The sequence below is a fragment of the Vitis riparia genome, chromosome 12 (assembly GCF_004353265.1).
Source record: "Vitis riparia cultivar Riparia Gloire de Montpellier isolate 1030 chromosome 12, EGFV_Vit.rip_1.0, whole genome shotgun sequence".
NCBI lineage: Eukaryota > Viridiplantae > Streptophyta > Magnoliopsida > Vitales > Vitaceae > Vitis > Vitis riparia.
The window spans coordinates 23,268,070-23,412,248 of NC_048442.1; the positions used below are offsets into that span (position 1 = coordinate 23,268,070).

The 144,179-nt window shown below is 36.0% G+C and overlaps 8 protein-coding genes across 13 annotated transcripts in view; 3 read left to right on the top strand and 5 right to left on the bottom strand.

The window, feature by feature from the left end:
• Positions 1-9,369: 9,369 nt before the first annotated feature.
• LOC117926310 (probable disease resistance protein At4g19060) lies at positions 9,370-11,452 on the bottom strand. Its single transcript, XM_034845397.1, has 2 exons — positions 10,067-11,452; positions 9,370-9,645 (listed from the first exon to the last, which is right to left on the bottom strand). Exons 1-2 carry the CDS (start codon positions 11,374-11,376, stop codon positions 9,594-9,596), a joined length of 1,362 nt encoding a protein of 453 aa, XP_034701288.1. The 5' UTR covers positions 11,377-11,452; the 3' UTR covers positions 9,370-9,593.
• A 2,276-nt stretch (positions 11,453-13,728) lies between these two features.
• LOC117926479 (endoplasmic reticulum-Golgi intermediate compartment protein 3) lies at positions 13,729-38,224 on the bottom strand. The gene is made up of 12 exons (XM_034845574.1): positions 38,120-38,224; positions 37,489-37,614; positions 35,075-35,157; positions 34,055-34,130; positions 33,851-33,918; positions 27,420-27,504; positions 21,721-21,842; positions 21,551-21,634; positions 16,227-16,373; positions 14,876-14,984; positions 14,655-14,774; positions 13,729-14,199 (listed from the first exon to the last, which is right to left on the bottom strand). The coding sequence occupies exons 2-12, from the start codon at positions 37,574-37,576 to the stop codon at positions 14,126-14,128; spliced, it is 1,056 nt and encodes a 351-aa protein (XP_034701465.1). The 5' UTR covers positions 37,577-37,614; positions 38,120-38,224; the 3' UTR covers positions 13,729-14,125.
• Positions 38,225-43,354: 5,130 nt separating this feature from the next.
• On the top strand, positions 43,355-69,704 carry LOC117926507 (citrate synthase, glyoxysomal). 2 transcript variants are annotated; one of them, XR_004653141.1, is made up of 14 exons: positions 43,355-43,736; positions 44,070-44,250; positions 45,588-45,673; positions 52,999-53,103; positions 60,813-60,875; positions 61,083-61,192; positions 61,552-61,671; positions 61,747-61,822; positions 63,564-63,637; positions 63,753-63,873; positions 65,139-65,236; positions 65,314-65,437; positions 69,032-69,372; positions 69,457-69,704. XR_004653141.1 is itself a non-coding variant. In XM_034845610.1 (13 exons), the coding sequence occupies exons 1-13, from the start codon at positions 43,488-43,490 to the stop codon at positions 69,161-69,163; spliced, it is 1,539 nt and encodes a 512-aa protein (XP_034701501.1). In that variant the 5' UTR covers positions 43,355-43,487; the 3' UTR covers positions 69,164-69,406. The 2 variants fall into 2 exon arrangements, 1 of the variants encoding a protein (XP_034701501.1); XM_034845610.1 differs by lacking the exon at positions 69,457-69,704 and having other exon boundaries at positions 69,032-69,406.
• An 8,263-nt stretch (positions 69,705-77,967) lies between these two features.
• LOC117926395 (receptor like protein 29) lies at positions 77,968-79,746 on the bottom strand. The gene has a single exon (XM_034845484.1). The coding sequence runs from the start codon at positions 79,666-79,668 to the stop codon at positions 78,244-78,246; it is 1,425 nt and encodes a 474-aa protein (XP_034701375.1). The 5' UTR covers positions 79,669-79,746; the 3' UTR covers positions 77,968-78,243.
• Positions 79,747-104,872: 25,126 nt separating this feature from the next.
• Positions 104,873-109,075, bottom strand: LOC117926995 (protein MAIN-LIKE 2-like). Of its 5 annotated transcripts, none has more exons than XM_034846347.1 (7): positions 108,911-109,075; positions 107,625-107,747; positions 106,873-107,517; positions 106,438-106,605; positions 105,936-106,325; positions 105,195-105,851; positions 104,873-105,090 (listed from the first exon to the last, which is right to left on the bottom strand). In XM_034846347.1, exons 2-6 carry the CDS (start codon positions 107,715-107,717, stop codon positions 105,249-105,251), a joined length of 1,899 nt encoding a protein of 632 aa, XP_034702238.1. In that variant the 5' UTR covers positions 107,718-107,747; positions 108,911-109,075; the 3' UTR covers positions 104,873-105,090; positions 105,195-105,248. The 5 variants fall into 5 exon arrangements, with proteins under 5 accessions (XP_034702238.1, XP_034702241.1, XP_034702240.1 ...); XM_034846350.1 differs by lacking the exon at positions 108,911-109,075 and having other exon boundaries at positions 105,195-105,481; positions 105,587-105,851; positions 107,625-108,896; XM_034846349.1 differs by lacking the exon at positions 108,911-109,075 and having other exon boundaries at positions 105,195-105,481; positions 105,551-105,851; positions 107,625-108,896.
• A 352-nt stretch (positions 109,076-109,427) lies between these two features.
• Positions 109,428-113,943, bottom strand: LOC117926290 (probable LRR receptor-like serine/threonine-protein kinase At3g47570). The gene is made up of 4 exons (XM_034845375.1): positions 113,550-113,943; positions 112,510-112,995; positions 110,119-112,413; positions 109,428-109,958 (listed from the first exon to the last, which is right to left on the bottom strand). The coding sequence occupies exons 1-4, from the start codon at positions 113,908-113,910 to the stop codon at positions 109,618-109,620; spliced, it is 3,483 nt and encodes a 1,160-aa protein (XP_034701266.1). The 5' UTR covers positions 113,911-113,943; the 3' UTR covers positions 109,428-109,617.
• A 9,815-nt stretch (positions 113,944-123,758) lies between these two features.
• LOC117926126 lies at positions 123,759-124,376 on the top strand. Its single transcript, XM_034845202.1, has one exon. The coding sequence runs from the start codon at positions 123,759-123,761 to the stop codon at positions 124,374-124,376; it is 618 nt and encodes a 205-aa protein (XP_034701093.1).
• Positions 124,377-137,354: 12,978 nt separating this feature from the next.
• Positions 137,355-144,179, top strand: part of LOC117926764 (DEAD-box ATP-dependent RNA helicase 53, mitochondrial-like) — a 7,887-nt gene continuing 1,062 nt past the window's right edge. Inside the window, exons 1-7 of the mRNA XM_034846050.1 lie at positions 137,355-137,874; positions 140,103-140,230; positions 140,391-140,802; positions 140,949-141,047; positions 141,228-141,452; positions 143,052-143,213; positions 143,853-144,179. The exon at positions 143,853-144,179 is cut by the window's right edge and continues 232 nt beyond it. Coding sequence (XP_034701941.1) covers positions 137,449-137,874; positions 140,103-140,230; positions 140,391-140,802; positions 140,949-141,047; positions 141,228-141,452; positions 143,052-143,213; positions 143,853-144,179 — 1,779 coding nt within the window. The 5' untranslated portion in view covers positions 137,355-137,448. The remainder of the gene's footprint in view (positions 137,875-140,102; positions 140,231-140,390; positions 140,803-140,948; positions 141,048-141,227; positions 141,453-143,051; positions 143,214-143,852) is intronic.

The following is a 144,179-nucleotide window of genomic DNA, read 5'->3' on the forward strand; positions in this document are numbered from 1 at the left end:
TAGGGAATAGAGAATGCAAACACAAGATTTTATAGTGGTTCAGCACAACCCGACCTACATCCACTCTCATCTAGCTTCAATCCCAAGCTTGAGGTTCCACTAATTCAAGGCTTCCAAACCAAGCCTTCAAGCAATACAATTGGATTATGGTTCCAATCCACCCTCTTGGACATTTGAATCCAAACACCCTTTACACTTCTTAAGAGATACCCCACTCTTGAACAACTTTTCAAGTGATACCCCACACTTGAGAATCTCTAAGTGATACCTCACACTTAGATTCTTCCTCTCAAAGATATACAAATAATTTCACAAAATCATAGTACAAAACTTTAGGTTCAAATGATATAAGAAAATTATGATTGAATGGTGCACTAAAGATATGTAAGTTTTAAAACAATGGTGTACTAAAAAACACTCTTCCAAAAGAAAGGTTTGGAAAAGTTAAGCTCATAAACAATGAAGATTTTGAGCCTTTTTATAGAGGAAAAAAGTCAAACTAACCATTGGGGGTTTGACCGATTGAGCTGGGGTTCGACCAATCGAGATAGGGGTCGATCGGTTGACTAGCCGTTAGCATTTAATGCTTAGCAGGTGACCGTTGGACCTCGATTGGTTAGTGATCACACCTTCACTGGTTGAACAACCGTTCTGAAATAGAGAAAATGTTTTAGTTGAAAACATGAAATCATCCAATTTTAAAAAATTTAAAACAAAATAACTCTTTGATGATTTTGGTGCATAAGTAAAGAATGTAATACATGAAAATCCTAGTGCACCAACAACCTTACAAAGAGATCTTATGAAGGTTGAGTCTTGAAAAACACTTATCTTTGAGGTCTTCTTCTTCTTCATGATTTCTCTTTGGCTTGATTTGTCTTTGTGATTGTCACTTTGGAAATCGTTTTGCCTAATCACACTTAAAATATAATCATTAGTTCTAAACCTTGTTTTGTTATCATCAAAACTGACATTAACCAAACCTTGGTTTCACAATCTCCCCATTTTTTATGATGACAAAACCAAAGTTGCTAAAAAGATCCCCCTCAATATATGCTCCTTTGAATTTAGAAAATATTCAAGTTTAGAAACTTTAAGGAGTATATTAAGGGTGCTCAAAATGATATAATCAAACATAAATAGCATAAAGAGCAATTTAGCAATTGGCAAGATATTATTATTAAACATGATGCATACAAATATGACAAATTAGACACATTGCATCAATATGGATAGGATTGCTAAAATCAAATATTAATGTTTTTTTCCCAAGTTAGCAACCTACCATTACTTATCCCTCTTTTTGTCATCAACAAAAAGTTTCAATAAAGTATAAGGGGAATCACAAGATATCAAAAGTTAAAAAATAAACAATAGCATGATATAATTTCTCATGAAAATGAATCTCCCCCTTTTTCATTTGAGAATATTTTCCAAATAAAAGATTGTTCAACCTTAGAGCATTCCCAATTTAAAGCATGATTTGGAAAAGATATATGAGAGAATATATGCATTTAAATATATATATATATATATATATATATATAACATGCATTGAATAACACTATTAGAGCATACAAGCATATGATCATTCAATTTTACCTAGGTATATATTAAAAAAAAAAAAATCTTCTTTTTAATCCAAACCTTGGTTTAACAAATATAGCAATTTTATCAATGTAATACCAAAAGTTATATTATTAACAAAAATATACCAAGTGTTAGTAAAATGATAAAATGATATTGCAAATTAAACTTTAGAAGGGATATCATTATCAATATTATCAATGCATTCTTTCCAAGGTAAGCATATCCTCCTTCTTGTATGGATTCCTACAAAACAAATTAAGTAACCTTTGGTACCCATATCTTTTTGGGTCCTAGAGGGTTAATCTTTCTTCCCTTTGGAATTCAAAATAATTTATAGTTTTGAAGAACATGAGAGGATTTTCTTAAGGGACAAATATCACTAATATGACCTCCTCTTCCACAAAGATTGCAAATAGTTGAAGGTGAAAAACTAGAGGCTTCCTTTACAAAATGATTCTTGAAATATTTTTTATTTTTGGAAGGCTGGTAGCCTAGCCCCGTTTTATAAAAAAAAAACACTTTTGACTTAGCAAAATCATATCAAAAGTTTTTTTACCATTAGAGAATTTTTGTAGAAAGGGTATTAACCATTCATTTTTCTTTTTCAACTCTCCATTTTCCTTTTCAAAAGAGATTTTTGTCTTCTCAATATTTTCAAATTTTTCTTTAAGCTCATTTTGAAGACAACAAATCTTTTTCTTGAGAGAGATATTTTTGAACCCAAGTTTTTCAAGATCAAAATATAATTCTTGAAGTACATCTTGAAACTCATTATAGTTAGAATTGGAATTTACCTCATCTTCATGTTCCTCCAAAACCATGAAGCACATGTTGGCATCCTCATTTGTGCATTCTTCTTCCATGGTGTCTTCATCGCTTTCACTTTCACTCTCTTTCTCTTCATCATCATTCGTTGAAGCCATAAAAGCTATACTTTTCTTATTTTCTTCAACGCTTTGATGATTGTTCAAATTTATCTCATAAGTCATGAGTGACCCAATGAGTTCTTCAACTGAGAGTTTGGTGAGATCCTTTGTTTCTTGAATAAACGTCACTTTTGTTTCCCATTTCTTTGGTAGAGACCTTAAGATCTTCATGACTTTCTCTACTTTGGTGTAGGTCTTTCCCAAGGCTTCAAGTTCATTCACAATCACCATGAACCTAGAAAACATCTCTACAATAGATTCAAAATCCTTCATAGAAAATAATTCATAATCATGCACAAGAATGTTGATTCTAGACTCTTTAACTTAGTTGGTTCCCTCATGAGTGATTTCTAATAGTCTCTAAAATTCTTTAGCCAACTTACATTCCAAACACGATTAAATTCATTTCTATCAATAGCACAATGTAAGATATAAATGGTTTTAGCATTTAATTGAACTTTCTTTTTATCAAGCTCATCCCATTCTTGCTTAGGTTTTGGAACCATCACTCCATTTTCTAATTTTGAAGGAATGTAGGGACCATCTTCAATGACATCCTATAGATCAAGATTAATAGATTTTAAAAACCAAGACATTTTTCTTTTCCAATAGGAATAATCGGTTCCCGTAAAGAATGGAGGTCATGTGGTTGAAAAACTTTCAATATGAGATGAGCTTGATAGATTAGTCATTACCTCTTAGACGGTTAAGTCTTCAACAAGAGGCCTAGCATTGATACCAATTGTTAAAAAAATTAGGTCAATTCAATCTAAGGTAATCACCCTAGAGGGGGGGTGAAAAGGATGATGGTCTCTTTTTGCAAATTCAAACTATGTGAATGTAAGAAACAATTACATGCAAGTATATAATAAAACAATATAAAGACAATTGCATATAAATTAAAAGAATAGGGAAGAGAGAATTCAAACACAAGATTTTATAATGGTTAAGCGCAACCCGACCTACATTCACTCTCCTCTAGCTTTAATCCCAAGCTTGAGGTTTCACTAATTTAAGGCTTCCAAACCAAGCCTTCAAGCAATACAATTGGATTATAGTTTCAATCCACTCTCTTAGACTTTTGGCTCCAAGCACCTTTTACAGTTCTCAAGAGATACCCTACTCTTGAACAACCTCTCAAGTGATACCCCACACTTGAGAATCTCTAAGTGATACCTCACACTTAGATTCTTCCTCTCAAAGATATACAAATAATTTCACAAAATTCTAGTACAAAACTTTAGGCTCAAATGATATAAGAAAACTAGGATCGAATGGTGCACTAAAGATTTGCAAGTTTTAAAACAATGGTACACTCAAAAACATTCTTCCAAAGCTCAAATATATTCAAGAAAGGTTTAGGAAGGTTAAGCTCATAAATAATGAAGATTTGGAGCCTTTTTATAGAGGAAAAAAACCAAACTAATCGTTGAGGGTTTGACCGGTCGAGCTAGGGGTCGACCAATTGACTAGCCATTATGCTTTGAAGGTGACCGTTGGACCTCGACCGATTACTGTTCACACATTGACCGGTTGAACAACCATTCTGGAAGAAATACAAGGTTTTTTTCACCCCTCAACCGATCGATCTGGGGGTTGACCAATTCCTCATCTGGTTCAACCAGTTGAGTCGTTTTTGGCTCAACAACCAATTTTTTCAACTTAAAACCTTTTAAACAAGTTTGGAAAACATTTGACATAAGGTTTTAGTTGAAAACATGAAACCGTCCAATTTTAAAAAATTTAAAACAAAATAACTCTTGAATGATTTTGGTGCATAAATAAATAATGTAATGCATGAAAATCCTAGTACACCAACAACCTTACAAAGAGATCTTATGAAGCTTGGGTCTTGAAAAACACTTCTCTTTGAGGTCTTCTTCTTCTTCATGATTTCTTTTTGGCTTGATTTGTCTTTGTGATTGCCACTTTGGAAATCGTCTTGCGTAATCACACTTGAAATATAATCATTAGTTCTAAACTTTGTTTTGTTATCATCAAAACCGAGATTAACGAAACCTTGGTTTCACAAAAACATTTTTTTATTTGATTATGTAAATCAAATAATAAGATTTTATTTTATTTTTTTAGTTTTGTAAGTATTTTGGCTCCTTGGATTTAATGATGTAAGTCCCATAATCATGACTTGTGGCGTTTTAAATTTTTAGACTTCTTGTTACTAATTTTAAAGTTTGTGTTCCATATGTTCTTTTAATCTCCACATTTAGGTTAGACAAATTTGTTGAGTTCTCTCCATCTAAGGTAAGATTCTCACTTTTATTTCATAATTTTTTAATAGTGATTGTTTTCGGTAATTGATGATTCTTGAGCTCTTTGTTAATTTGTATTCATCAAGTACCATTGGTACACACCACAATCTCTTATGTTTAAGTAATGGAGGTTGTCCATCATAGCATGTCTATAGATTGAATTGTGACCTTAAGTGTTTGACAAATTCACTCTAGCCCTTGACTATTAGTACATGACGCATGTCGACTTCATTATGGTATTTTTGTTTATATATGTATGTGTGTGTGTGTGTGTGAGTATTATATTCCAATTCTTGGTATGAATATTTTCTGTAAATTTGCTTAGATAAATCCATATTTTTAGAATTATTGTTCCTAAAAGATACTTTAATATATTTTATGAAAGACTTATTTCCCATATTTTCAAATTCCTAATTGAAGTATTCATAGGAAGTCTAAGTTATTTCTATTTGCTTCTGAAATTCATTCTGAGTCCAAACTTCATTGATTACCACATGACTTCGATGAAATGACAATTTTTTTTTAAAAGAACAAAACCATGGCGAGCACTACTATGTGACACCCACATTACCATGGTGATTATTTTCGAAGAAGTTACTTCCTATTGATAAATGATATGTATATGTCATCCCATAAGACAATCTTCATTCAATTTTTTTTTTTCTTTTTTAATATTTTATTAAATTCTTTTTCCAATTTGAGATCTCAATTCTCACAAATAAAAAACAAAAAAATAGACTTGTTGACTTTTTCAAAATTGCTCAGACTCTATGATAAATATTGATCATGCCATGTTGTTGATTGAGGGAAAAAAAAAAAAAAAAAAACAAATGTCGTTTTTACTCTATTCTTTCAATAGTTGATTGTTGTTAATTTATATTATATTCTTTTTTAACCATAAAACATTTTTGGAAGAAGAAAGATGCATTTGAATATGAATTCCCTAACTTTGTAATCCTCACCAACCAAGACTTTGCAATAAGCCAAATCCAACTATACACAATCTGGAAGTAATTGCAAGTAATAAGAAATTATACAAGGTGGGGGTAATAGGTCCTCTGAAAAGAAAACAAGGTCTCGCACCCTCATTCACGGATAATAGTGGGGAGAGAAGTATCCCGGAATGCACGAAGGTCGACAGGACGCTTGAACTCAATGCAATGGTCACAAAAAAGGACATAAAATCGATCACAAGCCTCCTCACAATGGAAACACTCCACCTGGAGGGCATCTAGGTCGAAAAGACCCTGAATAGAAATGCCCTAATTAGGCTTGGGTGACTTAAGAGGGTCGCCTCACACTACCAACATCAACTCGCCATCAAAAAGTATACGAAATATGAAAAGGCATAAGAAATGAAGTAAACTACAAAGGAAAACTAAACCGCTAGGAATGCTATAAGCAAAGTACTAAACAATACTATACTAACAAAAACGTGGAAAAACTAACAAATTGACCTCAAATGACAAATGATGGAAACCTAGAGCACTCGAACCAACTAAGAAGGATAAAATGGTGCAAATAGTGCATTGGATGGCTTTAAATAGCCTGTAAGAACGCTTGATGTAGATTAGTGCTTGAGCATCGCAAGCGTTGGAAGCGACGTTGGAAATGACTTATAGCGCTAGAGCGGTCTAAACGCTCAAAGCGAGATATAGCTTATGGCACTTGAGTGCTAGAAATGAGTACTCAAGTGTTGGTGATAGCGCTTGAGCGCCTGATGCAGAAACTCAACACCAAGAAGAGAATAAAAACACTTACCAACTTACTAATTTACAAAAAAAAAAAAAAAAAAAAAAAAAAAAAAAACTGAAAGAATGTCAAGAAAACAACTTGGGGTAGAATTATAAAGCTATTAAACTCTCAACATTAGATTGATCAATAATATACCAAGTGAATTTCCTAGATAGTATACATCAATCCATCAAGAGTGAAGTTTCAATTCTAAAAATCAAAGTTAACCATAATTTCAATTTTGAAACCTAATGCATAACTGTTAGTGTATAAGAAGACCAACATAAGTAATGATGTTCAAGGGAATATTGTCTAGTTTTATATTTCAAAATTGATCACTTAGAAGAAATCCAGTTATGCTTTTAGTCAAATTAAATGACACATCCAGTCAACTTGTTCTAAGATCACATTTAACAAGACCTTGTTGATCTACATATAGCACAACTTGACTCCCCCTTAATTTGATATTATATTTTTCTTTTCCTTTTCTTTTTTATTTCTTTTTCTTTTTCGAAAGTGAAGCATTGTACACCATGATCTCTTACTTCCATGTTGTAGTTAGTAGGTCACAAAATCAAGCTTTATATCTCGATTTAATATCATAAGATATTATAGTACAATTGACTTTCTATTATGGAATGTTAAGTCAACTTCAAAATTAAATTGTAAGGGAACCGATACCTTCTTATGGGTCCCAATGGTCCCGACTCAAGCTCATATTCCTTATAGCACATCATTTGAGGGATATTTAGATTTTTTGTTCATATGTGTACATAAGGGTGCTTTGGTAAATACGTAAGGTTGCATAAGAGTTTATTCATGGTCTTTCTAGATTTGGATAATTAATTAATTAGAGCTTAACAAGGCTAATTAATTACAGTGAACTAGATTAAGTGACCCAAACCCAAGATGAATTCAAGCCACTTAAGCCCATAAGTAAGCCTATATAAACCCCATTTAGGGTTTAAGACTAGCATCTTTGTCATTCAGACTTCTAAAGAGAGAGCCCTACCCTCCATTCCCATAAAAAGGATTTCACTATCCTTACATGCCAAAGTCGACGAAAGATAGACATCAAATGGAAGATCACAAGGTATTTGAGATCTACATCAACCTCTTCGCCAACTAGATTCAATCTAGGAACATCTAGATTACATATATTTTTGTCATATTCCTATATCTATAGTTCTTATATGTTTATGCTTTTGTTGTATTTAGAGATCCTTAAGATAGTTTTGCATACACCCTAATGATCCAGGGCATGAAATGATCTTTCCTAGTCATTCCTACAGTGTCCTTTTGGTTGATTCTAAGGACTTGTAATCATGGAATCTATAGGGTTATAGTAATTCCTTTAGTGGATTTGACCTATGTACTTTGTGGACTAAAGTATGTGAATTGATCATAAAATAGGAGAATTTGAGACTCAATGATGGTAAAGCTAATCTTGAGAGGTCGATAGTTTCTACTTCGTTAGATCACAAATATCAATTTATAGGGAATCTACATACAATGGATAGTAAATCATAGACCCAAAAAATTAATTAAATTAGATGTAATTTCATAGGATACTAGAGTGTAGTTTACTATTTTTTGTAGAATGTTGGTTAATTTCATAATTAGATTCTAAGAAAACCACTATTTTCCTATGGATCTTAATGGTCCCTACTTGAACTCATATTTTTTTGTTAGTACAAAGTTTTGAAGGTTTATGAAAAATTAATCATTTATGTGCATAATCGCAATTTGGTATAAGTACAAGGTTGCACAAGACTAAATTAAGTGACTCAAACTCCAATAGAATCAAAATTACTTAAGCCCATAGGAGTCTATATAAACCCCTTTGGTTTTAGGGTTAGACTCTAATTTTTAAAAGTGAGTAGTTTCCTAAAAACCTAGCCTTCCTTTCTCTCATCTGAAGGTGTGTAGTCATTCTACAAAAGCATCATAGCTATAAGGAGTAACTTGGTGGAAGATCTAAAGGTTATTGAGATCCCAACATTAACTGGATTAGAATTTAGGAACATATAAATCCAAAGATAAGATTTTTAGCACCTAGATCTAAATAATTTTGGTTCTTTTTGTGTTTGGATCTAGTAGCCCTAGGATTTAGACCATATGCATCATATGGTCCAATTGCTTCCCTTCTTAATATTAGTAAAAATCTAGTTCTTTCCTTTAACCATCTACTTATCTTTGTACCTTTTCTATTGATATTTTTTTTAACCATTTCACATTCTCTTTGTCCTTCTATTTCAACATTGATTTCTCACATAATCTATTATTTACTATTCTCAAAAGATTCTACTAGTTGGTATTATTTACTATTCTCAAAAGATTCTACTAGTTGGTTGAACATCCGGTTATTTGTTTTATATCTCTATTTTTAAATTGGTTCCTAAATTTATCATGATATGTACTATGCTATTTTCTATGAATTCTTCTGGACTATGTAAAATATGTTTTCCTTCATAATAGATACTTTATTTTACTTTCTTTTACAATGGATTTTATTATGCTTTTGTCTAATATTTCCAAATTTGGGTAGGTTAATTTTTTAAATTTTTGGAGCTTTAAACATATAGATTTTTTAGTATAAGATGGTTTCGTTTCCTACTTCTATTAATTTACTATATTTTTTCCATTAAAGTTTTTTTGTAATTATCGAGGTATTTTATTACAAGGAAAAAAATAGGTTTTGACTCACTAATTTAAAAATATATAAAAATAATAATCTCAACTTTTATAAATCAGTTTTATCTCCATACATTTAAAAATATTTTAAACTACAAGCAATTTTTTGATAAGTCAAATAATTATTTCCTAAAATATCTTTTTACTTGATAATATTAAATAAAATTATCCAAAATTAATTTATGGGTTGATATTCTTTTCCACTCCATGCCTTATGGAAGCTTCTGCGTCACTACTTGCACAGGCTGATGAGACAATTTTAAGAGAGTTTATGGTGGAATTCTATGTTCTCCAGATGACCTTGACTAGGAAGGAAACAAAACCCAAAAAAAAAAAAAAAAAAAGGAGGTAAACGGATTTGGGGAAGAAAGCCAAACGCTCATGCGGGGACCTCCACAGAAGACCCTGGCTGGGCTGCTGCACCCTGCTCCCTGCAATAGAAAAGGAAAAATGAGCTGAAATTGCAAGGCTGAAGGCACACATTTGTTCTAACAAAGTAGGTATCGTCCTCAATTTCCTATTGGTTTTTCATGACATGTACAAGAATGAAGGGAGGAGGGTGTCTTGGGCTCAGGTAGCATTATGGTGACTTTTAAGGTGGTACTCTGCTATCCTGTCGCATTTTCTAGGATCTAATGCTTCACCCTTCATTTCTATTGCTTTAAAATAAATGTGAAACCAGGGAAGCTCTCATGTGAATTTTTCAAGTTCCAGGATTAATTCTGAAAATGAAATTACCTCCTAATTTCAAGGATTCACAGAAACAAACCACTACAAATATCAATAACAATAAATGAAGGATTAGAGTTCATTAAACCACTATATACATAAAGAGAGTTGAAAGGAAATTACTTTTGCTGGCGGATTAGGTCGGGAATGATTGTTGCCAATGTCACTGCGGCTAATGGGAGGCCATCACACTGCTCCTTAATATCATTGCTCAATTGAGTATCCTTCCCCAATTCTAGCAAGATCGGATCATCCTCTCGAATCTCTCGCTTAACTTGATTAATGAATATGGACCAACAAGTATCCTTCAAGTCTTGCGGGTGGATATGGTGCAAAGCAGAAATTCCCACCATTGTTTTTGCCGGCTCCTCCAGTCTAGCGGTGATGATGACGGCACTCTTACTCCCATCATTGCCAAAATCACCATCCTTGTAGTGCCAGTCCAATGCCTTGCCTAACTCGAAATACCAATCCATGTCTGCATTCCACACGCCATCCAGAACAAGCAAGTAGCTCTTCCCCAGCAGACGGTTGCGAATAATGCGCAACAGCTGCTGTTTTTTATACTGGGCTTCTTCGCCACACTGCTTCAAAATGACACTCAAAATCTTCTCAAAGTATGTGTCGTCATTTGATTTCAATTTATGGGGCAAGTTGACCCAAATTCGGTGTTCAAACTCTTCAATCACTTTCTTGCTGTCGTAAACCAATTGTGCGAGAGTAGTTTTACCGGTACCACACATCCCAACAATCCCAATTTCAATGTGGCCTCCTCTATTTTGGACATTAAGGCAGTCTTCAATCTCTTGCCGCTTATCTTCGAAGTCCAGAATATTATCCCGTTCAATTTCTGGCGAAGTCTTTGGGCCAGAACATTCGTCTTTCTTTTCATTAGATGAGGGGTCGTTGGTTCCTTTACCGGGGGGATCTGACCCTGCACCATTTGCTCCCTTTTGATTCGGTGAGTTGTTCTTGGTTCCTTTTGGGACGGTCATAATTTTACTGATCCAGCATGTGAAGCAGGTACCCAATCGGCCATCTTCTTCCTTGCTATCGGGTGAGCCGTCGGTGGGTCCTTGACCTTGACCCAGCTGATCCTGGAGGGCGGCCTTAATTAGCCCGAGATGTCTCTTCTGGGTTTTGCGGCGAGAACGGATCTGAAGCGGAGAGCAGATAATTCGGACAGGGCGGTTGTGGGTGTGGGATACGGTGATGTCAGTGAGCGTGGAGATGAGGTCGTAGAGTTTATCCTTCATTACGCTTTCATCCTTCAATTTGAGCGGTGTGGATGAGCTGTTCTCCGATTTCGGCAAACCCAAAACGCCTTGAATACTTTCTAATTCATGTTTCAGAGAGGGATCGACGCATTTCTCCTTTGCTTCTTCTAATCCCTTGCTACACTTGTCCATCAAAAACTCCAACAATTCTTCCATTTTCTCTCTCACGCAATCCCAATTCCAAAGAATAACAACTTCTGCTTTATTTTTTCAGAAGGAGACACAGTTCAACGGGACATCTGAAAATGGAGAAATGCGGAGATGTCCACCTCTAACTCTTTAAGGGCATAAGTTCCTGCAAAAATTGTTTTTTTTTTTTTTTTTTTTTTTTTTTTGTTATTTTAGAAAGGGGATTATGTAAATATGCATAGAAAGAATTCAAAATCCAAATCATTCACCATCATAATGAGTACATCGAGTAGTGAATTTTAGAGAAAATAATTCTTATTTTATGAAGTAGAATAACAACTCTATGTTTTTAAAATTACTCTCCAATCAGTCCAATGTCTGGCACCCAAATACTCGATCTTCACCCAAAAATTCTTCTTTAAATAATATTTTAAAATAATTTGAGACTTAAAAATTAAGTCAATTAATACCAAATTTTCTTAAACCCAACAGGTATTAATTCTAGTATTAATTTGGACCATCTTTTATTCAAAAAATCTAGTATTAATCGGAGTAAATTTTGATTTTTCAAATTATTTTTAAAAAATAGTAAACCCATCAAAGAATCCAACATATTAAATCTTACTTGGGGTCAATTTATCCAATAAAAAAAAATAGAAATTTATAGTTGGGGGCATAAGAAAAACAGGCTTACTCAATTCTAAATCATGTTTAAAATTGTCTATATCCAATGGATTAAATCTCGCTTGATTTACAATCTATTAGCTAGTGAAAAATTTTGTTAAGACTTAACAAACTCATTAATGAAGTTATGGTGAGTATTCAATGGTTACATGGATGAATATGGAGTAAACATGCATGAATAAGGGTTAGGTGTTCCATCTCAAGAGCTTAGGAGCTTCACCCACAATTCATAGTCATTCTATCTTCGGATAGTATAACAATGGAGTCTTACATTGATATGTCGATTTCTATCCATTTATTACTTCCTTAGATTAGCAGTAGCTTAATCTAGTTGGTCACACATTATGAAGGGGTTGTCATTTTTAGCATCCATTTCCATTCATGATGTTGCAATATCTAGTACACTCTACGCTTACTCGGTGGTTGAGTGTTCAGCTCCCTTAGGTTCTCCCCTTGTTTGGCAATAGGTTTAGCCTGATTAGCCTGAATAATGTAACGTTTAGACTTAATGCCATAGAACTGTGAATTTGTGAGTGATCACTTTTCTGGTGTCAGTGTCAATGAAGTTGTGAAATCCAAAAGACTAGGTGCAGTCATCAATAAAGTGGCAGTGTTTACTTGCCTCAGGGCCAATGTAGCTTTGGCAAGCTCCTGTGCATGCAAATTGAGAAACTTCATGCCTCTACACTAGCTTATTTTCCCTAAGGACTTAAAACCTGCAATTGAAAAATATCTCAACTTGCAGAACAGCAGTTAGCTACAATGCCGAATCCCTCTAAGTACCTCACAAGTAGTTTGGATAATACGTTGAACAGTCAAGGGATTGCTTAAGAAAGAAACATTTGGGAAACAGTTGGGGAACTGTAAAAATGTAGATGGAGGAAAGAATCCCTTTTTCTATTTTTACAGTGGACTATTTATAAGCAAAGAAGAATCAAATTCCCAACCATTAATGTGGATGTGGGTGGGTGAATCCTTCTTCCACTTTCCTGATAGAATACAAAAATTAATTTAATCAAAATTCTATTTCCTAAAGTACTAACATTTCTAAAAACCACTCCCAACACCTTTCTTATGCTAACCTAGCGCCGAGGAAAGAGCCTTGACTTGTGTGTGCATATTTGACATGTGAAGTGGATTCAGCCACACTCCTGGTTTGGGGGACACATGCCAACTAAAATTGGGCCATTGATTACCGCCCTACTCGGGCATGCTAGCAGTGCATCTACTTAGCTCACTCTTATATGTTCTTATTGTCCAACCCCCGGAAACTTTGGAGAATTACCTTTCCAAAGGAGAGGCCCCTTATTAGAGCCATTTGAAATGGGGATTTTCCCAAACAAGGCCCCAACCCTGGCCTTAAGAAAAGTGAAGACCAAACTAACGTAGTCATTTATAAGGAAGAGAGCATCCATCTCTAAAGTCATTCCTAATATCATTCCAATCCCTTCTACAAGAATCATCCCGCCATTACCAAGCCTCGTGTACTCTTATCTACAGTCTACACACATGAACACATCCCTCCTGAATATCCACAAATCATTCCAAATATATCATACTCGTTGGTATCTGTTGGCTGACGGGCACTGGACACATGAGACCCACACCCAAATGAACTAAGGTAGGTTCAAAGGTGGATAAAGTTTTATTTTATTCATATTAGAGAAATAACACCATTATTCATCAACACAATACTGAAGCATCGCCAGTAATAATAATAACAAAATTTTCAACCCTGAAATCTATTTTAATGTGTAAAAGAAAACATACAACCATGGTCTTTGGTAGACCATGTATCTAGGGGCTTCCCATGTGAATCCCACAATGTACAAGTACCTAAGACAACAGTCAACTCCCCAAGGAAAGAGCCATGATGCTGTTGAAACCAGCTTAAAATGATCCTACCAACCAACCAATGAGCTATACTCCCTAGCAATGAGGACAGGAGAAACAAGCACAGAAATTACACAAGTAATCCAATATATTAACTCAATAAATACAATCTGCTCAATAGAAACTGGAAGGTTGCAAAAATCTATAGCATGACTAGAGAATTCCTTGGAAAGCACAAGCCAGTTATAATGCCCAACCCTTATCTATAAACACTTTTTGCATTTGGTTTTGTCAGCATCTCAAGAAACCTGTACATCCAACGATCCAGCATTCCTGTTGATGAGACAGTACAAGTTACATACACCAAAACATAGAAATAAAAAAATAAATAAATAGCATCCAAATGAGAGTAGGCATTTTATGGAATAAATATATGGAAAGAACAATGCCTCTGTTCCCACCAGAGCAGGAGTTCTATTCAAACATCTACAACATCAACTCACTGTTCCAAAAGGCTGGATTTTTTTATAACATCTAAATCACTCCATATTTCAGTCCAAATTTTCACCCAAGCTAATAGAAACCAAGGCAGTATTTCTTTTTCTTCTTTTTTCCCTTTTTGGCAGGTTTCCAAGATATATAAATCATGTCATCTTAAATTCCTAGATTTTCCATAATCTTTAGTTGTAAATTTTTACCAAGTTTACAGGAACAACTGTTGTTTTATCATGTGTGAATGGCATATGGGGAATTTTAGGATCACAGTGAGGAAAGGGTAAGACACAAACCTGTTAAAGCAAAAGTACCACCTAATACCGCACAAAGCCGAGTAATGAAGTGAAGAAAACTGCGACGTTCTTCTTTGATTGTCACAGTAACCGGTGATAGATCGTACAGGAAGTAAACAGCTGTATCAAAAGTCACAGCCTAGGGATCAGAAAAAAGTACCGAGGAGAAAGGGATGGGCAAAGTAGAAACAAATTCCAAACAACTCAAGGTAAAAGCCAACCTGGCCAAGTTCTATCAAACTCATTCATGGGGGAAAAATATTCCATGACAGAGAATTGATTAGTTGGTAAAACTTCTTTGGAAATATATCTGTATTCAGTTGGAACAATCTGCAGCAACCAAATAGAAGGATAAAACCAGCCCCAAAAATAACCTCTCAAATGCAGCCTAATAAAGAAAAATTAGAATGTATGTTCAATGCAAATTAAATGAGTAAATATGTTTTATATGAAGTCTAAAGCTATTCCATTTTGTTTTTTCAGCATTCAAAGAGTACTTTTCTTTCTCAACTTGGGCAAGAAATAGATTCATTTGTTAACCTAGCCTTCTCGGGAAATAATGTTGGTCTCCGTATTTATTACATAAACCAACTCTCTGTGAAACTGCAATACAAAACACAATGGGTTGATCAAATTTTCATAGAGCATCCAAAGCCTCAACAAGATATCCAAAGGAAAGCCATACTATCAACTTTGTGAGTTTATGACATACATCATAGATTGACTCCATTTTCACAGAAGAAACAAACTTGCACCAAGCCATCTGATGGCTAAATATCAATTAACAGCCACGTTGTCAATATCCAGGAATACAAGTTACATGCCTTATCCCTGGTGTTGACACTTGATAATCTGAGGAATGACAATAATGCTCTACTCCCTTTTTTGGGTAATTACCATCTATCCTTGAGTGGATATACTCAAGTTCCTATTGTCCATATGCTTTTGCAAATTGAGTAGTAAAACACTACAAGGTCCAGTACAGGGTATTGGATTCTCTCTACTCCACTCCCTCTTTTGAGTAATTAGCAACCGTACTTGAGGCAAACATATAATCCAGTACCTAGTTGCCCACACAGTTGAGCAAATCGAAGGTAAAACAGTTCAAGTTCTAGTGATAGGTATTGGATTCTCTTTCCACTAAAGTATGCATTCCTTCAAAATAATAAGGCTAGAAAGTTTTTGAAAGAAGATAAACAATACAAAAAACCACATACCAGAACCAAATGATGGTTGTTAACATTGCTGATAGAAAAATTTAGGTTTTAGCATTCCATAATCAATGACATTAGTGTGTATGCCTCATCTGACTTCAGTAATTAAAGAACGTCCATGATTATCCCACGAACAATGATTTTAACAGAGAAATCACCAGTCAGCTCAGGCAAATCTAGTAAAGTTTCCAGAGGCACACATTACATCAATTATGACCTATAAGAATGACCATACAATAGCCATCTTCCTTTCAACAAGTGTGAGCAGAAAATCTGCTCATTCTACCTTTGGAGAAGAGCAAGACAGAAAAGGGTAGGCGAGAGCTCTCTATTTTTATTCAAAGAAAGCAAGTCAAACCTTTATGTAATATTTGAATGTTCCACTTGCCCCACGCAGAATCCGCACCGTCCCATCAAGTGGATTATGGAGTCCTGGATATTTTGGCCCAAATGACAAATCATGAATGATGTGACTTACATTCACATGAATAGCTCCATCAAAAATCTGTCCAGAAAGGGGTTAAAATAGGTCATATGAAGTGAAAAAAGAGCAATTAAATTAATATCGATGCAGCCATTTTACAGAAGTTTTAAACGAGCCATTCAAGAATAAACCAGTTAAAGAACAATTATCCAACAGACGTGTCTTATCACAAAATTTAAAAAGTTTATAACATTCAAAGAAAACTGCAATAAGACAGACTCAAACATTTCAACACTTGAATGGACCAAAATTTAGCTTCATCTGATAAAAATGGGAGGCTTTGTTTCAGATCCTTCAACCAGAATCATAAATTTGTAAAAATGGACCAAAATTTAGCTTCATCCGATAAAAATAGGAGGCTTTGTTTCAGATCCTTCAACCATAATCATAAATTTATAAAAACTACACTTGGCATGTAGAATGAAGGAATGGCATAAGAAATAGGAATTTGTAATCTTAGGTTCTACTTTAAAAATTCCAGCACCAAGTTCCTAGGTGACACATCAGTACTTGGTCCAGTAACCTTAACAACAAAAACACTCGGCTATGTTGCTTAATGAGTGTCAATAACACAACACCAATTTTTTTTACTAATTCAAAGGCACCCCAATACCCTTTATGCCTGCCTTAAGTAGAAAGTGTTGGAATGAGAATACAAGAAATTCCAGGTTCAATACCCAATAAGGGAAGAAAAGAAATATTGCCTACCCAAAAAGAGAATCAAATCAGTAACCTTCATAAAACAACAAAAACAAATGCCTGTCTACAAGATTAGTTACTGGACGTTCTCCCACATCTCCTGACAAACTTTCCATGCGAACTGGAGAGCATCTAACTCATTGTATTCAGGAGAACCCACAACACCACAAATACCACAAACAGCGACAGATTTGAGCCCACTGGTGTATAAATCAGAGCAGATGATTGATACTTCTTGCTCCTTTTACCTATGCAGCCAACACCAATTTGCAGTTCTTCCTTTGTGCAGTAACATGAAATCATTAAACCTGTCCTCCAGACTGCCACCTATGAAAAAAATAACCACTTCTCCAATGATCAGCATTGTCTTTTCCGCTGGAAAACATACACAGAAGGTGCATCACAGAGGGGGTGGACGCTGGTATATGTTGCTTCGATTGAGACATACATGATTGAGCTATTTCTGAAGACAAAAGGAATATTCAAAGTCGAAAGGGTTGCAACAAAATGCAATTTTATTTTTCATTGCCTCTCTATGGGAAAATTTTATTTGTTGTTTGAGGGAAACAGGGAAAAAAAAAACAAAAACAAAAACAAAAAACAGAGTTTTTTTTAACTCTCTGTTGCTTTAAGATATAAGACAAAGGGAAAAAAAACACCTTTTCCATCAAGGCATAACTGTCTTAGAAAAAGTGATTAAAAAACAAACAAACTTAATACCTAACACTACTAAGTATGATTTAGAGTTAAGATAAATTAAGGTCTATTAAGATTTAAGAAAATAAAATAAAATGATTGCCACCTACGTAAAACTTAACCTGTTGGTCTTCTGTTGGTCTCACTCATCAGAATACGAGACCATTTCAGGTACCTTCACCAACCTTCAGGGATACTTTGAAACTCTATTTCAGTTGTCTTTCTTCAGGACAAGAAAACCAGAATGACATGGATAATTGTCTGTCAGACAATGCAGGGGTCGATTCGATCACCCCTTTTTTTGAGTCATCTTTCATGGGAGTAGCAGTCCAGTTTATCACCCCATCAAATTGCCCTTCTGCAAATTCATTCATCATAAGGATTTATGTTTGCTTGGTTCAGTCACCTGAAGATTTGCAATATGACCCTTTTGAGGTATTCCCCTTCAGAATGAAGTTTTGTGCTACAGAGGAATGTCATATTCCATTTACCTCTCCCCACTTGACAGATTCATGGAGAATGATTCAACTGAGAATCTGCCATCTTTGCTTATCTTCCACTCTGTTGCATCCATATATATGTAGTCCAAAAAGAAGTGGACTATCTCTCACTCCCAATCATAAAACACCTTAACTCTAGGATTTCAGAACCCACTGTCACTGACAAACACCAATAATCTGCCAACATGGCCTCTTTGTTTCTGTATTCTAAATGAATCTCAAAAATCTCATTACAAGCAAGATCTCTATGCACCAAATCATTCTAGAACCTCACTCCCTGCCACCACATACTCTATCTGTGTAATATTTCGAAAAATCTTCCCAGGCTCTCCTAATACCCATCTGTTAGACCCTTTCAGAGTGACTTGTGGTGTGGGCTCAATGGTGACAATGGAGTGCTGGAAAGGCAATTTGTCTTGCAAAAATTGGCAGTCCAGGCTGTCCAGATCTGCCAATAGGACAGTTGTAGTGGTAACATAACTGCTACAACTCCTGAAAAATGCCAGAGGAATGACAGAATTTTATTGGAGAATTTAAATCCTAGGTAGTTGTGATACACCTGCCATGTAGGTAACTGTCGGGATTGTCAGTGGTGGATCCATTCATGGAATCAAGTAAACTGCAGAGATTTAGAGCCTCATGTCTGAGCAAAGCCCAATGCCGAATTTCCTTGTATATTTCAATGGGTTTGAAAGAAGAAAGGTTCGGCGGAGTTAGCCAATAAAATTCATTGGGCCTCTTTTTTTTTATTATTATTATTATTCAGAGAGAGAGGTTTTATTATTCGGAGAGAGAGGCCAGCTAAATAAAGTGTTTACAGCTTAGCACCTCACGCATCACAGAAAACTTGAAGTTAAAATTAGGTTTGTGACACCCTCCACAACACTGTACTAGACCGACTCCTCACTTACCCTAAACACCAATATCTCTTCTCCCTACATTCTCCCTGAATTTATTCATCATCACTCTTCTCTATAGGTTACCCCCTACAAAAATCTACATCCATTACCTAACACCTTATTAATGACATTGAAATTCCTAATGCCCAATCTTCCTTCCTAATAGGACAGTAACAAAATATTAATAGTCCTTTAAGGGAATTTCTTCAAACTCCTGGCACCAAGCCATGAGCATGAAAACAAACCTAACCCGAAGAGCCTAAAAATAAGCCTCAATGTCTTAGATATCATTGCATCTACATATATATATATATATATATATATATATATATATACACACACACATATATATAGGTAATATTCACAAGAAGGTATGGCAAATTCAAAAAAAGATTGTAAATAAGAGGATGAAATAACAAAGACTAATATCCCCAAATCCATCCATCCAATCTCATGGGGATAGAGAGTTAGCTAAACCAATCTCATCAGAATTAGTTCAAGATCCTCAAAAAAAAAATGCTTCCAAATACAGCCCAAAAAAATGAAAAAAAAAAAAAAAAGGCAAAGAAATAAAAGAGAAAAGAAAAAGAAAGTGGATACACACTGACATTGTCTTCAGCCTTTTTTTTTTTTTTTTTCCTAATAACCCAGGAACCTTCCATGGTCAAGCCCTTAGGACCCTCCATGGAGACCCAAACCTCGGGGTGCTGATAGTCCTGTAACAACCAGCACTAAGCAAATTCAGGGTATCATCAATAGAAAAATTCAAACCTAGGACCATATGCTACTTACTAGAACCACACTTCCTAGTGTTCACCCTAACCAACTAAGCTACCTTGACGGGTGTCTTCAGCCTTATAAATGCATAAAAGATGATAATCAAACACAAGCATTAATGCATAAAAGATGATCAATGAAATCCGCAGCCAAAAGAGATAATAAAAAATTTGGATTTTGACAGATCATTTTCATTAGTAGTTCATTAAGTAGAATGCAACCACAATGGCTTGGTCAGAGAAAACCTAACCCTATTTAGAAACCTAGAATTAAGGCTCTAGGATCCAGACAAGTTCAGGAGCCTTTTTATTCAGAGGAAAGTGCCTTTTGGTAGATGTTTTAGATTTTCTGGGTAGAAGAATTTCTATTTCATTTAAGTTTCTAGTTTGAGATATTAGAAATCTCCTATTCATTTGCAACCAGCCCATTAATGTTCAGAAACTACCTATGCTAGAGAACTTTTTGATTAGTATTTGGTTTCTAAACCCTTGGTTGTATAATGATATTGATTAAGGTTAATGAAAATTTAAAATTTTGCTTTGTTTAAAGATATGATTGCCTAGTTTCCTCTGATCTCTTCTACTTCTTTTTCTTCTCTTTTTCCTTCCAACTTTTTTCTTCTAAATCTCTGAGTGGCAGTATTTTCTGTTTTAATACCATACAAGTCACCGTCCTTTCCTTACTTCTCTAAGGTACCCTACCTTCAAATCTCTAAAAGGATATCTCCTAAGCATCTCAAAACAACCAATTAGATGCTTTGCAGAAACTCAGTCAACCTTTATTCGGAATTCCAGCAGCTATTTACCTTAAAAACCTAGCCCTAAGCACCAAGCCTTGAGCCTCCGCAATTTGACTTCAATCTCCATAAGCCATAAAACCAATAGCCTGCCCTAGACATTGGACCATCAATAGGAAGATTGTAGACAACATTATTGATGGTTTAAATTAAAGTATTGGTAGCATATGGATCTAAAAAGAGGAATTTAGTAACGAAAATTAGAAAATGAGAAATCAAGAACATAGAGTGATAGATATTAAAGATAAAAATGGAAAAATCAATATAACTACAAGATCTGCAATATCTTCGTACTCGCATGTGGCAGGGTGGGTTGTAATTGCCAAAACAACATATGATAAGTCACCTTTTGTAGTAGTTTTAATTAAGTGTGTTTTTTCTGTATTCTCTGTTCTCAATAAATAAATAAATAAAACAAAAACAAAAACAAAGACAAAAACAAAAAAACCAAACACTACTATGGTTGGCAGGTCAAAAAGATGTCCAAAATGGCCTGTAATGAAAATATTAGAAAAAGAAAAAGGTTTCCGAAACATTCTTTTTTTATGGGTTGGGGGGAGAACAAATCTGGCAAAGCAGTGTTAAGTAAGAATATGAGATAACAAAAATGTGCTGATAAGCTAACATAAACATTGACAAAAATTAGCCCCATAAACAATTAAAATCTCTAAAACTATGACATGCCAATTACACCATTGACATTCCTTTAAGAAAAATATATTAGAATAACCAGGTTGTGTAAGAAAATACTTGAGAGCAGATGCATCAACTAAGCATATTTGTAGATATCATATTCAATTGAGCAAAAGAAAAAGTAAAATAAAAACTGACCATTTGAGCAACAAAAATATTTAATCCGTGAACCGAAATATGGAAGTTCCCAGCTACCCTTTGGACATCCAAAACCCCATAAACCTGCAAGAAGCTTTCACCTAACCATTTAGATCATAAAGATGAATACATATCTTTAGAACTCTAAAGCAGGAAGAGCAAAACCATACCCGGCATCCTTCCCCATCTGCTAATGCTTGTTTCACCTTCTTGACCATATTTTCAGCATCTTGATCAAAACTATGTGCATGCAGCTTCTGATCTGAATCCCCATGATGATCTTTATTGTGATCTGGTTAAAGCTTTCCAACAAAGATTAATCCCTTTTAAGTAATAAAAATGTCAGAACAAATTATCAAAGGACCTTCAACATATGAAAAGCGCAAGAAACATAACAAACCTAACTTTTCCTTGATTAGACTACTGGATCAGTGGAGAAGAACTTATTTATCCTTAGGGTGGTGGATTACCTTGATGCAGTATTTTTTGCCTCATATTCCTACTAACTTTTATTGGTGTTCAAGATCCTAGTCAATTCATGCCAACAGAGAGAGATCAAAGAGATTTCTTGTGGTCTGGTTAGGGGAGAATAGGTGGAACCATCTGATAGGTTGGAATCAGGTTTCCAAACTACAAGGTGAACGAAGACTAGGTGCTCGTGTCTTTGCCTTGAGAATGTCTTTTTACATACATTGGCATGGAAGTTTCAAAGAAAAATCGACTATTTATGGCATATGGAGATTCACAAGAAGAGCAAATCTATGGCATAAGGTCATCAGGCGTATTTATGGGTCCTATTATAATAGTTGGAACATAGAATGCCAAAAGCTGGTTCAAATGGTTGCACCATTGTCACCAGAAGCCTATCAAACAGATCTTTTTTTTCTTCCCCTGAATTTTCTTGTTTTCCTCACTTTTCTGCTGGTGACAAGACTAATATCATTTTCTAGAAAGATACTAGGTGAAGAGATTAGCCCTGCAAGTTCAACCCCCTTACTCTCTATCTGCCCTCTGAGTTGAGAGATTCTGTGGCATTTATCACATTTCAGATCACTCCCCTCCATCCAAAATCCTGGAATTTTAATTTTTGATGTAACCTATTAGACCATGAAATTTATGATTTGTTACTATTTTTGTTCTAGCTTATGAATGAACATTTCACTTTCTCCTTCCAGGTTATTTTCCACCTGCTCCTTTTATTTCTTGCCATGTCTAGTTGAGTTACTCTAGTTCCCTTTCTCGTAGTCAGTGTCATTTGAAAAGCCAAAGCTTCACCTAAAGTCAAGGTCTTGATATCTAGTGGCAAACAAAAAGGTTACACCAATGACATTTGCAAGTGAGGACTTATAGAGCTTTGAACCTAACTAGTGTACCATGTGTGCAGCAGTGGTGACATTGTCAATCATCCTTTCCTTCATTGCCAAGTAGTGCTGGGATTATGAGACAAACCTCTATAAGCTAGGCTGTTTGGGTTCCTTCTAAATCTGTAGTTAGTATGCCTATGATTGCATCCCAAAGTTTTGGAGGGTATATCAAGAACAAGGTTTTTTGAAAAGAAGCCATGCTGATTTTTCTTTTGATGATTTGACTAGGGAGAATGTCAGAATCTTTAAAGTAAATGGAATCCAGTTGGGTCATATGGGACTCTGCTTACTTTCTCAATCCCCTTCGGTGTCAGTCACTTCAAGAGTTTTCAAATGCCTTGGTATAATCATGTTGGATTGCAGATCCATCTCCAATAGGAGTATTGAGCAACAAACAAAAGAAGGTCACCATAATGCCATGTTCTGAGTCTTGGGTCTGAGGACTTATAGAGCTTGAACCCTAAGTTGAGTATTAAATTTCCAGGTATTGATGACAGTATTTTTCTTTTTCTTTTTCTTTTTTATAAATAAAGACTAAAATTAAAATAAAGAGTCACCAAAAAAGCAACTCAAGGTATACAAGAAAACACACCTTCCTTCACCACCAAGGCTCGACCAAAAGAAAACAAAATAAGAACCTCAACAAGTGCCCAGCCCATAGTTTTAAAAGGCGCGCTTCAAGCATGCCTAAGCTCAAGGCGCCACCACTCCCTAGTTATAGCGCCTTGGTTGCCAAGATACGCACCTCATTGAAAAGGTGTGCCTTGTCAGCTTTACTCTTCCTTTTTAAACACTTTTATTTTTGAAATTTTTAATTATATGCTGAAATTTATATAATTTCATTACTTTTTCATTAAATGCTTCTTTTAAATGTTTTGAATCTTAAATTCTTTATTGATCGGATTAGATTTTGAATCATATTTACAAAATTGATGTGTATCCTAGGTCACATTTCACTTCATTCAGGCACACACATTGTGTTGCGCTTAAGCTATAGGAGACTTTTGCGTCTTAAGTGCTCCTTGCGCATTTTAAAACTATGGCCCAACCATTCAAAAAAACTTACTAAAGTCAGTGAACAATTATCTATAAACAACTTCATCTCAAACCAGGGCAAGCAAACAAAATCCCTTTTCAGCTTTTGGATAGAAAAAACCTTGTTATTGAATGCAATGTTGTTTCTTACCTTCCAAACCGTCCAAAACAAGCACAAAGGGCTTGCTTGCCAAACCTTCTTGCATTTTTTTGCCCACAAAAAAACCATGTCATCCCAACAAAGTATCTCTAACCAACAAACCCAAGACACGCCAAAAGTACAAAAAGCAACTCTCATAAAACCTTTGTCATTTCACAGTGGAGAAGCAAATGATCTATGGATTCTTCATGTCCAAGGCACAAGAAACACCGATTTGCTAAATACCAACCTCATCTCTAAACTTGATCCAAAGCTAGAACTTGATCCCATACTGTCTCCCATGCAAAAAGAAACTAACTTTGGGCTGGACCCAAGAAATCCAAATGCCACTCATTGGAAAAGACCCACCCAAGCTTGGTTCCAAAACATTGTATAGGAAATTAACTGTAAAATTATCACTCTTTGTCATTGACCAAAACAATGTATCTTCCACATCTCTACAAACTCTCTACCCCTGCAAACAAGTCAGAAATCTCCTCGCACAATCCACCTTCCAATGATAAAAAGATCTAGAGAAACAAGGATTCCAACCTTCCAACCCCCTCCCCCCCCTTTCAGCAGAAAAATTCCAAACATTCTCCACCCATGCATTGTTAAAAAGAGGTAAAGCAAATAAGGAAACAACACACACAATAGATTATCCCCACACTACCTATTCTTCCAAAAAACACCCTCCACCCATTACCCACCAAAAAGGAATACCTAGATCTCACATTGATCATATTTTCCTTCATTGCCCAGTAGTGCAGGAATTATAACACAAACATTTCAAACTTGCTCAATTGCTTGGGTTCCTCAATCTACGGTTAATATGTTGGTGACTACAATACTCAAACTTTCCAACTTCACCCAACATGCCTGCATTGACACAACATAGGTGTGGGTATGATATCTTTGTTGAATACTCCTAGTTCAAGATTAAACATGAATATTTAGTAGATGGTGCACCATGAATAGGTTGTGTTATACTCGCACAACATAGGGTGAGTCAACATCTGATATGTGGGGTTTTTCGCAAAACGCTATTCACAGTGCTTATCATTCTTTTCAAGAAAAATTGGAGTTTTTTACAATAAAAATTTCAAGTGGAAAATTAGCACTACATATTCCTAATTTTTTGTGAGGCTTGGTCATCCTAGTTCAACACCACTCTTCCCCATCCACTCATTTTAAGTTCTATTTACTTTTCAAATAAAAACTTTTATTGTAAACATATTTTGGACTTATGTTAGAAGGATCAAGCACAGAAGTTGTTTTAGGGTGAGTCATCAATGCTGCAGGAGTTCATCTCTCAAGGCTTGAACATTTTCTCACTTTCTAGACCCATTATTGGAAATGGTTTCCAGATTCATCCTTGAAAGGATTTCAGCGAGGGGAATTGGCCTTTTCTGAATTATTTCCGCATTGGAATTCCCTTTTCTTTGCAAATTTGCTCAAGAGAGGCTTTCGAATAGTAAATTTCCCCCATCTTTACAAAGCTAAGTTTCGAAGGCATCTTTGAGGCACACTTCAAGGCGTGACGCATCCAAAAACTGCACTGAGGTGTTGGGAGAAAAGCAAGACTCCCAAAAGGCGTAAACCTTAGGAGTTGATGCACGCTTGAGGCACGCTTTCAGTGCACCTTTTATACTCCAATGTTTGAGGGGTAAGCCTACAAAATATTGAGTTTTTTTATTTATTTAATATTTTAATTAGATTAATAATTAGTTTTTATGAGACTCTAATGTTAGCAAAATTAATATATTTAAAAAAAATATCCAAGATCAAAAGAATAATTAGCTTAATCTATTATTAATTGAGCGTTTATTTTTACCATATTTTCGTATTCAACAGGCAAGAACTTGTTTATGAAAAGGCAACTATATGATACATGTATTTTGAAAAATATTTAATTTTTATTTATGTAATATTTTAACAATTAATATTTAAAAAAAAAATTGAGAAAGACATTCAAGAATCAAGATTAAGAAAGTTATTGATATAACATACTATTAATTTAGCTTTTACTTTTGCTAACTTATCCTTTTCAATAGATAAGAACTTATTTATGAAAGAAAAAAACTAATATATATATATAAGATATGTATTTCAAAAATATTTTTTCCATCTAATATTTTAATTGGCCAACAATTAATATTAATAAGACTATTTAATATTAAAAAATTGATATATTTAAGAAACATATTAAGATGAGGAGAATAATTAATTAAAGGGATATTTTATTAAAAGGATCAAAGTATGACCCTATTCAACAAAAATGACCCCCATTTTTTTTAAAAAACAAGAATTATTTAAAATTTAAAACTTCCATATAAAAGTAAAGCATCTAGTATGAAAAAAATATAGATTTATCATATAAATTTAAAAATCACTTTCCGAAATTTCAAATTTTGAGATAGTAAAAATTTTTTGATACCACAATTTTTATAAACTGTTTTTAAAACCATTACTTTTTCAATGCAAGAAGGGTCTAAGAGTTCTTGCATCTTATATAAAAATTACTACTATTTTTTTATTTTAATAACAAAAGATAGGAAGTATATCTAAATGTACACCTAACGAATCATTAAATGTTTCAATCATTGAATCTAATGTGGGCTTCATTTAAAAGGTTTTCAATGTGAAATGTTAAAATTCACATTTATATTTTTAAAATTTTTAAATATGAAATTATATATAAACTAATATATTTAATAAATATTTCATTTTTAAATTTTACAACTATAAATCACATATATATAATATAATATTATATCATATAACATAATATAATCGAAGTGGGGAGGAGTTAAAGTTCGGGGCGAGGAATAGGGTCCCCATCCCCACCCCCCATTAGGGGGCAAACCCCCTAATCTCTCCTAGAAGTTCCTCCATGGTTTTTTTAAAAAAGTTTGTTCCACCTTCTCATAAATGAAGAAATGTTTCATGTGTAGAAATTTTACCCATAGGAGGCCATATTATGCCTATGATGGGTATAGAAGTCTCAAATTGATCTAAACAATACCAAGAAAATAAGAATTGAAGATAGCTCATGACACCAAAAATTTTGAAGCGAAGACTAAAAGGTTTTAAGCTTTTAACTTGCAATACTAAACAAAAATTCATAGCAAAAACTTAAGCATGCATTTCAAATTTCAAGATCTCAAGTTTAGCCATCACAAGGGTCATCCATCTTTTAAATTCAATTGAGATTGCAAAGAAACAAGTTGAGATAGTAAATGCTGGATTAATTAAAAAGAAAACATGAAATAAAAACAGTAGCTAACTTCTTAAAATTAGAACATAGGCGTAGAATTCACCAAGATGTTACCATGTTTGTGATCAGCATGTTCCTTTTCCACAAGATCAGACAAGTACTCAGTACCAATGATAAAGCCATCTCTATTCAGGCGAAGCTGCAGAAACTCTCAATTGGTTAGCAGCATAGAAGATCATCTACCATGAAGAGAGAGAGAGAGAGAGAGAACATATACAAGAAGGTGCTCTGGAAATTATAGCACTTAAACATGTACAGGAAACTTTATAAAGGTCTATTTTGTGACTAGTGATCATTTAGCATTGCATTTTTCCTTCACTCTTATTCTAGAATTTCCAGCTCAGTGACTTTCACCCCAAACCCTCTTCTTGTCAGCAGGCTAAAGCATCCATGCTGCAAACTAGTTTTGGTGGCAAGAGGAGAAAGAAGCAAGCTGATATTGCCAAGGGATTGCTAAACGCCAATTTTGGCCATTTGAGCCACAAGGAACTCTAGAACTTTCTTTGGTATGTATAAGATGGGAAGAAGGCTCTAATAAAAGTGACCTTAGCTTCTCCCTGAACTTGAGCTTTGAAAAAAACACCTTGAAGTGCATCACAAGGCATTCGAAGCATGCTTAAGGAAGCAAAAGATTCAGGGCTAGGGCTAGGTGGAAGACTCATCCAATGGTTAAAGTTGAAATTTGATAGTTTTTACCATATAAGAGGTTCTTGTCCTTCAAGAAATTCCACTAAAGCCAAGCATGGGCATGTTTACGATTTTGATTGAGGAGGAATCCTTTTTCCCGTTTTTAGTAGAAAAGAAAAACAAATTATTTCATTCAAATTCTAAAAAGAAAAAAAGATAAGAGCAAGGATGAGATTTAACAACTCAATCCCAACCATGTAGATATTGTCCGTTCTAGACTCAAAGGGGCTCTCACGAAAATTAATACCCAAAAAAATTAATACCCTAATTGTAATACTCATATTTCCCTACTAGTTTAAAAGCATTTCCCCTGGGTTTTATGTTTTGTTTCCCTAATTCTGCGCGCGTGTATAAATGTGTGTGCATGTATATAGTTCTCTCATGTATATGTGCATATGTGCCCGTGTGTGTGTGTGTGCACGCACCATGATTCATGTAAAAGGCCCTTAAAAAGTGCCTCAATAGATACAAAAAGCGACCATAGAATTAGTTTGTGAAAATGATTGATGTTCAATTTTTTAAGATTTGGAGATCCTTCTTAAAGCTGAGCTTCCAATCTTCTATACATACAATAGTTCTCTATGCATTTGCATGTGATTCTCTCTCAATTACTTCTTCCAATCTTTCTTTTCCATTCAATCTCTCTCCAGCAATCAAACTAAAGCGTTAGCACGCAACGGCTTTCTCCGTACAATGTATTTCACTCCTAAAGATAGGAAGAGAGGTTCATCATAACATATCCACGTTGATCCCTTTAAAAAATTTGCTTTGTGCTCTTTCTCGCCTAGCATTCACTTTTAATATATGTATGAGAAAGATGCGCTCAAGCATGCAAAGAAAGCAACAAGCTAGAAAAGTTATATGTTAGGGACTCAAAAACTCACCTATGATTTCTCTTCGTCGAAGGTCAATTTGATCATCTAGTATGGATCATCAATTTCTAATACTGCTTGCCAAGATAGGTGTAAAAGATAGGGATCTAACATCTTAATGTGCATTTGAGAGATTTTGCTCAAGATAAGGAGTGTCCACATGAGTTTATTGAGGTGTCTACACACGAATAAAAACCTCTTTTACATTTTGTTGAGAGTTTGAATTGTTCCGCCTAAGTAGAACAAAAAAGAGGAATTGAAAATAAAAATAGGAAAGTTTTGGATAGAGAAATGGGATGGAGATTCAACGTTTTGTTGCTTTGATAGATGGAGGGTTTCTGAATAATTCAATTTATGAGCTAAATAGCAAGCCCCAAGCAATTGTAAAAATGATAATCAGTCACCTTCATCGCTGACATGAGCCTGAAGTCTTTTATTCCATCGAAATGACCTTTTTGTCTCCTTGTTTTCATTTTCCATTTTTTAAATTTATGATGAATTTCATCGTATCAATATTAGTAGGGTTGCATATCTACATTTCTGGGTCAAGGTTATCTTGACCTAAGGAAGAATGGTACAAACACCAATCCGTTAATCCATGACACTGATGGATTGGGCCTGGCCCAAATTTCTAATTTACCGGATTTGAATAGCAAACCAAGGGAGGTGGGTTGAGCCACAACTGGTTCTAAGGGACCTGAGGATTGTTTTAGTCTCTCACCCTCATAAGGAGATCATGTCGAGGGCTGTGAGAAGGACTAATTGTGCAGAAAGGAAACCCTAGAAGTTTTAAATATGGATCTAGTGTCAGCTCTAGCTATTTTCGATGGCCCAAGGTTAGGTTGTGATGACGATTACCAATATCTTCTAGTTTACTCTTCTATGCGGCCGAATGAGAGAGCGCCTTCTACTGACACCACTCTTTTATTTGAAGCGAAAGGTTTCTCCAAGAAGTTTTCGTCTCTAATTTGTCTGTTGGGGGGAGGTCTTCTTCTTCAACCTCTTTCATGTCCAAAGATGAGGGTTTTTCTTTTCGAGGAGGACCAAAAGCTTGGTTCCTTGGAGAGAAAAGGACGTGGGTCTTTTAGCAAAGGGCAAGGGTGACATTTACAAGCCTCTATGTTTGATTTCTAGCAAGGGCTTGGTTGTGGAATCCCCAAAAATCAACCTAAGGATGCTAAGACTACTAACCTAGAAGTGTATAGTAAAGAGGGGGCTATTGTGGGATTGTCAATGGATAGGCATGAGAAGGAAATTGCCCTCCTTCATGCCCCACTCCGTTAAGGAGCTTCAAAATCCGGAATGCTCGGTCAACTACTGCAATTCAAACAAAAAAGAAGGGAGTCGAAGTAGTGGGTGGGAGATGGTTTGTAAGTGACCTTATAGGTTGTGTTTTTGGGATTGTTGTTGGTTAGCTTAGAGGCTAGATGTTCATCTCTACTCAGAATTATGAGGCTTATAGAAGAGAAGAGGGGATGGAGCTTTGTCACCTGGTCTTAAGGTAAGGGTTTGGGGGTCGTGGGCTTTTTTGTAATTCCTAAGGGGCAAAAGGTGGTGGTTTCAAGAAGGGCAAGGAAGAGGGGTCATGGCAATAGTGGGGTGATTCAAGTTAGTTTCACCCAAGGGTTTGTTAAGTCAGGGTTTTTTATGTTTTGCTAGGCATTAGGGTGAAGTTTTTAGTTTTAGGTGTTTGTTTGTTGTTACTCTTTCGTTTTGCTTGTATTCCGCTACTACTTGTATACTTCGTGTACTTTGTGCACCTTATCCAAACGTTTTTAATATATTTGTTTTATTTACCTATTAAAAAAAAAAAGTAGGGTTGTGTATCCAAGATTGTTGACTCAATCGACAAAGTGGACCCCGGTTATATAGTTTTCTTAAGGATTGGTTGGCCTACTTATCATGTTTTCCATGCAATGAGCTTGATCTTTCCAATTTTGGTCTAATCAATCTTCCTAGTTGCTATTAAATCCACTACATAGAATAAATAAATTTTTTTCCAAGAAATTAATAAAGAACTGGGATCCTCCCTACTTGCAAAAACGAATGGATCAAAAGGGGGTTAGATTCTATTTCTAGGACAAGTTGGAGGTAAAGGCCATAAGAGAAGATTGGCCCTTGCTATAAGGAAGAGAGGAAAAAGGTGTTGTATTGTGAGCCAAAAACCCTGATCTACGACCAGCCTTCTTAATATTGCAAACCAATTTGATCTATGATCAGCCTCTTGTTCTGACCACTTCTAATCAAAGATCAACCCTCTTGTTTTGACCACTTCTAATCAAAGATTGGAGGACAAGATGGGAATAAACCAAGCATATATCCAAAATTGAGCAAAAGTCATTGCGAACTGGCAAGGGCTAAGTTCCATGAACGGACTAGATTCATGAAGAAGGCCATTCCATATAAAGGGCTAGTGATTGCTAGGTGTCCTTAAATAATAGGAACCTAACAAAAGCATCCAATCAACTGGGAATCCCCCTTTAAGATTCTACATCTGCTACTACTAGAGTGGATAATGCCTTTACTACTTGTGCCAGCAAAATTGGTGGGGCTTCCACACTCATATTTACTATAAAGTTCTTAGACAGTCACATTTTCCCATATTTCCTTGAGTGTGGGAATATCATTGGAGCAATTCTCATTCCATTAGCATGAACAACAACTCTCTTGACATAGGTGGCTCTCCAACATCAAAAATACAAAAATGTGAACACGAGATACAATCTTTCTTTTTTTAGCTTGGTAAATGAAGGCCACTCAATTGTCTCAAACCTTGCTCTTTCACTCGAGATTCAAAGAAAGAGTTAGGATCTAATAAGTCGGTTCAAGGGAGCCTCAACAAGGAAGAAGCCACTATCTAATAGCAATGTCTTCCTTGATCTTTCATTGCATAGTTTGCAGAGTTTGTATTGGGAGGAAGTGTGCTTAGCCCCATTCATCATTGGTGAAAGAGCGCTCTTTTTAGCTTTCACTAAGGATGAAGCAACTTTCAAATCCAATCGATTTCTTTAGGTAGGAAATCAATATCTAAGAAGAGTTGGTTTTTGGGACACTGGGATAGCTTGCAAAAAGAAGATGAACCATAAAGATCAAGATTGCACAAATGTGTGTTGGAAATCCACACCACTTTTCCCACCACTTGTTTTTGTTTGTTAGTGAGGGCTTTTGTTAAAAGCTGGTATAGTCCCCCCACGCCCCACCCCCCAAAAAATAAGGGAGGAAAAAAATTATTGATCTAAAATCAATTGTGTCTTCTACACTCTTTTTTTGAGCTAACACTATGAAAGTGGCATTCAGGCTTCTCTTGAATGAGCCTAGCTCCTAAAACTCCAGAAAAGAGCCCATCACTTCACTTTTCACAAAGTCCTAATTGAATTGCCAAAAGTCCATAGAGAAGCCATCTAGTCCTGATACTTTGTCCCCACACAAATTAGAGAGGGCTGAAAAGACCTCAAAAAATGGAGTCTCCAAATGCCCTAAATTGTCCCTACCCAAATTTTCGAAAAAAAATATATATATATCCCATTAATGTTTGGCCTCCAATCCTTTAACTCAGAAAGAAGGCTTTGAAAACCATCAACCACCTCCTCCTTTATGACTGTATCCTCAGACAACATAACATCATTGACCCTAACTTTATCCAAATAATTCCTTCTTCTATGAGCATTAGCCATTTTCTTAAGGAACTTTGTATTCTTCATCTCCCTCTTTAAGCCATAATTCTCGACTTTAGTCTCCATGAAACTTATTCCATTGTTACCCACTTGCAATGCTCCTCCTTAGCTTTCCTTCTAGCCTCATTCTCTTCGAAAAAAACAATGGATTCCCTTTCCTTTGCATCCTAAAAACCAATACGATTTCAAAGAGGCAACTTTATTTGTAGCAATATTCCCAAATACCTCCCTATTCCAAGCTTTAAGGCTTTTAGCTTGGTTGAAAAAAAGGGGCTAAATGAACCCCAACAAAGTAGCTCACTCATCAATTTCTAATTAGGTTCTTGAACACTTCCTCTTCCAACCACATATTTTCGAACTTGAAGAGAGATTTGCCCATCCTCATCCCTACTTTGTCTACTAAAATGGGAGTGTGATCAAAATAATATAAACTTTCTTATTAGCCATTGACATGTAAAGACCTTGAACTTTGGAAGAACTATAACTTCTATATAATTTTGTCCCAAGGCAAGGGTATTCAATTCTTGCTTTCAAAAATCGAACAAAAGTACCTTATTTTGAAGAACACCTTGCCCATTCTTTTACATTTTTTCTCCTCTTAATAAATTTCTTATTAAAAATAAATTTTAAAAATGAAATAATAAAAAATAACTTCTTAAAAAAAGTCTAAAATACATTTTTCCCAAAGAATTGCTAAGAACAAACAAATTGTGCATGTATATGAAGTTAAGATAACAATATTTTTTTTGATAGATGAAGTTAAGACAACAATATAGCAGCCACAAATATCTCTTTCATGTGAAAAGAGTGCATCATATATCTTAAGAGAGTAAGAAAAACATTAATTATGTATGGAAGCTCAAGAAGATAAAAGTTGGAAATTGGTGAGTGGTCTCCAAGAAGTTAGGGCATCCTCCAATTAACCCCTTTTAACCCCACATAAATCTACTACATTATCTCTCAAACCCCTGAATTAAGAAAGTTCTTTATTTTTATTTTTTATTTTTTTTTATAGGAAACAATAAAGATATATATTGAATTAGAAAAAAGGAAAAACAAAATAAGGATGAGGAATCCTCCCACAAATGAAAACTAAACAAAAGAAAACCAAGAGCAAAAAGTTATGTAGTTCATTTTTGTATTAAGAAAGTATTATTAGTTCATTTTTGTATTCATAATGTAAATTGCATTGAATTATTTAGCAAGTACAAAGTGAAACAAAATTCTCAAGAGAAGTAAGCAATTGCCTTACTTTCCATATGTTTGTATCAAGATCCACTTCATGCTTGCCCGACATATCAATGGCATCTACGCTTAAGACTACAAAAGAATAAGCAAATAAAAATGTTATTAGCATTCTTATTTAATATCAAGACAAAGAAGATAAAGAGATAAATAAAAAATCACTACAAAAAAACATGGTAGTCACTTAGAGAAGTAGAAGAAACATTCTAACCATCACAAGGTAAAGAAGGAAAGGTCATATTTATGTGGATTGGAAGAGTTTCTCCACGTTTCAAGTCTACAGACATCTGCCAAGGACATTAAGTTCAGTCAGAGGATCCATATTCTCACAAAATTTATACAGCTCCAAAGAGGGTATCACTCAGGATTTAAAGAAAAAAAGAACTCAAAAAAAATAACTGGTCTGGAAAATGTATTTATAATTCAGTTAACAAAAGAAATACAATAAATAAAGGACTTAAACATGCTTCCATCTGTTTGCAATTGCCAAGGCTAGGGGAGAGGATAAGCGGCTCTCTAAAGGCATCCAGGATTAATTCTAGTTGTTGGCCCCTTAATTCTAGAAGAAAAATAAATAACATTAGTTATTTGTTAACCTTCTAGAATATGTAAATTATATTCTGATCAAAAAAAAAAATACAAAGAATATGTAAATTATGTCTCCCCCCTGTCAGCTTAATTGAAGGGGCTGCCGTGACCAAGTGGGTTCTGTATTCTGATTAAGAGGAATAGGAGGATTATCACTTCATTGGATCTTTTTAGGCCTTTCCAGAAAGCAGTCCCATTTGAAGTGCACTTTCTTCACGGGCAAATCAAAGGTTCTGTCCCTCAAAGTAAGTTGCTTTCAAAACCCTCCATGCAGCATTGTGGACCATTCAAAAGGAAAATAAATGCCACAGTTTTTGTGGGAAAGAAATCTAATGTCATACACTTGGAGAGAGAAATTTCTCTACTTTGCTTAGTTTTTTCTCAGATAACTGGGGGATCGTTTTTGCAGGAGAGAGAACTAATTCCATACAGTTGGAAAGAGATTTTTTTTACTTAGCTGAGTTTTTTCTCTGCTAATTAGGGCATATGAAGGGAAAGTTCATACAATAATTGAGACCATATTCAGTCTTTTTGAATCTATGACAGAAAACCCTTCTTTTTCCCTCATGTACTCTAACATACTGAAGCTTTTATCAGAGCAAAAGATAATATAGATTCACAAAAAACAAAATTAAAGACTAACCTGATGAACTGTATAAGTAGTAAGATAATATCTCAGCTCGTGCAAGAACAATGTAGCCATTATGACTAAACCAATGATGGAGACTACAAAAAGAGAAAAGGGGAGACCATAAGAAACACTCAAGCTACTATAATTGGCCCATTAAGTGAGAAAAAAAAATAAACAAAGTATAGAGATCAAATTCAATTAAGCACCCTTCCTTTTACAAAGTCCAATCAAGAAACACAAACGATTCATGTTGGAGTGACTACAACCCCTTCTTCAAGAATAACTAGAGGTGTGATTTTATCAGAAAAATGAAATCATGGAAAATGGAAAGTGCACCATTATTGGAGGAGGCACAAGGCATTGAGGTTAAAATGTCAGTACATTATACTATCAAATATACATCATGTCATTCTGGCTAAAATGTTGGTATGACATACTATGAAATATGTACATGGTTTTTTTTCTTTTCTTATGATAGGTAAATAAGAAGTACCATATTCTACAAAAATTAATAAATAAAATAAAGACATCTAAATGGACCTAGCAAAACAGACTGCGACCCTGGTAGACTGGAGGTTACAAGGAGCAAACAAAACAAGATAAAAACGAAAACAAAAAATCACTGGGACTGTAAAGGCCATAATCCATCCCTAACCTGACCTAATAAGATCTCAGAAATACTATCTTCCAAACCCCAAACCCCCACCCAAAAAAATAAAACAAAATAGAAAGGAAAGGAAAAAAAGAACTTGTGCTGAGCTGATCTCCCACTAAGATGCAAGTACATATGAATCTATTACATATTTACAAGATATAAAAGGAATAAATCATCGTTTCTCGTTATGATAAAAAGGTTCACAAAATAAGTATAATAAAGGAAGCTGATTCTTCCATTTTCAGAATTATAAATTTTGCTATCCTCATTATAACCTTCAAATGTTCACTAGCAGACACTGCTAGCATGATAGAGAATCAAATTTTACAAACCATCGTCCCAATTAACTTGTCCCCAAAACTAGCTATTTGGCGAAACCAGTTTGTTAACACAAACCAGAAGCGAAATTTTAAAAGAGAGTTTTAAGGATCAAATAAATTGTAGCCATTGGGCCCCTAACAGGACGGCATATGATGTAAAAACAATAAAAGAAAATAAAGAAAGTAAAGAAAGTGTTATCCATTGCTAAAAATTGAAAAATACCCTGAAGCACCCCAACAAGGACATCATAGATCCATCAAAATCATGTGTAGACCCGAAATGTCTCTCCCCACATTTCTCGCAGAAGCAGGTTTCTCCAAAAACCAGGTTCTAAAAAACACTATCAAGACTAATTGACAACTCCAGATACACATCTTCCACTTATTTTCTCACATTGAATAAATTCATACATATCTAAGCAATAAGAAAATTTAGAGAACACCTTTTATATAAATTCTCACTCATCCTGAGAAAGAATGAGAAAACAAGGGCCCTCATACAGAATACCAGTGTTGGCACAAAAAATGAAAAAGGCATTCTAATTTCAACTGATGTCGACAGAAGGGAACATCAACAGAGCAATCATGTAGTTCTGTCTAGCTAGTTAAAAATATTATCAGCTTACCTTTTACCATTATCATTCTAATCAGAGGTGGCAGTGAATTTGGATCAGGCTGCATGCCTATTATAACAGTTATTCTATCAATCCAAAATGAAACCTAAACAACCCCATTTACTCTCACTGTTTCTTTTCCTTCCAAAATCTCAATGAGAAAATATTAAATGTTTTATCCCCATTAAATTTCTTTGGATAAACATATATAACTTATACTAATTGATACTAAGCCATGATAACTAATTTAAAACATAGGATTGGCCAATAACAGATGAAATAAAATTTAATAGCCGCATACCTTATTATCCAAAAGACTGGTAAATATGACTCAGAAAATCAGGAGTGACAATCCAAACATAAACTGCTAGTAAATCAGTTGAAAAGAGAGACCAAGACTCCATCCATTATCTAAATTAGTCAAAACCCCAACCTAAACCTTTAGAAACATTAGGTCATTTGACAGGTTGATTCAAGAACTGCCAGCAATAAATCTAACCTAAATCCTTTTGAAGTTCTCAGAACCTATATTTGATAAATCATCCACACCCAATAACCATATTTGGTGGCTATACAGAGATGTTTCATCATAGAAGCTAGATGAGCATTTAAAAACAGGAAAAATCAGGGTAGAAATATAAGGTATAAACATTAAATTTTGAGGGTTTGAATGGACCCCGTTTAAAAGATTTTTTTTTTTCTTGCCTCAGAAAAAAAAAAAAAAAAAAAAAAAAAACCCCACCCTTGACTTGAAAATTACGGTTTCAATGAAGCTAGCTTCAACCTTGCATAGTTTCTAGTTGTAATACAGTAAAGGGAAGAATAAAAGCATGTTACCAACTGCTCCAGATTGGGTCTTCTGCAACAAGTGTTCTTCTGCACGAGGAAAGGCATGGAGGCTCTTTATAAATTGTTTCACACCCATCTCTCTATCTTCAATTCAAGAAAGCAGAGTAAAATAACCTGTCACCCAGAATCATATCAAATTATTAACCCCGAACCCAACCTTAGCCAAACACCTAACCATCTTTCACTTACAATAGAGATCAGCAAAACTGCACAATCTATCAATAATAACATTCACTAAACTGGGCGAATTCAAAAATAGAATAAAACAAAATAGCAAAGCTTGAGAAGACACCATCATTGGTGTTTCCAATTTCTTGTTTTCCCGCTAAGAAACGAAAACAACCATTATAATTTGTATGCTTCCAATCTAATTCAAAACCGACCAAGAGATTCACGATAAAGAGCATATCGGTAGAGATTGAAAAAACGAGCAAATTTCAATTCCTTCCAGAAAAAAAAAATGGCGAAAATTCCATTCTGAAATCAGCGCAAATAGCTGAAACTTTTTCAGTGGAAAGACAAAATACTTCTGAAAACGCTCGCTTTCGGGTTTACCCAGATCGAAATCTCTGAGAAGATTCAATGAAGAACCAAAAAAGAATAAGGAGAAAGAGAATACCTAAGGCTTTAGGGTTTGGAGGTTGTGAGATTAATCGTCAACTTCTTCCTCTCCTTCTTCGGCCTTAGGGCAATGTTTACCTTTTGTAGTTCCCAACTGACAATTGGTGTTGGGACGACGTCGTATCACGATTTCAATCCTCATTCAATACAGTATGGTCTTTGACTCGCGCGACCCAGGTTGAGGTCCACGCAATTTGGGTGGGCTTTATCGTAGAGTAACATCATTGGGCCATTTTGTTGTGTTACTTTATTATAGCATATAAAAACCAGGCGATTATTATTATGCTATTCATTAATAATTGACAAAATCCCTTTTTTACCCCCAAAATCCCTTCACGTATCTTAACTATTTTCACTTATATATCCCCTTTTTAACTTTTTCTCCGACCAATCAAATTTATATTTCCATTATTTAATCATACTGATCAAAATTAATTTTCTTAAATGAGTTCTCTACCCCTTTTAATCAAAGCTATATTTCTTGTTATTATTATTATTAAATAAACTATTATTTTCTATTTTTTAAAACAAAAAATAAAAAATAATTTTTATTACTAAATATGTTTTATTATATTTTTTTTTTAGAATAAAAAATTATTTTTGAAAACACTTATCAAACAAACCCTTATATTCTCTCTATTCATTATTTTTTTCTATTTTATTTCCCTTTCCTATTGGATGCAAGTAATTGTAGACAACTTCCAAGTAAAAGGAAACTTATACATTTGTTTTTTTTTTTCATCTCTCTCAAAAATATTAGAAAAAGTTATAAGAAGATTCTCAAGATTTTGAAAGAAAACGTGGTCTAGAAAGATTTTGAGCAATAGATCTTCAAAAAATATTAGAAAAATATTTTATAAGAAGATTCTAAAGATTTTGAAAGAAAACGTGATCTTCAAAATTTTGAAGGAAATTTCTTACTTTTGAATGTTTTTCATTAACCTTATCCTTGAAATAAATAACAATGGAAAGGTTTTGAAGATTTGTCACGTGAAGATTTTGAAAGAGACATGCTAAATTCAACTTGGAGAATATCCTCAAAACTTTGAAAGAATATTTAATTTATTTTTAGAAAGATTTCAAAAAATAGATCCTCAAATTTTGGAAGGAAAAAAAAAAACGATAAGTTATAGTTTGAAATATTTGCTATTAACCTCAACCTTAGGATAGAAATGACAGATTTTTTGAAAAAAAAAAAATTTAAGGGCATGTTTAGTAATTATTTTCAAAAACAATTTTTAAAAACTGTTCTTTAACGTTTTGTAAAATAAAAGTATGTTTAAAAACTTAAAACGTTTTTAATATTTTAAATATAATTTTTATATTTAGTATTTTATTTTTAATCATTTTACATTTTTGTATAATTATTTTTTAAATATTTCTTATAAAATAGGTAAAAACAACATAAAATAATTAAAATATGTTATCTAAAATCATCATATTTTATATTCTTAAAAATAGAAAATAGAAAACGATTTTTGATTATCAAACATATTTTTCTTCAAAAATAATGATAAAACAAATCGTAATTATGAACATCTTGCAAGAGATCACCCTACCTTCAACTTTTGGAGAAAACTGAACTTAAATATTGATCAATTTCATCCCTACTGTTTAATACGAGCCTCATAGATAGTGGATGAATCAAGAAACTGGAGGTTTTGAAGGGAAAAGATAAATTTTTCGTAAGGTCTCTTTCCTACTTTTAATGAGAAAAAATATATTTTAACATGATCATTTGAAAATTAATATAAAATAGGAACTCATCCCTTAATAATCCAAAATATATGTCATTTTTTCAAAATATTTAGTGTTTTATGAAATGTGGGTTGGTGTATTTTTAGGTTCACTAATAGCCTCCCACTTAACAAATATTTCATATATATCTTATTAAGTAGGCATTTATCACATGGCAAAAAATAAAACACAAAATCCCTAACCCTAAAATCTCCTTCTACTCGTTCTCTCTTGTTTCTGGAGCTTTGCTCTCTTTACCTAATCATTTTCACTTCTTGCTTTCCCTGTTAGACTCCTTGCTCTCACCAAGCTCAATCCACACTAATCTGCAACCTGTCGCTAAAACCCCTAGTTTCTTTCTTTAGTTTTAGTTCTTTTCTCCCTTCTCCTCTTTATGTACTTACGTTTTGCCCTTTCCTTTAATTTTCCTCTGGTGTTATATATGGTAGGTTTTTCAAATTGGTCCTAAAATGTGGTGTTTTGATTTTGATTTTGATTTTTTTTTTATAGATGACATTTTATTTTCATCCCAAGACTTGAACTTGGAGGTGTAAACTAAGTGGTCAAATTGGAAGTGGTATATATTAACAGGAGTTGACCATTGAAGGGTCATCTCTTTTGTTCAATATTAAGTATGTATTGTCATTTTCAAAATTTTCACCCGATTTATTATATAAAAATTGAAATTCACATATGCATTTATTTCTTACCATTATCTAGCTTTTTATTTGATTATTTTTTCAATTCAATTATTTAAATCGAAATATATTCTAATAATTCTAGATATCAAATTATTTAATATTTGAAAATTAATTTTAATAATTATTACTATTTATATTATATTATCTAAATTATATCATTCTTAATTGATTGAAAAATTAAATCAATATGTCATATAGGTGGAGTTGGTGAAAAAAAATAATAATAACACTTCAAAAGGTTTAAATCGGAATATTATATAAGTAGAGTTATTTAAATTAACTAATATTTCATAATGTAATTAGTGATTATGAAGATTTGATTATTTTTTAATGGATAAAACTTGTGAATTAGTTTTTATCATATTGAATTAATTTAAATTAGATTTAGGAGTTTTCTATGCATGTTCATTATTTTAAAAAGTGATTTATGTCGAGTAATCTCATTTTAAACAATTTATAAATAATTTAGAACATGTTTGACAATGTTTTTATTCAAAGTGTTTTTAATGAAAATGTTTCTAGGAGATTTTGTTGGAAACGGTTTTTAAAAATAAAAATAAAAATAAGAGCAACCACCCATGCCTACATATGAGGCATATTACTCATGTAATAACTATCCCGAGATCTTCTTTGTTGGGAATAAGAGAATATATATATATTAATTCTAAAAATATAATAAAGGTTTCTACTCTACAAGAATAGGTCTGTAAGTTTCATCGATGCATGAACATAAGGTATTTGAAGGACTTGCCAACTAATCCCTATTTGTGTTAATCTAATTGTCATTGTTGGAGGTATGATTTTGGACTTTCATCTTATTACTTGCAACTTTAAAGATTTTATCTCACATTAAGTATCAGAGCCAAGGTTCTCTAGTTAGACTTTCGATTCAATGTTTATTGTCTTAAATGAATTAAGTTTTATTTTCATATTTGATGAGATAAATTCTTTCATATTCATTGGGTATTTCTTATTTAATCCATATGGAGAAAATTTTGTCTCCGGTTATGTTTTTATGGAGTTAACCATGGGTTACCCCTTGAACTAGAATATTCCTTGAACCATTGGACTAAGGCCCATGATTTGTTAGAGGTTGCCTCCTGTAAACTTAAATGTTGACTTTGTGAATAACTTGTATAAATTAAATTTTTATAAGTAGTATTTAGAAACACTAATTATATTTGTTTGCCGTTAATTTTGGTAATATTTGATGTCAAATCATAGTAACATTTGATTAATTAAGTAATAGCCACAACATTTTTTATTATGATAATGTTAAGTGACCAAAAAAAGTTTAATTTTTGTCACATAGAATTAATTACATCAATATTTATGAATAACTATAAAAAAATAATAATTTCACCCCACAAGGTAATTATTACGTTTTGTGTTTTGTGTTTATTTATGATAGGATGGTTAAAAATTTTGTTGCCTATAGGCCTAAAATTACTACTCCCATTATAAAGTAATTAAAAAAATAATAATTTGCTTGTTGTATTATATTCCCACAGGAAAGTTTTATGGCCACGTGTTGATTAGATTAATTTACATGAATAGTTTTTAATATTTGCTTCATTGCATATTAATAAACTTTGTCATTTATTTTGCAGTTTAATCTATATCTATTCCAAATTTTGATTCATCTCGTATACCTTCCTTGAATGGTGATTATTATGCTAATTGGAAGGAAAAAATTCTCCTTACATTGGGGTGCATGGACCTTGATTTAGCACTTCATGTGAATGAGCCATTGATTCTTACGGGATCAAGGACCCAAACTAAGAAACCATCATATATAAACGTTGGAAGCGATCTAATCACTTAAATTTGATACTTATCAAGTCTAATACTGGGAAAAGTATCCATGGTTCAATTTTTCAATGTGCTAAAGTGAAAGAATATCTCATAGTTATTGAGCAATAATTTGAGACTTCTGACAAGGCTTTGACTAGCACCCTAGTGACAAAGATGTGTTATATGAAATTCAATGACACCAAAGGAGTGTATGAGCACATAATGGAAATGAGAGATATTGTTACTCAACTTAAGTCATTGATTAGAGATTGAGATCAGAGCCATTTTTAGTTCACTTCATTCTCAATTATCTTCCATTTGAATGTGAGCTTTTTAAGATTTCATACAACACACATAAAAAATTTGGTCTATCAATGGACTTTTGACCATGTGTGTGTAATAGGAAGGGAGATTAAATCACAAAAGGATTGAAAGTATCAATTTGACGACTTAAGAAAAGAAACTAAGCAAAAAAAAAAAGAAGGAAAAACAAAAGACACCTCTTAATCATGTTAATAAAAGTGACATCAAGTGCTTATTTTGTAAAAAGGAAGGGCACATCAAGAAGAGTTGTCCCAAATTTAAGGCTTGGCTTGAAAAGAAAGGTTAACATGGCTGTTGGCCGCCGTGGGTGGAAGCCAAACAACCCATAGAGCATTCTCGACCATAAAAGGGGTATACCATTACTGTGAATGAAATGGACATGATTTGGTATCAAAAGGTCCTTTACCTAAAAAGAACTTTTTTGAGTTTTGATTTCTTTCATTATTCCATATTGCTGCATATTTGCATTTTTCTCCCACAAAAACATTGGGAAAGGTCAAGCAGAAAGAAATGATATTATTTTTCACTTTGTTTTTCCTTTACAAAATGGGTCAAAGGATTCGAACCTGACAAGAAAGAGGCTGAGGTGGATTAGATAACCATATATACCCAGGTGACGTGAGCGAGTGAAAGACGTCGCGAATACCTCTTGCCCTGTCCTTGGTGTGTGTGCCTAAGTGCCTTAACCCGTTACCCTATTTATACCCATTCGCGCTTCCAGCCCACCCTCGCTTGTTGCTTTCTTTTTCCTTGCTTCCACACTATTCTTCATCATCATCTTGTTTCCAAATTCTTGAAGAAGGAAAAAACATGGAGAGAGCGGATTCGTCTGCGCTGGCTCGCTCTCGATTAGCCGTCCTGTCAGCCCACTTGGAGGCTTGTCTCAAATCCTCGTCATTCGGCTCCGTGATCCAGCCATCTTGTGTTTCAGCTCAATCTGGGATCCAGCCTCCTGGAGATCTCAAGGGTTCATTGACCATCGTTGACGATCGAACAGCAAAGAAGTACCAAGTTCAGGTCTCTTCCCATGGGACCGTCAAAGCTACAGATTTGAAGAAGGTCAGCCTTTAATCTCAATTATTGATTTGATTAAAAATGAAAAAAAATTCAGTTTTATTTCTTGGTCAAGTTTTGATTCTCTTTCTTCCATTATTTTCTTAGCAACCAAACATGGAGAGAGTTAAAATTAGAGAAGGAAAAGCAAGATCCTCTGCTAAGCCTAGGAGCTCACAATATAGCAAATTAATCTCTGAATGAATATCATTTTCTTCTATTGTATGTATAGGTTTTTCTTGTATTTTTTTCCGCACATTTTGGAATTGCACTTTGTCAAAATTGTGTTGTTATCCTGGGTTTTATTTGGAATTGGACTTGTATTTGTGATTTTTGTAGATTACAACTGGAAATAATGACAAGGGGCTCAAACTTTATGACCCGGGGTATCTCAACACAGCTCCTGTTCGGTCATCCATTTGTTACATCGATGGTGATGCGGGGATTCTTAGATATAGAGGCTACCCAATTGAAGAGTTGGCCGAGAGTAGTTCTTTTCTGGAAGTGGCGTACCTCTTAAGTAAGTACACTTGTGCTGGTTTATGTATATATTTGAATTTCTTGTTAGTTGGGACTAGTAGTCATGAGGTGCATAGGAGTTATTAATCCATTGAATTATTTCATAACGATTTTTTCAATTTGAATTTCATCTCATCAACAAAAGACAGCTGCTTTACAAGCAACTGACTCTGGAGCAGTAAAAGGCTTTGCAAATGTTGTTTGAAGTATGCCTTTTGGCTCTTTTACATGAATGCTTAAAATCCTAGTGTATCTAAGATGTAACATCCCTTTTGGCATCATGTATAGTTGCCCAAATTCCTCCTCAATATGAGTTAATAACCCTATTGAATATGTGTTCATTTTCTGGTAAAATATTTCTACTTTTCTTGAGTCAGAAAGCCATTAAACAAGATGTATTATAGAATTATAATTTGGGGAATTTGCTTTTCCCTATAAGGTTAATAATATTAAACTTCTAGTCGATCTTTGCTAATAGATCTAGGAAACAATTGATCCGATTTAAAATCATTTGTTTCAAAGTGTTATGTTAAATTTATAATTTTCTTTTGTTAGACTTATGGGTAAGAATTCTAATTTTACCAATTAGCTAATTTGACACTCTGTATGGCCAGTGTTGGTTCTTACTCGTGTACCTGTACAAATAGAATATACATAAACCAGTACAAGATAAGCATTTTTAAAGTAATGGATTTTTTGCCACAATCTCTATGGCATCAGATGTACATTCAAATTTGTAAAACTCCAATTGCTTTAAGAAAGATGAGGTGAAAGCTGATTGATGCAATGGAACCTATTGTGCTACTTTTCATCACAAAGGAGAGGCCTTGACTAACATGGTAGGTTTCATCACTATCCTTTTACTCAAAATGGGCCACTTCAAGATTGAATGTGATAGAAATGGCAAGATATAAAGGAGGCTAAAGTAATGTGAGAAAAATGAAGTCCATAGTGGGAAGGGTTAAGTTCAATGATGAATAGAAGAAGGGGTGAAATGGTGTTGACTTCTGGCTTAATCGTATCATCCAAGTTGCCAAAGACTTCATAACTTAATATTCTTTGAAGAAAAGATATACTATTTATGTAATATGCAAATGACAACATATATACATCCACTCTGTTGATGACTAATAATTTACAGAATATTGGAGGAAAACAATTAATCAATAGGTATTAGAGATTATTGGTTATGTTAATATCATAATAGCAAGTTATTTTATTACAAAATATACTACATTCTTTACTAATTATAAAAGTTTAACAGTTTGTTTGTTTTCTTGCACCATGTGTCAATCTTATGTATTTTTCTTCAGCATTTTGAGTGCTTCTGTTTTGCAGTGTATGGGAATTTACCTTCTGAAAGTCAGTTAGCAGACTGGGAATTTGCTGTTTCTCAACACTCAGCTGTTCCACAGGGAATTTTGGTGTGTTATCTTCCTTTTTCTTAAGGAAGTCAAAGACTGTTTTCGAAGTTACATTATTGAATTGCATGTTTTAAATTTGCCTTTTTTGTGGGATGAAATTGCCTTATTTTAGTTTTGCTTAGGAACAGCTTGTTTTGGAAATGATCTTTTGAAATATAAAGAAATCAATCTCTATAAGCACATAATTCTTGCTAGGAATTTTCATTATGGAGCCTTTGATTGTGAAGTTTCTGAATGGAGTTGGCATCGGCCATCTGGTAGATAGTAAAACTTGCAAAAATATATGGGCCTGTTTAGTAGTGGAAATAAATACTTTTCTTTTTTTTTTCCTTTTTGTGTTTCTGAAGAAGAAAAATGAAAATAAAAAAGAAAATTTGCACCTTCCAAACTTCATTGGAAAAGTTATCTTGAATTTTTTTTAACAAAATTTAAAATATTGGTTTTTGATGTTTTAGAAAAATTCAAGCACTTTAAATGATAAAAAATGAACATACCTCTTCATTTTCAAAAATGGAAACACTTCTTAAAAAGAAAACTAAAAACAATTTTGTTTCAGCCACTAAACAGGCCTGAGCGTTTGCTATTTGTAGGGTACATCCAGCCACAAAACAAATAATTCTGCCCTGGTTAACGTTTTCTGTGAGATTAATCAATGCGCAGTTGCACTTAAACTGACAGAAGCCTTTCCACTTGCAAGAGAGGTCCTTCATTGTACTTTACTTAAATAAGGCAGTTTTTCTGTCTGAACTATGTTTCTTGTACTTTGTCTGTGAAGAGAATCAAAGACGGGCACTGGGAAACACATTGAAATAGTTGAATGGTTAATGGATTAATGCCATTTCCAAGTGATTTGGCTCAAAATCCTGAGTCCTACCCAGTACTGTTGAAATCATAAAATAGCAAAGTTGTGGTAAGATTGCATATTTTCTTGGTTGTCATCTGAAGAATTTCTGAATTCCTTTATTGATATTTTTTAGGTACACACCATACACATATATATACACAAATGACTGAATAAGAAAATATCAATCTAGCTTGATTCTCTCCTAAAATTAGGAAACTGAATCATCCTAAATGATCTCTCCTTTTTTATTCCTAAAATACTTTCCTAAATTAAAAAACCCTAACTTTGAATGCCAAATTTCAACACTCCCCCTCAAGCTGGAGAATATATATCATATAATCCCAGCTTGCAAGTTAAGTCTTCAAAGTTAGGCCTAGGTAAAGCTTTGGTGAGGATGTCTGCGGTTTGGTGCTTGGTAGGAACATAGTTTAATCTAACCGTCTCACTAGTCACCTTCTCTGTGATGAAGTGTCTGTCAATCTCAACGTGCTTGGTCCTGTCATGATGCACGGGGTTCTTTGCTATGCTTATAGCTGCCTGATTATCACACATCATCAGAATTGGAGATGAACTCGTTTGCCCCAGTTCACTAAGAACCCTTTTTATCCAAATCCCTTCACAGATTCCCTGTGCAAGAGCTCTGTACTCAGCTTCTGCACTACTTCTGGCTACAACTGATTGCTTCTTACTCCTCCAGGTAACAAGATTTCCCCAGACAAAAGAACAATATCCAGAAGTGGACCGCCTGTCAATGATGTTTCCTGCCCAATCCGCATCTGAGTATACTTCAGTGTCACGGTTCTCTGTCTTTCTGAAGAATAGACCTTTCCCTGGTGTCATTTTTAAATATCTAAGAATCCTGTAGACTGCTTCCATGTGTGTTCCTCAGTGGGGCTGTGCATGAATTGACTTACAGCACTCACTGCAAAGCCAATATCTGGCCGAGTGTGTGAGAGATAAATCAAGCGCCCGACGAGCTGCTGATATCTCCCCCTGTCTACCGGTGTACTTTCTTTCTCGATACCAAGTTTCTTCTGACTATCCATAGGAGTATCAATTGGTTTGCATCCAAGCATACCGGTCTCCTTAAGAAGATCGAGTATGTATTTTCTTTGAGAGACTACAATTCCCTTTCTTGATCTAGCCACTTCCATACCAAGGAAATATTTCAAATTTCCAAGGTCTTTAACTTCAAACTCCTCTGACAAATACTTCTTCAAATTCTGTAATTCCTCCATATCATTCCCAGATAGAATAATATCATCAACATAGACTATCAATATGGCCATTTTCCCGGCATGAGACTTCTTGACAAATAGAGTATGATCAGCCTGACCTTGTTTGTAGCCCAGCTTCAGGACTGCTTTTGTGAATCTATCAAACCAGGCTCGGGGAGATTGTTTAAGGCCGTACAAGGATTTTTGGAGTTTGCAAACCTGATTCTTTGCCATACTTCCTTCGAAACCAGGTGGTATTTCCATGTAGACTTCCTCTTCTAGGTCACCATTTAGAAACGCATTTTTTATGTCCAGTTGTTGCAAGCACCAATCTTGATTGACAGCCAATGAGAGAAGAATCCTGATAGTGTTCAGTTTTGCAACAGGAGCAAAAGTCTCCTGATAGTCTATCCCATAGGATTGTGTAAACCCTCTAGCTACCAAACGAGCCTTGAATCTCTCGACTGATCCATCTGCTTTGTATTTTATGGTGAAAATCCACTTGCACCCCACGGGCCTCTTCCCAACCGGCAAATCTGTGATAGTCCACGTCCCATTCTTCTCAAGTGCATCAATCTCATCTTGTACTGCCTTCTTCCATTTTGAAATTTTTAATGCCTCTTGTATTGTGTTGGGAACCTGAGTATCATCAAGAGAAGTAGCAAATGCTCTGTAAGATGGTGATAGCCCTTCATATGTAACATAATTCCCAATTGGATGATCTGTACATCTCCTAACACCCTTCCTCAATGCAATCGGCAGAGTAGAATCATCAATGCTGGGAATTAACACCTCTCCAGCCCTATCCTCACCTATGTTCTCTTCAGGAAGACTTGAATTGAAGTCAATATATTGACCACATGTTGACTGTGATCCGTGCTCTAATTCCTGTCTTTTCCTCCTCCTGATGTAAACTTGTAAGTTCTCATTAGCAAGTTGTGGGGCTATAGGTTGAATAGGCATGGGAGATTGGATGGTCACAGGAGAAGGAACATTTGTGTGCTGGGCTGGCTGGACTGATGACGGTATGGGTGTGGACAACTCAGTGGGCGCGAATTGGAAAGGATTTGGTGACTCTGAGTGAAAAGAAGGTACACCCTCAAGAAGAGACTCCCAAACTTGATGTTCATTCATGCTCTCCCCCTGAACATGAGATTTGGGATAGAAGAAGACATGTTCAAAGAAAGAGACGTCCATGGTGGTGTAAAATCTTTTGTTGGTTGGAGAATAGCATTTGTACCATTTTTGGGTTGGAGAATACCCTAGGAAAATGCACTTATTGGCTCGAGGAGCAAATTTGCTACGATTTTGAGGATACACATGAACGAATGCCGTGCAACCAAATACTTTGAGTGGCAAATCAGAAGAGGCTGCACGGGTGTGAGGAAATTGTTTTAAGAAAAGTTGACGTGGGGATTGAAAGGTAAGCACTCTGGATGGCATACGGTTAATCAAATAAGTAGCTGTGAGAATAGCTTCCCCCCAGAAATAGTTTGGAACATTAGAGGAAAACATAAGGCACCGGGCAACCTCCAAGAGATGTCTATTCTTGCGTTCAGCCACCCCATTTTGTTGTGGGGTGTCAACGCAAGAACTTATGTGGATAATGCCGTGATTTTGAAGATAAGTACTGAGACTATTAGTAAAGTATTCCTTTGCATTATCTGACTTGAGGACTTGAATTTTGGAATTGAATTGATTTTGAACCATATGATGGAAGGTTTGAAAAATGTGCCCGACCTCTGACTTTTCTTTCATAAGGAAAACCCATGTTACCCGTGTATGATCATCAACGAATGTCACAAACCATCGAGTGCCAGAAATATTTTTTATCCGGGAGGGACCCCACACATCACTATGTACTAGAGAGAAAACAGTCGAAGGTTTGTATGGGATTTGAGGATAGACTGTTCAAGTATGCTTTGCAAACTGACAAATTTCACAGTGATAAGATGCTGGATTTTTATTGATAAATAATTTGGGAAACAATTTTGCAAGGTAAACAAAGCTAGGATGACCAAGGCGATAGTGTAACATTATAATCTCACTATCTTTATTGACCTTAGAATTTGACACAAAATTGAAAGACTCTAACATACTCTGAGACTGTATGCAACTTGCTTGAGAGACTTGGTTTGAGAATTGGCCACATGAGAGGAGGTAGAGCCCGGAACACAGTTCAACACTGCTAATCATCTTCCCCGATTTCAAGTCCTGAAAAACACACAAGTTTGGATAAAATTTAGTAACACATTGGAGATCACGGGCCAATTTGCTAATGGACAAAAGATTACAATCCAAGTTTGGAACATGGAGGACAGAGTCAAGATATAAGTCTTTAGTAAGTTTTATAGAACCTGTCCCGACAATTTTTGACTTTGAACCATCAGCAATATGGACGGATGAATGACCATTACTTGGCTTGTAATTTTGAAGAATGGCAGCATCTCCTGTCATGTGATCAGAAGCACCTGTGTCCACTATCCACAACTTCATTCCTCCTCGATTAGCAGTGAAGGCTACACCGGTAGTACTGCCACTGCCAACTTGGCTTAATAGTTTCTGTAGCATCTCCATCTGCTCTTTGTTGAATGGACTCGGCTCGGGAACAGATGTGCTCTCAGAGTTGGCAGCCACGTGTGCTCTGCCATCTCTGTCAGACCGTGACTTTGGTTTCCAATCAGCCGGTTTGCCATGAAGCTTCCAGCAAGTCTCCTTATAATGGCCTGGTTTCTTACAATAATCACACCAAGGCCTATCCCGTTTTTGACGATCTCCACCACTACTATTAAATGACCGAGCAGCAAGGGCAGAGGCATCCAATGTTGGGGCAGGTTGCTCTTTGGATCCCATCATCACTTTCTTTCTACTTTCTTCACGCCTAACCTCTGAAAAAGCCTCCCTGAGACTTGGCAGGGGTTTAATGCCCATGATTCGGCCTCTAACATCATCCAATTCCCTGTTTAGTCCTAGGAAAAACTTGTACAGTCTCTTTTGTTCCACAATTTTCCTGTATGTTGCTGCATCATCAGGACATTTCCATGAGTGAGTCTCGAATAAGTCAAGGTGCTGCCAGTACCTTGTGAGTGTGTTGTAATACTGAGTAACTGTCTGCTCTCCTTGGCGGAAGTCATGTAGGGCTGATTCAACCTGAAAAAGTTCTGAAATATTTTCAGAACTTGAGTAAGTTTCTTTGGCTGCATCCCATATGTCCTTTGCAGTCCTAAACAACAAGAAATTTTCACCTATGTCATTGTTCATGGAATTGATAAGCCATGACATGATCATACTGTTTTCAATCTTCCACTTCCTGAAACCCGGTTCTGTAGTTTCTGGCATGGCTGCTTCTCCAGTGAGGTACTCATCCTTTCCTTTACCGCAAATGAACAACAACACAAATTGTGACCACTGTAAATAGTTATGGCCATTTAATTTGTGTCCTGTGATGAGAATAGGAGAGGAATCACTGCCACCAAGGTTTGGAATTTCAGATCTGCCTCCTAATTCTGGTGACGTGACGCTGGATACTTGTGATGATGCCATTCCGTATTTTGTCATGGACCGAAAAGGTAGAAGAACACTTCCCAAGGCACGTGCAGGGATTGAAGTTGAGGAAAAATAGCCGGAGGACGTCGGAAAAACTGATCAGAGGGCTCGCGGAGGCAAAAGGACCCCAAAAGAGGCACGTGCAGGGCTTGGATGGCAGAAACAGGTACGTAGGGTGGCTGGTCGGCGTCAGGCGAGCTTGGAGTAGGAAGCGCGTCGCCGGAAAGTGGCTCACGCGCCGGCGCGTGAGATGCAGTCGCCGACCGGAAAAACGTGCGTGGGCGGTGCGTGGATGGTTTTCTGGCTCCGGTGTTTTGGGAAAAGTTGTAGATCTCCTCCAGACGCTCCTTGCGGTGTGAAAAAAACCGTCGCCGGAAAAGTCGCTGGCGGTGAATGTTTTCTGACGACGATTCGACCGACCGGAAAGCGTTTTCTCCCTTGGCTCTGAGAACAGGGACTGATGACCGGAATGAGAGATGGTCGGATTGAGAGATGGCCAGAGAGATTTGGCCGGAATGAATGATGGCCTGAATAAGAGGTGGCTAGAAGGGATTAGGGTTTCAGAAAACTGGCTTCGATACCATGAAGAATTTCTGAATTCCTTTATTGATATTTTTTAGGTACACACCATACACATATATATACACAAATGACTGAATAAGAAAATATCAATCTAGCTTGATTCTCTCCTAAAATTAGGAAACTGAATCATCCTAAATGATCTCTCCTTTTTTATTTCTAAAATACTTTCCTAAATTAAAAAACCCTAACTTTGAATGCCAAATTTCAACATCATCCAAATGCATTGCTAAAGAAAAGAGTGAGTTGCTGGGAGGAGGTATTTTGGCCTTGCATGAACTGATGAGAGGGCAAGAGATGGTAAAGGAGCCACTCAATAGAAAGGATTATTGGTTATGGCAAGGAGTAATTGGAAAGGTCATGAGCAAAGTGTTGGCTGAAAAGGTTATTGCTGAAACATGGGGTTTGTGCTCAAAGCGAAAAATAAATATGTTGAGGAGCATGCACTTGATGCATCAGCATTCGCTCAACCGAATTGCATTTACCAACTCTTTGACCTGAGTAATGAATCTACTCCCAGGATATACTTATCTAGATCCCCACATTGTGGGCGCATGTTTAGGAAGAAAGGTGGGAGGAATGTGGGGTGGATATCAATCTTTCTTATTTATATTTTTATTGATAGTTTGGGCTAGGGATTGTAATCAATGAGCCTGCCACAAACATCCACTTCTCATGGAATATCACTAAAAAGTTTTACATAGTCCTTTTACCTTTCACTTCTTCATGTAGAGAAGACCTATTATACTCTTTATGTTTAGAATATGACCACAATAATTTTTTGCTAACTTAACGAGTCAGGTATGTTATAAGTGTCCTTTTGGAACAAGAGCTTTGCTCATGTCAACATTCCTTGTCATTTGGTTTGTTTATAAGGAAGGTTTGTGATATATTAGTAAATCAAAGGAAAAATAGTGTAATTTTTTTTTTTTAAAAAAAAAAAGAAAAAGAAAAGAAAAGAAAAAGAAAAAGAAAAACCTAGTGATCTATAATTAACAAAAATCTCAATGGAGGTAAAACAATTCACCCTTACTCTATTTGTTTTAAACCATTATATAAATGGCCTTGCATTGCTTTTTCTGAAGTCTAATACTGGTTCTCTTTCTAACCCAATGGTTTGTTACAATTCTGTTTTGCAGGATATTATACAGGCTATGCCTCATGATGCTCATCCAATGGGTGTACTTGTCAGTGCAATGAGTGCTCTTTCTGTTTTTCATCCAGATGCCAATCCTGCTCTTAGAGTGAGTTTATAGTTTCATTTCTAAGCTTCATACTTATATTACCAGGCCTTAAGAATCTTACAATCTTACATGGGTTGCATATTGGTCGTATAGTGAACTCATCTTTTCACTAGAAAGGTTTGTCTCTCTAAGGTTTCTTCAATCCCCATGGAGTGATTTTAGCTGACCATGGCTGTTGGGAGAGGAATTTCCTCTCTTCATTGTTTCCTCCACCCTTATCTTCTTGAATCTTACCATTCTTTATGCTTGATCAGAAACAAAACTTTGTTGAAAAGGAACAATGAAGGATGAGATATCCTTTGAAACTACAAAATAAGGACAGCATGCAAAATAAGCACTGCAAAGAAAGAAACAGAAGTTATAAAGCAACAATCCTATGCCCTGAAACAGTAAAAACATCTAGTGACCTCACATCCTCTTAGTCAAACCATTATCCACCTGTCAGTCTAACTAGGTCTTGATATCAGTGAAGATATAATTCCCCAAACAAGACATGGATCCTCCTTATGTAATGAGTAAGCTGCCATGTACCTTTGCCCCTTGAGGAAGTTCATAAGCTAATAGTTGTCAACTCCTCTTCCACATCCCTCACCCCAGTTATGGATCATCATTTTCCCAGAGATATCTTAAAGCTCATCTTCAACAGCAAGTCCATTACTTACTGGTTTGGAGAAAACCTGTAATGCCTCTCCTTTATACCATCTAATAACCCCTCCAGGATTGCTGACTTGGATTCTCTACAATGAAACCATCATATGTAACTTGAAACTACAAAGTGGAGGAGACAGGATGAATGATTTCATTTTCTTTAGTTACCTGTAGAAGCAGCTTTCCCATTCAAAGAGCTGTGATCCAGTGGAATGCTGAGAAACTCCTTGGTTAATCACACCCAAGAAGTTGTGAGAAGTAAGATTTTATTGGTTACTCCTCAATAGACCACATGTTCTACAAAATCCTTGCATTCTGATCCAACCATAATATCAAAGTCATAGAGAGGGTCAAGCACGTTTGCATAACCTGCTTCTCTCCCCTCTTACTGAAAACCTTCATAAAAAATTGTCCACGTTCTACAAGCAAACTAAAGGTCACCCAAAGGATTCCAATCAATGTGAAAATTGTTTGCCTTAGCCCATTTGCAAGAGGGCAATGTAGAAATTGGAGATTGCTGTGGAGGTTTTGTTGAAGTGGATGTAGAAACAAAGAATTTTTCTCAGCTCCAATGGGCCAGAATTTTGGTGAAGAACAGGGGGAATTTTTTTCCGGGAACTATGCATTTAGTGGTTGATTCTTATTGCTATGCATTACAGCTGTGGTGGGAGAGGCTGCCATGGATCTCTGTAGTCGTACTGATGAAGATTTTGAAAGGGGGAGAGGGGGATAAGTCTAGGGAAGATTGGGATGTGGGCTCACGCGCGGGGAGTGGCAGTAGCAAGGGGAAAGAGAGGTGGCGTGTAGTAGAGGCTGATGGGGCAGGTTCTCAGAAAGGCTGGGGGGGAAGAAAAGTATGATGGAGATAGCACGACAGATACAACTAAAGAATTTTCAGCCTTTGAGAAGAAGGCTGGAGGAAAAGGGAGTGAAGGGGTGCGCTTAAGTGAGGGGCATGCTAGGCTTGAATGTTGCAAGCCCATTTGTGGAGTTGCTCAAGCCCAATTGGATAGGGCTTTAAAAGACATGGAGACTTTTTGCGGGCCCAGGTTTGCTGGGAAGAGGGGCAGTCCAGCAAAGGAATGGGGCGGGCCTATTGCGATGGCCCTTCAAGCTCTCAAAGGGATGGGCCGGTTGGTGCGGCTTGCAGGCCCAAGTCGGGCTTGAAAGAAGGGCAACCCATTGTAAGAGCTTTGTGGGCTTCTTTTCCAGTTAGGCCCATAAAGGACAAACCATTAAAAAAAGCTAGGGCTTTTTTCTATCGACCGCAATCAGAGAGGTGGTTTAAAGAAGAGCTCTTGGTCGGCGGGATGGATCCTGAAGCGGAGAAAGGGGAGACAGGAAGGGTTTTCCTTGCGGACATGTGGCTTTTAGAGGAAGATGCCAAGTATTCCCTCCTCGAGCCTTCTTCTGTTTGCATTTGGGGGGGACGGGTCTCTTCTTCTTCTTATTTTTCTGGGGTGGAGGGGGGCTTTGATTGAGGTAGAGGAGAGTTGTGTTTTTGATGCCTTTGTGAAGGAAAGCGGAGGGAAGTTAAATATAAGTCCTTTGAGAGTGTGTCTGACGGAAGGAAGGATCGATCAGAAGGGTGTGGGCGATTCTTTTCTGTTAGAAGTGGGGAGGGATGAAAGGGCTGGGAAAGAGGGAGAGGATGAGGATTCATGGAGGTACAGTTGTTTGGCAAGGTTCTGTCAGTGTTTGGGAATATCTTCTAAGGGCTTTGAAAGCGAGATCTTGAAACTCCTTAACAGAATGAGAGAAAGAAGAGACTGTTCTGAGAGGGTTAGCGGAAAAAAGAGGAAAGGATAGAGACCTTCGAGATTTGATCGTGAGCTGAAGAAACTTGAATGGTCAGTAAATTATGGTGGGTCAGGAGGGGATCGGGGTCATCAAGAGTGTGTTAGATGAGACTTAGAATTTTGTCGTGGAATATAAGGGGGGTAAATGACAGAGACAAGAGAAAATTGATAAAGAATGTAATTAAAACACAGAAGGTGGACTTAGTGTGTCTCCAGGAAACAAAAATTCAAGAGATGACTAATGGAATTGTAAGAAGCCTTGGGGTAGGAAGATGTTTGGAGTGGGGGGCTTTAAATTCCGGGGGGTGGGAGTTGTGGTGTTTTGGGATAATAAGGTGCTGCAAATGATGGAGATGGAGGTGGGTAAATTTTCAATTTCCTGTCGCTTTAAGAATTGTGAGGATGGTTTCTACTGGATTTTTTCAGGAGTGTATGGGCCCACTGTGAAAGGGGTGAGAGAAGATTTTTTGAGTGAGCTGGGGGCCATTAGAGGTTTGTCGAATGAGCCATGGTGTGTAGCAGGAGACTTCAACATGATAAGATTCCCTTCTGAGTGGTGTAGAAGAGGCCGTTACTGGGCATATGTCCCCGACGATGAGGAGATTCTTAGAGGTGGTTGAGGAGTTAGAGCTAAGGGATTTGCCTTTTCAGGGGGGGCTGTTCACATGGTGTGGAGGTCTCAATAATCGGTTAAAGTCGAGAATTGATCGGTTCCTTATTTATGAGGATTGGGAAGCTCATTTTCAAGGGGCCATACAAGTTGTATTGGCTAGGCTTGTTTCTGATCACTCTCCGATTCTACTTGATGGGGGAGAGATGAGGAGAGGGCCCACGCCCTTTAGGTTTGAGAATATGTGGCTGAAGGAGGAGGGCTTTAAAGAGGTGCTGAGAAAGTGGTGGGAGGGGATTCAAGTTAGTGGATCAGTCAGTTTCATTTTGACTAAAAAATTGAAGGCGTTAAAACCGATTTTGAGAAGTTGGAATAAAGAGGTTTTTGGGCAGATTGATTCTAAGAAGCAGAATGTGTGGAATCTAATGGATTATTGAGATAAGGAAGAGAGGTTTCGTCCTTTGTCGTTGGAAGAAGAAGAGGCTAGGAAGGAGGCAAATGAGACATATAAGAAGTGGGTTCTTTTAGAAGAAGTGTCTTGGAGACAGAAGTCTAGGGAAATTTGGCTGAAGGAGGGGGATAAAAACACTAGAATTTTTCATCAGATGGTTAATGCTCACAGAAGAAGGAATCGGATGACTAGAGTAAAAGTAAATGGGAGGTGGTTAACTGAGGAAAGTGAATCAAAGAGGAGGTAAGCAGAGCTTTCCAAGGGCTGTTGGCAGATCCTGGTGACTGGAAGCCTGGTATAGATGGTTTAAATTTTGAGAGGCTGGAAGAGGTGGATGTGGAGGGGCTGAAGAAGCCTTTCTCGGAGGAGGAGGTTTTTGGAGCGTTGTCAAGCTGTTGTGGAGAGAAAGCGCCAGGCCTTGATGGTTTCTCAATGGCATTCTGACAGTTTTCTTGGGATTTTGTGAAGGAGGAGGTAATGAATTTTTTTAGACAGCTCCATGAGACTGGGATATTTGTTAGAAGTTAGAATGCAACCTTTTTAGTGTTGATTCCTAAGAAAGGGGGGGGGGGGGGGGGGGGTTAGCTTGGTGGGAGGGTTGTACAAATGATTAGCTAAGGTGTTGGCTAACAGATTGAAAAGAGTGTTAGCCAAGGTGATCTCAATGTCTCAAAATGCTTTTGTGGAGGGGCGACAGATTATGGACGCAGTGCTGATTGCTAATGAGGCAATAGATTCCATTTTGAAAAGTAATAGAGGGGCAATTCTTTACAAATTAGACATTGAGAAAACCTATGATCATGTGGACTGGTCATTTATGTTAGCGGTGTTAGAGAAGATGGAGTTTGGGGAAAAGTGGTGTAGTTGGATAAAGTGGTGTTTATCCACTGCTAGATTTTCAGTCTTGGAGAATGGAAGCCCTGCTGGTTTTTTCTAGAGCTCAAGGGGTCTAAGGCAAGGAGTCCCCCTCTCGCCCTATTTATTTGTAGTCATGATGGAGACTTTTAGTTGTTTGCTGAAAAGAGTAGTTGCTGGAGGTTATTTGACGCCTTGTTTGGTTCGGGGAGGAAGGGGTCCAGATCTCATATTTATTATTTGTTGATGACACGTTGATTTTTTGTGAGGCTAAAGAGGAGTAGTTAACATTTTTATGCTGGCTGCTAATGTGGTTTGAGGCATTATTAGGGTTAAAAATGAATATGGAAAAAAGTGAGCTGATTCCAGTTGGTAGAGTTGAGAATGTGGAAGAGTTGACTGATGAGTTTGGTTATAAAGTGGGAATTTTGCCCTCCACCTACTTAGGAATGCCTTTGGGTGCTTCTTGTAAATCTGTTGGTGTTTGGGTTGGAATAGAGGAAAGATTCCGAAAGAGATTGGCTATGTGGAAGCGACAATACATCTCAAAAGGGGGGAGGATTACTTTAATTCGAAGTACTCTGTCCAATCTACCGATCTATTTTATGTCCATTTTCCAGTTGCCTAGGGCGGTTAGAATGAGATTGAAACAGATATAAAGGGATTTTCTATGGGTGGTGGGGCTCTTGAGCAAAAACCGCACTTAGTAAGGTGGTTGATTGTGTGTGAAGATAAAAGTAAAGGAGGGTTGGGGGTTAAGAGCCTTGGTCCTTTTAATAGGGCTCTCCTTAGCAAGTGGGTTTGGCGCTTTGCAAACGAAAAAAAGGCACTTTGGAACCAAGTGATTAGAAGGAAATATGGGGAGGAAAGAGGAGGGTGGAGATCTTGTGAGGCTAGGGAGTCCTATGGAGTTGGGTTGTGGAAAGCTATTAATAAGATGGGACAGCTAGTAACCCCTTTTTTTGGCTTTGAGCTAGGGGATGGTAAGAATGTGAGTTTTTGGAAAGATAAGTGGTGTGGAACCACCCCTTTTTGCGAGGCTTTCCCTTCATTATTTGCTATAGCAACGTCTAAAGAGGCTTGGGTAAATGAAGTTTGGACAGTTGAGGGGGAAAGGAGGGGAAGTTGGACTCCTAGTTTCAATAGACCTTTTAATGATTGGGAGATGGAAGAAGTGGGAAGATTACTTTGTTGCTTGGATGGGAAGATGATTAGGGTGGATGAGGAGGATAGGGTGAGGTGGATGGAATCAAAGGATGGAGTTTTTTCGGTAAAATCTTTGTATAGGGCTTTGCAGCCGGTGTCTCTTGCTTCATTCCCTTTGCAGATTATTTGGAATTCTTGTGTGTAGCCCAAGATAAGTTTCTTTGCATGAGAGGCTTCGTGGGGAAGAGTTCTAACCTTGGACTATTTACAAAAGAGGGGTTAGGCTTTGGCAAATAGGTGCTTTCTGTGCCAAACGTGTGGGGAGTCGATTGACCACCTCCTCCTTCATTGTGAAAGAACAAGGGAGGCGTGGACGTTGCTCCTCTCTTTTTTTTGGAGTTTCTTGGGTCTTTCCTTTTTTGGTAAAGGAAACCCTATTAAGTTGGAGGGGCTCTTTTGTGGGCAAGAAGAGGAAGGTGGCGTGGCAACTGGGGCCGTTATGCTTGTTTTGGGTCATTTGGAAGGCTAGGAATTCAATTGCTTTTGAGGACGGTGTGCTGTCCATTCAAAAGCTGAAAGTTTCTTTTGTGTATTTACTTTGGTCGGAAACCAAATTGTGGATAAAAGATGGTCCTTCGACCTTAATAGATTTTATAGATTGGGTGTGTTTGCGTTAAGGGAGAGGGTTTTTTTGTGTTTTCCTTGTTGGGTTGGGTCCTTTTGTAAGGGGGTGAGGCTATCAATGCTAACTCTGTGAGTCGCTTCTTTAGTGCCTCTTTGCTATACATTTTTTGCTTATTCATAAAAAAAAAAAAAAAAATTGATTCTTCACTGCCAAACATGACTCCTCCAGATACGCTCTTGTGGAGCACTATTGCTAGGGCCTTTTCACCAGTGGAATAGCTTTTCTTCCCAAAAAGTTTGGCTGGATAGGAAGTGGTCTTGTTACCATTCATTTGAAGGAACTTAAAGAAGAGCTAGACAAGAAGTTCCTTCTTCCAGAGTCCAGCAACATGTTGGAAAAAGATCAAACATTTGGTATAGGTCATCAATCTCCCCATCGTTGAGATTTCTACGGAAAGGTGGTTGATAGCCTTCTCAACAGTCAGTGTAACAACTGGTGGTTGATGACTATCAGCACAACATAAGGAATAACTCAATCAGTGACAATATTTTGTATAGACAAGCAATGCACCCTGTAAAAAACTGAAGGCTTCATCTGGGAATGCTTTGGGGAAACTTCCATCCAAAAAAATCGAACTTTCTATCTGCCGCTAACTCTCTGCCCATTTTGGTGGTGTTATTAAATGAGGCTTTCTTGCATTATATGTATAAGCAGTCACCTGAATAGGATAATATTATGCCATTTGAGGAGTGGTTTTTTCTATTAATAATATTTAAACATTTGTAACTGTTGAAGTGTTGGTCTTGAGAGCTTCTAAGAAGTGCCAGATTGTGGTTTTGGATTTGAGCATGACCTGATATTGAAGATTCTTGCAACTAGCAATCAAAGGATTGCTACAGTCAATGAAATGGCAAATAAAGTGATTTCTTTTCTTTTATGTAGCCATCTCTTCCTCCACATCTTTTAAGAATGGTGGTATTTGTGCTGTAGTTTGAAGGGAAGAGGCTTGTCAGGTAGCTATCAGAAACTTCTTCAGGGTGGTTGTGGATTACCAGGATCTGAAATCTTGCTCATTCACAATAACATAGGGCTACTGAGGAATAGGAACAGATTCATAAACACTTTTAACCCTGGGATCCTTGGGGCTCATAGAGAACGTCTACATTAAATTCAAAGATTGTGCTCCATTGCGGTTGTAGTTGTTCCAACAAATGCTTAAATGAATTGATCTATCTCACTGAGGCCATCCGTAATGCCCTTAATAACTTTGAATCAGATGTGTAGACTTTCATTCCTATCTGAAGAAGTGGTATGACTGGTTGGATAAATCCTCTTTAGTCATCTTTACTGTGTTTTAGTGAAGTTGTTGGGAACATGCCATTAACAATATGTTTTTACATAGTTAATAAGAATTAAATATGGCCTTAGTTGTAGATAAATTTTGTTTAGTTATATTTTTGGTTGCCTGTACATCTTATTAAATGTTTTTTGAGACATTATTTGAATGTATGTAACTTCTGTTGCAGATTCTGTAATGTTTTCAAACATTTCTGATCATATTTCTTTGTTGACTAGGGGCAAGATCTTTACCAGTCAAAACAAGTGAGAGATAAACAAATAGCACGCGTACTTGGGAAGGTTTTGTTTATTTCCTTTTCTTTCTTTTCTTTTAAATTTCTCTTAGTATATTAAACTGGTTGAATCAGGATCCTGCTGTTAAACTTTAGTTTTGTACTTCATGTGCATACATTTATAAATATAGCAGACCTACATGTAAAGATTTGGAGGTTAATTATTTTTGTTGCATGCCAATATTTAAACAAAAGCTGTTGCTATATTTTTCAGGCACCCACAATTGCAGCAGCAGCTTATTTGAGGATGGCAGGAAGACCTCCAGTTCTCCCTTCCAGCAGTTTTTCTTACTCAGAGAACTTCTTATATATGCTAGATTCATTGTATGTTTTGTTTGATATCTTTGGTCCTCATTTATATACAGGATAACTTTATAACTCAGCTCTAAAATGTAAATTCTCTTTCTGATGTCATAAATACTTCTAGTCAGGTAGTATGGGCAATACTAATTTTGTATTGTCATCTTCTTTTGACTGAATCACAAATTTAATCTGTTATGTGTAGGATCTCTCTCTCTCTCTCTCTCTCTCTCTCTCTACACACACACACACACTAGATGGACACCTAATACTGGATTTATCCACTGGTCATATTCTTTGGTCCAGAATAGTGATCATTCTGAATTAGGGGTTTTTTTGGGCATCTTGATATCTAATTGGATTCTCTCTTTGCAAATTTGCAGAAGCAATAGGTCTTACAAGCCCAATCCTCGACTAGCTCGAGTGCTAGACATTCTTTTCATTCTGCATGCAGAACATGAGATGAATTGCTCCACAGCTGCAGCCCGGCATCTTTCTTCAAGGTAGGCATCTAATGGTCCCAACCAATGAAAGAAGCCCTAACAGCTTGTATCATATACCTGACACTGTATTTGCAGTGGTGTTGATGTATACACTGCTCTTGCTGGAGCTGTTGGAGCATTGTATGGTCCTCTTCATGGTGGTGCAAATGAGGTATATTTTTTGATAAGCAAACATGGAATATATTAACACAAGGCAAAAAAGCCGCATAGCATATAGGGAGTATACAAGGCGGCAAAGGCCTCACAATAAAAAAGAGACAAAAAACCCACCAACCCTTAAATGGAGGCTAACCACTCCAAGAATCCTATAAGGGAGCGTGGCTCCGCTCCACTATACAACTTTGCCCAACCCCACACATTACAAACAAAAGAATTCTTAATTTTCTGGATAGCTAACTCCCCCCCCCCCTAAAAGCTAATCTATTCCCCTTCTTCCAAACTGTCCAAAAAATAAATAACGGAATGGGTCTCCAAATTTTTTTCCTCTTTTTACCCACAAATGAGCCCTTCCAGCTAAGAACCACCTCCTTTATAGTTTTTGGAAAAACCCACTGGGCACCGAACACATCAAGGACAATCTCCCACAACACTCTGGCCACTGTACAATGAATGAGCAAATGATTTACATTTTCCTCTTCGCTACCACATAAATAACATTGATTAGGAAGCTGCCACCCTCTCTTTTGAAGTCTATCAAGGGTAAGAACCTTCCCCCATGCAGCTTTCCACGCAAAGAACGCTAATTTAGTTGAAACTCTATCCACCCAAATGCCATGTTTGGGGAAAATGGAGACAATGGGGCTGATTTGCAAGCTGTACGCATTCTTAACACCAAACTGCCCGTTTTTTCCTCCCTTCCAAGAGACCGAGTCCTCCTCCAAGGTAATTCTTTGGCCCCTTAAGGCTTGAAGTAATTCACCTACCAAGTCCAACTCCCAATCGTTGAAGTCTCTAATAAACCTTAAATTCCAGCCTCTTTGACCAGAATTTTGGTCCCACATTTCTCCCACTGTGGCATTCCTATGAGCAGCCACGGCATAGAGCTGAGGGAACCTTGGGGACAACTCCACATCCCCACACCAAAGATCAGTCCAGAATCTAATTCTGGTGCCTTTTCCCACATTGAAAGCCATATTATCCCAGCACCAATCGAATTCCTTCAGAATTTCCTTCCAAACCCCTACACCAAACGCCCCATTTGCCTTCTTAGTCCTCCACCCAAATTCCTCTTGCCCATATTTCGCCGTAAGCACTTGCTTCCACAGCTCGTCTTTGGCCCGAGCGAATCTCCAAACCCATTTTCCAAGCAAAGCTTTGTTCAAGGAGACTAGCTTCCTCAAGCCAAGCCCCCCCTTCTCCTTACCCGCACACACCATCTCCTAATTGACTAAGTGGGCTTTTCTTTCCATATTTCCCCCTCCCCACAAGAAGTCTCTTTGCAACTTTTCTAGCCTTCTTGCCACTATCTTAGGCATACGGAAAATGGACAATTGATACAAAGGCATACTAGCCAACGTACTCTTTATGAGGGTGATTCTTCCACCTTTGGATATATACTGCCGTTTCCAAAGGGCAAGTTTTCACCTCACCCTTTCTTCCACCCCATCCCACATGGAAGAGGCCTTATTGGGCGCCCCCAAGGGCAGCCCCAAATAGGCTGATGGCAGTGCAAATGAGGTATATTAAGGAGCTTATTTTTATTTCATGCTTGAAAAGCAGTAATATTGAAGTTAAAAAGCTCCATTATGAACATTATTGAAGGATTTCAGAGTTTCAATGAGGCATATTACACTTGAAGATATTTGTTTTTTAATGTCATTGATTTTTTGGCTTTTCAAACCTTATTTTGCGCACTAGTAGGTAACTTCACTCTTTTGTCTTTGTTATTATAGGCTGTGCTGAAGATGTTGAGTGAGATTGGAACGATCGAGAACATCCCAGAGTTCATTGAGGGTGTCAAAAACAGGTGAGTATCGCACATATTTGGTATATGATTTCTTTGAGGTCGCAAAAATCTGCCATAGATGCCAGCATGAAATTTCTGTATTCCTTGACATTTTTATGCATCTTCATTTGTCTAGGAAGCGAAAGATGTCTGGATTTGGGCACCGCGTGTACAAAAATTATGATCCCAGGGCAAAGGTCATAAAGAAACTGGCAGAGGAAGTATTTTCCATTGTTGGTCGGGATCCTCTCATTGAGGTTTTTCTTACTCCTAAATTGTCTTCCTTTATGAAGCAACGGATGTGCCTTTTTCGTGTGTTCATGCTGAATCTTTTAATTACATGTCTTGTTGGCACTGCATCAATCATGAGCCTACTATACTTCTGATAAATTGGCTTATAGAAGTAACCTATGATACATCAACATGTTAATTTCAGCCAAAATACTTGTGTTGAGATGATACGACATGGGTGTGAGTATGAAATCCGTTTTTGATATGCTTTGTGTTTCATCAAATACGACTTTATCTCTTTCTTTTGTTAAGCAACCAATTTTCCTAAATGCTTAGGCTTATAGGATTTGGGATTGCAATGTATGTCATTCACTCTAACACCCTCCCTCACATGTAGCCCCATGCCTGCACATGGAGAGACACATAGATCCCTAAGCAAACAATCATAGCCGGTTTCTTTTGGGCTAACTTAATAAATTGGGGAAATAAATATGCGGTGGTGAGGTTTGAACACGTGACCTCTCACCAAACGAGGCTTCGATACCATGCTAGATGACCAATTTTACTAAAAGCTTAAGTTTGTAGGATTAGGCCCACATTGTATATTATGTACTTTTAACATCTTTAAATTTTATTTTTCATTTTAAAATTATGCTTATATTGCATTCTTTATCTCTCTCTCTCTCTTTCTCTCTCTCTTTTTAATTTTTTTAATTTTAGATAGTAGAATAAAATAAATTATAATAAAAAAATAAAGAATTTTCAAAATAATTTTTAATTATTGTATAGAAGTGATTTATCTCAAATTAAATTAGAAAATATATTCGAAAAATTTTGAAAGTTTTCAATTAATAATGGTTCACTCATAATCGGCTATATGTTTTCGTAAAAGTTCACTTAACATTTATTCACAAATTTCTTGGTCCATATTATGAACTAGTGGTGTAAGTATTATTTCCGAATCTGGTATTTATACAGCTGTTTGAGTGACCATATGTGTATGATTAAATATGAACCCTGTAAATTCTAGGCATGATTATTTCCATCATGTCACAAAGCACCAACAACTTTATATTTATTATGGTTTTGGGTTGATAACATAAGCACCAACTACTTTATATTTCTCAGGGTCTTGGGTTGATAACATGCTGCTGCTCTAGTGTTTTTCATCATTGGAAATGTTTTATTGGTTTGACCTTTAAGGGTGGCTTAAAATTTCTGTGGTTAAATACAATCTAAAATTTTGATGCAGTCACTGTGTTCTTATGCATTCATCATACACCACTTGTAGGTAGCTGTTGCTTTGGAGAAGGCTGCATTGTCAGATGAGTATTTTATTAAGAGGAAGCTATATCCAAATGTTGATTTCTACTCTGGGTTAATCTATAGGTACACATAAAATGTCAAGAATTTTCATTCTCTGATTGTAATAGTTGTCAATCAAGTACTAACTACTTATTAATTAGGGCAATGGGATTCCCAACTGAGTTCTTCCCTGTTCTGTTTGCAATTCCTCGAATGGCTGGATACTTGGCACACTGGAGAGAGTCTCTGGATGATCCTGATACAAAGATAATGAGACCACAACAGGTCAGTCTTGTGCTTTTCTCTTTTTAAATGTGATGCTATCAGAACTTTATACCCTTGAAAAATGCTGGACTGCATGAATTACTTTATTTTGAAACTATTTTAAAACTGGTTTAGTATTTTGTATTCTAGGAATTTTCTCTCTCTCTCTCTCTCTCTCTCTCTCTCTTTTTTGTTCTTCTTTTGTTACAATTTGGATGAATTTATAGTTTGCTTTTCCTCAACATTTTCCCTTCTAGTTGATAAATTTGTCTTTGGTTCTATCCACAGAGCTTATTTTCACTATGTTAATCATTCAACTTCTATGTAATGGATGCTGGCTGGCCTATTTAGAGGGATTGGAATTTATTGTGTATGTTAATTTCATAAAATTTAATTTGTATTTGGGTAATGGGGTGCCAAATAAATGTGATCTTGGCATTATTAAGCTTTGCTTCTGAATTACGTGCTCTGAATGTTCTCTACTTGATTCACAAGGTTTAAAGTGACTTGGTGATGGCTTACACCTTCTCTTTTATTGCCTATGAAAAAGAAATATCAGAGGAACTGGGGTTTTCTATTATGGTGATTAGCTTCATCTTGTGACTTTTGGGACAATATTGTAGTTTGCAACTGTTTCACAGGTTAAGAATACAATGCTCTGAAAGTTAAGGCAAGGATATGTGAGTTAGGGAAAACTGCTTTTGCGTTTTGGATAGTGGATGAAATGGTTGGTTGTGGAGCTATGTTTACTGTTTTTGGAAGTTCAGAGCTAGATGTGATTGCCAACAGCTTGCTTTTCTTAGTGACATGAGGATGGAGTGTCAGTCTCTGGAAGATTGATGCATATGTTACCAATACCACACAGGTTTCCACAGGAACTTGCTTTTGACATATAGGTTTGATATTTGTAAGGACACAGCCTTGTTAGTCAGGGCCGTATCTGGACTTCAGTTCCATTACAGTGGCTAATGATGTGTTTTTGTGGGATGGTATATAAGATAAAGCTGATGGCACAAATGGAACACAGGTTGCTAGAAGCTTGTGCTCAAGATTAAGGCTTGTTAAAGTTGAGAGTGGGAATTGGTTAAGGATTTTCTCTAGATCTAATTCCACTCCTTGTTAATGGTGGGGTTTAACAATTTAGAAGATAGAGAGTAGATGTACTTGTGGATTCAAGGGCTCAAAAAATTTGTGCTTGAGATATTAATCGAGGATTAAAATTTTGGGAAATTTCCCCAAAATTTGCCTGAGATATTGGATTTCGGAGCAGTCTAAAACAAAATATGGGATAACAATTTGATGAGCCAATTTTTTCCAATTTTATTGCTAATATACTGATTTTATCATGAATTTTTGGCAGACTTGACAAGGAAATGGGACTCTTTTAAATTGGTGGTTTTTTAAAGTTGAGGGATTGGGGTGGGCAGGGGTGGAGGGGGGGCGGGGGTGCGCACTGGGGGTTTTGGGCTTTGCACCCTGGTCCTCAGGCATGGAAAAGCTATGCCATAGTCATCAGGGCAGCTTCACCTTTAATTTTATTAGTCATACATTAATGTATATATACTATATTTTGTGTTTGTGTTTTCTAAATCTAAAACATTAATTTATAACCAAATTGAAACATCAAAAATTAAACTTTACCTCAAATACGTATAACTAGATGGATCATCATTTTAGTATTAAATGTGTTTTCAAGTAATGCATATTATTATCCAAAATTAAAATTTTATTGTATAATATATTTTTAAAAAAGAAATCAATATTGTATTATTACTTGTTTTATCATTTTTTTTTAGTTTTATCCAGCATTTATGAGTGCTGATCAATTTCTATCCCACTGATAATTTTTTTTTTTTCAAATTTTGGTCCAATATTTTTTATATTTCCCAAGATTTCCATAAAATCTAGTCACTGATATTTCCTGAGTTCCCAATATTTTGTTCCTTGGTATTAATGATATGCTTGTATCTAGATGTAATTTCTCTAGTGATCTAGATTTGGGTGTTCTATCTCTGAGTGACATCTGAATAAATAAACTTTGTATGAACAGGCCAGTTCAGGGTCCTATTTCTGATAGATGCAGCTATTAAAATACAATGTGATTACACTGTTTGCATCAAACTGCATATAACAGGATGGTTTGCCATACTTATATGTCATGTAGCAAATTGCTGACTGGTTTGAAACCCCAACCCCGACTCAGCAGCCTGTTTAGATCATACTGAGTGAGCAGAATTTATGATCTTCCATTTTTAATTAGATCCCAACTTATGCTTCCACACTGCATGAAAAGTGTGGTGGTCTAGTCAGATCTGGGATTGGACCTTCTCCATGTCCATATGTGCATTATGCATAAACAAAAAATAAGAGACTTTTGTTTGTCCAGAGTGATACTACTAGGCAAGATTGCAGTGGCATTGCTGCCCAATTGGTTACTATAGGCATGGCGTCAAAGTCCTTTGGACATGTCAAATGATTGTAAGCTCTGAGACTAACATGGTCAGAGATTTAAGATGTGGCTGTTCAGTTTAAAATCTTCTACTTTGTTGAAGTTGAGTATGGGTGAATCTCTAATTAGTCTGCCACTAAAAAGAAAGCATCCTGCTTTATAGTTGTTTCTCTATACCAGTTAAATGTCAAGGTTGATCTGATCATTTTTAGCTATGCTATCTCAAACTGTTTAATGACCTTGGTATGCGGTTTATATTGGGCTGGCTATTGAGAACTGGTGTGGCATGACTTTATATTTTAGAATTCATTGTCATATTAGAAGGGCTTTTGGTATTGCTTTAGAAAAAGTTTTTGTTCATGTCATTTTATATGATACAATTACCTGGTTGAGATGCCCATTAAATCATACTGCCAAGACTTGTAGGGTGGACATTATTATCTCAATGCACATGTTGCAGAATTTAAGGAAATCCATCCTACAATTCTTGGTTTTCTTTTTCCTTCTATGCTGTGAGGTTGGGGGAACTGTAAAATCTGCCTTTTTCTCTAGCAACTTAAATGTCAAAATCACCAAGTGCGGCCTTAATCTGCAAAAGCTGCTATTGTGGGCACCAGCATGGGTACTCCAATGAGCAAGTAGAATAGATTTTGCAACATGTGGTTACAGGGATTTAAGAATATTCTCATTCTCAGTTCATGTATTGGTGTCTTCCTTTAGGAGACAATGAGCTCTTGCAGAACTCCTGCTCTGGGAGCTTCGCATACTTTGCCTCCAAAAAACTCATACTGAGATATTCTGGACCTGCCATCTTCATCTCTTGATATCAATAGTCCTTGGAACATGGGGAACCTGTCATCTTCATCCCTTCATATCAATAGTCCCTGGAATATGGGGACATCTAGGCTCGAGCGCTAGGCCTGGCACTCAGTTTATGCACATTTGGATCTTAGCCCTTGAATACCACATTAATTCATGATTGGCTGTCTTTTTAGCTTCCAAACTTGCTTCCATTTTTCTTCATTTGTTTGGTCTGCTAGGCTGTGCATGGAAATATTTTCATACAATTATTTCTAAATTTTGGGTTGTCGTTCAACATTTCTAGTTTTTTGTGTCACTTCCTGGTTATTCAACTCTTTTTCATGATTTTGTTTCTATTTGTTCAGGTGTATACTGGGGAATGGCTACGGCATTTTATGCCAGTTAAAGAGCGGATGATGTCAGCTGAAGCAGACAGACTGGGCCAGGTGTCTATTTCAAATGCCACTAGACGAAGGCTGGCTGGATCAGGAATGTAACCCCAATATGCACATATGTTGCATCAGAAGAGGATAAAATAATTGCTTGAAAAATTAGGAGAAATAAATGTGTAGGAGGTTAAGGTTTCCAGGTTATGGTGAAAGAATGTGCAACCCCATAAAATAAGAAGCATATCAGCTGTGGATATGAACATTGTTACATGATTTAATCTAAATGTTAAGCTGTCAAAATAACTTCTGATGTAGAGGTTTGCATCTTGAAACACTGGTTTCCTTTTTATATTTCCTTGCCCAGATTGGTGGCAACGCCCCTAATCAACTCAATTATTCAGGAAAACTTTCCACCTGAAACATATCTAGAAGATGATGGTATAAACTTTGAAGTGAAGGCCCAGTATGATGAGTTAAAAGTGAACATCTTCAACATTACGGATGCCTAGTGGATGTTGGTTTCAGGTGCTGCTTGCCCTTTGATCATATGGATGGGGTTGATAGGCTAACAATGCTTGTTTTTCACGTGTCTGTTGTGTTTGCCTTTACATCTGAAAATTACTTTGTGGTTATCTTGTAATTTGATTAATTGATGCGAGTCAGAGCAAGCGATTGAGGAGAGGAGAGGAGAGGAGAGGAGAGGACACCTTATTTACATCTGCAACTCTCATTGTATCCTCAAACAACCAAGAAAAGGTTTAGCCATGTAATTTGAGGTTTACATCAAACCAAAACCCCATCAAGAGAGTTTTAGCAGCATTTGCAAAAAGATTCTGTTAACTTAACATGCCGAGTTTGAGTCCTGTTTAATACGTTGATATGCCCTCAATTGCAAAATTAGAAGAAACAGATGGAGGAATGAGATGGCAAATATTAAGGTTCTGACATGGGCGGACAAGTGCTCCATCCAACGGTCCAACCTTGCTCTTACATGCAATTCATTCATCTTCATGAATTTTAGTAAACGAGGTCGATCACGTTTGGTCATTGGAAAGTACGGAGAGAAATAATGTTTAGGAGAGTGATTTTTCTTATATTTGAATAATATGAAAATAAAATTAGGAAAATAAAATGCAAAAAAGAAAAAGAAAATAGAAAATAAAAATCTAAAAAAATTTCTTCCAATTTTGGATAGGACTAAAGTTTGGGTGTAACTTGGGTGAATTGGCTTGCACCAACCCGAACCTAATATGTCGTTCGGATGAATGGGTAATCATTTTTAATACTCAAATTGAGTTTGGGTTAAGTTTTTTTATCCAAGCAAAATTTGGGTTGAACTTGGGCCAAGGTTTGTATAATTTGAATTTAACCCAAATTTGATTTAATGTTTTTATAATATTTGTAATGTATATTATTCTATATAATAACACTTATTTTCTTTTAAGAATTTTAAGAAAAAAATATTAAATTATAATGTATCAAATACTTTTTTATTTTTCTTTAGAAAAACATATAAATTTATTTTTACTTTTTTTTATTACTCTCTTGAATTGTTGTCCTATTTACTATTTAAATTTTCATATAAATATATAAAAGAAGTTTATCAAAAAAATATTATAAATAAATTTTGAATTGTGCAATGCAATCAACTCTAGTCTAACCTCACCAACCTAAACTTAACTTAAGTTTAGAGAAATAAGGTTGATTTGGACTTGGGTTAAGTACTTCATATTAGATGTTAGATTGGATTGAGTTCAAGTTGATTGTTTCTTAATTTGAATTAAATTTGGGTTAATCATCCACCCAACCAACCTATCTAAGTTGCGGCCATAATTTCACATGACTTTTGTTGACAATTTTCGTATCAAAACAATGGAATTCAAGTATCATAATAGGATTATTTGGTAAAAAAAAAAAGGTTCAAATACTATTATTATCTTTTAAAAAAAATGACCTTTAGCATTTTAAATCTTAATAGATGACCAGCCTGTTTTTGATAAAAATACTCTATTATATTTATTTTCCCTCTGAAACACCATTGTCTTTTTCTTTTCACATTTTCTTGTGTTTTCTCTCTTTTTGCTTTGTCGTAAAGGAAAAGAAGCCTTCATTATTCTTTCCTCTAACCTTTATTATTGGCCACAAGAAGGATCATACAAATTTAATTATGGGTTAATTCAAGTTTGATTAATCCCTTGATAAAAATTAATGTCTTGGTTAGTATATTGATTGGTCAATAAATTAATGGAGTTGGTTAGCTTGTTAAGCCAATTGAAAGATGATTTAGAGTAATTGGTGTTCCTTTATAGATTTTTCTTGGTGGTAACCAGCTCACAACTTTGTCAATTGCTTGCTTGAACAAGTTGCTGAGAAGTCAACAAATCTTAATGATTTACCTAATTGTAATAGTCATTTTACATCTTAAAATTCAATTAAAAAAGGGTTGAAACAAGTGTAAGCAATTGGTTAATTGTGGGACATTGAGGTTGTTTTTCAATTTTACATCTGGTTGTAGCTTATTGAGGATAATTAATTACTAGCTTTAACCTCTCTGTTTTTGAGAAAAATTAAAATGTATATAGCAAAGCTTTCTTTGAGAAAACTAGAAACTTAACCGAAAGGAAATCAAGGGAAAAACTAAAAGCTAAAGTTAATCAAGTTGCTGAAAAGGTAGGGAAATTTGATTGAAACATTATTTTGAAAGTCTTTGTTGAAGTTTGAATAAACAAGTTTTCTATGTTTAGTGTTTAATGCAAATTGTGATATACTTTGTTTTGGTGAAATATGTTATATCCTTGTTGAAACTAATCTATTATGCCACTTGAGCAAATATGAAGAACTGCTAAAAGCACTTATACTCCTATAAAAAAGGCACTAGTAAGGTTGCCCTGAATGAAAGGTAAAAAGAAATAGGTGGATTGGTTCTTAGAGAGTCTCTAAAGGAAGAATGGTAAAGTACCTTAAGTTGAAGACCCAAAACATCATCGAGAAGACCCATATGTGGATTGATTGGGGGGGGGGGGTTCTCTAAGTGAGAGTCTCAAAATACTTCTATTGCAGAATATTTTTATTGTTGGTTACTACTGTTGCACGTTTGGGAAGAAAATGTGCAAGGAAGTTATATGGTGTGTATATGTTGATTGTTGCTATTAAACTATATTTGATGAATTGTTTATCTGAGATGTGTTAAACATGTCAAATACATGTTTTATAACCCTTTGACAAAGTTGAATTCTTCCCCACTAATCTATGGCTCATCTCTTTTATAACATGGTTTTCCACAAACCAAGTTGGAAAGGAGTATGTTAAAGAAAGGAGGTGAGGTTGTGCCCCAATCAAGGACAAGAGAGGTTGTGTGTGTGTGTGTGTTTTTTTTAATGTATAGAAGTTCAATGATAGAAGAGTTTTTAAATAATAGTAGAGAAGGAAATATCAATGTTTGTAATATATTAAGATGTATCTAAGCATTGAATGGATGTACAATCTTTAATGGAATGAATAAAAATGCGTGTTTAAGTATTTTGGTCTTTAGATGTTTTGATTTTTTTTTGCTATGTTCATTAATTGAATTTATGTTTTTCAATAAAGGAAAAACTAATTTTCCAAATTGAAAAGCACTAATTTAAAAATAGGGGAGAAAACAACATAGGTAAGCTTGGACATGGGTGCATAATTTGAAGGTATGCAAAGTGATAAGAACCTTGGATTTTTGCATTCTCAAACCCTAGATCGTATAGGTACATGCAAATCTACCCTAGGCTTCTCTACAAACTAATATAAGCGGAAACATAACTTTGCAAACCATTTTAATTAATAAAACCTAGGAAGAAACATTCATACTTGGATTTGGATGCTCTTAGAACAATTCCTCATTGTGTAATCATCCACACAAGTGCACTTACTATGAGATACTCATCCTAATAACCAAGACCAACCATCATTCCAATTAGAGGGTGGTGTACTATAACCTTTAATGAGTTGCCTAGATTCATGAACCAGTTGTAAACAAGTTATCAATTTACAAGGAATCCATGACTTGAATCTTCTATACAACTTTTAATACACTCAAGTCATGTACAATGCAAAAGATGCAGACAAGAATCTTCATAAAGTGTAATGCATGGAATAAAAATAGATAAAAGTGAAATTGAAATATCACTAAATAATGAATTCAAAGTTTTGTTACACCATGTCATACTTTTAAGGGTTTATCTTAATAGTCTTTAAGTTGTAGCCTTATGCAAGGGAAGAAACAAAACAAAAATGGAAAGATTATAAAGTTTTTTGTTTTTGTTTATATATAAATTTAGTTAGATCTTACAAACAAAACCCATAGTCGAGGCAAGTTACTTATTAACTAAAGCAACTGTTAAATGTCTCGCACCATTGTTGCTCAGTGTTCTTGCTATTAACTCCCTTTACTACCTAATTAAACTCCCTTTTAAATTAAGTTTGTGACAACAAGTGGCCACTATGGCAGCCACATTTGGCCCTCAACAAGAGGTCATACTCAACAACTTAGTTAATTGTTCCCCTCACTATTGAAAGAGGCAATTCACTCCAAGGCCATGACCTCATTTTCTACCATAATTGTCCACAATGGTATACAATTAAAGCTATTTTACAATTGAGATTTTTCACTAATTAAATTACTAAAAAATAGTATCTAATATGTCCATTATTACTAAGCTATAATAAATTAGGTTCATTAGACCGAGTAAAGATCCATAGAGAATACCACTCTCCTCCTGAACCAATTGCTAGTGGCTTAAGGTTAAGGGAGAAACAAGATGATGAACCAATACTTTCAGCCTTTGGTTCATGCACTAAATCTTCACCAAAAGTGTCTCTTCTTTGTTAAAATTAAAATCATTAAAATCATGCTCAAATCTACTCCTAGGATTACTTGACTTTTGCCTTTTATAATCTTACAACAAGCATTTGCTACAACATAGGCTCACTCTAGCATTACAAGTCATTGAACACATTAGAGGATTGAATTGAGATATGGTAGAATCTCGACTCTATGCATCACTTGGTAAGAAGGAAATAACCATAATTGAAAAGTAATAACAAACTAGGAATTAAAATTTACAAGAAACTAAACTTGCATTGAAATTAAACTTGTAGAAAATTAAATTAGAAAGCTAAAAGGCATTTTAGGAACGGAAAATGTAACATGTTAACTAAAAATTTAAGTCTATTATAATAAGAAAACAAAGCTCATGTTGAAAGATTACAAAATAAAGATCGAAAATTTACTAATACTTAATCTACTACTCCTAAAAATAGCAAAGAAGATGAAGATGATGATCTTCGATGATGATGATGGTCCTTGGAAAAGAAAAAGAAAAAGAAAAAGAAAAAGAAAAAACTCTCATTTTATTCATTTTTCTTTCTTTTTACATCCTCTTTGTAGTTTAATTCTTACACAAACTCTAACAAAATTTCTCCTCTTTCAACACCTGGCAATAATAATCCCTAGGTAATAATGGACTTAGATTCTTCCTATGGGAGTAGCTAACATGAGAGATTTAAGTTTTATTCAAGCTTTTTGAAGATTTTGCTTGAAAGGATAGGGTGTTGCATGCATATGCAAACTCAGGGTTTCCTTTGATCATTTTAGCTCAAACATAGGTTCACTTAAGAAGTGATCAAGTCACATACACAACTTCATGAGCATTTTTGGGTTGTGTATGCCTTGCAAGTAAGGTTGCACATGTGTATTACTTCATCACTCTGAGTATCAACACTATTTTCTCATAGTGCGTAATGGATTATAGACAATGCATGCATAAAGTCAAATTCACACTTCTTTTTGTTTTTGCATGCATCTAGTGACATATGCGAGTCCATTTAGTTATATTCCTTTATGTGCACTATCTCGCTTGCATAAAAAGGCCTTCTACTAATTTCGTTTATGCACTACTCTCATTTCCCATCTGTGTGGCTTGAGATTTCTCTCACGTGAGCTTTTTCTTTCAAGCTTTAGGTATGTTCATCTTCTTTTGTATTGAGATTTCATGCATGTGTGTTAGCATTTACTTTACTAGTTTCTTTATCGCTTTAAAAATTAACTAGTCCCTTCCAAGTTTCCTTCAACCTAGCCATTGATTTTCTCCTTTTATCTCTTCTCCTATCCCTTGTCATGCTTGAGTTGTTTCATTTATTCTTCTAACACTAAGAAAACAAATCAAATCCTAAAATTGAAGGATGTAGCAATAAACATAGGTTTTGTAATGGTTTTAAGTATTAAAAAAATGCTTAAATGAGCTCCAAATACCTTATTTAAAGTGCTAAACTTGAATTCATATCATGAAAATGTGTACACATTCCTCCCTACCCTTGATCGTCCTTGAGACAACCTTATAACACAAATAAAATTCTCTCACCTACTCATGCATGCTCACTATAGTGATAATCCTTAAATCTTTCATGCACTAAATTACTCAAATTATTCTCGAAACACTATTAAACAAGGCCAAGTCAAAATATTAAGGGATAATCAACAAAAATAGGTAAATGATGGATTTCAAACATTCAATCTTATTCAAAAAGACTCCAAAAGGATCATTTAGAATGCTAAATTTAAGTCCCTATTAATGTCCAAGCAAGATGTATTAAAAAGGCCATAAAAAAGAATGGGAGTTAGAGCACGTAGCAAAAACAATCAGAAGGATGTTTAAGTTTCCAAAAAATCCATTGATCATCTTGCCATCTTATGAATAACAATCAAGTGCCCTACCTTAAAGTAGAGAAACGAAGAGTTGTCTTTACATTAAACACCTAATAGAAAGAAAGATTGACCCATCATGCTCATGTTGATGCTTACACATCATGGGTCCTCTTTAATCATTTTGTTAGCATTGTAAAGAAATGATTACATGCATGCATGCATGCACTAAAGAAGTGATCGTCTTTGGAGTTGTAAACATTTTGAGTATCAGAGGCCAACGATCACAATAACAATAAGAAAAACACTCGAGCGTCTCATGCATTGAAGATTGATCTTTCTAGTGTAAGCAAAAAGACAATATCCATGATCAGTCCTCAAAATTCTTCAATTATTGTTTTAGGTTTTCAGGAGATATAAATCTCTACCAACACTTGTGTTTTAGTTTTTCTAGGATTCTTAATTCAAAGGTGTGTCTTGTTTGTGTAGGATGCATTTAAATCAAGTCTTTCATATGTATTTTTTCAATTTGAATCTATAAACCCTACTTGTAAGTTCTGCTCCAAGAGACTAGAAGTTATCATTTCTCTTAATTTTTTATAGGAATTATTATGAAACCAAATATTTTTGTTTTAAAATGAAGATTAAGGCTCTATTTAGTAACTATTTTTAAAAATATTTTTTGAGAACGATTTTTAAAAACTATTTATAATATTTTTATAAAAATCTGTTTGAGAATTTGAAATATTTTAAAACTTATTTTCAATATTTAAATATATTTTAAAAATAATTTTTATATATAGTGTTTTATTTTTAATAATTTTTTTATATTTGTATAATTATTTTTAAAACAATCCTAAAAAATAAATAAAAACAATTAAACTATATTATCTTAAATAACTTTATTATTTTTTTAAAGAATAAAAAATTGTTTTTCTTCTTTTAATTATCAAACTTATTTTTTTTATTTGTTTTTATTCTATAAAACAGAATTCTATTTTAAAAAATAGTTGTCACAAATTAAGTGTCAGACACATCTTCATGTTAACACAAAAGTTAACCAAAAAAAAAAAAAAAAAAAAGGGCCTTTACATGGTTAATGAACATAAGACATAAAAATGGTATGCAAAATGGGCATTAATTAACTGGATTGACGATTCAAAGTATGAAGAATCATAAAACATTTGTAAATGCAAGTTGCAAGGGGCAGCAGGTTATATGGTTAAAGGTGGATTGCCAAAGCCATCTCTCTCTCTCTCTCCTCTATTAATTTTTTATATTTTTAAAAACTCTGTATAATCACATCAAAGGGAGGCGGGCAGGGAGCGGAGGGGCGAGCCCTCCAAGTTTCACTCATCAGACATGAGAGTAATGGTTGTACTACAAGTACAGCTTTGCTGCCCACGTGAGGCCTTTTGCCTCATTTGTAAATAGAAGCCCTTTTCATTCGCTACCGACCTTTAATAACTGCCCTTTCCCTCATTAGTGAAACACTGCACATGACTCTTGATATATATATTTTTATACATATTAATGGAGAAAGGCTGTACATATTTGTGGCCTTTTCTTCTCTCCACTCGTTAGTTTTTTTCCTTTTCAGCACAGCGACTTTTTCTTTTTTCCTTTTTATTTTCGCTTCAAAGTTTGAACCTCCCGATTTTAGGAGCTAAAACTAAAGGTCATGATTTGGTTTTATAATTTGAATCCAAAGAAGTGTTGAAAAGGGGTTTAATGAGTGATTTAAGGAGGAAGACCAATAGTGCAGATATGAAGCCATGAAGGGTACTACTGTACTAGTCTAGTATGTTACTGTTGGCAAATGGTATAGCATTTTCAATGTAAGAGAAAAGAGAGGGCAGTGGGATCCAGCTCTCTGCTCTCTCCTTTCTCACCTCTCCAAAAATTGAAGTGTCCTTTTGGGTGCTCAGTCCTTGCTTCCCCCATGTATACACCTTTATGCCCTACCAAACCCCACTTTTCTTTTTTCTTTGAATTTTTTTCCTTTTGTATGTGTATATATATATATATATATATATATATATATATATACACATTATTTCACCTTTGTCCTCACCTCCCCACCCCACCCCACCCCCCGGCCTTGCTGTCATTGCCCTGCTCAGTCCCTGGTGACTAGGGAGACAGTGAACAATGTTTTCTGGTTTCACATTAATGAATCATGTCCCTAACCCTTATACTTTGAAACAAAAATTACAAAGTACGACATTCACAAAATATGAACACATAATTAACTCACTTGGAACAGAATATAGTCGAATTCATATACTCAATGCTACAAATGACATGGGCTTTATATCTGTAGAGAGAGAGACTTCTACTAAATATCCTAACGTTTAACCCTTTCTAGTACAATAGAAGCCTAAATTCTCTGGTACAAATTAGCAGAGACTAATGCATTTTTTAATCAAAAGAGGTAAAAAAGATAAGAAAAAGGATAAATCATTGAGAGAACAAGATGAAAACAGAAAAAATTGAGAGAGAAGAAAGATGAGATTCATGCTGAAAACGATATATGATGCAGAGCCAAGACACTAGTACACAAGATGGAACAGAGAAGAAATAATGATTTGCACAGCCCAGATGGGGCTTCAGATTTGTTGAATGGCTGAATCGTAGAGACCGTCCTGTTGGTTCCACATACACTCACTCCAATCTTCACTCCATATGCTTCTGATGGACTCAGACACAGCCCCGGGTTCGCACTCAAGTCCAAGTTCCTTCCCAACCTCTTCAAGAAGATTGAGTTGAAAGGAACTATACCAGCCAGCATGTTTCTACTGAGATTCAAGTGATATATGTGAGAAAGACTACCAAAACCTTCTGGAATTTCACCTGTCAATCTGTTGTTTTGGAGAGACAGTGTGCTTAAATTTGTGAGATGTGAAAAGCTTGTTGGTATGGTGCCTGAATACCCTGAATTAGCAACCCTGAGCTCTTGCAGTTTCATCAGCTTTCCAAACTCTTCTGGCAGTGGGATGAACATGGGATTATCATCCATGATGAAGTACTGCAAGCTTTGTAACTTTGCCAATCCCTGAGGGAACTTCCCACCTAACCTGTTGCTGCTCAAAGCCATGAAGACCAACGAATTCAGCTTCTCAATGCTATCTGGTATGTTTCCAACAAGAAAATTTGAGCTCAAATCGAACTTCTGAAGCAGGCCGATCTGGCCAATCGTGTCAGGGATTGATCCAGAGAGCGAATTATAGCTCAAATCAAGGCCAACAAGATTTCTGAGACTGCCCAATTGGGGTGGGATTGGGCCGGTAAGCAAATTATAGCTCAAATCAAGGTGTACCAAAGAGTTCAAGCTGAAAATTTGAACTGGAATTCTCCCAGCAAGGCGGTTCTGAGACAAGGTGAGTATCTGTAGGGAGTGGAGTGAGGAGATCTGAGATGGGATTGGGCCAAAAAGTGCAGGGTTTGATCTGAGACTGAGTTGTTGCAGTGAAGAGGCATTGGAGGGGTGGGAGAGGAGAGGGAGAGAAATGTTGGTTTTGGTTTGAGTGAAGCAATGAAAAAAGAAGAGAGACTGAAGATAAGGGAGGGTAAAGACTTGTGATGGGAATGTGGCAGTGGTCTTGCAGGATGGGTTTGGAGGTGACCCAAAATCAAGCCTAGAGACATGGAGTAGCTTGTCATTTTGACCTGGTTTGCACTCAATCCCTGGCCAAGATGAAGCAGAATTACAAGGATTGGGAAAGGAGATTCTCCAGGTATGGTCAGAGGACATGGAATCCATGATGTTGAAGAGAGTTTCAGCCTCAGATGGATCCATGTTGTTGGGTGGTGCTTGGTTGTTCTTGTTCTTGTTTACATGGTAACTACCAATGCTACTGGAGACACAAGGTGGAAAACAAGGAATTGAGACGACTAGTAGAAGCAGTGGAAGAAAGAGTGACCCGGAAGAGCAGCACATTGTGTTGGGGTTTGGGAGGTGTGTTTGGTTTTAGCAGTGAACTTGTAATAGCTGTTTCATGTTACAGCTTATAAGTTACAATTGGGTTTTATTATTCATCCTCTCTCACAGACTCACACACGAAAAGAGAGAGAGAGAAACAGAGATGTGATAGAAGTGATGGGTGGGGTCATGACATTGAGTAAGAATTTGAAACCAAGGTGGGGTCAACCACAAGGATTGAAGAGGGGGGTGTTTGGCAAATCACAGGCATGCTTCGTTTTCCCAGACACATAAAAATTCATTGTGTTAAAAGGAGGAAAAAGTCAGAAGAAAAATGTATAAACGTGAGAATTGAGCAAGTGTGCATGATTAATTTTTCCTATCCCAGAAACAAAAAGTAATAAAGTTAAAAAAAACATTAGAAACAGAGATGTATGTACAAGTATAACGTATGGATGTACAATAGTCATCCCAAAGAAAAATGATTTTTCACTTGTCTCAAACTCTCAATAGAAGTAATTTTATTATATTCGATATGCATCTGGTTAGAATATAAGTAAAAAATCAAAACTGTACGATGGGATGGGATTTTTAATCTAGAAAAACTATTTTCTGAAGAAAGGGTTCGAGGGTGGGGAGATTTAGAATTTGAGGGAAAATGATGGGGTTGAGGGGAAAAGTGGAGTGAAATGCTGTTGCGTGGCATGAGCAGTGAGCTTTGGGAAGCGGATAGTAGAGAGTGGAAACATCATTAATCTGGGTTGCTTTTGGACGGAAGAGTCGTACAATTTGGAAAATGTTGAATGTGATTATGGCGTTTATCATTCAATTCAACCAGAGTGTTGGAAACATGTGGCATGAGAAGTGATAGTAATCTTTGTCAGTTATGGACCTCAAATTCAGGTGCCACAAACTTCACACTAACGCATCTAACACAAAACCATATCCTCTTCACATTCAACTGCTCTTGAGATAAAAAGGATTTTACAAGAATGCCTGGTTCTCGAAATACAAATAAAAATGTAAGTTTGCCTCTTCTAAAAAACTAATTTTGTGTGTGAAAAAAAAAATAGATAGAATAAAAAATTAGATAACATTTATTAAATAAATTTTATAAAATATTTGTTTGTTTGTATTCTTAATTTAATTTAATGTTAATAAAATTAAATTTATTTAAATCCTAATATATACCCACTAATTTTTTTTATATAATTTTATATTTGATATTTTATTATTATTTTTATTTTTATTGTGGGTTAGGTTTTGTTTAATTTTAAAATTCTTTAAATGTTTAGACTTTTAGGTTTAATCAAGTAATTGTTAATTCATGAATGCGTAAACAATTATTCAAATATGTGTTTATTTAATTGTTGGTAAAATTTTATTTTATTTAAATATTTGATATTTTATCAAATACTTTTTTATTAGTAGGTTATCTCTAGTTTAATTTAAAGATTTTTATAAATGTTTAAATTTTTAGGTTCAATCAAACATTTATTAATTTAGAGTTGACTATTTAAGTTTTAATAATGACATTATATTGCACCATAGATAACTTTTAAGTAAAAATTTTATTGCTACCAAGTGATTTATATTTAATTATTAATTTTTTTTAAAAATATTAATGAGATAATAAAAATTTTCTAAAAGTTCTCTAGAAAAATATTTTAAAAAAATTACTAGAAATATTTTGGTTAAATTTCTTACTTTTTTTTTTAAAAAAAATCTTCCCAAGTATTATTTGAAAATTTTGATAAACTTTTAATAAAATCTTAAATTCTTTTATCAATGTTTTTAATATTTTTTTATTTAATTTATCATATTATAAATTTTTATTTTCTTTTCTACCTAATATCAATAATTACTTATTTTATCAAATGATATCAATGCTTTCATTTCTAAAATATTTATCTATATTTATTATAATACACAAATTTTTTATTCCATCCACTCACCAAAATTCCTGGATTGGCCGCTGCTTGAATATGTATGCATGATGATATCACTTACCTTTTGGTTACAAATAGAAAAATAATACTTTAGTATTATATGTGGACCTATTTGTTTTTTAAAATATAAACTATTATATAAAAAGTAAAATTAAAAAAAGTATATTTTAGTATTATAGGTGGGCCCTATTTGTAAAAAATTTTAAAATTTTAAGTAGTAAAAAATTTTAATACTTTATTTTTTAATCCTTTTTTAAAAATCATTACATTGATTTTCAATAATAAAAAAGTGGTTTGAAAATTTTAAAAACTAACCTTATCAATTCAATTTTCAATTTTGTTGTCTTTTAATTGATAAAAAAAACCGAATCTAATGGACATTCTAAAACTTATATATAATTATTTGATATTTGATAAGTTTTTTTTATATTAAATTCTATTAAAGTAATTTATTTTATGGTCAAATTAATTCTAAATGTGTTTAATATATATTTTAACATAAAATCTAAGTTGATTTGAATTAATTTTAAAAACAAATTAGACTTAAAGGTTTAATATAAACTCAAATTAATGAGTTTTGGATTCAAAACAAACACAAATATATAATTGGGTAAGGATTAAAAAAGGTCATTTAATTAGGTAAAGATCGATCCACGAAAATTGAACCAAACCATCCTTAAAAGACTTGGTTTGGTTTGGTCTATTACTCCAAATCTAATCTATTCGATTTTTATCATATATAAATCAACTATACTGATTTAGTTCATTTTCTACTTAATTAAATTGAATTTATTTACACCCCCATTTTGTGATATGACAAGAGGAAGCAATTCAATGTTTAGATTATATTCGTAACATATCCGTAAGTGGGGATGATTCTATGCCTAGAGAGGAAGAGGGGAAGAAAAATTCTAATGTTGTACATGCTATTTCAAAAGGAGAAATTATCTTTACTTCCAAGGAGAGTTGGGAGAACTAGAAACCTGGGATTCGAAGGTACTAAATGAGACAACCACTCAGTCTCAAGGTTGTGCCATTTGTGAGTCAATCTAACATTCTACTCAAGAGTGCCCAACTAACCGTCCTTAACGGTTAAGAAATTTTTTTCGGCGCAAGCACATGTTGGAAGTGGGAACATGTGGGTATTGTGAATACATATAATCTAAGTTGGAGATATCATTCAAATTTTCTCCTTACAAAACTACATTTTTTTTAAGGGTATGTTTTATAATAATTTTAAAAAACATTTCTAATCTTTATAACACTTGAATGATTAAATTTTTTATGTATTAGAATGATTTATAAATACTTCCTAAAATTATTATTAAACGAATTTTAAAAGTATATTTGATAATGATTTTAGAAAGTATTTATAAATTTTTTAATATTTGAAAAATAAAAATTTTTAAAAATTAAAAAATTAGAAAAACTAATTAGAATCACTACTAAACACACTCTAAATTATATTTCTATGCAAATAGAATCTGAATCAAGTGAAACTTAAAACCAATATATACCTTAACGAGTCTAAAGAGCTTTAAAAGTAATTTATGACTCATTAACTAGCTCATCTATGCTAAAAATTTCAAAACTATACTTGATCCAAAATAACTTGCTTTGTCGCATAAAAAGTGAAACATAAATCACCTATAATTGGAAAATCTATAGCTAAAATCTCAACAGTTCCTGTTTGAAAATACAAATAAAAAATACCAATATGTCAAGAATAACATTAAATTTTATACAATACATTATGGAGACTAGAGTCATAAGGCTTTGAAAATAAAAATAAAAAGTACCAATATATCAAGACCGGGTGCTCAGAGTCCCCCAAATTTTGCCCATCAGCCACAAAAAGGTTTGTAGCAAGGCTGCCCATACCTGTACCAGGTAACTTTAAAATTCATATAAATTCAATTGATGCAGAATCTGTTTTATTCCTGAGCTAACAGGAAATATCAAAAGCTTCATGTTTTCCACAAGGCATGAAGTACATAAACTACCTCATGACAGATGCTTCAACCCTTGATCTCGGTGTTTGATGAGTTTTATTATTTTTAGCTTTCTTTTTTTATTAAGTAGGAGAATGGAGTATGAGAGAAAGACTAGGAAAGAGCTAAGTAAAGAAGGTTGTGTTGAACAATCGTGTAGGTGTAGGAATGATCAATCGTTCCAAGAGTAAATGATTAATCATATTGAACTAGGAATTGTGATAGTTCCCACTTTAACTTACGAAATGATCAATGAAGAAGGCTAAACTAGGAGCTCAAGGAAGAAAAGATCATGACCACAATCAATCATCCTGAGAAGAATGTGATCATCTTGACTTAAGAGGATGAATGATCAAAAGCCTTGCTATAGGTTCTTAATCATCTTGGCACAAGAGGAAGCATGATTAATACTGCCACTAGATCTCTTGTAATACATGGAGATTACATTTCCAGCTTATGATGGCAAAATTCACATATATGTGCATACACATAAGTGCTTTCATACAACAAAATAGTGACCTACAATAGAGATTGTCTACAACTCATTAAGTTTTTGTACACCACTATGCTCAATTTCTCACACCCAAAATGTACCAAAATAACCTTTAAAGAAACTCTTCCAAGCACTTAATAAAACACCTTGCACTTACCTACATGGAGTTATAGCAATTGAATCTAAAAAATAGTTAATAGGGTGAGCTAACAAAGCTTAGTAGGATATTATTTTGTTCCGAAAATGAAGTTGAATAGGATGAGTAATATAGAATCCAATTCAAGACTAAGAGCACAACATATCGCAGCATTAAAGTATCTATAGAAGTACACAAAATAATAAAGCAAGGTAAGCAATAAAAATCTACCTTATTGTGTTCCATACTTTTCATATCACATTAAGCCATGAACACATAAGTTTATATTTAAGGACTTGTACCTAAGGACGTGTTTATGCCTCCTACTATATCCTAATGAAATTGTCAAAGTCATAATTCTCTACTTCATTTAGGGCCTCTTACTCAAGGACTATTGTCCCCCACTAAAGAACAAGAGCATACACTTACCAACTCTCACTAGTGATAAACTTCAACTTGCTCAAATTAACTATTAAGATAGATCCCTTAAAAACATGATACGATGTAACAATAATCAGATTTGTTATTTATAATATGATTCTAGTTCCCAATCTATATACCCTATTCATGTATTATACTTTCAAAACATTCAAGTTTGATATTTCTTGCATTGTACATAATTTAGGCATATTAAGAGTTGCAAAGAAGATCCAAGTCATTGGTTCAATGCAAGTAGATGAGTTATTTACAGTTGGTTCATGAACTTAGGCAATCCATTTTGTACTATAGTACACTGCCTCTTTAATTATAGGGATGACTTGTATGGGTCATAGGATGGTTTTCCTAGGGTGAATGCATTAGTGTGTATAGTTACACATTGGATAGATCTATAGTGAGTCAATCCATTAGCTATTAGGTAGTCATAATCTCACCAAGCTGCTATGTTATACGGGTTCTCAACCTCAAGGGGATAGTGAGTTTGTGCTAAAATCATTAATGACTTTGACATACGAGTGAGACCTTAAGGTGATCATATATTTCCTATGGATTAGGTCACTATTAATGGAGTCTAGTGGCAACAAGTATACTCACGACAAGCATTATGATATCTTATTGGTTTGAGATAGCATATCCCTTTGGGTGATCTTAAGGATATGTGATTAAGAAATCTATCATTGTAGTAATTCTTTAATTGAAATTTGACATATGCTATTTGAGAGCAAGAATATATCAATTGATCACATAATAGGAGGATCTGAGACTCAAATATTATGGAGGTCATCTTGAGAGGTTTATAGTATTCACCTTCTTAGATTACATACATCAGCTCATGGGGAGCTTATATACAATGAATAATATGTCGTAGACCTAAAGTTAGTATCTTGTAGTAATTTCATAGGATATTGAAGTGCAATTGACTCTTTGTAGTGAAATGTTAAGTTAATTTCAAAATGAGATTTTAAGGGAGTTAATATTTTCCTATGGGTCTTGGTTGCCCTTGCTCGAACTCATGTTCCACGATGACATAGTTTTTTAAGGATTTTTGGGTTCTACATCATATATGTGCATAAGTTTAATTTGGTAAATATATAAGGTTACATAAAAGTATATGAATGGTCTTTCTTGACTATGCTAATTCATTAATTGGAGCTCAATATAGCTAATTAATTAATTATACCAAAGTGGGTTGGATTAAGTGACCTAAGCTCAAGATGGGCTTAAGTCACTTAAACTCACAAGGAAACTTATATAAACCCCTTTAAGGGTTAGGGCTTCACTACTCATTCCACATAAACTTCCAGTGAGAGAAGCCCTAGTCCCCACCCCTCCAAAGAAGATTCAACCTTCTCTTATGCCAAGATTTGGGAAAGAGCCATCAAGTGTAAGATCTGTTGGTCTGTGAAATTCACATAAACTCTTCATCAACAAAATTTGATCTTGGAACATTTAGATCATAGGTAAAACACCCATTTCCCTAGATCTAAGTTTTAATGTATACTTTGATTTCACTTGTTAGATTTAAATAGCCCTCTTACATGCACCTTAACGGTCTAAGGATGGGAATGAGGAAATCTAGGTATCTTGTACATTAGCCACTGTTATCATTTTCACAAATTCAAACCTTCATAACTAGATATACTCACTTATTTAGTGTCTCAAAGAAACACGCCCACACAAGAGTAAATTTGTAGCCATATAAACCATAGGCTTACAAGTACAAATCTTCACCACACCATTACAACAAATTTGAGTTCAATAACAAAGACCATATTTGTGCTTTGTTGTCATAAAATTTCTTAAGGAGGTGTGTTCATGAAAACTATGGTCATAGTAAGTTTTTTAAGTGGAACTTGAAATTTGCTCTTGGAGAGCTAAAACATATCAGTTGAACACAATAAGAGGATCCATAACTCAAGAATAGTAAAAGTAGTCTTGAAAGGCTTATAACTTTCTCCTTGTTAGACTTCGAACACCAGTTCATGGGAAGACTAAACACAATGGATAGCAGGTCATGGACCCGAGTACATGGTGTCTTGTTGTTATTTACATATGATACTGGAGTTCAGTTGATTATCTATAGTGGGATGTTGAATCAACTTTAGAGTTGGATTTTGAGAGAGCTAATAGTCCTATGGGTCCTAGTGATCCCCGCTTTGAGCTCATATACCTAATTGACACTGGTTATAAGGGTTGGATTGGCTCTAGGTTCACTTTTATGCATAAAGACATTTTGATAATTATGCAAGATTGCACAAGGGTGAGTGAACAAAGTCTTTGGATTGGGTTAATTGCTTAATTAGTAGGTCATATTGGGTTAATTAGTCAATTAGGACCCGTTTTGGGCTCGATTAAGTGACTTGAGCCTACTAAGGGCTCAAGTCACTTAAGCACAGTTGGGAACCCTATAAATACTCCATTAGGGATTAAGGTTTCCACAACTCTTTTTTAGAGAGTCGTCTTCCACCTTCAAAGAAAGAGAGTATAGCCTTCACCCCATTTTCCATCCCCACTAAAAGTGTGTCAAGATTAAGGTCTGAGCCATCGGGCAGAAGGCTCCGAGTTTACAAGAGTTCCTGTGACTTCGTTCTTCATTTTCATTGCATGGAATCGATTTGAAAACATCCAAATCTCATGTATGGTTTTCATTAGCATATTCTAAGTTTGTATAAAGTTTAAAAATGCAAATTCTTTTCATTGTGCATAGCATTTAGAAAAGTCGAGAATAGTTATACATGCTCCTAACTTGATCTGGGCTTAGGAAACGGAGAGATTTGGGATTTTCCCATCATGGACGCTTTGTCACAAACCCATGAGATATTATGATGTCTCTATTGAGAATACTTGCTGCCACCTAAATTGATCAACAATGATCTAAGTTTTAGGGAATATGTGACCATCTTAGAGTCTCACCCATAGGTCAAACCAATTAATTAACTTTAATACCAACTCAATATTCTCTCAAGGTTGAAAGCCCATGCAATATAGTTAATTAATTGGGGAATCATAACTACTCAACAACTAATGTCATGAGTCATTATAGGTCCTCTTTAGTGTGTAAATGCAAACTAGTTTACTCTCCATGATAAAACCATCTTGATAACTAAGACAAGTCATCTCTCCAATCAAGAAGTGGTGCACTATAGTCTTTGATAGATTAACTAAATCCATGAATTAACTATGAGTTTGTATCATCTTGCAAGTAACCCATGACTTAGATATTTTGTGAGACTTCTAATGCACCCAACTCATGTACAATGTAAGTAATAGAAATGTGAATGCTCAGACAACAATTAATGTTAATAAGGATAACCAAGGAACAAGAATCATAAATAAATAAATTTATTAATGAAACTATATTTTGTTACATCATGTCTATAACAACCCGTATCCTAGCCATTTAGATATTGTCCACTTTAGGCCAAAAGGGGCCCTTATGGCTTTAAAATATGGCTACAAGGTTAAGAGAAGTTCATACATATATAGTCCCACTAACTTTCTCTCCTATTTGATGTGGGACATCACAAGCACCCCCTTATGCAGACACAACATGTAGATATTGTCCATTCTAGGCCAAAAGGGGCTGCCCTCATGGCTTTAAAACATGACTACAAGGTTAAGAGGAGTTCATACATATATAGTCACACTAAGTTTCTCTCATATCTGATGTGGGACATTACAAACACCCCCCTATGCACCCACAACATCCTCATTGTGTCCCACAGGATTGTGGGGCCAAACAGGTATACACCCTTAATGTGGCTAAACAAACCCCCACACCGAGGTCGAGGATCAACTTTGATACAATTTGTAGACATTTTAGATCTAAGCAACAAAAACAATACCAGTTTTTCAAAAAATTGATCTTTAGGATTAAAGTACTAACCTTTAGGTTTGGATGTTCCCAAACCTTAAATTTTAAGTGTTGAAAACGACCTTAAAGTTGTTAGAAATCTCGTAAACCCACGATCTTCTACTTAATAACTTAACCTTGTTCTTAGCACACTTCCGATGAGGAGGAAAGAAGGGTGGAGACTATGACTTTATTTCTCTTTGGATGGTGGAAGATAGAAAGTGATGAAAACTCTAACCCCTAAAGGGTATTTATAGGATTCCTAACTATATGAGCTTAGATCACTTAATCTAGTCCAATTTGGGTTCTAATTGATTAATTAACCCAATAGGGCTTACTAATTAATCAATTAGTCTAATTCAAAGACCTTTTTCACTTTCCCCTGTGCAACCTTACATAATTACCAAAACGCCCTTATGCACAAAAGTGAACTTAGAGCCAATCTGATCCTTATAACGCATGCCAACAAGGTATATGAGCTCAGAAACAGGACCATTGGGACCGATAAGAGTACTAACTCCCTTAGAATCCAATTCATTTAACATCCCACTATAGAGAATCAATTGAACTCTAGTATCCCTATGTAAATAACAATGAGACATTATGTGCTTGGGTCCGTGACATGCTATCCAGTGCATTCAATCTCCCCATGAATTAGTGTTCGTTGTCTAACAAGGCGAAAACCATAAGTCTTTCAAGACTATCTTTATCATCCTTGAATTACAAATCCTCCTATTGTGTGTTCAACTGACATGTCATAACTCTCAAAGATTTTTTGTCAAGTTCCACTTAAGGAACTATTATGACTGTGGTTTTTATGAGTATAACTCCTTAAAATCGCCCAAGGGGACACTTTGTCTCAATCCCATGAGATATCATAGTGCTTTATTAAGAATACCTATTGTTATCGTCTTCCATCAACAGTAACCCAATCCATAGGGGATATATGATCAGGTTACAATCTCACTCGTAGGTCAAAGCCACTTGTAACTTTAGCACAAACTCGATATTCTCTCAAGGTTGAGAGATAATATAATGAAGCAACTTGGTGAGGTTATGATTACGTGATAAGCTTAAGTCATGACTCACCATAAGTTCTATCCAATGTGTAACCATGCACACTAGTACACTCACTATGGGAAACTCATTCTGATAGCCAAGACCAGTCATCCTTCCAATTAGGAGGTGATGCACTGCAACCTTTAATAAGTTGCCTAGACCCACAAACTGATTGTGAACAAGTCATCTATTTGTAAAGAACCCATGGCTTGGATCTTCCGTGCAACTCTTAATGCACCCAAGTTATGTACAATGCAATAGATGTCAAACAATAATGCTTTTATAGTATAATGCATAGAATAATGATAAATAAAAGTGAAACTAGAATATCATTAAATAAATAACAATCCAATTCCAAATATGTCATATTGTTAAGGGCTATATTCTAACATTCTCCCACTAGCCCTCAAAGCATAATGCTATCAAAGCATACTAGATAATCATATGAAACCTATGTTATCTCTATGACCAACAAAGGCTCTTCCTATCAATGTCTTAGTGAAGGGATCCACTAGATTCTCCACATAAGGTATTTTGTCAACCATCATGTTGCCCTTCTATACTATCTCAATGCTTTGGAACACAAGCACATAATCCCTCGTTCTCTAAAGATACTTGAGTATATGCTTGACATAGCACAATTTTCCTATTTTTGTAATCCTTAAGGACTTTAAACCGAAGAATATATTGCACTCTTTATAAATTTCTATCTAGAACTGAGTAGGTAACAAGATCTTGACTAATGACAATATCAATCCCTATATCATTCTCAACAAGTAGATGACCATCAACTTATAAGATCTTAGAGCACCATCATGTTTCCCTACACTTTCTTGTACACATAAGGTCCTTTGCTATGAAAATATCTGGTTACCTCATGTAAATGCTAATATCAAGATAATCGTTTAAGAACACTCTATTGACATCTTATTGCAATATCTTGACATGGTCGAAAAACAACAATTATCTTCATCCTAAACAACTATTGGGAAAACTTTAAAATCATTGGTGCATGCTCTCACTAAGCCTAAGGATGCTAGATCTATGTAACGAAAGAAAATAAAACATTAAAACTGTAGATATAGCGTTTAAAATTTTTACTTTTGATCTAGATATTTCTAGATCAGTTTCCAATTGAAGAAAATGATCTTGTTTACTGTGATAATTTTCCACTTGATTAATCTTTCTCTAAAGCTTAACACATATGTAATGTGACCACATAACCTTCTTGAGGGAGAAGAGGATGAAGGTTCTCTATGGAAGGCAATGGTTAAGTCTATGTCTAATTCTAAACCCTCAAGAGGATTTATATAGGCCTTATTATAGGCTTAAGTAACTTAAGTTCATCTTAGGCTTATATAACTTAATCTATCCCATTGGATCCTAATTAATTAATAGTCTAATCTAAATAAGTAAAAAATAATTTATCATAAAATCCTATGCAACCTTGTGTTTGCACACCCTTATACACATAAAAGATTAATTCTCCATAAAATTTTAAATCAATGTGTCAACAAAGAATATGAGCTTGAGTGAGGAGACCACTAGGACCCATATGAAAATAATAGCTCCCTCATAATCTAATTCTAAAGTTGACTCAATACTCTAATAAAGAGAGTCGATTGCATTATGGTATACTGTGAAATTATATGAAGATGAGAAGCTCAGGTTTATGACTTACTATCTACTACATGCAAACCCCTCATGGGTTGGTGTTCATAATCTAACGAAGAAGATGTTTTCAACCTCTTAAGACTACCTTTCCATTTATTGAGTCTCATATCCTTTTATTATACGATCAACTAACATATTCTAACTCATAAAGAGCATATGTCAAATTCCACTAAAGGAATTACTATGATCATAGTTTCCATAATCACAAATCCTTAGGATCACACAAGGAGACACACTATCTCAATCCCATGAGATATCTGCTAGGAATTCCAAATTACTTCATTCCTTAGCCTTGGATCAATAGGGTGCATGCATATGGTCCTAGGCTCTTTAGATCTAAGCAACGAAAAAGAAAATAACTATTAAAACTATTTAGAGAACTATATTTAAAGAAAAATGAATTCATACTTATGATCTGAATGTTCTTAGATAAAATCTAATCCGAAGAATTGTTCTAGTACATTGGTTCCCTATCCCAGTCAACCTCTAGGATCCAGAGAAGCATCAATGAAAGAGAAGAAGCATTATCCTAACCAATTGTGAAACCTTCATAGCATCAATGTAGTTGATCAATAGGGGTTCATTTGGAATAATAACTCACATGACCTATGAATAGGGGAACTAGCCTCCATCACCCAACATATCATCAATGAAGCATTGTTTCATTATTTCAAAATTGTCATGGTATGATACATGGAGCTAGTAAACTTTGTTATAATGTTTCCCTAATTAAAAGACCGCTAGTTTAAGTTATCATTCTAATAACTTTTATGTTATCAATAAGGTATTATTTTGAGTGTTTTAGCATCGTCGTGGATCAATCCATGAAGTAAGTGACTTACGTTCTAGTCTTCCAATAAGGTTCTTACTACAAGAATATTTCAATATACTAGTAGCATTGTTATGAGGTTGCCTGATTCCAAAAGCTACAATATTCAAAAGAAGTTTGGTCTATGACATAATTTATCAGTAGTGTTCTAGAGCAACAATATTCTAGTATAGTAGTAGCATCATCCCAAGGTTGCATTATTTTGAATGCATCAATATTCCAAATAAGCATTGTTCTATAATAGAAGTGTTGTAGTACAACAAATTCTCTTAGAGCTATAGAGTAGTGTTTTAAAGCATACCATGTCAGTATAGTAGTAGTTATTCTAGGAAAACCAAGGAAAAGTTGGGGTAAAATTAAGTTATTTTTAGTCTTATAATTGTATTATTCTTGGTATCTATTGCAATTTGTATTTCAACTATATTTGCTCGTATTTTAGTCATACTTTGTGGTATAGTAAATATGAGGTTCTTTCTCAAAGACAAGAAAAAAGCCTAACAGTTGCAAAAATGCCTCATTTTGTGTGTATTCTCGCTTTGAGGAAGTTAGAAACATTTGCATTTTCCAAGTGCTCTCATTGTGAGAAAGGATATTATTATGCAAGAATGGTGACTGATTCATTTAATAAGATTAGACCCACAATTTTGAGAACAAAATTTCTTTAGCACACTTGCATGTGTATTATCAAGGTCGCCAAATCCTTTGTTTCTTCTTTGACACACCTGCACATGTACTGTCAAGGTCATCAAATTTTGTGTCACTCCATACCAAAATTAGGAGGCTTTTGGCCCACACTTTTATAGCGACAACTAACTTAACCACTGGGGATCTATTGGCCAACTTAACCTCCATAAGTTAACTTGTTTCATGAGTTCACTGGAGTTCTCCAAGTTTGAGCACATTTAAGAGTGAAAAGAAGAAAAAAATTAGGAGTTTCCACAATGAAACCTTTTTTAATACTTTTTAAATATACAATCTTGGAATAAGACTATAGACAATAGGGAAGTATGTCTAACTTGCATTGTACTATAACATGAAAGAAATTAATGTATTTATAGTATTATTAAGCAATGTTAATAAGTTTATGATTCTCTAAAGCTGAGATGCCCCTATTTTTTTGTTAGCAGAATTATAGAGAATCTTATATCCTAAATCTCCAAAATTGTTCATCATGCATATATTTTTACATTAAATTTATTCTCATTATTTATTTATTTATTTATTATATATTATTATTTTATATTTAAAATGTCCATAAATAATTAAAATCAATAAATATAAAAAGAATGAAATATTAAAAAATTTCATCAAGCCAACAATTTTTTTTTTTTTAAAAAAAAAAGACAAAAAGAAGATGGATATATCATAGAAGAGGGAAAAAAAGAAAAGAAAAGTAATGTGATATGGTGATTGCCACATGTCAAAGTTTTTTTATTTATTTTAAATAACAATAATGATGAGCTCATTTGTCTTGTCAAAATAATAATAATAAAAAAATTCTAAAAAAAAAAAATCAAGTTTTTTAGAATTTTGCTTTTACCTTTTCAATTTTAATATAAAGAAGGAAAAAATATTACCCATTCATGCACTCTAATAGTGTCTTCACATTTGTTTCAAAATTGCTCACAAAAGTTAAAAAGATAGGTATACCTACCACTTTATAAAAGTTATTGACAAGTAAATCTATTACTTTTTTTTTTTTTTTTTTTAATTATCTCACATCAACCCTCTCATACAACTCACTTGCCACGTTTCTACATTTTTTTTTCCTCTCTTACCACCCTATCCATTCTCACCTATTATATATTTTATTATTATTTTTCTATCTCTCGTTTGACTTTTCTATAATATGCTCATGTATTCTCTCATAAAACTTTTTTAATTTTAATTTTTTTCACTCTCTAATCCCTCCATATTTATTGATTTTAATTAATTTTTGGACATACTAAACTTAAAAAAGATAATATATATAATAAATAGTTAATATAAAAAATTAAATAAAAACATGGATATATAATAGATAAAAAATGAAAATATTATCCCAGAAATAATATACTTGATTAATTTAAATATTAATTATAATAATACTGTAGACCCCCTTTGGTGGTGAGGACCCGGGGAATAGATTTTTCTTGGCTTTTGATTATATTTTTAGAAGGGGTAGGGGACCCCTAGTGGGAAGGCTTGATGCCGTCTGCATGAGACGTGCAGCAGTAGAGAGGGTAGTTGCAAGCCCATGCTTGCTGATGCATGAACAGGAAGATTGGTGATGGTTTGTTGAGAAGAGAAAAACAGAGGAGGAAAAGGAAAAGGGGAGATAGGGGAGCTGAGGGAGAAAGTTGCAGAGGAGGTTTTTCAGGGCTTTTTGACAAAAATTTTAGGGCGTTTGAAGGAACAGAACCTTACTGGAAGAAGAACACTCTCAGGTACGAATGCAACGGGTTTATTGTTTGATTTCGGATCCTTGCTATCCTTTTGCTTTTTTCTGTTGATATTTGGATATTTGTCGGTTTGCTTGGGGTGGATGATGAAAGCCACTTGTTGCTTGTTGATATAAAATCTTGAACTCGTGTTTGCCATGTCGAGGATGTTTTTATTTTGTTTTTTTATTTTATTTTATGCTTTGTTTCTATTGTTTCTTCTCCGTGGTGGTTGCCTTTTTGCTCTTGGATTTTGTTCAATACATTGGCCGTGAGAGAGAGAGAAATCAAGGCTGGCTGCGAATCCTTACAAGGGATACATATTCTCAAGGTTTGGGTTGTCATCTAAGAGTAGAACTGATCACGAGAACATCTAAGTGGTTCAGTAGCTTCAGTCTTGTCAGTGACATTTTGAAGGTAGCCATGGGTGTTGCGTCTTTGTCCTGTGATCCCAGTAAAGCTTCCCACTACCCTTTGCTATTATTGTGGAGGATGAATCTATTTTTTGTCAATACAAAATAGCATCATGGAATTCTCGGGAGGTGTCAGTCAAGAGTAGGGATGGAAGCCCAAAACAAATTCATCAAAGCCCATCATTTTCTCCTCTCTCTTCATATTCTCATGTCCACAACCCCATATATGATCATACCTACCATGCCTTACCCTTCTACACCACGTGCATGCCCATTGCCACTTATTCACACCACTACTCCTTAACATCCCTAACTTACCCATTTCTTTACCACCATCCTCTTTCTTCACCACATCAAATGTTATATTTATATATATATATATATATATATATATATATATATATATATATATATATATATATATATATATATATATATATATATATATATATTGTTGGTTAAAAATAAAGTGTAACAAGAGTTACACTTTTGAAAAATAACTTTTGAAAATAAAGTGTAAGAAGGGTTACACTTTTAATGTGTGAATTAAACACATGATTAAGTTTTGAAATGTTACAAAACTTGAAAGGTTAAGGAAGACAATGAGTCTTCTCATCTTTGTAACTTTATAAAACTTAAGAGGTTAAGTGTAAGAGAGTTACACATTTGAGATTAAATTATGTTTAATGTGTGAATTAAACATATGATTTAATTTTTTGAATGTTACAAAGATGAAGAGATTGAGGAAGACAATGAGTTTTTTCTCATCCTTGTAACCTTTTTTCAACCCTAAGAGTGCTATATATGACTTTTCTTCTTTTTGAAATCTTATGCAGAAAAGTGAAAAGGCTTGATCAATCTCAAGACTATTTCCATTAGTTCCCTAAAGATTTCTAGAAGTGGGAGGAAATAGAGTCTTTGGACAAAGTTCCAAGAACTTGTTTGAGTCTTTCTTGTGTTCTTCTTCTTGTTGTTCTTATTTTGTAACTTTGAGAGTTTTATTGTATCAAAGTGAGTGTTTGAGAGTGTTTTTTTTCTCCATTGTATCCAAAATTTTCCAACATCAAATACCCACTTTCCCCACCATCCGGAATTCCCATGCAAACCTGTCACCATGCATGCCCATATTTTATACTCATCATTAACCACTTATCCCACTTGATTTCATTATGTATTTGTCCAACCATCTATCATCACCCTCGCCAATCGTGAGTTTGAACACCAAGCCGAGATAAAGAAGAAAACAATTCTTAGTAAAACTGCTGGTCAAATTAGGGGGATCCCAATCTCTTGCACTAGGCTACCACTTTCAACAGCCACTTGGCTCATCAAACAACCGCTGCCGGAGGGGGAGCCTGCCGCTTGTCATCGTCGCCTTCCTTTCCATCAAGATCTCCGTCCAACGACGGAGATGGCGGAGGGACCAGCAGCGCCAGCCATGGCAGCAGCGGCGCGAGCGCCAGCAGAAGTAGCAGCCCCCATTTCCATTTTCCCGTTTCATCCCCGGCGTCGTCAATATGCTAGCCATAACCTTCACCGCCAGCATGCTACATAAGTCATCCCTCAGCTATTTTAAAAATGAGGTGGCAGCCCCCTTGGATCCTCATGGTAGACGTTTGGCTAGTGGGTTTTGTTGGTGGGCTTCTAAAGCCCAAGTTGTAGGTTTAGATTAGTTCTTATGGGCCTTAAGCCCCATCCTCCAAGTTTGGGCCAAGTATACAACCCTCTCAAGTCCTTTTTCTAATGTTATAAATATGTTTTTCTTATGAAGTTTTTAAAAATCAGCTATAGAAAATATCATTTTCGAAATAACTTCTTAAAATTTAATTTTAAATTCAGTTTGCAAAATTTTGATTCTCGAAAATTAAATCCCGAAAATTCCCCTATACAATTTCACTCGTTTAAAAATTATGATTGTTAATTATTATTGTTTCATATGTATCGATTTATCATATTTTAAAAATCTCATTCATTAAAGTCTAAATCCTTCAAAAATTCCATGTTTTAATTTAAATTTTCAATTCTAAAAATTTCACAATTCGTTTAAATCTCATTTTCATCAACTAGAATTATCCTCCTATATTTATCTATTTAAAGTCTAATCCTTCAAAAATTCCATGTTTTAATTTAAATTTTCAATTCTAAAAATTTCACAATTCGTTTAAATCTCATTTTCATCAACTAGAATTATCCTCCTATATTTATCTATTTAAAGTCTAATCCTTCAAAAATTTCATGTTTTAATTTAAATTTTCAATTCTAAAAATTTCACAATTCGCTCAAATCTCATTTTCATCAACTAGAATTATCCTCCTATATTTATCTATTTAAATTCTAATCCTTCAAAAATCTCATGTCTTAATTTAATTTTTCAACTCTAAAAATTCCACAATTCGTATAAATTTTATTTTCATCAACTAGAATTATCTTCCCATATTTATCTAGTTATTCAAAGTCTAATCCTTCAAAAATCCCTTGTCTTAATTTAATTTTTCAATCCTAAAAATTCTATAATTCATTTAAATTTTATCCTCATCAATTATAATCATTATTCCATATCTATTCAAAGTCCAATATTTCGAAAACCCCATGTCTTAATTCAACTTTTAATCCCAGAAATTCCATTATTCGTCTAAATTTTATTTTTGTTAATTAAGATTCTTGTTCCATATCTATTTATTTATATAAGGTCCAATTCTTCAAAAATCCAATTTCTGAATTAAAATTTCAATCCCAAAAATTCTACTATTCATCTTTATTTGCCTAAATATTATTCTCGTTAATTAGTATTATAATCCCATACCTACCTATTTATTCAAAGTCTAATCCTTTAAAAATCCAACGCCCTAATTCAAATTTTCAATATGAAAAATTCCACTATTTTTATTTTTATTAATTAGTATCACTATTCCATATTTATTTATTTATTTATTTCAATCATTAAAATTCAATTATTCAAAACCAGATTTCCAAATTTAACCTATAGACTAAAAAATTCCACCATTCACTTTTATTCATTTAAATATCATTTTTGTTATCATTATTATAAATTCCACGTTTACTTATTTCTTTCTTCTAAAAATTCCAATAATTAGAGTTCAGTTATTCAAAGATCCGACTTTCAAACTTAATTTTCAAAATCCCACTATTCACTTTCATCTGTCCAAATATCACTTTCGTCAAAATCCGATTCACTATTTATCTGTCCAAATATCGTTTTGATTAATTAAGAAAATTATTCCATATTTACCTATTTATTTCTCTTAAAAATCTCAATCATTAAAGTCTAATTCTTCAAAATTCCGATTTCTAAATTTAGCTATCTAAAATTCCAAGTGTCCTATCTTCGAACTTAATTTTCAGTTCCTAATGTTCCGATTACTGTATTTACCCGGTTACTCATTTGTCATCATCATTATCTTCATTACCATTTTATTTGTTCATTTCTAAAAAGTTCGCCTTCAAATGATTTTCAAGATTTCCAATTTTCATAAATCAACTTTCATAACTTCTACTTCTCAAATAACTCACGATTCTGATTTCTTTCAAAATTCAACTCCCAAAGTCCCAATTTTCGCAACTTAATCTTTCTTTAAGATCCCGAACCCTCAAATCATTTCCAAAATTCCAACCTCTTTCAAATTCAATTTCTAAAAATTCTCATTCTCAACATTCAATCTCTAAAAGTCTAATATCCAAATAAACTCTAAAACTCTAATTTTCTAGTGATCTTCGAGATTTCAATTTTTCAATTAAATTTCAAAAATCTAATTTTCTCCCAAATAGTTTTAATTCCGCTCTGGCTTTCAAACGATCTTCTGCTCCTCTTGGTTTTAGTAAGCGTGAACGAATTTTTCATAATTCCAGAATAATGGGATCTGTGACATTAAGTCATGTTAAATAAACGGGCTGTGGTGGGGGCCTAGCATGGGTGACTTTATGATTAATTGATTGGATTATCATACATCCTGCTCTCTGACATGCATGAGATTATTTCTTAATTGTGCACTAATTCCATTTCTATGATAGCGCACTGTTCGTTCATGACCCAGGTACGCATCCATTCCTATTATGCTCCTTCTCTATTGCATGTTTCGATTCCCATACACGCCTAATTGATTTGAGTATCCATTGATTTTCTTATTGATTGCCATGTCAGCTTCATTCTATTAGTAGAAACCGACTTCAGGGACTTAGAGGGGTGCTATGGTCATTACCGTACCTTCCCAATAAGCAACTTGACCCTCGGGCCCGATCCGGTTTTTTGTAGATCACCTTTTCCAAAATCAGGAGTCGCACTTAGGGTTTTCTTTCTTATTTTGTTACCCTTTAAAAATAAAACAAAAATAAGTGGCGACTCCAAGTCAATTTTTCTTAATCAATAAAATCATTTTTCAAATAGAAATTGAGCTCGACATCGAGTGGGGAACACATGAGCTGAAATACGGGGTCCACAAATACATTTGATAAATTAAGGTTTAAATTTTAAATTTCTATTTTATTATTTAGAGGTTTATAATATAAGATTATTTATATTAATATTAAACAAAATATTTATTTATTTTGTAAATACTATCACATGTAAAAGTAAAAATATCTTTGTAATGCTATTCTATTATTTATATTATTTTTATTTTTATTTTAAATTTATCATATCAAAATCATAATCAATGATGATGTTTTTATCTTTTTTTCTTACGGTTTTAACTTAATTGTGGATCTAACTTTTTGTTTGGTTAAAATCTTTAATTTTTTAATTAAAATAAAATATAAAAGAAAATATATTTTTTCATAAAAAAAAAATTGTATTTAACATTTTCTATTAAATTTATAAAAAAAATATGCACATTAATTCCTAGGGAAATCAAGACCCCTTATCTCCCTTATCATAGTCTATATATTTCTTTGGGGACTCTCAAAAATTGATTCGAGATCTTCCTCACCTTGTAACGAACTTTGGAACCTTAGGTACATCAATTCTTAGGGGAACCGAAACCCCTATATCTATTATTATGGTTCATATATTCCTTTGTGAACCCTCGAGAAGGAATTGGAGATTGTTCCCCACCTTAGAATGAACTTTAGAACATTAGTTATATCCTTAAGAAAATTTGGTACATCCGATTGTTGGGCTATCGGGACCTTTAATTTCATTCCCATGGTCCATTTGTTCCATTAGGGACCCTCGGGAAGTGATTAGAGGTCGTTCCATACCCTAGAACAGACTTTGGAATCCTAGGTACATACTTAGGAAATTTTGGTACATTCAATCCTCGAGCTATCGAACCCTTATATCCCTTCTCATGGTCCATTTGATCATCTGGGCACCTTTGGGAAGTGATTGGAAGTTGTTCCCCACCCCGAAACAAACATTGGAACCCTAGGTACATCTTTAAGAAATTTTGGTACATCCTTAAGAAATTTTGGTATATCTTTAAGAAAATTTGGTACATCCTTAAAAAATTTTGGTACATCCTTAAAAAATTTTGGTACATCCAATCTTCAGGCTACTAGAACCCTTATATCCCTTCCCGTGGTCCATTTGTTTCTTTGGGAACCCTCAGGAAGTGATTAGCACTCGTTCCCCACCTCGGAATTAACATTGGAACCTTAGTTACATCCTTAAGAAAATTTTGTACCTCCAATCATTGGGCTACCAGGACCCCTATATCCCTTTCCATGGTCCATTTGTTCATTTGGAAACCCTTGGGAAGTGATTGGAGGTCATTTCCCATCCCGGAACTAATATCTCATTGAATCCTTAAGAAAATTTGGTACATCCAATCATTGAGCTACCATGACCTCTATACCCCTTCCAATGGTCCATTTGATCCTTTAAGGACCCTTGAGAAGTGATCGGATGTCATTCCTTACCCCATAATAGACTTTGGAACTCTAGGTACATCCTTAAGAAAATTTGGTATATCCAATCATCAGGTTACTAGAACCCCTATCTACTTTCCCATGGTTCATTTGTTCATTTGGGAGCCCTTGGGAAGTGATTAGAAGTTGTTTCCTACCACGAAATGGACATTGGAATTCTAGGTACATTCTTAAGAAAATTTGGCATATCCAATCATCGTGCTATTGGGACCTCTATATCCCTTACAATGATCCATTTGATCCTTTGGGGACCCTTGGGAAATGATTGGAGGTCATTCCCCACCTTGAAGTAGACTTTGGAACCCCAAGTACATCCTTAAGAAAATTTGGCGCATCCTTAAGAAAATTTGGTACATCCAATCCTCAGGCTACCAAAACCCCTATCTCCTATCCCATGGTCCATTTTTTTTTTTTTTGGGAACTCTCAGGAAGTGATTAGAGGTCATTCCCCACCCCGTAATGGACATTGGAACCTTATGTACATCCTTAAGAAAATTTGATACATCCAATAATTGAGTTACTGAGACCCCTATATCTCTTCTCATGGTCTATTTGATCATTTGGGAACCCTTGAGAAGTTATTGGAAGTCGTTCCCTACCCCATAGTAGACTTTGGAACCCTAGGTACCTTAAGAAAATTTGGTAGATCCAATCCTCGGGCAACAGAGACCCCTATCTCCCTTCCCATAGTTTATATGTTCATTTGGGAACCTTTGGGAAGTGATTGGAAGTCGTTCCCCATCCCGAAATGAAAATTGGAACCCTAGGTATATCCTTAAGAAAATTTAGTGCATCAAATCTTAAGGCTATCGGGACCTTTATCTCTCTTCTCATAGTCCATTTGTTTCTTTAGGGACCCTTGAGAAGTGATTAGATGTCATTCCCTACCTTGAAACAAACTTTGGAACCCTAAATATATTCTTAAGAAAATTTGTTAACGATGTACCAAATTTTCTTAAGGATGTACTAAATTTTCTTGAGAATGTACCTAGGGTTCCAATATTCATCGCAAAGTAGGGAACAACCTCTAATCACCTTTCGAGGGTCCTCAAAGGATCAAATGGACCATAGAAAGGGTCCTGGTAGCTCGAAGATTAAATGTACCAAATTTTCTTAAAGATGTACCTAGGATTCTAAAGTCTGTTTATAGGTAGGGAACGACCTCTAATCGCTTTTTGAGGGTCCCTAATGGAACAAATGAACCATGGGAAGAGAAACAAGGGTCTTGATAGCTCGAGGATTGAATGTACCAAATTTTCTTTAAAATGTACCTAAGGTTCCAAAGTCCGTTCTAAGGTGAAGAACAACCTCCAATTCCTTCTTGAGGGTCCCCAAAGGAATATATGGACCATGATAATGGATATAGGGGTCTCGATTCCCCTAGAAATGGATGTACTTAGGGTTCCAAAGTTCGTCCCAAGGAGAGGGATGACTTCCAACCACTTATCAAGAGTCCCCAAAAGAATATATGGACCATGAAAAGGGAGCTAAGGGGTCTTAATTTCTCTAGTAATGAATGTATCTATTTTTTATGAAATTAATATAAAAGGTTAAATACAATTTTATTTTTTTTTGAAAAATTTTATTTTCTTTTATATTTTATTTTAGTTAAAAAAAATTAAAGACTTTAACCAAAAGTTAGATCCATGATCAAGTTAAAACCATAAGAAAAAAGGAAAGATAAAAACACCATCACTAATTGTGATTTTGATATGATAAATTTAAAATAAGAATAAAAAATAAAAATAATAGAATAGTATTAAAAATATATTTTTACTTTTATACGTGATAGTATTTGCAAAATAAATAAATATTTTGTTTAACATTAACGTAAAAAAAATCTTATATCATAAATCTCTAAATAATAAAAAAGAAATTTTAAATTTAAACCTTAATTTATCAAATGTATTATAATAATTAATATTTAAAATCATGAAGTATATTATTTGTGGGATAATATTTTCATTTTTATCCATTATATATATATTTTTAATTTTTTTTATATTAACTATTTATTATATATTATCATTTTAAGTTTAATATGTCCAAAAAATAATTAAAATCAATAAATATAGATAGATTAGAGAGTGAAAAAATAAATAAAATTAAAGAAATTTAATGAGAGAATACATGAGCATATTATAAAAAAAAGTCAAAAGGAAAAATAAAAAAATAATACAAAAAAATATAATAGGTAAGAATGGACATGGTGGTAATTGAAGGAAAAAAAAAAAAAAAAGTAGAAACATGGCAAGTGAGTTGATGTGAGAAAAATAAAATAATAGATGACTTGTTAATAACTTTTTTAAAGAGGTAGGTGTACTTGTCTTTTAACTTTTGAGGGTAATTTTGGAATAAATGTGAAAGTACTGTTGGAGTGCATAATGAGTAATCTTTTTTTCACACTTTACATTAAAATTAAAAAGGTAAAAGTTGCTATAAAATATGAGAATTTATTGAATTATGGGAACTTGTCGATGATAATTCATATTGATGTATATCTATAAAAGAGATACCTCTAATGAAAATTAATTTTGTTCTCTTCCTACATTCTAATTTTTTTTTTCTTCTCCTATCACTTTATTATTTTACAACATATTATCAACATGACATTCTGAATATATAGAAAAAGAGAAGAATACTCGAGGTAGAAAAGAAAAAAAAAATGCTCAAGATAGAAAAAGAGAAGAATTCATCTACAAAATTTCTTATAGGTATGTAGTAGCCTTATTCTCTTCGAATGAAATATGAATAGTATGCATTGTATTATTATAGAATGATACATTAAGGGTGATAGAATCAACCATATATCGCAAAAGTATTGTTTACTGCAATACTCAAGAAGCTCATTGAAATACGTCGACTCAAAGATCTCCATGTTGTTCTATTAGAGAAAATATAATCATATCAACACGAGGGAGGAGTTAATTGATAAGAATATCACTACGCTATACTCTTTTTTCCTTTGTACATGTTTTGTCCTACTGAGTTTTATTGACAACGTTTTTAACGAGATAGTTGTAATCCAAAAGAATATTATATTATTTTTCCTTCACTAGGGTTTTTTCTAGTAAGGTTTTAATGATTCATATTATTATGATCATCCAAAATGAAATATTATAAAATATGAGAATTTATCGAATTATAAGAACTTGTAGATGATCATCTATATTAATGTAAAGATACCTTTAATGAAAATTAATTTTTTTCTCTTCCTATGTTCTAATTTCTCATTTTCGTTTTCTTTTACTTTCACTTTATTATTTTACAACAAAAGTAAAGTTTAAGGTTTTTTTTAACGATGTACGGTTGTATGATTTCCCCAAAAGAAAAAATAGTGGACGTGAAGGAAGAGTTTAAAGATAAGTTTGAAATGTTGATTATTTTAATTATTTGAGCACATGTTTTCAAGATTGATTCCCCAAATCACATATCTTTCGAAAATTAAAAGTCAGTTATAAAATTAATGTAATTTTTTTAAAAAATATATGTACATGAATGATGGAACCCCGTCACCCAGCCAATTACGAAGTTGTATAAAGAGCCCTTATCTTTTTCTCTGCAACAACACTTTAATTTGCAGAGAGATGGCCCCCTCACTACCTGTTTGATTTCTTTTCCCAGAGCGAGTAATTCTATGTTTTGCGGCAGGACGCGGACCTTGGTGAATCTCTATATATGAGTCCGTCATAAACCATGTCTGTAAGGAGACACAATGATTAAATTCAATTCCAAAGTTTTACATGTGACAAAACATTTGATTCTCAATACAAGGATTTTTATTACTATTATTATTTTATTTAAATTTTCGAGATGGTTCCAAGCTACCATCAGCTGGGCCTTTCTCACATTAATTGGCCCTTGGAGTCAACATACTCCCGATTTAAATCAGCCAACCAATCAACCAAAAATAGATATTCAACCCAAAATAAAAATGTTGACCCCACGCTGTCTTCTCGATTCAGAGTCGAGAGAAGGAAATAAAGAAGAATCCATTGGGCTATATGATTGCAACCAACCCGGATTGCAAAGTAGGTTTCTCTAGCAAGAGGGCTTATGGAACAGAATCATCAGGTCTCCCACATTTAAGAATTAAACGATTGGATAAGAAACCAAATCCTTCTGCAATATCGAACATTACTTAGTGGCTTACACAATAAACTCAAGAACAACACCTCATCTGTTTCGGGCAAATTAAATTTACAGCCAATCTCAGACAAGTTGAAGAGACTTCTAACCGAGCAAGCACTCATGGTTGTCTCTGCCCCATATCACACACTGGTGATGTCCATCCTGAGCTGTCTGTCAAAATAAAAATGAAAATTTTAAAATCTAGAGAGCTCAATGTGGCAATGCGAGGCCTACAGCACAAATGCAGACGCTACAAAATAGAATTGTTTGAGCACCTTTCCAAGTGATTCTGAAGTAATATGACATCAGAGGCCACATGCTACACATTCTTATACTACAATGCTATAGCTATTATGCTGCACAACATCCTCACTAGTTTCAAGAGGTGACTGTGAAACAGCTTGTACTTCATCCTTCATAGCCGCATGACAAACCTGAGAGTCATCAACCTCAGTAACTCCAATACAAGTCTCTGTATCATCAACCTCATCAGTTGGAAGACAAAGGGGTGTGCCATCAACCTCAATAGTTGTGTGTAGCTGTGCATCAACACCAGCACTACCTGCATGACATAGCTGTAAATCATCAACCTCACCATCTGTGAGACATAGCTGAGAATAGTCAATCTCACCAGCTGCACTACACAGCTGTGATTGATCTGGATCACCTTCACTAGTTGCTTGACATTGAACTGGATCATCCTTCCGCTTACGTTTCCCAATACTCTTTCTTCTTACTCTCTCTTTTCCCCTTATTCTTTTCCTATGTTCAACCTGTGGGATGCCCGACACTAGCATTGAAGTTCCAACTTGGTCCCTCAGACATTCATGCACAATATACCTGATCCTTGTCACTGATTCCATTTGCTGAGAATCCATCCCCTGTGTGGAGACTGTATCAGCTATGTGTGCAATATCCCTTAAAGCAGCATGCTACAAAAAATTGAAAGCAATCAATAATAGTAAATTACTTTGTAATACAAATAATATCAAGTAATTAATCCAACACAGCCTTACCATTCTCTGAAATTCGGATGATAAAGGTAAAAGTCTTCCTACAAATCTACGTGTAATTTTCATGTACCACTGCATGTATTCACTTTCTTCCACACCCTCATCACCTTCCACAATATTAAGTCGACGGTCCAACCATTCATTAAGCTCTAGTTCCATTTTCCCTGACAAGTCTACCCCACCATCAACTCCACGACTCTTTCTTTCCCACCGCTGCACATCTTCTGGGATTGACTGGTTCATGCCATATTGCCTTAAGCATCGGTCAGGGAGGTGTCTTTCTGCCTTGTCAAAACATATCAACATTGTTTTTGACCTCCCTACAATCAAACTACTCTTGATATCTTCTGGTATAATCCTATTGTCAATGTTGATGTAAGGAAGCCACTCAACCTGTGCATGAAACCCGTATAAATTGCACTATTACTTTCTACACAAAGTGTTAGCATCAAATTGAATAACATATATTAGCATCAAATTGAATAACATATGATAAAAAACTTACATCACATGACTTAAGGGAGTCCAATGCCTTACGATAGAACATTAAATCACGGTTTGCTGTTGGACCACTTTGCTTTCCTTTCCATTTAAGTACAAGTGGAAAAGGAACATGGAATGGGTCTTGATTAAGCTTTGGTCGACCAATATCCAGGTGATAGTAACTCCAACACTGCAAAAGAAAAACAAGCATACATAGCTAATATTAGAAAAAAGAAAGGAGAAAAGTTTAACACTGACTGATATCATCTTCCCCTTCTATATGAACCATTCCCCTTCTCCCCCCAACCAAAGCCAACACCTCCTCCTTCCAGAAAAAGGAAAATAAATAAATAGAGGAAAAAAGAATTCCCCCTTCTTATTATCTCTTTCCTTCTCCTACAACCAAAGGCACACACCACATGAAATAAGAGAGATAAGAAAGGGAAAAAAAGGCAACCTGTAATAGTGTTAAACAGCCGCTAACAGTACTTTGAGATTTAAGGGAAGCATTGCCAAGTGCTCTATACAAGAATGATAATGCTGCTGCACCCCAAGCATGCTTCCCAGCTTGGTCAAAATTCTCAAACAATGGAAGGTACATCACAGGGACTTTATTGCCAGTGGTAGTGGAAAATATAGTACTACCAACAAGGTAAAGCAGGTAAGCACGTGTATGGCACTCTATCTCTTCCATTGGTGCGTCTTCAGGACAATGAGAAAAGGACTCTTTCAACCAACTTAACTTCACCATCCCACCACTTGTGTAACCAGAGTCTGGTGCTTTCCCTAAAAGTTTTTCACATACTGAGTCACATGTGGTGTATGTTACACCCATTACAGGCTCACCATCAATTGCTAGTCCAAGCAAGTATGCAACATCTTCAAGTGTCACTGTCATTTCTCCAACATTCAAGTGAAATGTATTTGTTTCTCTCCTCCACCTCTCAACTAGTGCAGAGATAAGTGGATTGTCTAAACTAATAGCAGGAATTAATCTTAAGTACCCAAATCCAGCTTTATGTACTAACTCCAGCTGTTTTGGAGTGAGTGCCCATTGATCAAGTTTCGAAGTGTGTTCATGGCATCTAAGTGCACCACGCTCCTGTATTCATGTTAATGAAATTGATGTATTTTATTGTAAGCTTTAAATAAGGAAAGAAGAAAAAACAAAACAAAATGAAACATGCCTAATAGAAATATGGTATGTACCTGCCCCTCCCACACTGCTGATGACACATGCTTATCTTGATCATAAAGTACAGATTCATCAATTGGCCCAGGATTAGTTACATAGAGGTCCATTGCTTACTGATAAAGTTGTCTAAACTACAACTAAAAAACATCAACTCTGCGTCAACTTGAGCAACTTCTTTAACCTAAAGCTAAAAAATTCATTTTGACAATGCAAACAAGATCTCAGCTAAATGAATTGGAGCAAAATTCAAAATCACAAACATTAAATAGAATAGAGGATTTGGGTTTTCTGGTTTTAATCCAGAATAGATCACACATGTATGTAATGAAAAATAAGAACAAAAAAAGAGCAATACGGAACAATGTTGTATTTGATTCAATTTCTATATCGACAATGATAGAGATAAATCAAGAGAGAACTTTTCCTATAGGTATAAACAAATCCAAAAGCAGCAAGAGATGAGCTTCAAGGGAAAAAGGAACCCCATTTAAATAAATAATACAAATGTTAAATTTCAAAGAAAAAGAAAACTCCAACTCCTAGTCCTATAAAAATTAACAGATTTGGATGCTCCTGGGTACTTCCAACTAGTTGAGGTGTCCATAGCTTGAATTGCCAAACCCATACCTCTCCCCTTCACACCCCCATAAATGAGATTTATGGGCTGCTGTCAAGTTGAGGAAGTAATTCTGAAGATGTGCTGAACCTGAACACACCTTGTTTCACAACCTCAGTCCTTCAGAAGGACAGTTAGTTTACACGTAATATTCAGAATATTTAACCAAATATGTGTGTCAACCCTCACACCACTCACCATTTTACTATGACTTTAACCTCTTTAGGGTTCTAAGTTTATACAAATTACAATCTAAATCCTGTTTGTCAGATGATAAATTGAACATAGAATACAAGACAATTTCATTCACTATTCCATCCACAACATACAAACACTTGGAAAATTTTCCCAACATTTTCTTTATATTATCCTTTCCTTTCTCTCTCCCCCTGTACACGACAGTTGCACAAATATATTGAGAAGAAGAACAACCAAAACACCCCACTTCCTCTTGAAGGACAACTATATAACTCCATTCTCTCATCTTCTTCTAATATCCTTTAAAGGCTGAAATTCTCACCAAAGCGCACGGAGAAGATCTAAAATTAATCTAAATTTTTGAGAGAGAGAAAAAAGAAAAAAGAAAAAAAAAAAACGACGCCGTTTCAGGGAAGCGACACCGTCTTGGGAGAAGAACGACGTCGTTTTGATGGAACGACGGCGTTTTAGGGTGGAAAGACTTGCCTTGGGAGTTCCGATTACGGGTAAGGATGCATCTTCTTCTCTCCCTCCGATCCGGCTCCTAGGGTTTCTCATTTTCCCGTTTCTTTTTTGTTTTTTGTTTTTTATTTATCCTCAGGGATTGAGTTTTGTTTTCGCCTTTTTCTCTGATGAAAATAATTTTGCGGGAGGGATGGCAGCCAAGGCATTCCCATTCTATCTTTCAACCTTCATTTATTTTTTATCTCTTGCTTGGTTGAGATACGATGCGGATCATACGGTTAAGAAGTAGACGAATAACGCATGGGCTGGGCTCTAGTTTTCAGTGATTTCAATGGGCCTCTAATTCATCATTTTAAGCCTCTCAACCAAAAGGTCCAAAACCCAAGATTTGTAGGTGAAAGAGGGTATGGAAAATGTGGAAAGCAGAAACAGCTTTGGACGGACTCTTGGGGGAATAACAATATGTCCTTGTGAACTACACAAAGGATCTGCAAAGTTCCGCGTTCCCTTTTCAGATTTCTATGGAAGAATAAAAATGAAGTAGAATACTACCTCACGGGTCATATTATTGAACTTGAAAACAAACTGGTCTTCAGATAGGAATGTGATAGTTGAAACAAATATAACTTGCATTACTTTTGATCTACAAATATTCTCAACCGTCAACATCATGGAGAAGAAACATGTTAATTATAAAATCAGTTTGTGCAGGAAGGAATAATCCTGAATCATATGACGAGCAATTTGATTCTGATCTTCTTAAGTCTGACCACAACCTCCTTCATGTCAATCCTGTCTCTAGGTGACTCTGTTGTACATTCCAAAGCTAATGCCATGATGGAGCGCAGGCAGCTCTCTTTGATGCCAAAATGTTGGTCCTCCCTCCTCACTAGATTCCCATCTACAACCTCCATCACTCTACCCGCTAATGACTCCACCCAACTCCTCAGCGTTACCTCCCCACCAAACATTTCATCCGTCGGCTTCTTCCTTGCAAATGTTTCCATCATCATAATCCCGTAGCTGTACACATCGCCCCTTGTAGATACTATTCCTTCTGACCCATACTCTGTTTCACATGTTAAAACTTTTAGTTATGGAAAAGGATTAAACAAATAAGCTAAGCAAAGTAGAAAAAAGCTCTCTCTCTATTTATCCACAAATTCAAAACAGCTTGTAATTGATTTATATACACACAAGTAGTGAGTGACTCTTTTTTTTTTTTTTACCTGGTGCCATGTACCCAATGGTTCCTAAGGTTCTTGTTTGCTCCATGGACTCTGTTTCCGTCAACAATTTTGAAATTCCAAAATCCCCTAAGCGCGCAACCATCTCCTCGTCTAACAGAACATTGTTGGGCTTCAAATCACAATGCACCACAGGATTAACTGAAAAATCATAATGTAGATACTCAAGTGCTGATGCCACATCTATCATAATATTTAGTCTTTGGACAAGATTCAGACAGTAATTGTGAGAGTAGAGCCACTTCTCAAGGCTCCCATTAGGCATATACTCCAGCACCAAGGCTTTGAAGTTGAGAATTGAGCAACTACTGATTATCTTGACAAGATTACGATGCCGAATATTTCGCATAATTTCACATTCTGCGTCAAAACTCTTGAATGCTCCTTGGAATTCTAAATTGAAAACCTTTACTGCAACAATCGACCCGTCAGATAATACCCCTCTGTGTACCATGCCTAGGCTTCCTGTTCCAATCATGTTGTCTTCACCGAAGTAGTTGGTTGCATAAATAAGTTCCTGATGCGATATCCTTCTAAGCTTTCCCAGATGGAATGAATTGACTTGAGCTGGTGCTTTTGACTTACTTCGTCTCCTGCGGATCAATACAACGAAAGCCACAAAAACCATCGCCGCTACAACTGGTATTAGAATACATTTCAAGAGGAAGGATGTTGCATTCCGTGATTGCCCACTAGCGTCTTTCTCACATTCTATGATCTGAAATCGAGGTGCTCCACAAAGTCCCGCATTGGAGATGAAAGACTCAGTCGTAAAGTTTGCAAAAGGTCCTTTATCAGGAATTTCTCCTTCTAGCTTATTGAAAGAAACATTTAGATATTTGAGAGAGACAAGAGCTTCTAGTGACCTCGGAATGGCACCAGAAAGATTGTTCCAGGACAGATCCAAGGACTCCAAGCTTAACAAATTACCAAACTCCCGGGGTATGGGGCCCTGCAGTCTGTTTTTGGATAAGGAGAGTTCAACCAAGCCCCCAAGTTGTCCCATGGTGCTTGGAATGTGGCCTGAAAACTGGTTCTGTGATAGGTCCAATTTGGTTATGGTTTTCATGCTTCCGACTTCCACTGGCAGATCACCCGTCAAGAAATTTGAAGACAAGTTAACAACCAAAAGACGATTCAGGCTCCACAGTGATGAAGGTACTAATCCAGAGAGTTGATTTGAACTCAAAAATAAGTAAACCAAGTTTGCCAAGTGGCCTATACCATTAGGAACTGACCCATGTATTCTATTTCCTGCAATGTACAGCCGCTGAAGCTTCTTTAGTTGTCCCAGTGTCGTAGGAATCATTCCTGTCAGGTCATTATCTCCGAGGCCCAATTCTATCAAGTTGGTCAAATTACCAATTCCTGCTGGAATCACACCTTTGAATTGGCAAGCTGATGCATTGATACTTTGAAGAGACAAAGAGAGATTCCCTAATGAATTTGGAAGAGTACCTTTTAGAGGGTTATCTTGTATCCACAAATTTCTCAAAAATTTGCAATTTGACAAAGAAGTTAGAAAGCCAAGCTCGGAGGTTGAGTATTCACCAGATAACTGATTATTTCCAAATCCTAGGTGTTGGAGTGATCTCAAGTTCCCTAGATCTTTTGGCACAAAACCAGTTAGGAGGTTGTAGGATAGATCCAGGCGGGTGAGTTTGGTAATATTGGAAATAGATGCTGGAATTATTCCACTTAAATAGTTGCCTCCAATCAGAAGTTCTTCAAGTTGAGGGAGGGAAGTGCCAATGCTTGATGGAAGATTGCCTGAAAGGTGATTATCTGCTAGCACGATGAACTGCAGGTTTGAGATGTTAAAGATTGCTTCTGGTACAGACCCTGTTAAAATATTGGAGGCAAGACTCAAGTACTGCAATTCTGAAAGATGACCCAACTCTTTGGGGATGTTACCTTGGATCTTGTTTTTTGCCAGATACAACGTCTTCAGTGCGGATAAATTACCAAATGAAGATGGGATTGTTCCCATCAAGTTGTTACCTCCGAGATATATCTTCTCTATCCCAGATAAGTTGCCAATGCCGCTGGGTATTCTTCCAATGAACTCATTGATTGATAATCCTAGCACTTGAAGCTCTCCACAATTTGACAAACTAGGCGGTATTTCTCCTTTAAGCTGATTCTGTGAAAGATTAATGACTTGGAGTCTAGGAAGACAATAACACATATCCGCTGGCAGAATACCTCCGAGGTTATTGCTTCCAAGTTCAAAATTCCTCAGCGAAGATAGGTTGAAGAGTGTTTGAGGTATTTCTCCTGCCGGAAAACTAGTCACTTAGTATAAGAGCAATACTTAGAAACTTTGACAAAAAGTGAGGAAATTAATTATAGCATTAAAATGTGGAGAAGTACCTTCCAAGTTATTACTACCAAGATATAAAACCTCAAGCACTGACAAGCTGCCAATTCCTCTTGGTATGCTTCCCATGAATTCATTGAATGATAGGGAAATTTCTTCAAGTCTTCCACATTTACCTAAGCTGGTGGGGATTTTTCCACTCAGCTGATTGCCAGAAAGATAAAGCCCCCTAAGCTTTGGAAGACTGTAGCACATATCCATAGGAAGAGTCCCGGAGAGACTATTGTATGTAAGACCAATATACTGCAGAGAAGATATGTTGAAAATGGCAGATGGTATTGAGGCGGTGAGGTTGTTACTTCGAAATGATAATATCTTGAGACTAAGAAGATGACTTATCTCCCTTGGAATTTCACCTGTTAACTGGTTTCCTCCAAGATACAGTTGTTCAAGTTTGGATAAGTTACCAATGGCTTGTGGAATGCTTCCAGTGAGTCTGTTGTTGAATAGATACAACTGCCGTAGTTCTCTGCACTTAGCTAAAACAGAAAAATGGATTTGACATGTTTTAGTCTTAAACATATAAGTTTTACAAGAATTGCACTATTCTTCAAGAAAAAATCTCTACAATTCAACAGGGAATCCACTATAGATAGTTTAAAATCTATCACACATTCACTTTGTCATTGGGATTATCAATTACACCCCATATTTGGTATATGGGAACCAAGAACGAGAATTGATTATTCATTCATTTTCTTACACATTCCAACTTCTCATTTCCTGTTTCCATGTACTAATCATGGTCTCATGGTGTACTTGGTAATGCAAAAAGGGAGATGATAAATCTATCCGGACTCATGAAACAAGAGATTAATCTACAATAAAAGAATATCTAAAATGACTGTAATGGTTTCACATAACAACTTTTGGTTGTTGTGGCTTTTTCCTGATTATGTTTGCAACTTCCTTGATTGCCTCTAAAATATATGGTACATTTTTGGCATTCATCTAATTAACTAGATCATATAAACATGGTATCATCACATAGCAGTGTTTTTCAATAAAGTATTTTTCCCATCCAGAAACTTACCTATCTCATTGGGAATAGAGGCATGAAAGCTGTTATTGCTAAGATCAAGGGTAACAAGGAAGGAGAGGTTGCCAACTTGGGGTGCAATGGTTCCTTCAAGATCCATGTTAGAAAGATCCAAGGCTATCACTCTTTGGCGAGCAGCATCGCAAGAGACACCGAACCAATTGCAGTAGGAGGTTGTGGTGGACCAGTTTGTTGCCAAAACGTCTTTGGAGTCAGATGTTATATGGGCTTTCATGGCAAGAAGAGAAAGCTCATCTGCTAAATTGGCTAAGCTGGCAGTTGGTGATAAGAAAGCCACCCAACAGTGCATCAGAAACACTGAAGTATGAGGAAAAAGTCCAGAATTCTTTCCCATTATGTGCGTGTGTGTGTGTGTGAGAGAGAGAGAGAGATCGAAGAGTTGAAGGGAGGTGAGGGTCAGAATGGCACTTGGGCATGGTAGGTGAAGGGTTCATTGTTATCATAATGGTGCCTCAGCGTCGGTAGGTATATTGAAACTGTCATTGTATTGTAGTTATGGTTCCTCTATTATCTGTCCATGATCCTCTCGTCTGTGCAGTAAAACTTATCATTATTTTATAAATTAATAACCTCATTTAAATAACAACACTTTCTGGTCTCAATTCGGTTCAATTTACTAAATTAATAATTTTACCATATGCAAAAGATAATAAAACTAATTTTTATAACTTCCATTTTCTTTCAATTCACTCATCAACATCGTCACATATTTGAAACATCTTTATCTTTTAAAACCAATGTTTTCAGAACCGGACCGGTCATTGAACCGGAAAAGTTACCGGTTCACGGTTCACTGGTCGGACCGGTGATCGAACCGCGGTTGAACCGGTGACGTCATAAATATATATTTTTATATATTATTAAATTTTTTTAAAAATATAATTTATAATATTATTTTTTTATATTTTTATTAATAGATTAAATATAATTTAAAATAAAATAATTAAAATTAGATTTTTTTTTAATAATGAACCTTAACAAATTTAAATTAAATATATATTATCAAATACTATCATAGTCCAAATGTAGCATGCATTGAACTCAAGGCACAGTTTTGATTTAATAAAAATTAAGATGAATTATTAATAATTAATAATTATTTATACGGAGGAATTCTCTCACCGGAGGCAAAGAAGCCCTTTTCAGTTTTCTCTGAAGGTGCCCTCCAGACGACACAATCCCTAAAAGTAAAAGGTAAAAAGCCCTACTTTCCTCTGCCACTCTCAATCCTCGCAGTTACTAATCTAATCATGTTTTTGATTTTTTTTCTTTGCAACCCCTGTTTGATTCCCAAGAAAATCCATCCCCCATTTGATTTCCGGGAAAATTCATCCTCGTTTGATTTCCGAGAAAATCCGTTCAAAACCCCCAAGGAAAACCAACAAAATTGCTATTTTTTTTGCTCCTTGTGTTTTCCGGATCTGTTCTAGGGGTCTCTTTGCTTTTATGCTAATAGATTTAAATTTCACAAACCCTAACTCCACGATTTTTGAGAAATATCGCCAAAATTTTTCGATATTTCAAACACTGCCGGTGACAATGGGAGCAGCCGCGGGGAAGGGGGGTTGAGTGGCCGGCGACGGGGCTTTGCAGCGTTTCGGGGAAGGGCTTTCCAACGCGCGGGGGCTGCTGCCAGAGGGACGACGCTCCAGTGACCGGCGAACATGGGAACAGCCGCGCGAATGCTGGGAGGAAAAAAAGAAAAAAAAAAAAGATTGATTCGGACGGTTCGGAGGGAACCGACCGGTTCGTCCGGTTCGGCGGTCCGATCGCCGGTTCAGCTGGTTCGATTCCGGCTCAACCTCTTTACGGGCCAAATGGCTGGACCGGACCGGAATGGTGACCGGTCGACGGTCAGACCGGTCGGACCGGCCGGTCCGGTCCGGTTTTTAAAACATTGTTTAAAACATTAAGTTTTGACAACATTTTATCTTTTAAAACATTAAATTTTAATACCACATATCTTCTTAATAGGCTTTTGATCTTTTATCATTAATAATTATCCTTTGCTTTTTGAAGTCTCTTAGATTTGTGTATCTTAAACTTTTTACCACATCCATTATTTTTAAATTTATAAATCATTACAAATTAAAAAATATTCATTTATCGATAAATTAATAAGTTGTTCATTTTATGAATAATAATTTCTCTTGGTCCTAAAAATACTATTTTATGTATAGAAGTTTTACTATAATATTATTTCTTCTTTTTTACTTAGGTTTGGTTGAGAATTGGGATTAGTCCTCAACCCCTAATTATCATTGGTGAATAGGAAAGCTATAACAGATGCCCTTTCTAAGAGCCGACTTCCTGTTGCTACTGCATCATCTCTATTTTATAACTTCTCAACTTATATGATCTTGGTTTTATTGTCATTCTTGTTGAAAATACTAATCCCATTTAAATTCAAATTACAAAATTTTAGGAATCCGATAAATAGTAGGAATTATTATTTGTTTAGATATTTTTTTATTAATTAGAAGTCCTAATTTAATTATGAATTAGAGTTATAATGCAAGTATGATTAGTTTATTATAAATACAAGTATGTTATTATGTTGATTAAAAGTTGAATAAAAAAAATTATTTTAGTAAAAAATGCTTCCAATACCCAATTGTGTGGCTTTCAACACATGGTACTAATTAAAGCTAAAAGATCAAGGAATGTGCAAGACCAGAACATTAGAACCAGAATATCAAGAAATCTATATATATATATATATATGATATCCAGAAAGTTGTAATTTTGTTGGTGATTAATCATGATTGCATATAATAAATCAATTCAGCAACAGCTCCCAAAATTCATAGGTAAGAATTTGGTGCATTCAAATATGTGTTTTGTTTAGTTTCAAGATTAATGTGATTTAATGAATAACAACCATCATGAAATCATTGACCCAAAGACATTGGTTTTTCTTTGATGCCAAATACAATATGGAATTAAGTTCAAAAATCAATTTCAATTTGCACTCAATTAAATTGCATCACTGTTTATTTACTCCTTAAAATAAAAAATAATGTATTACTCAGAAAGCCCTTAAAAGCATGATATTATGTTAAAATATGAGTTTTTTAGTTTCACTATACTATCCCACTTTTGCAATGTGGTTTATTTAACTTGTTCACAACCGGGATGACTTAACTTGGTTATCGAGATGGATTTCCCATGGTGAGGGCACTAGTGAATCACAACATTGACTATTAGGTAGTCATAATTTCACTAAGCTATCATGTTGTATAGGGTTTCAACCTTGAGATGATATATTGAGCTAATACTTCGGTCTTCAGTGGTTTTAACTTATGGGTGACACCTTGAGATGGTCATATATTCCTTACGGATAGGGTCGTTGTTAATTAAAGCAAGTAACAATAAGTCTCAAGATAGGTACCATGATATTTTATAAGTTTGAGACTGTGTGTCCCTTTGGATGATTCTAAGAACTTATGATAATGAAATTTGTGACTACAAGAATTCCTTTAGTGGATTGTTGATAGATAATTCCTTATGTAAGTATTAGTCATTATAAGTTATTAAAATTGGCAACAATGACTTATGTGAGTCTTCTGAAACTTACCTTGATAGATGTTCAATTTGGGGAAAACAATATTGACATATGATAAGCTTAGCTTGATAGATATTCTTTAAGTCAAGGTTAGGTTTTATAAGCATATGGTGTATTTTATTAAGATAACTTGACATTTAATTTATAAGTCAAGGAAAAAAAATTATTATCTGTCAAGATTCTCTAATGTATATAAGGGGAAGCTTGGCTTGTCTTATTTCATTCTCTCAAAAACCCATTTTTTACACAACCTTTTAAAGTCTTTTTCAAAACCCTAGCTTTAGCAAGTTCAACCTTCCCTGCCTCAAGCATATTTGGTTTGTTTTTCATTTATTCTCCAAATTCGATACATAGAAAAGCCCCAAAAGCACGATTCAATCTTGCACATGAAATGTTTTGCCATTTATGGATGATGATTTTGGTTGAGTAAGCTTTTGGCTTATAGATCTTTATCTCATTGAGTTGGTTTGGTTGTTACGGTTTTAGAGTTTTAGATCTCAATGTATTAATGTGCGGATTTAGGGGACTTTTATATCATAAATGATGAATAGAAGAAACATTTTCAAGTTCTAAGTATTTAAATAGTTAAAAGACTGAAGTTTTAGAAAGACTAGAACATGGAGTTTAATATCGTTGTAGAATAGTGGATTTGTTTGGGTTTTGGATAATATTCATGGGGTCTTGAAGTTCTAGTCATGATAGGAATATGCAACGATGCAAAAGTAGTGTTGAATAATGGCAAGCTTGTAATGTGTACACTTGAACAATGTGAAACCCTGTAGAGTGTTTCATAAGTTCCAATAGCTAATTTGGGAACATTTGAATCTATTCAATATTGCCATCATGTCAAAGTTTGGCTTCATAATAAAAGGTTAGAGCTAAAAAAGTTTGTTACTAATAAGAATAATGATAGAGTACTTTAGATGTTTGTTTTTTTTTAAGTTCCCTTAAATATATTTTTTTCATTTTTCTTTGAACTATTTTTTTTTTTTTTTTGCAGTAGAATTTATGAGTTTTACATCTCTTTTCTCTTAGGCAAGAGGAAAAGGTACGAACACCTAATTAAATTGGTCTTCCAGGCCTTTTTAAGGTGAATCTTATCATTCTTTGCCTTATTACCTATCATATAATCTTCTTCTAGAAATTTAGTATTGGTGCTAACAAATACCTTCTAGTCAATTGATTATAAAAGTAATAGCCTCTAGTTTCCTTTTTGGATAAACTACAAATTGATATACCTCTGATCTTGTTTCCAACTTATCTACTTTTCGTTCTAAGATATATGTATGACACCTCATATGTGAATATGTTGACTTGCTCTTAAACATGTGGATACTATATGCTTTGAACCAAATAGGCTTGCACAACTTTGAAATGGATCTACATGATTAAGAGAAGTCTATACATATATAACATTAGGAACTTTTTTTCCCTATCCAATGTGAGATATCACAATTACCCCGCATGCAAACACAACATCCTTGTGTCCTACAAGAGTGTGGGCCAAACAAATAGTCATCCCTTGCGAGGCTAAACAAACTATCACATCAAGTTTGGAGATCAATTCCAATACCATTTGTAATGATCTACTCCTAACTATAGAGGCATTGTGCACTGTGAGTCCAATAGGCCTGCACAGCTTTAAAATACTTCTACATGGTTAAGAAAAGTCCATACATAAGAGACCTTTACTTGCATATGAACACCCTTTTGATCTTTGAGAATCTCTTTAGTCATCTTAAAAGAATTTGGTATAGTTGATTGCTCGGATTTTCGTTGTTTATTGGATCAAAACAAAATTTATAACCTAATTCACTATTCTATAACAATTTGTACTGGATCAAAAAGTGGTTTTTAGTACAAACTACTATAGTATAGTGGTTTTTAGGTATTGTCCACAAGGATGGATTATTCTTGGTAATCAAGGCTTGAATGAAAGGAGAAGAAATGATTAAGATCAAGTGAAAATGATTTGACAATTCATGATTACAATTCAAAATGACAATGATCCCAAATTGAGAGGAAAATGAAATGCAAAATAGAAGAAAATTAATAGAAAATGAAATTTTCGGAGTTAGGATCTTCTAGAAAACAATCTCTATGGTGAATAAATGTTATGATCTAATTTTCATCAAGTTAGATTGAAAACCTAAATTTTCATCTAAACTGATTTTTGATTTAGCTTTAGATCTAGATCTAATTTCTCCTCAAATTAGGTCATTTAATCCAGGAGATCAATTCAATTCATCTTAAATTATCTTCCAATGATTCACACAATGCAAGTATTCAATATCATCAAATCTAGCATTAAAAATTTGATGAATCTACCTAGTTTGCATTATAGTAATCATTTATGATAATTTGAAGAGAAAAATCCCAAAATTTCAATTAATCAATCAATGGGATCAAATTACCTTTGCAATTCACGCTCATTTTTCTAACTCACCATAGATCTTGCCTCTAGATCCTCCCTCCTCCGAGAAAAACGAGATTTAGCCACTCATGCTTGGAGATTTGATCTCACAAGGCATGTTTGGCTAGTAAGAAAATGAAGAAAAATAGAAAATTCTATATAGAGAAAATCTGGAAAGTTCTACAATTAGAAAAATGTAAAAAAGTTCTCAAATGAGTAAATCAAGTTTCTATTTATAGGCCAAGGTCAAGTGGACACTTGACATCATCTAAAAGGTCTTCCGGAGGTTTCTTCACCAAGAAATCTGGAAAAAATGCAATTTCTCACGATTGTGTGAAGTGGAAAATTCATCAGCACCATTTTTGCCTTCTTAAAGCATTTCGCATGGTCATGCGAAATCAGTTTTCACTTTTCCCCTTTGAGCTGCAACCAAAATCCTTTCTGTTTCATTTCGCACGACTATGCGAATTTTCCGCATGTTCATGCAAAATTGAAAAACATAGTTTTTCAACTCATTTTTGTCATTTCTCCCATTTATTTCTTTTGAATCCACCTCAACCACTTTCAATTCAGCTCTAAAGGTTGGTCCAAGTGCATTGCCTCTTCCTCATCATCCACATTGTGTACCCTCCTCAATTCCATTTCTCTTTTGTCACTTAATGCTTCAAAAATCACCTTAAAATATCTCCAAAACTTTACAAAAACCATTAGTATCTCTTGCAAGGGTAACAATGTATTACTTAGGCATATTAGACATAATTACTACTCAAAAGCTATGAAACTCATGAGAATTAGTATCTAAAATGTGTGATTTTTGAGTAGTAATCAATAGTCTCTAAGATCATATAGACATTGGTGTTCATAACAGTACTCTTAAGGGTAGCTTGTTTAGCTAGCTTACCCTTATCACCAAATATTTTTGCAAACTAAAGAGAATATCCTAGATTGTGGCAAGAGACATGTACTGTTTATGCAACTCATTATCTAAAGACCCAAGTATGAGATATTTGGTCTTTTGATCCACTTTATGCCACCTTTGATATACTTTTTTTTTTTTTTTTGGTAGAATTGTGCATGAGAAATAGTTAGCTCTAAGAGTTATTATTTTAGCTTTTATATTATTGTTACTATATTGATATTACTTTCCAATCCATATAATTCGGTACTGAGAAATGTGCATTAAGTACTAAGAATTCAAGGAAAATAATAGTTAACAAATGTAGAGCTCTTAAGACTACATATCCTTTACTAGGTATCCTAGTATCATAAGAGTCAAGCCTTCTTTAGGTAAGTCATGATCTTATTACTAGGTAAAGCTTTCTCATATTAATCTCTTTGCCTTAACCTTGGAAAGTTCTTAATCTAATATTAACATAAATTTTAAGTTTAGCCATCATGTTATCCAAGTTAGACTATTTTAGGTGATTTAAACATTTCATATCTAAGTGTTTAACTAAGATCCTTGACATCAATGTTACCAAGTGAAGAGTTCTATTTTTAGAATTGGTTGTGCCTACTATTAACACATCCAATCTTGTCCTTAAGAAAATCCACATCACTTGATTCCTTGGCTCAACCAACCATTGGTGTGGCGATGACCCAAAATCAAGATATGTTTTAAGATAATGAAAGTTCATATCCCTTGATTTCTTGGACCAACTCATCTTTAGGATGGTGATGACCCAAATCAGAAAAGAAAATTAAATTTTGAAAATTGGATTCCATAAAGATATTATTTATTAAATTTTATAGTAGTGTATATTAAGGAAATGTACATGACACTACTCATATTTTAATTTTCAAGACATTATTTAGTAAATTTTGGAGTAGTGTATATTAAGGAAATACACATGACACTACTTAAATTAAGGAAATAAATTTATTTATTTTGGAATCAAATTTAATAAATAATATACACTACTCATACATGATAGGATTCCAAAATTAATTTCCTTAGTATGTGTGACACTACTCCAACTCATTTTTATGTAAAACATATCATATACAAAATATACATGTATTCAACATGAAAAATATAAAAAGGAAATTAAAATAATTTCTCATTGCCTTAGGGATCTTGTCACGACTTTAATAAATTTCATGGGATCTAAAAATCCAAAGTTACCAAAATACCCCTAACAAAATTAAGGTTGGTGAAAATAAAAATTTTAAAAATCTAGAAAACAAATCAACACTAGTTATCGCTGGAGGGAGCACTCAAGCACCTTCAAATACCGCTTAAACCACTCAAATGCTAATCTAAGCACTCAAGTGGTGTCACTTCATACTCCATATCAAAAACTCATTTTTTTTTTCTTTAAATTATTTTTCAAAAACTCATTTTTTTCACCATGGATTTTGTCCTTTAACTTGTCAGATGTTATAAAATGTTTGAAGCTTTAACAATGGGCCTTTTAAGATCTATTATTCTCTCTTTGAGATCTCTATAGTGTAGGGACCCCTCCCCCTGATGACACGTGGTGCGCCTCGCTGTCCGGAGCAACTCCATCCGGACTCCCCTTAGAGGACACGTGGCGCGCTCCCTTATCCGGACTCCCTCAAGAATAATCACACGGCACTCGCGAACGTCACATCTGGACGATAACATATCCTATCCGGATATGTTGTCCGGATCATTTACTAAAGTAAGCGTGCCTTGCTACGTCATTCCGACAGCCTGACACAACCCACGTTCCGCCGCCTGTAGAGCGAAAGGACAGGAATGATGGCAAGTCACCTCCCACGATCTCTGACAGCCGCCCGTAGGGTGATGATGACCCTGCCACCACCTAGAGACATCATGACGAGCCAAAAAGTCTCCCCACCATTAAAGAGGAGGGCAGAGCTTTTGGCACTATATATAAGGACATTCACACAAGGAGGAAGGTAAGCTTGCGATACCTAGAAAAAGGCCAACTGCTTAATCTTTCTAGCCATGGCTGACAAAACCATCGGAGGGTGTGTCCGGACACCATGTCCGGACATCTTTTGTAGGGACAACTGAACCAGAACTCCATCTTGGTTGAAAGCGTGCGTCCATTTGGCAGCTACGTGGATCATCGGGACGCAAGGCCTCAACATTGGCGCCGTCTGTGGGAAGTTCACTGATTCAGTCACCGGCAAAGATGGTCACACCTTCCAGAAGCCGCCCGTCTGCTAGGGGGAGGAAGATAATTCTGAATGGCGCCAAGCCATCGAGAGAAGACACTTGGCAAGCGAGCGACAAATGCAAGCTCTCCTCCAAGAGACAGCAAGATTAAGAGAAGAAAACATTGTGTTGCGTATCCAGGCTTCATCGACGGGGCCTCCCCGTAGTCAGCGTTCAAAAGGCCAGGTAGCAAACTCAAGGCCTGACCCAGAGTTGATATACCCTGGGACAGCATGAGCAATCCCTGAAACCTGCAACGTTAGGCCACAAGGGCGACACACGCCTATACCCCAAACTCCCCTGGAGGAAAGCTCGGACTTTACTCGTCTCTCGTCAAAGAGACAACGCGACAAAAGACCCCAATTGTCGGGTACGATGCGCTCGAGACTAGGCCCACAGGAGCTTGGGAGGCCAAGGGCGCCAGTAGCCACAACCTGGGGAGCGTACCCTGACCCTATGGTCACCCCTATGGTGCAGAACGTTCCCCCGTACCAAGCGGTACGGCAAGTTGGGAGAAACCTCCCAAACGAGCCACCTGTTGGCTCCATCAGCAAAAGGCTGGACGACATGCTCTCCACGCCTTTCTGCTCTCATATTATTCATTACGAGCCCCCAAGGGGATTCCTCATACCTAAATTCTCCACGTACGATGGGTCCAGCGACCCCTTCGACCATATCATGCATTATCGACAACTCATGACTCTCGATATAGGAAATGACCCGCTGCTATGCAAAGTATTCCCCGCCAGCCTACACGGGCAGGCCCTCTCATGGTTTCACCGCCTATCTCCCAACTCTGTTGATAATTTCAGGGACTTGTCGGAAGCCTTCGTGGGACAATACTTATGCTCCGCTCGGCAAAAGCAGAACATCAGCACTCTGCAAAACATAAAAATGCAGGATAACGAATCCTTGAGGGAGTTCGTGAAGCGGTTTGGTCAGGCCGTGCTACAGGTAGAGGCTTACAACATGGATGTTGTCCTATAGATCTTCAAGCGAAGCATCTGTCCAGGCACCCCACTTTTCGAATCATTCGCTAAGAAGCCTCCTACGACAATGGACGACTTGTTCCGGCGTGCGAGCAAATACTCAATGCTCGAAGATGACGTGCGAGCAGCCACCCAGCAAATCTTGGTTACCGGACAGGCATCTAGAAGTGGTGCCAAACTTCCGGACCGGCTAAGGCCGTCCGATCGAAGGCAGGAAGGGCCAAGTCGTCCGGAACTGCCACCCCTCACACCCCTTTCCATATCCTATGAGAAGTTTCTCCCTATGATCCAAGACATGTCCGACTTCAGGTGGCCTGGACCCCTCAGAACGGACCCATCCAAAAGGGATCATAGCAAAAAGTGCGTCTACCATAAGGAACATGGTCACACAACGAAAACGTGCAGGAGCCTCCATTGTTTGGTCGAAAGGCTTATAAAGGTGGGACATTTGAAGCAATACCTCCGCTCAGATGCCGGAGGTAGAGACGCTTCCCGAAATCACAACTCTGGAGCCCTTAGGGCTCCAGCCGCCCCCAAAGCCATTATAAACTATATTAATAGAGGCCCATTCGACGAGGAGTACGACTCCAAACGAAAGAGACAGAGGTTGTTGCGGGCAGCATCGGTGCGTGAGCGTGTCAACTCCATCCGGCTTGGGATAACTGGGAGTGCCCTCACCCCATAGATGGGACAATCGTTTTCCCACCAGTAGACCCCACACGGATATTGTAGCTGCACCGTGACGCCTTCATTCTGTCCCTGGAGATAGGAGACTTCGATGTGAGACGCATCCTAGTCGACCCGGGCAGCTCGACCGATCTTGTGCAAGCATCGGTAATTTGCCACATGGGGCGCGATCTCACAAGCCTCGAAAACCCTTGGCGAATCTTGTCCGGATTCAACGGAGCGGCAACTACCTCCTTGGGAGATATTGTACTGTCGGTCCAAGCTGGCCCAGTCACTCTCAATGTACAATTTTCGGTGGTACAAGATTTATCACCCTTCAATGTCATCTTGGGGCGCACATGGCTGCACTACATGAAAGTCATCCCCTCCACGTATCATCAAATGGTAAGCTTTCTTACCGAGGATGGGCAAATCGACCTGTACGGCAGCCTGTTAGCCGCTCGTCAATGCTACCAGATAGCACGAGAAGCAGGGACCAGCCATGAGGATAAACCCCTCCCTGAGTCCACCCATGCACTTAACCAATAGCAATTATTGAGTCCGGCGGACAAAGATCCTCCGGCAGCGGATCCCTTGCAGGCGATCCAAATTTCGGAAGAAGGTACTCACCTTACATATATCAGTTCCCTCCTGACGCCAGAAGAGACCCGGAACATTCAGAACGCCCTCCGACAAAGCCATGACGTCTTCGCATGGGCGCATTCTGATATGAAGGGAATTCATCCCTCCGTCGTCTCTCATAGGCTTAACGTCCTGCCAACAGCAAGACCCGTCCGACAGAGGGTTAGACGTTTTCACCCGGACAGGCAAAAGATTATCCGGGATGAGATTGACAAGTTGCTGGAAGCCGGATTCATTAGAGAAGTTGAGTACCCGGACTGGTTGGCAAATGTGGTGGTGGTACCCAAAAAGAAAGGCAAATGGTGGGTGTGCGTCGATTACACCAACCTCAATAATGCATGCCCAAAAGACAGTTTCCCTTTGCCACGGATAAATCAAATTGTGGACTCCACTGCTGGGCAAGGGATGCTCTCCTTCTTGGACGCCTTCTCCGGATACCACCAAATCCCCATGTCCCCAACTGACGAAGAAAAGACAGCCTTCATAACGCCACACGGTCTTTATTGTTACAAAGTCATGCCGTTCGGACTCAAAAACGCTGGCGCCACTTATCAGAGACTGATGACGAAGATCTTCAAACCTCTGGTTGGCCGCACAGTGGAGGTATATATTGATGATGTCGTGGTTAAAAGCAAAACCCGAGAGGAACATACCGTCCACTTGCAAGAGGTCTTCCACCTCTTAAGGAAGTATAACATGAAGTTGAATCCTTCTAAATGCGCCTTTGGCGTAAGTGCTAGCAAATTCCTGGGATTTATGGTCAGCCAAAGGGGGATAGAGGTTAGCCCGGATCAAGTGAAGGTAGTCATGGAAACACCACCCCCAGGAGCAAAAAGGAATTACAGTGCCTCACAGGCAAGCTCGTCGCGCTAAGACGCTTTATAACCCGCTTCACTGATGAACTGCAACACTTCTTCTTGGCAATACGAAAAGCTGGAGCGAGCGGATGGATGGACAGCTGTCAGAACACTTTTGAAAAAATCAAGCATTGCCTCATGCAACCGCCCATTCTAAGCAGCCCCCTCCTTAGAGAAAAATTGTATATGTACCTGGCTGTATCGGAGTGGGCAGTTAGCGCTGTTCTATTTCGCTGCCCCTCGCCCAAGGAGCAGAAACCTATTTACTACGTCAGCAGAGCGTTGGCAGACGTAGAAACAAGGTATTCAAAGGTGGAGCTAACGGCCTTAGCCTTTCGAAGTGCCGCCCAGAAGCTCCGCCCTTACTTTCAAGCCCACCCGATGGTCGTGCTAACTGACCAACCCCTTCGCAGCATCCTGCACAAGCCGGACCTAACAGGAAGAATGCTTAAATGAGCCATGGAGTTGAGCGAATATGGGATCGAGTTCCAACCAAGGTTGTCCATGAAAGGCCAAGTGATGGCTGACTTCGTGCTGGAATACTCCCGAAGGCCTATCCAGCGCAAAGAACCAAGTAGAGACGAGTGGTGGACTTTGCGGGTAGATGGAGCCTCCCAGTCATCAGGATCCGGCATAGGACTCCTGCTGCAATCCCTAACAGGAGAACATCTGGAGCAAGCTATCCGACTGGGATTCCCCGCGTCTAACAATGAAGCTGAGTATGAGGCCATCCTATCCAGATTGGACCTCGCCCTGGCTCTATCCGTCTCCAGGCTCCGGGTTTACAGTGATTCACAACTCGCGGTAAGGCACGTCCAGAAGGAATACGAACCTAAGGATGAGCGCATGCCGTGATATCTGACTAAAGTAAGGGACACCTTACAACGGTTCACCGAATAGACGATCGAGAAAATTAAACGAACTGAAAATGGATGTGCCGACGCCCTGGCAGGCATAGCCGCTTCCCTCCCCATCAAAGAAGCCATACTATTGCCTGTACATGTGCAAACCAACCTCTCCGTCGCGGAAGCCTCCACTTGTAATACCATTGAGGCAAACCAAGCAGACGACAAAGGTTGGATGGAAGTCATCATAGAATATCTCCGGACAGGCACTCTGCCCGAAGAACCCAAACAGGCCCACAAGACCCGGGTACAAGCTGCCCGTTTCACCCTGATCGGGGGGCACCTGTACAAACGGTCCTTTATAGGTCCCTATCTCAGGTGCCTAAACCACTCAGAGGCCCTGTATGTATTAGTTGAGTTGCATGAGGGGATATGTGGGAACCATTCCGACGGTCGATCTCTGGCGCACAGGGCCTATTCGCAAGGGTATTACTGGCCCACAATGAAAAAGGATGCGGCAGCAAATGTGATAAGTGTCAAAGGCATGCCTCCATACCACATGTGCCGTCGGAGACGTTGAAACCAATTTCAGGCCCCTGGCCCTTCGCGCAGTGGGGCATGGACATAGTAGGACCCCTACTAGCCGTAGCCGCCCAGAAGAAATTCCTACTCGTCGCCACGGATTACTTCAGTAAATGGGTGGAAACTAAAGCATACGCTAGCATCAAAGACAAAGATGTCACCAAGTTCGTATGGAAAAACATCATCTGCCGCTTTGGAATCCCCCAAACCATTATAGTTGACAACGGTCCACAGTTTGATAGCAAAACTTTTCGGAATTTCTGTTCGGAACTAAACATCCGGAATTCATACTCCACACCGCGTTACCCTCAAAGTAATGGGCAAGCAGAGGCCACAAACAAGACCCTAATAACTGCCTTAAAGAAGAGGCTCGAGCAAGCCAAAGGGAAGTGGATGGAGGAGCTACTCGGCGTCCTGTGGGCTTATCGAACCACACCCGGACGTCCGACAGGAAACACTCCCTTCGCTCTCGTATACGGTATGGACACTGTCATTCCTATAGAAATATGGCTACCCACTATCCGGACCGAGGCAAGACAGTAGGAGGATGCAAATGCGGAATTAGGAAGAAACTTGGACTGGGCAGACGAAGTAAGAGAAACCGTATCCATCCGGATGGCCGACTATCAACAAAGAGCAGTCGTTTACTACAATCGCAAGGCAAAGTCCAGAAGTTTCAAAAGTGGAACGCTGGTCCTTAGGAAGGTTTTCGAAAACACTGTTGAGACAGGAGCAGGGAAGTTTCAAGCCAATTGGGAAGGCCCCTACATAGTGTCCAAGACAAGTGAAAGTGGAGTCTATCATCTACAAAAGCTAGACGAAACCCCATTGCTCCGACCATGGAATGTATCCAATCTAAAGCAGTATTACCAATGAAAGAAAGATAGAAGTACAATGTGAATGAGTATGTTTTATTAATATTTGTGAAATTATATACAAAAAGGTTCTCCGGACTACTAATACAGGGAGAAAATAGCAGTAAAAATTACAAAAAGAAAAACTCTCATTGGGAAGGCTTGCCACGCAGCTTGTCCCCCTCACCCGGGGGAATCGAAGGGACGTCCCGTTTGATACCATGCTTCTTCATGCAGCAACGGTAACCGAAGAAATACATCTCGTCTACCTGCTTCTGGTATTCCGTCTCGAGTTCCTCCCTTTGCGCAGCAAACTCAGCCTCCAACTCTTCTTTTTGTGCCGATAAGCGCAACTGCAAGTCCTCTCTCTGTTTTTTCTCAATTGACACCTCTGTCCGGAGTTGTCTCACTTCCCCCCTTAGCTGGGCTGTCTCGTCCACCGCCTCGTGCAGGCGGGCTTCTATAGATTCCTCCCGACTCTTCGCCTTGGCTAGTTCTATCCGAAGAGCCTCGTTGTTGTCCTGGGACCTCTTCAAAGCTTCAACATTTTCTTCAGAGGCTCTCCGGGCAGCGGATAAGTTGGCTTCGGCCTGCTCCAATTTCAAGCGCAATTCCTCTTCACCGCTCATGCGATGGGAGACGAAGGTCTTCATGTGATCAGAAATCCGTAGCAGGTCTGAGAAAAGATCGTGTTGTTGAACCATGCCGCGAATACCGCTCACCAGCTGCAGAAGAACCCACAACAACAAGTTCAATTATCAATCATGTGAAAAACACACCAGTATGACAAGAAAAATCAAGGGGAATAAGCTATACCATTTTCGCCGCTTCAAACATTTTCACTGAAGGCACAACAACATCTGAGCCGGGTGGAATCCGTTTCAACATCTCTCCCAACTCCGCATAGCTGGAAGTGCTAGCGGAGGTGCAAGCCGTATCATCAACTGGACTTCCCCCTGACGAGGCGTTATAGAGTGACTCCTCCCCCGAATCCGGGCCCCCATCATTCACGGCCGGTCGGGTCTCTGCGGGCGAACCCTCACCCGGGACCGGCACCGGGACGGTCGGGTTCTCTTCTGCCATTTCCGTCTTACTCCCCTCCGGATGATCCTCCTAGGCGAATGAGCAGCTGACTTCGATGGTTTCCAGAAGACGATCCTGTAGCCGCCCGTTGATGCCGGACTTTAAATCGCGGGCCGGATGAGACCTCCCCGCAACTGGCCCCTTCACTGGTACAAGTGCAAGGGAGCTTGGCTCACGAGGGGGCAAACCTGACTTTCAGCTTCCGTTTCTTCCATTAGAGGAGCCGTATGAGGCAACGTTTCAACGCAAAAGGCCCCGGCTACATCCGCGTTCGGATGGGGAGAGCCGGGCTGATACACTGAGGTTGCTTCCTTAGCCAGAAGCGCTAGCCGTTCAGCCACCGTCATTGAAGGCCCCGATCCGTTTTGACCCGGGACACGTACGGAATCGCTTGAAACAGAGGGCAAGCCGGAGGGAGCTGGAGATCTTATTACTATTCGCTTTAGGGGAGCCGGAGATTTTATTACTACTCCCTTTGTGGGAGTTGGAGATTTTATTACAATTCCCTTTGTGGGAACCTTCTTCTTCTTTCCCGCTGGGGCGCCAGCAGGAGGAAAGGGCGCGGAGCGTTTATCACCAAGGGCCTTCCGCAAAGTTCCTTCTTGCCTTCTTTCCTCCCGTTCGTTGAGAAGTGCTTTGCGTGCCCGGGCGTCTGCCTTTCACACCTCCGTGTAGAATGGGAGATCTTTGAGAACAAAGTGTTCTCCGGCCACCACCTTTTTGGGCAGCCGCCTTGGAAGTATGTTGAATACGTACGGTTGGGGCTCTTGGGTAACCAAGCGGAGATTCTGCGCGGAAAGAAGCGTTTCATAGCTCCTCTCGCCCGCCGCAATCTCAAATAGCCTGTTCAACCGGTCGAACGAAGCTCTTTTCACCCACTTTACCACCTTCCCCCTTCTATCCTTGCCTGCACTCAAGAGAATAAAGCATGTCAGCTACCTAATAATGTTGACCTAACTCGCAACCGCAGGAGGACAGGGAGCAACTTATTCATACCTGGGGCCTTCAAGGACCGGTTGGGAACAAATAGCCTGTTTGGATGCACCATCAAACCCGCTCATATGCCCTTGACCAGCACGTGTCCTTTGGCGGCCCCCTTGGTCGAGTCAGGAAGGCCGGTCACCAACTGAAGGGATGAAAGGCTGGCGACAAAGCTGTAGATATCATTCTTCCCCTTCTTGATGGAGTAGACGAAAAGAACCTCCAGTAGGGAAAGGTCCAGGTTGAACAACATGCTCAGAATGCTGCACCCTATCAGCACCCGGACCATGTTGGGATGGATGTAAACCGGGGGAATCTGGGTGAAATGGAGAAATTCTTTGAACAACGATGGGAGGGGGAACCGGAGCCCAGCATTGAATTGCTCCTTGGTGAAATAGATAGCGTTGTCCTCAGATTTCTCAGTCGACACGGCCTCTCCGTCCACAAGGTGAACGGACACGCCATTCGGGATGCAGAAGCATTCGCAAAACTCCCTCACGTTTAGTTTGTCCACGGATTTTTCCGCATGGATCTCTCCGGATGCATCTTTGCCGCTCTGCCCGGCCGCACTAGACGAAGCAACGTCCTTGTTCGCAGACATTTTTGGGAGTAGGGTTGAAGCGGAACCTGCATGGCAGGATGCCAACAGTCAAAAACAAGTACCCGGCCCCACAACCCTAACGGCAAAAACGCTCAGAAAACCTAACATCACCAGCATCCCCATCCCAACCCTTCGTTCTACCACAAAGAAGAATCGATAGCCCACAAAAGGCGCAGGGGGGAAACAGAAACCCTAACGCACCTAAAACATGATCAAAACCCCCCGAAAAAGCCCTAGAAACCAATACCGACCTCCAGTCGCAAGTAGCTTGCCCAACAAGCCAGAAACAACCACAAAGCAAACACAATGAGGAGAAGGCAGAAATAGAGAACGTACCGAGTGTAAACTGGCAAAGTGGAGATGAAGTCCGTGGTGCAGTCACCGTCACGGCACGAGTATTGCTAGCAGAAACCCTAGAACCTCACTCACAGACAAAGATATGTAGAAGGCTGAAGCGAAAAGCACTACCAGCAGAAAATGCAAAAGAAAAAATGCAAGAGTGAGGGACTCGGTCTGCTATTTATAGTGAGACAGTCCCTCGGTATCCCAAACGCCCAGCCGTGCCATTGCTGAAAAGACACGCTGCCTGGGAATTCCCAGAGACGACGGGTCATCATAAATGCTCTTCTTCCTCTTCGCTTTCGCGCACCACGTGGCCCAATGAGCGGAAAAAGTAACCTCAATTTCAAAAAACAATCATTTTTAACCCGCCCATTCTGCCCGGGCAAAATCGACAGGTTAAAAGGGGGGCATTGTAGGGACCCCTCCTCCTGATGACACGTGGCGCGCCTCGCTGTCCGGAGCAACTCCATCCGAACTCCCCTTAAAGGACACGTGGCTCGCTCCCTTATCCGGACTCCCTTAGGAAGAATCACATGGCACTCGCAAACGTCACATCCGGACGATAGCATATCCTATCCGGATATGTTGTCCGGATCATTTACTAAAGTAAGCGTACCTTGCTACGTCATTCCGACAGCCTGACACAACCCACGTTCCGCCGCCTGCAGAGCGAAATGACAGGAATGATGACAAGTCACCTCCCACGATCTCTGACAGCCGTCCGTAGGGTGATGATGGCCCTGTCACCACCTAGAGGCATCATGACGAGCCAAAAAGTCTCCCCACCATTAAAGAGGGGGGCAGAGCTTCTAGCACTATATATAAGGACCTTCACACAAGGAGGAAGGTAAGCTTGCGATACCTAGAAAAAGGCCAACTGCTTAATCTTTCTAGCCATGGCTGACAAAACCATCGGAGGGTGTGTCCGGACACCCTGTCCAGACATCTTTTGCAGTGACAACTGAACCAGAACTCCATCTTGGTTGAAAGCGTGCGTCCATTTGGCAGCTACGTGGATCATCGGGACGCAAGGCCTCAACATATAGATGATTGAAAAAGGAATTTTATATAAATAAATAAAAAAACTTAAAAGGAATTTACAACCCATCTATGAAAGCAATAAAAATTTAAGATTACATTCAAAAAAATAATCTTATACTCCTTGTGGAGTTTACGCCCAATCTAGAGAGAAAATAACAATAAAAAACATTCATCTATTAAAGAACAAATAAAAAGATGTATTTATCCCCTTAAGCCGTGGGATGAAAACATAAACCCTATAAAACAATGTTAGCACATTATATATGGGATTTAGCATGCTTAATCCTATCTTAGAGCTCTAATACCAAATTTTAGATAACACCAAGATCATAGGGATGCATACTCTCTAGATCCTAAAGCTACTAGATCTATCAATGGTAGAAGCAATAAAAATTAGATCTAAGTACTATAAAAACCATATTTTTGGATTTTGATCTAATGTTGAGAGTTTATGAGGATTATGATTATATCTCAAGGTGTCCTTTTAGTTTCAAAGTGTTTTGTTTGTCATTTTTTCCTTTCTCAGTGCCTAGTTTCTATCTCTAATGCTTAAGCGCTCATTCCAGTGCTCCAAACACTCATTCCAACACTTCAAGTGCTCATTCCAACACTTCAAGCGCTTTAAGTTATATCCAACACTGTTTCAAGTGGTTAGACCACTCGAGCACTGTAAGTATTATCTAATGTCGCTTCCAACGCTCACGACTCTTGAGGGCTAATCTATATCGAGCACTCTTATAGTCTATTTAAAGCCATCCAACACACCATTTGCACCATTTTCCTTTCCTAGTTGTTTCAGTTTCCATTTCTTTGTCATTTGAGACCAGTTCGCTTCATTTTTTAAGTTTTCATTCGCATAGTATTGTTTTATACCTCATTTTTAGTATTTCTAGTGAATTAGTTTTCTTTCATAGTTTTCTCAGTTTTCTTTTTGTTTTTAGTGTCCTTTTACATTCCATTGCTATAGTATGGTGAGTCGTAGACACTAGTGTAAGGTAACCCCTCATGACCTGAGCCTATCAAAGGCATCACACTCTAGGATCCTTTCTACCTAAGAGCTCTTACAGTGGAGCGTTTCCACTGTCGAGAGGCACAAGACCGTTTCTATGCCTTATCTAATACTCAACATATTGAGATTGAGGTTTCGGTCGATCTCAAAGCTTTCTAGGACACTCCTATCCTCGCCATCATCTAAGAGCAAGGGTGAGAGACTCTCTTTTCGCTTCAAGGGACCTACTATCTCTATCTAGTGCAGATGTTCTACATAAACATGCACTCTATAATAGTCAGAGTCACTTTTTGAGTGACTATGTATGACCATTCTTTTCTTATTTCCTTTCAATCTATTTGACATGTGCTTGGAATGTCGTGACTTGAGTCTCACATTCCTTCTTTCTCCTCGGAGGTACAATCTATCACTAGAGAGGAGCTTGATGCCATCTCGACCACTGTTTATGACGTTCCTCATCCTCTGCTTTCTTACATCTCCATCACTCATTTCTTCAAGCCAACATGGCTTCTTGCTACCCTTTTCACCTACTTCTTCTACCCCTCAACCCATCAAATCTAAATTCGTCAATCGTCTATTTGATTTATCCACATTATTTTCTATGGCCAATAATTCAATATCGGCAAGGTGATCTTAGATCCGATTACTCCTTATCGCAATCCTTCCTATTGAGAAGATGACCTTCCTTTTGCCCTCCTCATCTCTTAGATCTTGGAGGACGTTGGATTCAAGATCAACCTAGCCTTAGGAGTTCGGGCTTCCCATGCCTACTTGGATGGGAACTCCTAGGCCAAGCATTATAGCCACATCTATGGACCCATGACACACCCTATGTTGGGATTGAACCCCTAAAGCAAGACATGATGTAACAAAGTTAGACTTAACTATCCCCTTGCTATCTTTTTGGTGTATTGACATGGATTTGAGCATTCACTCCATGTCTCTTACATTGTACATGACTTGGGTACATTAAGATTTGTACAAAAGATACAAGTCATGGGTCTCTTGTAAGTAGATAATTTGTCCATAGTTGGTTCATGGATTTGGGCAATCTAATAGAGATTATAGTGTACTACCTTCTAATTGGAGGGATGACTTGTCTTGGCCATCGGGATGGGTTTCCTATGGTAAGTGCGCTAATGTATGTGATGCACACTGGACAAGACCTACGATGAATCTGACGCAAGACTATCAATTGTTATAAATCACCAAACTACCTTGAGAAAATATTGAGTTTGTGTCAAAATCAATAGGAAGCTTTGACCTATGTGTGAGATCTTAAAGTGGTCATATATCTCTATAGATTGGGTCACTATCATGGAGGAAAATATCGGTAATCACGGATATATCGGTACTTCGATTTTACGGATATATCGGATATATCGGAGATATATCGGCAGATATTCTGGAAAAAAATATCGGTAGGCTTAAAATTATTAAAAACTCATAGAAATGCAAGGAAAACCTCATAATAATATAATTAGAAGTATAATGGACATTTTAAAGTTGTTTTATTGAAAAATTTGATATATATATATATAATATAATTTGCGATATTAGATGTAGTTATATCATATCGATCTATAAGAAATGTTAATTTTGTAATTGTTCTCATTGTAAAGCCACATAAAATATTTCATTTCATTAAATATCAATAATTTGTACACATTAAATTCATTAAATAAACATATTTCATATTCAAAATATACTAGTTCATGTTAATTAAATTAATTAAATAATTTAGCATGTTAATTAAATTAATTAAATAATTTAGCTAAGTTAACTAGTTTAATTTAATTCTAGATGTGAAAATAAATCACAAATAATCATCTAAAATAAACATATCAATTTATAATTAAATAATCAAATTAACCTAAGTTAATTCAATAAAAATATAAAAATTAATTACAATTGAATGTAAAAATAGCATTAAATCATCCATATTGCAAACATACTAATTAATTGAAAATACATGAATTAATTACAATTGCAAACAAAATTAATTACAATTTAAAACAAATATACCTTAAAATGATTAAATAATTGAGCAACCTTAATAAAAATTGGAGTAATGAGAGAGCAAATGAAGAATGAAAGCAAAAATGGATGAAATGGATGAAATTTGGGCTATTTATAGAATAAATTTGGGCCAAAATAGCCGTTGGAACATTAATTTACCGTTGAAAATCAATTTTGGCCGTTGGATAAAAAATTGGGAGCAATCTGGCCGTTGGATCGCCATATTACCATTGGAATCACATCTAGGCCGTCGGATCAACACGGGCGTGATCTGGGCCGTCAGATCAAGTTGCATGAAGGAGGGGAAATATCACAAAAAAATAAGCGATATATCTCCGATATATCACCGATATATCTCCGATATATCGCCGATATATCACCGATATTTTGTCACCAGAGGCGATTTTTTCAAAATATCTCCGATATATCTCCCAGAACCGATATATCGCCGATATATCGCCGATATTTTAGCGATATTTACGGAAATATCTCTCCTCGATTTTTCTCCTCAAAATGTCGTGTCGCCGCCTCCCGATACAAGATATATCGGCGATATATCGCCGATATATCCCGATATTTTCCTCCATGGTCACTATTGATGGAGGCTAGAGGCAATAGGTATTCTCAATAGAGGCATCATGATAGCTCATGAGATTGAGACAGTGTGTCCTCTTAGGTGATCCAAAGGATATATGATCATGAAATTTGTGGTCATAGTTATTCCTTTAGTGGAATTTGACATATGCTCCTTATAGTTAAAGTATTTTAGTTGATCATATAATAAGTGAAATCTGTAACTCAAGGATTTGAGAGATAATCTTAATAGGTGATAACACTATCTTACTAGATTACGAACATTAGTTCATGGAGAGTTTGCATGTAGTGGATAGTAGGTCATAGACTCGAGCACTTGGTGTCTCATTATAGTATATAGGGTACTAAAGTATAGTTAATTCTCTTTAATGAGATATTGAATTAATTCAAAATTTGATTATGAGGGAGCTAGTACTCCTATGAGTCCTTATGGTCCCCGCTCTAAGCTCATATTCCTTGATGGCACGGTTTTTGAGGGTTGAATGAGGTTTTAGTACATTTTTGTGCATAAGGACGTTTTAGTAATTACGTAAGGTTACACAAGGATAAGTGAGTAGTATGTCTAGAGTGGACTAATTAATTAATTAAGTCTTGTATGGTTAATTAATTAATTAGCAACATTTTTACTAGATTAAGTATTAGTAGTATTTATTTATTTATTAGATTATTAATTATTATAGGTGAGTATATTTTTATATTAAAAACTAATGTATTTTAATGCATTGATTACACATGATGTTAAAATAAAAAAATAAAAAACATAATGAATAAATGAATTGATTGTTTAAAAAATAAAATTTGCTTTTTTAATTAAGTAGATTTTCAAAAAATGGAAAAAAGATGAGAATTATTTTACAAAATTAATTAAAATCAAAATGTTAAAAAAAAAAACAAAACTTAATTAATATAAAACTTAATTTAATTTGGTGAGATGGTGGGAATGGGGTGGCTTTGAGTAATATTAAAATAAAATTCAAATTTGAGTTTAAATAAATTAATTCCATATTTTCATTTATAAAAATATTTAGTTAAAAATTCAAAAGATTTCTTTTGGAATTATTTTTTCATTCAAAATGTCCTAAAAAAAGTTTTAGATTTACCTTTTAATCATACTATTACTTTTCCTCTAAAACCTACCTTGGAGAGATGTTTTAATATTTTATATTTTACTTGAAACTACCACTTAAGAGTGATGTTTCCCATTGATTTCATTTTAAAATTGTAAGAGAAATTCGTCTTTTTAATTTTAAAATTATATTTTGAAAATATCATTTATTCAAAAAATCAAACATATTTCAAATAATATCTCATTTTTAATTCACAAACTTCCAAAATCGTTTATATTTTTACTTTCATCCTACCAGCATCAGTATTTGCTTACGTGGTACAAAATTTCTTATTCTAATAATTATTTTCTTAGATATCATGTTTTTAATTTTTTTTTTCTCAGGTTAGTGTAATACTTAAAAAAGCCGCAGCAGACTCTTATGAGAAGCATAAGCATAAGCATAAGCACGTGTTGAACCATCATCCCTTTTAAATACGCGAGTGGCCCATAAACCCTCCTCCCTCTAGGGTTTTACTGACGTTCTCTTAAAAACCCTAATTTTTCTCAGTTAGGGTTTTCTCGAGGTTGGAGAAATGATGAACATAATCTCGAGGAAGTCATCTTCCTTGGCGTCTGTTAAGGCACCGATTCGAGCCCTGGCCTCGGTGCCTCATGTACATTCTCTCCTCCACTTCCACATCCACCCTCCAATTTCCACCTCAGCTTCCGATGCAGTTGTGGCTAGAAACGTTGTTACTTCTGCCGCCCCAATTCCACCGCTGTCTGGTCTACTCGGGTTCAGCGGTTTTGGGGTGAGGAACTTTCGCTCCCAATCTGGGCCCTTGGATTTCAGGGCTTCTGTGGCGTCTCGGGCTGAGTACGCCGTTGCTGATTTTTCCGATGAGGAGAAGTCCTCCAAAGGAGGTGACGAGGGTCTTGAGATATCGAAACTTGGCATTGCTCAAGAAATCGTTTCTGCTTTGGCCAACAAGGGTATCACTAAGCTCTTCCCTATTCAGGTATGGTTTTTTTTCCCCCCAGAATTTCAGGGTTACTTCCAGATGTTTGGTTGCTGAGAATTTGGAACAAAATAAAGGAATATCTGTTTTAGTCTTATGTTTTTGTTTTTGCTTTTGGAACTGGGGTTCTTTTTCTTTTCCTTTTTTTTTTAAATAAAAAAACCACTTTTGGCAGTCCACGAAGACATTTCACCGCACGAATTTGAAAACCCAAAACTGACCAGAAAAAACATTTTATGGTGTATCCATTATGAAAGCTCACTCATTCGACATTCTCCTGAAAAATAGTATAACAAATTATAAAATTCTTCAAAATTAACATCTGAATTGCTCAACTAAAATGATAAAACTCACATATGTGACGTATTACTAGACTAGTACATATATTGATCTCGAATATCAACTAGGTATAAGAATAGTTGAATCATAAGGTGCTAACAATATTTTCTCTTTAACTTCGACAATAACATGATTTTTAATTTATTTTTTTTCAAATTTAGCAAAAATACGAAGCCAAATGGGACACACATATGCTATCCATATCATAAACACATGTATGAAGAGGTAGATCTTAGTTTATTTCTCAGTTTTTATGTCAACGTAATATGACTAAATGGGTGAGAATGAGGTTGCAATATGACAAATAATGGAGGAGGAATGAGGATGCGGGAGGGCCTTCAAGTGGTCTTGATAGATAGTATTATTGTAAGGGCATTCTACTTTTTTCAGTGTAAATTTTGGTTAATGTTGAGGTTTAAAACTTTTGTGGCCGAATCTCTACATGGCTTCTCAAAAGTGATCATCCAATACTGATTATAAGTTGTGAAGGGGCTTCTCTTTTATTTCCGCCCTTTCTGTCTCCACAAATAGAGAGCAGTGTTCATTTCCTTAAACCATTCACTTACGGTGCCTTGTTTAGATCTGATGAAGTACCACTGAGAGGAAAAAATAAGAAGAAATATGAACTTTTTTAAGTCAGGGACTATACAAAGGAAAATGAAATATAATGACTGTTTTTAAAACTTTCCATTTCAAAATTTTAAAACAATTCAGAAAGAATAAAATAGAGAATTAATCTTGATTTGCATGATTATGCTTGAATACTTGTAATGGTAGTCAAGGGAATGAAGTGGGAAGATAGGTTTTATATTAAATCAATTTGATTTCCATCTGTGTGGTTCTTGGGAAGAATCAGGGAAAGGAAAATACATTACTACCTAAATGTGATATATCATTTTCAATACATGAAAGTGCTTTTTCATAATTACAGCAGAGTAATCTTTTGTTCTGTTTGGTTGCTGAGAAACATGATGTAAAGAAAAGAATATACAATTCTGATGCTTATTTTTGCTCTGGGTTGGCCCAGTAGGCTCATTGATGCAGGTTTTGTTCTCTTGGCCCTTGATAGTGTAAAACTTAATATATTATGATAGTAGATAGAAACTGCTATTGTTATTGTCAACAGTTGATTTAAAAAATGCTAATGTGCTTCTGATGATTGTAAATAAATAACAAGTTTAAGAGTTCTATTATATATTTAATACCATTTTCAGGTTCAAAAGATGAAACAAGAAATCATCTCTTGTACTAGGCTCTGTTGATTTTTTCTTTGTTGGGTCCCAAATTATTGAGAATGCCAGTTCAGGGTGAGCATATTTTGGCTAATCCTGAATGTCAACCCAAATAATGAGAAGCCGAATATTGGAACCATTTCATGATTGTAATTGGAAAATTGATTGGTTACATATATTTGATAAGGGTCTTGAAAGTATTTTGGCATGCCTCCTTGTTGAGAATGCCAACAAAGGATAAGCAGGATTTAGCTGGTGTCTTGAAGAAGCTGCTTATGGTTAATGTTGAGTGTTTGCCACATGATAGGTCATGCTATATGATCATTGAAATAATTGCGACATTAGGCGATTAGGCCCTGGAATTTTCTTTGTTCGGTCCGCATTCTTTTTTCACTAAGTATCAACCTCAGGAATTTTATTTTGTTTTTTTAAAGTATCTACTTCTGGAATTGTATGATTTAGCCTAGTCAGTCTACTCAGGATGCATCCTTTTCCCTGAATGCTTTATTCTTTAGAAACTCCAGATCACTGTTTTAGGGAATTCTTTTTTAATAATTCATGTTAATTTTTCACATTTATTTCTTGATATGTCAGTAACTCAATATTTGGTTTTGGAGATTCCATTTTTCGTAAAAAAAAAATTTGTACATTGTACAGAGAGCTGTGCTGGAACCTGCAATGCAAGGGCGTGACATGATCGGTCGTGCTAGAACAGGGACTGGGAAAACCCTTGCTTTTGGGATTCCCATCATGGATAAAGTTATTCAATACAATGCTAAGCATGGGTTTGTTTGTTTACTCCAGTAACACTTGATTCATTGGTTCAATTTTTACCTTTTCTTTTTGAAGATTGATTATGTGTTCTGTTATAAAATGGAACAGGACATCAATGCAATTTTTGGTCTTTATTATTGGCATAATATTTTTTATGTTTTGTACAAACAGACGTGGGAGGAATCCGTTGGCCTTGGTTTTGGCTCCAACAAGAGAACTTGCACGGCAAGTGGAGAAGGAATTCTGTGAATCTGCCCCCAATTTGGATACACTTTGTGTTTATGGGGGTACCCCCATCTCACGCCAAATGAATTCCCTGGACTATGGTGTTGATGTAGTTGTTGGCACACCTGGTCGCATTATCGATCTGATTAAGAGAGGTGCTTTAAATTTGTCAGAAGTTCAGTTTGTTGTTCTTGATGAAGCTGATCAGATGCTTGCAGTGGGCTTTGAGGAAGATGTTGAAATGATTTTAGAGAAGTTGCCACAAAATCGTCAGAGCATGATGTTCTCTGCAACAATGCCAAGTTGGATTAGGAAGCTTACCCAGAAGTACCTAAAAAATCCATTAACTATTGATCTTGTGAGTTTGGAGAGTTTGTTTTTCCATTTCTTATTCGCTGGTTTTAGTAACTATTATCCTTTTCCAAGCTATATTATGAAAAGGCATGTTCTTAACTATTTGATTCTTATGACTGCAAACTTATTAATATTGGATGTTCACTGTAGGTAGGGGATTCTGATCAGAAGTTGGCAGAAGGAATTTCCCTATATTCTATTGCATCGGAAATGTATGAGAAAGCTTCAATTGTTGGACCACTGATAACAGTATGAACCCAGGACTTCATTTTGTTTCTTTCTCCTAATTTTTACTGTTTCCAGAGCTTTAGGTTTGCTGTATGTTAAAGTTTTTGCAAATGCTGAATAGCTTCCCTTTTTTATTTTAGCTCATTCTTGCTTTTACCTCCATCAAGTTTTTTCCCTTAGCACCATACATGTGTTTGTTAGGAACATGCAAAAGGTGGAAAATGTATTGTTTTCACTCAAACAAAACGCGATGCTGATCGATTGGCATATGCTATGGCAAGAAACTTCAGATGTGAGGCTCTGCATGGGGATATCTCACAGAGTCAGAGGGAAAGAACCCTTTCAGGATTCCGAGATGGGCACTTCAATGTATTAGTTGCCACAGATGTTGCTGCTCGTGGGCTTGATATACCTAATGTTGACCTGGTAAGTTCTTGTCTTCTGTACATCATTTTTGTTTTAACCATTTTTGCAATAATATTTTCTTCTCCTTAGCAATGACATTTCTTATCCTTAGTTGATCAAAGTTATTGCTTGAACAGGTCGCCTGTCTGTACTTCATTTTTTCATTTCCCAATATAGTTTTTTCCACCTCCTCCGTTTGAGTTTATATTGGTATTCCTTCTTTTTTTACATGATCCAAAGTGGAATTGTATTATAATCTTTCCCTAAATATCTGTGAGTATTAACAATGTTTTAAAAGTGATCCTTGTTTCCTCTTCTGACATCAAATTGAAGAGTAATATCTCTTTTCATTGATCACGGTTTTGGTTCATAGCTTAACATTCAATTTTTTTTTTCCTTTTTAATTTTTTTTTTATTATTATTTTTTATTTTTACATATGAAAGATGGAGTTAGTAGTATCATATGGACATGATATTTTTCATGTACACATTGTTTCTCTTGAACAGCATATTGCCTAATGAATCATGTCTTGATTATAGCATTTGATTTATCATGCAGTGTGTGAAAAAACACAGGATATCATATATACTTAAAAGATGGAGACCAACACAGAGGGAATTGAGACAAATGTAAAAGCGAACCTCTAAATGCCTAGGATTACTTATCAAAAAAAACAAAATGATGCTGTGTCTGTACAATCCTTAGTTTTAATATTTTTGGCCAATCCTATGCATCTAGAGGTTCTCTTTTACATTTGTCTCAATTCCCTTTGTGTTGGTCTTCATCTTTCAAGTATATCTGATATCCTGTGTTTTTTCACACTGCATGATGGTCACCTATTGCCAAAAGCCATCAAAGCAAGGGGCGATGAAAATAGATCTCTTCTGACACTAAATGTGGGAAAGGAAAATCATCCCAACCCAACCTCAATAAAGTTAAACTCACTTATCAAAAAAAAAAACCTCAATAAAGTTAAACTGAGCTCCACTTCAGCTTGATTTTTAAGCTTAGATTGAGTTTATGCTGTCAACTCAGGTCAGAGGCCAGTAGGGCTGGGCTTTGGCTTCTTGAGTTGTGCAACATGGCTGACATGCCCAACTTGCAGTCGTCATGTCTAGTTGTGGTGCTGCCCCATTTTTTCTTGGCACCTTTTAATGAAGTTTTATTTGCCTACCTAAAATGAAAACGTTATTGATTTGTTCTCATTGTGGTAAATTATGGAAATGGGTGCATCCTTGCTTTTGCTAGTTTCCTTCTGATTGAACTTTTTTTTGCCTAAAAAAATGTTATGGATTTGTTGTCATTGTGGAAAATTAGGAAATAATTGGTCCTTGGCTGTATTGTTGTGTGGTTTTTTGTATTAAACGTGTTTGCTATGTCTACTTTTATTGATGTGCATGGAAGTACGAGGGAACTTCTTCCTTGGAGATATTTGCTTGTAACACAAACTAATTCTACTGCAATGTGTGGTGTCCATGTGTGTGCTTTAGTTAGCTTAATGCTTTTATTTTGTTGAACCTTTTTGTTTCCATTCTTTCACTTCTTTTCAACACTTTCCAAAGCTATGCATGTTCACATGCCGTTGCTTTTTCTTCACATGCCGTTCTTTTCTTGCTCAGATAATACATTATGAGCTTCCCAATTCCTCAGAGATCTTTGTTCATCGGTCTGGACGAACAGGACGTGCAGGAAAGAAAGGAACTGCAATTCTCATTTATGCAGAACAGCAAGCCAGGACTGTCCGGTTTATTGAGCGAGATATAGGATGCAAATTCTCAGAGGTTGGTGCTGATTTTCACTAACATTTTAATGCTCTTACGATTGTTTGTTCTCATAGTTTCATGCCTGTTTTGTACCCATCAAAAAAGTATCTGTGGTCTTGAAAGCTGAAGGTTAAATTTGATAAACTGGAATATCACGCTAAGAGTTCTATGCAGGTCAGCTGGGGTGGAATATTTTGGATAGGGTATAGATCGCTGCACAGTTATTAACCATCGAAAATGAGTATTCAATTCTTGCAGAGATATCATAAATTCATGAGATCTCTTCTGTACAGATGCAGACAAACCATAGTTGAAGAATTATATGTATCTGATAGGGGAATGGCAAACATGTTAAAAGAAGATTTGGGTGGATCTAAGTTAGTGGAAATTTTCTTATTATATCATGGTTAGAGTTTTCTGAAAGATGAACAATGAGCCATCAAATACACTCTCAGATGACCTTGCTTTACATTTAAAAATGTGATATATATACTGTTGATTTTACTAATTATGAGTATCAATTGCATTGCATATGTGTGAACAATGTGTATGCTTATTTCTGCTCAATTTAATTACTGTATTGGACTTATTGCCTCATGATATATTTAGTTCTACAGTAGATTAATTGCTTGATTATTTCCTCTTGTTTGTTATCAGCTCCCTAGGATTGCTACTGAGGGTGGTAGCAGAGACATGTTTAGGGACATGGGTGGTGGTGGTGATGGTGGCCGGTTTGGCTCTTTTGGAAGTAGGGGAGGTGGTCGTGTTGGTGGCGGATTTGGCCGATCTGGATCATCATTTGGTCGTAGTGGTGGATATGGTGAATCTGGCTCTGGACGTTCTGGTTCCTTTGGCGGATTTGGCTCAAGTCGATCGGGTGGTGGATCTAGCTCTAGCCGTTCAGGCAATTTTGGTGGCTCTAGTTTTGGTCGATCAGGTGAATTTGGGGACACTATTGGTTCAGACCGATCAAGTGGTTTTGGG

Bases quoted from the DNA above. Each gene is read 5' to 3' on its own strand.
- LOC117926310 (XM_034845397.1), bottom strand. From the start codon at position 11,376: ATGGAAGAATTGTTGGAGTTTTTGATGGACAAGTGTAGCAAGGGATTA. The intron at 9,646-10,066 runs GTAATTTCCTTT...TTTCTATTGCAG, and splicing joins GACCTAATCCGCCAGCAAAA to GGAGCAGGGTGCAGCAGCCC.
- LOC117926479 (XM_034845574.1), bottom strand. From the start codon at position 37,576: ATGGGTGTGAAACAATTTATAAAGAGCCTCCATGCCTTTCCTCGTGCA. The intron at 35,158-37,488 runs GTAACATGCTTT...CTCTTTTTGTAG, and splicing joins GACCCAATCTGGAGCAGTTG to TCTCCATCATTGGTTTAGTC. The intron at 27,505-33,850 runs GTAAGGCAATTG...GAGTTTCTGCAG, and splicing joins TTGATACAAACATATGGAAA to CTTCGCCTGAATAGAGATGG.
- LOC117926507 (XM_034845610.1), top strand. From the start codon at position 43,488: ATGGAGAGAGCGGATTCGTCTGCGCTGGCTCGCTCTCGATTAGCCGTC. The intron at 44,251-45,587 runs GTAAGTACACTT...TCTGTTTTGCAG, and splicing joins GGAAGTGGCGTACCTCTTAA to TGTATGGGAATTTACCTTCT. The intron at 65,438-69,031 runs GTCAGTCTTGTG...CTATTTGTTCAG, and splicing joins AGATAATGAGACCACAACAG to GTGTATACTGGGGAATGGCT.
- LOC117926395 (XM_034845484.1), bottom strand. From the start codon at position 79,668: ATGTGCTGCTCTTCCGGGTCACTCTTTCTTCCACTGCTTCTACTAGTC.
- LOC117926995 (XM_034846347.1), bottom strand. From the start codon at position 107,717: ATGGACCTCTATGTAACTAATCCTGGGCCAATTGATGAATCTGTACTT. The intron at 106,606-106,872 runs GTTGCCTTTTTT...TTTCTTTTGCAG, and splicing joins GCTGTTTAACACTATTACAG to TGTTGGAGTTACTATCACCT. The intron at 106,326-106,437 runs GTAAGTTTTTTA...TTTCATGCACAG, and splicing joins ACTCCCTTAAGTCATGTGAT to GTTGAGTGGCTTCCTTACAT.
- LOC117926290 (XM_034845375.1), bottom strand. From the start codon at position 113,910: ATGGGAAAGAATTCTGGACTTTTTCCTCATACTTCAGTGTTTCTGATG. The intron at 112,414-112,509 runs GTACTTCTCCAC...GTTTTCCGGCAG, and splicing joins TGGTAGTAATAACTTGGAAG to GAGAAATACCTCAAACACTC. The intron at 109,959-110,118 runs GTAAAAAAAAAA...CATGTGAAACAG, and splicing joins CATTGGGTACATGGCACCAG to AGTATGGGTCAGAAGGAATA.
- LOC117926126 (XM_034845202.1), top strand. From the start codon at position 123,759: ATGGACGACTTGTTCCGGCGTGCGAGCAAATACTCAATGCTCGAAGAT.